At 41.7% G+C, this 116,218-nt stretch overlaps 4 protein-coding genes across 4 annotated transcripts; 1 reads left to right on the top strand and 3 right to left on the bottom strand.

Moving 5' to 3' along the window:
- Nucleotides 1-2,013: 2,013 nt before the first annotated feature.
- LOC306964091 (puratrophin-1-like) lies at nt 2,014-26,358 on the bottom strand. Its single transcript, XM_079557950.1, has 23 exons — nt 25,404-26,358; nt 25,112-25,288; nt 24,908-25,028; nt 24,698-24,791; nt 24,458-24,544; nt 23,232-23,348; nt 23,060-23,158; nt 22,836-22,987; nt 20,890-21,028; nt 20,690-20,812; nt 19,315-19,512; nt 16,468-17,060; nt 15,445-15,828; nt 13,132-13,381; nt 12,530-12,619; nt 12,193-12,462; nt 9,802-9,972; nt 9,529-9,718; nt 6,712-6,828; nt 5,741-6,022; nt 4,165-4,436; nt 3,377-3,432; nt 2,014-2,412 (listed from the first exon to the last, which is right to left on the bottom strand). Exons 1-22 carry the CDS (start codon nt 26,347-26,349, stop codon nt 3,394-3,396), a joined length of 4,911 nt encoding a protein of 1,636 aa, XP_079414076.1. The 5' UTR covers nt 26,350-26,358; the 3' UTR covers nt 2,014-2,412; nt 3,377-3,393.
- Nucleotides 26,359-26,360: 2 nt separating this feature from the next.
- LOC306964858 (uncharacterized protein) lies at nt 26,361-66,609 on the bottom strand (the record flags this gene model as incomplete). The annotated part of the gene is made up of 5 exons (XM_079559027.1): nt 26,361-26,375; nt 26,437-27,525; nt 28,720-28,917; nt 65,274-65,424; nt 66,578-66,609. The coding sequence occupies 5 exons, from the start codon at nt 66,607-66,609 to the stop codon at nt 26,361-26,363; spliced, it is 1,485 nt and encodes a 494-aa protein (XP_079415153.1).
- Nucleotides 66,610-70,112: 3,503 nt separating this feature from the next.
- LOC306964172 (CD59 glycoprotein-like) lies at nt 70,113-74,405 on the top strand. Its single transcript, XM_079558114.1, has 5 exons — nt 70,113-70,127; nt 72,211-72,271; nt 73,033-73,140; nt 73,538-73,611; nt 73,689-74,405. Exons 2-5 carry the CDS (start codon nt 72,217-72,219, stop codon nt 73,809-73,811), a joined length of 360 nt encoding a protein of 119 aa, XP_079414240.1. The 5' UTR covers nt 70,113-70,127; nt 72,211-72,216; the 3' UTR covers nt 73,812-74,405.
- Nucleotides 74,406-80,842: 6,437 nt separating this feature from the next.
- LOC306964102 (kinesin heavy chain-like) lies at nt 80,843-113,768 on the bottom strand. Its single transcript, XM_079557998.1, has 29 exons — nt 113,539-113,768; nt 105,988-106,075; nt 105,799-105,872; nt 104,387-104,491; nt 104,199-104,247; nt 104,059-104,114; nt 102,512-102,599; nt 98,392-98,516; nt 96,580-96,684; nt 96,335-96,483; nt 96,036-96,184; nt 93,899-94,077; nt 93,750-93,818; nt 92,449-92,655; nt 91,850-91,996; nt 90,445-90,633; nt 89,281-89,398; nt 89,160-89,206; nt 88,969-89,078; nt 88,784-88,885; nt 88,592-88,652; nt 87,582-87,653; nt 87,341-87,445; nt 85,634-85,850; nt 84,748-84,922; nt 83,269-83,348; nt 83,145-83,184; nt 82,780-82,868; nt 80,843-81,043 (listed from the first exon to the last, which is right to left on the bottom strand). Exons 1-28 carry the CDS (start codon nt 113,665-113,667, stop codon nt 82,787-82,789), a joined length of 3,117 nt encoding a protein of 1,038 aa, XP_079414124.1. The 5' UTR covers nt 113,668-113,768; the 3' UTR covers nt 80,843-81,043; nt 82,780-82,786.
- Nucleotides 113,769-116,218: the final 2,450 nt, after the last annotated feature.

Genomic DNA, 116,218 nt, shown 5'->3' with positions numbered 1-116,218 from the left:
GATCTTACATTTTGTTGGTTCAAGAGGTCTCCCCACAAGCTCCTCCCAGTGAAGCTATGACAAATGTTTTGACTTCACGATGACCGACTGAACTGAACAATACAACAAAAAGTCTCCACAACTTTTTTGTCCATTAATCCGTGTATTTTAAGTTAAGAAGCATTATTACTGTGTTCAAACAAACCTTCAAATCAATCATATAGTTTTGTCCTCAGGTGCAAACGGAGGCACTTCGTATAAATGTCAGTTTGTTATGGTTGACAAGCTGCAGGATGTGGGTGAAATGTGTCAAGCAATTCAATTCAAGCAATTGCACAAACAGGAAACTGTGACAAAATGAGAGTCTGGGACACAATGCGAACCTGACACGGAAACAAGTAAAAGCAAAAGCAAAAGGGGAATCGAGAAAGCAGCAGGTTCAATTCCCAAATCTAGGACCTTTTCTCAAATAGAATCTGTTTGCCTTATCAATTATAAAACCATTACACACGCATTCATAAACATAGAAATACAGTAAGAAAACATAATGAAATATGGACCCAAACAACAACTTCTGAGGACTAGGGCATGTGCTAATACAGGTTTGAAGTCGTGTGCTACATTAGAGCTGAAAGGCAATTTTGGGGGGCGACAATGGCATAATTGTTAGGGTCAGTTTGCTTCATTCACTCCCCACACACTGATGATAAGCTATTATAGTCGCCCGAGCGGCTCTGGGGCAGACTATAGCCGCTGAACCAGTCCTATCTCGAGGACAGGACGTACTTTGACAACTGTGTCTCAAGATTGCCATGACCTGTGGAGTCCCTCAGGGGTCAATCCTGGGACCCCTGTTATTCAACGGATCAAAACACTACTTAAGTCTGTTCAAACTGACCCTGATTTCAGTCTTTTAGTTTTATTCAGTACTTACATCAACAATAATCTGTGGGGAAATACACCATTCTTCTTTTTTTTTTTTAAGATTTCAACTGAGTATTTTATGATTTGTAATAAATATTGTTATGCGGGTCACGGCTTGTATTCGTGGGGTGATGGTACATGTAGGTCCTGTTGCCGTACCAGTTGAAAACCCCTTGCTCTAGACCTGTGGTTCGCAACCTGGTGAAAAAAAAATCATCAAACACAATTTTTCAATGCTATATTGAGGACTTTTATAAAACAACAGCTGCTTTTGTGATGAGCACAGTTGTGATCTTGCAGGACTAATCTGCATTCTCAGAGTCTGATTAAAAGCAACATCCATCCATCCATCCATTTTCTTCCGCTTTATCCGGGGCCGGGTCGCGGGGGCAGCAGTCTCAGCAGAGATGCCCAAACTTCCCGATCCACACACACCTCCTCCAGCTGTTCTGGGGGGACCCCGAGGCGACACCAGGCCAGCTCGAAGACATAGTCCCACCACCGTGTCCTGGGTCTTCCACGAGGCCTTGTCCCACTAGGACATGCCTGGAACACCTCCCGCGGGAGGATTAAAAGTAACAATAACATTAAATATAAACTTGTTTACAGACTATACAAGGCACCAGGTGGAGTGGTCTCTCCCCTTCAGCAGCAGAAATGTGTCCCAACATTACACATTACATGACATGACATACTGTTGGTTACAGCTGTCCCAAGTCCAGTGTGGAGCTGAACCAGCAGATAAAACTTACACACTGTTAATGACAATAAAAAAAATGTCCCTTTTAGACAAACATCAAGTAATACCATAAATAAATACATTTATATTTCCTGCAGTTTGTTGCCTTGACAAAGTTGACTTTGCATTTTGCGGATAACTGTCCCACTCACTTGAAACCCTGGGGAAATTGATAAAAGCAATCCATAGAAAAAAAGGAAAACATTTAAATAGATCATAAATAGCTAAAATACTTGAATAAGCATACAAAACAAAATAAGCTAAGCTTCAGCCTTTGCCTTTTCGGTCTTGTTCAACAGAATAATTGCTTTTGACTTGATTTTACTTTTATTGACCAAAATTTACTCTGAACTAAAAAGTCAGGCAACAGCTAATGAAGAGCTCATTGATTGAAACATGTTGGCGTCCCGGTAAAGACTTATTCAGTCAGAGTGCTTTGCCTATTACCACAGCCATAAATCAAAGCATGAGGAGTCTATTCATAAACTACAACCTACTTAGGTTATGTGATGGTGAATGTAAAAAACAAGTGGACACCTGGTTTGTTGAAGTCATTACAATATCCAAATCTTCAGTTCAAACAAATGAAACAAGTTCCTCAGATCTCGAAGATCCCAGCAGTGTCTTCTTTCACTTGTACCCTTTACAAAATGGGTCACCACACAATAAAATAAATAAACAAAAATAGAAAATAAATTATTCCAATCTGAGGAGCGTAAGCCCTTGAGTCCATCTTCAGGACACCAGCAGAGCTCTGACCCAAAACGTTTCTACAAACAGAAAAATACAACAAATATTTATTAATTCAGCAAACTGGCAATAACATTTGACTGGTAACTGTTTGTATATTGCATTGGCCAGTGTTTAGAAGATTATATTTAAAGTGGACATACAGGTGAAACTCGGAAAATTAGAATGTTGTTCAAAAGTTCCTTTATTTCGGAAACTCAACTTAAAATGTGAAATTAATAAATGATATAGACTCATTACATGCAACGTGACATATGTCAAGCTTTTGTTATAAATTTGATGATTATGGCTTAGAGTCCATTTTCACTACTACTTTTACGAGATTTTTTACAAGCTGGGCCAAAATAATAAAAATTATAACAAATAAAGGCTATACATATCTCACTTTGCATGTAATGAGTCTATCATATATTAGTTTCACAGTTTAAGTTGAATAACAAGTGAATGCACTTTTTAACGATATTGTAATTTTTTTCACCTCTATCCTGCAAATTTGTAGCCTGACCTGCCAGACCCACTTATTGAAACGAAGTGGGTCTGTCTGCGCAGGCTAACGTGGCTAACGTGGGGCTAGCTTAGCTGTGGAGTATCGTGCTTCTGTGAATTGAACTATTTCTTGTAAACTTTAGCAGCTGACGACTCCTGAGATGTTTAGCCTTGACCTGACATTGACGAACATGTTGTGTCAGAAAGCTTCCTCCTAGCTTGATGCTATGTCAATGCTCGCTTTTATAGCCCATGCTCATTGTTCTGAAGTCCTGGTCGGCGATTAAACACATGTCATTTTACACGTTCAGAGAAACATGACAACACACAGATGGCATCGTGTTTATTTCCTATTCTGTTGCTTTGCCTTAGTCAGCCCTGTGATTGGCTACTAGTCCCTTCAAGCTGCTCTACCTGGCGTCGTGTCCGGACTATCCTGTTTAGAATAAATAATAAAAAAATGTGCATATGTCCTCTTTACTATAAAATCAGACTCACCTCAGTTCAGCAAACACTTAAACTTCAGTTGATTTTCCAACAGAGGATTTCTCTCCCTGTGAAGCCCACAAAACAGGTAAATAGTATGTAGTATAATTTAAAGTACCATCACCACAAAACACTTAACCACATTCACTCATTCTGGACGGGTGCACTGTCTTGTCCAAGGACACATTAGCAGCTCGACGCACCAGCTGCAGCTTGCTTTTACTTTAAGTATATAATCATTTGAAACATATCTGGATCACTATTTTACATTTTAGAAAATGATACACTGATCTATTACAGTTAGAGAAGTATATACTTATTTCTTGCTTGACATGTGTTGCAAACGGCCTCCCCCTCCTCTTCATCAACAATGCAACAACCTCATAACATAGTTGAAGATGAAGTAGTGTGTTTTATGCTTTTCGCAGGTATTTGGTAACAGTGTCAAACACATCTTTATCACTATCTGACATTTTGTTGGTTAGAAAATGCTCTAAAACAGCTAAAACCAAACATCCAGTAGTTTCAGAGTGAAAGATTACTTAAAGATGCGCAAGTCTGTTGAAATACAGTTGCTTTTGATGAGAAAACAACATTGTAACACGGTAAAAAAAAAAAAAAGCTCTAAAAAGTCGTCACAATACCCCCTTTAAAAAGTTAATTTTGATTATTACTTCTTCAATATCATTAAATCTTTATGAAACAGAGCCTGCATGGTCGGGAGTCGCACTTGGGGCCCTCTTGCTGTGAGGAGCGACAGCTGTGATGTTGGGCTTTACAAAACAATTGATTGATATTACCTGGACCGTAGGCAGACTCTGGGACTTGTGCACCCCGGGCAGGCCCCTCCTGCTCAGGGCGGGGGAGCTGCTGTGCACCCCGGGCGGGCCCCTCCTGCTCAGGGCGGGGGAGCTGCTGGTCCTGAGGCTGGGTGTCCGGCACAGAGAGCCCCGGCGGGACAGGGACAGGAGGGAGGAGGGCGAGTCCACCACCTCTGCCCCCAGCGCAGACAGACAGCTCTGGTCTGAGCTGAAGACAGGAGCGCAGTCCCCCGACGAGTCCGTGCTGTCCACTGCAGACGACACGCAGGGATTACACATAGACGGGTGTGTGTGCGTGTGTGTGTGTGTGTGTGTGTGTGTGTGTGTGTGTGTGTGTGTGTGTGTGTGTGTGTGTGTGTGTGTGTGTGTGTGTGTGCGTGTGTGTGTGTGTGTGTGTGTATGACCTGTATATGTGCATGAAAAGAAACCCACTGAAATAAACAACCTCAGCATTTGACTGGTATTTTAATGTACCGGCAGGAGCATCTCCAGATCATGAACTGCTTGATCAGAAGTACCTACATGGAATACAAGCTCACTGTGCGTGTTTTTATTCGGGGTTGCTTGTAAGCCCTGGGAAGAGCAAAATCTGAGCCAATATCATTAGAGCAGATACTGTATACTGATAATACTAACGTTTGGCCTGTCCTTTTAGCTCCCACGAGTCAGAAAACTGTTCAAAATTGTTTGTATTCATACTTAGGGTCTGATTTTCTTTCTCTCCCCTGGACATGGCAGTTTGGGGGATTGGTCTGAGAGCTGCATTTGGCCCCGGGACCATAGTTTGGGCGCCTCTGGGTAACACAATCAGATCCTTTGACCCAAGTGAATCAAATGTATAACTGAGCCACTGGTTTGATGTAAACCTCATAATAATATTATCATTATCATAAATGTTTCCTCGCATGTGGGAGAGTCGGGCGACACTCATGCGGCTCGTCACCACCTGCTACAAATGTTTATTTGGACATTATGTTTGCCGGATACTTCATTTCAGGCTTCCTTATGTTCCTACGGTTGCTCCTTTACAATTCCAGTTACATGTCTTATTTCAATTTAACTTTGAGGTGAGTGCTGCTTCATTAGACATGGGTGCTATGTCTATTTATTTATCAAAAATAATGGCCAAATAGCATCTGTTTAAACAAACATGTGCAATAGGTTAATCCTCCGGTCAGGTGTTTCTGACCACCAGCCTGGCTCCACATCATGGAGATAGGTCCCCGAGCGCCAGCCCAGGCTGGCAGCTCACTGCTCCTACAGGTCGCCCAGCGACATCAAGGATGAGTCAAATGCAGAGAATACATTTCTTATTGATAAAGTACAACTTAGACTTATAACTTAAACATAAAACGAAACAAAAAAAGTCAAACTGTTGGGAGGTGTTACTTTAGGTACTTTCAATGGCCCAGCTATATTGAGAATTATTGGCAATGCTTGAGTCTCAAACACGTCAAAGGTTTTACTGGAACCATTGTCCTAACATTTTAAATATATATATATATTTAAATGAGTTTCCCCTTTCCATCCTGTCACAGCGTAAGAGCAGACTCACGCAGAGGCGGTGGCATCCAGCTCCCGCAGTGCTGCAGGTGGTGCTGGTGCAGAAGGAGGTTGTTCAGTTCGTTCTCTGCCGCAGCTTCAGGCGAGGAGCAGCCTAGGCCCCCGGACCCCATCTCCGCCCCGGGACAGGCGTTTCCATGGTAACTGGCAGGTGGCAGCGACCCACGGCCAGACGAGGAGGACGACTGGCTGATGGTGGTGGAGGCGGTGCTCCCGGAGCCGATGGAGTTCGGGCGTGGTACTAGGTCCCTGTGTGAACAACAGGCCACAGGGACTGACGACACACACAGTGTGCAGACAGGTTAATGGGACGTCCCGCACTATGGACTATTGGTTAGTATTACAGGGACACACAAAGAAATCTATCTAATCTACACAATGAGATTTAAATTGGACATTTTAACATTCATAGTGGCTTGACCTTACAATAAATGATTTAGATTTTCTATTGTGGCGCCAGTGTCTTCACTTAAAGCCACTCTGCGTAACATTTCCATCAATAAATAGAATAAAATACAAGCATTTATTTAATTACAGATGTTTTTATCAAACAAGTTTGCTGTGAGCGGCTCCTCAGACCTGACTGTAACTTTACTGAGAGCGGGACGTCTCCGGCTCGTCTCCAATGGAGACATCAACTAATGGCAGCCAAATATGAGATGTGAATAGGACCTCATCCAAATCCATTCTTTGATTATTACCCACTGAAAAAAATAAACTTTTCCTGTGCTCATTACGAGCATGTTTAACAGCAACAGGAGAATCCATAATGTTACAAAAATCAGCACATACCAAATTTTCCAGTAAAAAAAAAAGCTAAACATTTTTATTGGATTTTTTACCGATGTACTCAAAGACTAAACACAACCTCCTGGCTCTGTCCATTATTCTATTTACTGAAGTCATGATCCTATAACCCCTTAGTTATACCGCATGTATATAAGAGTGTTAAAGCGGCCTCACTTCTTCCCGGCAGGCTGCAGTTCACCGCCCGGTCACAGATGGCGGCGTCGCTCGGCTGGATGTCCAGGAAAGGTTTGTGTCCGATTCCCATGAAGACTCTCTCCTGTAAGCGCATCTCTGAAACAAATGATGAACATGACAGAATATTTAGGGACTTATGGGCTGTTCCGATGTTACTAGCAGACACAAGAAGCTTTTATAGGACACAAGAGGTTTGATAAGAGGTTTCTGCTTTGATCTTAGTAGAAAAGTCAATGTTTTTAAAAGAGAAGTTGGCTTTGGAGTGATCGATCAACAACGATAAAATAACAGGGATAGACATTTTTTGACATTCTTGTTATTGCTTGTGGTTTGGTTCATGTGCGCCTAACCTACTGCACATCACATGCTGCATGACTGAAAGAAACGTTCAGCATCTTGTTTTGTCATGCTTTCAGATCCACGTGTGAGGTTGTAAACATGACATTGAATCGGCTTGTCACAAGGATGGTGGTTTTGGTTCTTCCCAATTTCCTCAATCAATCTTTTTATTGTATTCATTCCCTAAATACAACATAAAGCAATATTGTGAACTCCACTTGAGGAAAGTACCAAGCAAAGAGAAATAATCAGTAACCCAAGTACAAACTGAATCTAAACCGAGGCTATGCTCAAACTGCAGTGTCTAAAGCTCATCTCACTTCTGAGAGCCAGGTTATTGTGACCTTTGGTGGCCTAAAAGTGCAAAAACATCAGCACCGTGTCTGGAGTGGCCTCTGTTGAAATTGTTGATCGACTGCTGATCGACTAAGTAAGAGGTTAAAGTTATCTGTCAAAACTTTAATAAAACTGGCCGTAGCAATATGTTGGAATGAATGGCAGTTCTGGCGGCCATCTTGTGACTGGCCTTTCTAATCAAATGGAAACCACTTATTTTCTTGACACTGTTTTTAGTTATTTCATGACTCTTTCATAATTGTGACTGATCTTATATCACATCTGGCAAGAAAAGAACATTTGCAGTTTTTCAAATGTTATTCCAGTTTTATAGGAAGCACTGACTTTAGCCCCATTTGTACATGGATTTTTTCCTCTGTCAAACACTTCAAATCATTCACTTCTATTTATATCAAATACATCATTTGTTTCCTGCTTTAAGACAGTATTACTGTACTTTTTGACACGACATGACCAATATTTATTGAACATGGGGCAGTGATACAGTGAATGCTAACACTGAACCCTGGGAATGAATGGAGAAAACAAAGCTAACCCGGCTCAACACGACTAAAAAACAGAAAAGAAATGACCTGATCCTGACTGAGCTACGAGACTTAGAAGTTGAATCGATTAAGCTGCTGCTCCTTAGCCTCGCTGGCCAGTCACAAGATGGCTGCCACGTCTGCCACGTCTGCCACGTCAAAGAGCGTCATGTCCAATCTAGAGTTTTAGTAAAGATCTTTGGTCCTCTGCATTTGACACATCCTTCGATGCCACTGGAGCAAAAACCGTAAGGAGCAGTGGGTGATCACAAGGCAGCACCCATGAACCCATCTCCAGGGGCCTCATTTATACACTGCAAAAAGTGCCCTACTAAAAACAAGGAAAAAAATCTTAAAATAAGACATTTTGTCTTGTTTAAGGAAAAAATTCTGCCCATGGGGTCAGCATTTTTTTCTTGCTAAGAATTCTTTTTTCCTGAATATTTTTCTCATCATAAAACAAGAAAGAAACACTAAATTTAAGCAAATAAATAGCTAGAATTAAGCAAAATGTCCTCAGAAAATGGAATCATTTAAGGAAAACATTCTTATTTAGTGAAAAATTGTGGGATCTTTTACTTAAATGTTGCTTGATTTAAGCAAAACGTTCTAAATGACACACATTTTTGAGCAAAATGTTCTTAATAAATACTAATATTTAAGGAAAGTGTTGCCTGCACCCGGGGACCCGTCTCCATGCTGCGGAGCCAGGCTGATGGCCAGAATCACCTGGCTGGAGGATTCACCTATTGGACATGTTTTTAGTGGTAGGGGAAACGTACATAGACACGGGGAGAACATGCTCCACACAGAAAGGCCCCGTCCTGGTGGGAATCGAACCCGGGACCTTTGAGCTACGAAGCTGAGGCTCTAACCACTGTGCCATCTCTCTGTGAGAATCAGTTCTGAAATTAAGAGTTGTTGTGATCTTATTATTTTTTTAAAATAAGAAAAAATATTCTTTGTCTAAAGCTGAAGAAGATTCAAAAAGTTTTTCTTTCTTGTTACAAGATACATTTGCATGTTTTTAGCAAATATATCTGAACAAGAAATGGCTAGATTTTATTTCCTAAAACAAGATTTTTTTCTCAAGAAAACTTTGCTCGGCAAGACATTATTATTTTTTAGGGAAAAAATAAGAACTTGTTTCTTAAAGTAAGACATTTTTTACTTACTTAGAATCCACTTTTTGCGGTGTAAAAGATAAGATGAGACTTTATTGATCTCACACTGGTCAGCTCTCAAGAAATACTCAGGATAATGTGCAAAATAAAGAGAGGTGTCTTATGTACAATGAATAATAAAAGTCCTCCCCGTGCCTCTAGTTCACCTGTTGTGCATCTTTTGGGGTTGATGGTAATTTGATCTAATCACAGCAAAGGTAACAAAGAAATATGCCAGAGCAATTGTAAAATGATAAAAAATGTATATGCATCATCGTTTGTCAGCTTGAGATTGTTTTGTTGTTGTAAAGCAGTGCGGGGCATAAAGAGATCTCATTCAAGTGGCATACGGGTGTAAGTAAAAATCAAGTTTGTTTGTGAGGTGAACCCGGAGCCGTCCCGCTGTGGCGCACCGGCATTCTGACCTCGGCTGTGGTTGGCCTGGTTCCACAGCAGCCTCTCCAGGTCCATGGTCCAGGCCTTCTTCACCTCCACACTGGCCGCTCGCAGAGTGTACGTGTCCTCGCTTTTCCTGCGGCGGAACCAGATCTCAAAGCACAGGCCGCTCAGGGACGAGTTGTGGGTCATTCCTACGTCACTGGTCTGAAAGAAGAGGGGGTAAATCTGTCACTTATTACATTCCTGAGAGCATTTCATCTCCAGTCGTTCTGAGAGCTCAGCGCGACCTTGAAGGACTGCTTGTAGACGTAGACGTCGTTGCCCACGTCAGTCTTCTTGGTTTTGCTGAAGAGGATGAGCTCTTCAAACAGAAACACGCGCCGCACACACTTCTTCTTCCGGAAGATGACGGTGAACTCATCCTGACGCACCAGCTGGCCCTGCTCTTTCAGGTTCACCTGCAGAGGACACGGGAACCTTTACATTCAAGGATATCGTCACTTACTTACAGTCTACACATGTACATAAAGAACCCAAACTGTTGGTGGACATGCCATTATGTGAGCTTTACATTTCTTACTCACAAATGTACAGTGCCTCTTGAAAGTATTCATACACCTTGAACTTTTGCACATTTTGTCATGTTTACAACCCTAAACATAAAGATTTTATTTTTATTAAGGCATTAAATTGCCTTTAGAACATTCCTCATGACTCCAGAATGTTCACAGCTTCACAGTGTGTAATCTACTCTCAGTATAATTTCAGGTGTTCTTTTAGGCCCTCAGAGCTGTGGTCGGAGTGTATTGGTCACTGAACAACATCATGAAGGTCAAGGAGCACCAGAGAGGTCAGGGATAAAGCTGTGGAGAAGTTTAAAGCAGCCTTAAGTTGTACAAAGATTTCCCAAGATTTAAACATCTCCCGGAGCAACTGCTCAATCCATCATTTGGAAATGGAAAGAGTAAAGCACCACTGCCAACTTACCAAGACGTGGTCGTCAACCTAAACTAACAAACTGAACAAGGAGAACACTGGTAAGAAATGCAACCAAGTGCCCCAAGATAACTCTGGAGGAGCTGTGAAGTCCTGCCGCTGAGCTGGGGGAAACTGTACATGGGACAACTATAAGTCGTTCTCTTCACAAATCTGGCCTTCATGGACGAGTGGAAGAAGAAAGCCATTATTGAAAGGAGGCCATAAGAAATCCCGTTTGAAGTTTGCTAGAAGTCATATGGAGGACACAGCTCCATGTGGAAGAAGGAGCTTCGGTCAGATGAGACAAAAATTGTACTTTTTGGCCCAAATGCAAAACGTTATGTATGGAGCAAACACTGCTCATCGTCCTGAGTGCACCATCCCCAGTGTCAAATATACTGGGGGGGGGCATCATGCTGTGGGGCTGCTTTTCCTCAGCGGGGACTGAGGAGATTGTAAGAATAGTTGGGAACATGGATGGAGCCAAATATAGAGACATTTTGGAGGAAAACCTGCTGGATTCAGAAAGAGAACTGAGGCTGGGGCGGAGATTCACCTTCAGCAGGACAATGACCCTAAACACAAAGATAAATCTACAATGGAATGGTTCAATAAAAACATATTCATGTGTTAGAATGGCCCAGTCACAGTCCTGACCTAAATCCTATTGAAAATCTGTGGAATAATCTGAAAACTGCTGTTCACAAACGCTCTCCTTCTAATGTGACAGAGCTTGAGTTGTTTTGTAAAGAGGAATGGGCTAAAATGTCAGTCTCTACATGTGCTAATCTTGTAGAGTCAGAACCCAAAAGACTTGTGCTGTTATTACAGCAAAAGGGGGTTCCACAAAGTATTCATTCATCTGTATGAATACTTATGCACGCTCCACTTTTCGGTTTTCTATTTTTTGAAAAATAACAGAATCATGTATCATTTCGCTTTCACTTCACAGTTGTCTGTTACTTGTGTGTGAACGTTCAGTAAAAAAATAAAAATAAAATCTTCATGTTTAGGGTTGTAAACATGACAAAATGTGCAAAAGTTCAAGGTGTATGAATACTTTCGAGAGGCACTGTATCTATACTATCTAGGGCTTGAAGATTTTGGAAAATAATCTAATTGTGTTTTTTGTTGTAGCATATCACTGAAATATAGATTAAACTGAGACCATTTTATTGCTCATGAAATATTTACAACTAACAATCACCTTTTTATCTTTTATAATCTTTTAAAATACAATTCAAAATAGCCCACATGGTCTTTTATATCATCTAATTAATTAATTGTGTTTTAGTGCTTGTAAAATAAGTTCTTATCTTTATCCAAAAAATTCCCAAACATAAGCCTCATTTTAGGACCCATAGGCCTACAGGGAGATGTGCTTTTGTTTACTTCTTACACTGCACATCCATGATGTACTGCTCACCTCAACTAGACTGAGATATAAACAAAAGCACACGGTGGAGCACGTCTCTCGTTGCTCCCTTCACTTCTGTGGACCAAGAGTCAAAATGTCTGCGTGATTTGGAAATCGCGCTGTGTAATATCACGATTAAATTGCAAATGCAATGAATGGTTCTGTCAGTATTTGATTTGACCTGTGACATTCATTCTCTACAAAGATGATACAGGAGTGTTTCATCTGCTTTAGTCTTGGACACAGAGAACTCTTTAGTGAATGGTCAGTCAGGTGCACTCACGTCACAGTCCCTGATGGCATCCATAGTGAGCAGGTCGTTCCCATGTCTCATCTGAAAGCGCACCAGGTCAGCCGCCGCCTGGATGTCTGCCCTCTCCCTGTCCCTCTCCGCTCGGATGTACTCCGGCAAGTATGCCCCGGGCCCACACTGGGAGGGCGTCACCAGGGCCAGCATGTCCTGCAGCAGCAGGCTGTACTTACTGATCCTCTGGATGGGACGCAGCAGGTATGAGGACAGGTCCATGTGGTCCCCCAGCTCCAGCTGCTTCCTCTGGGACAGGACACACATGTGACAGATGGTTTTACATGTCTAATGATGAGCAGTAGAAGGAACAGACCTTGAAGATGTCGTGGCGTCGGTGGAGGATCAGTACGTCAGACTTGGGTTTGTTCTTGCTGTAAAGCGCGTACAGGCCGAAGCTCTCACTCTGGGAAATCACAGTATTCAGGTCACCTCATTATTTACTTGTATATTTGTACTTTAACATAGCCATCTCGAAGAGTGCTTTGTGTTAGTGTTGAGACTCTTTTGTCCTGTCGTCACTGTATACTGGATTTTCTTCCTGTCTCATGCAGCACTAAGTATGTTAACACAATGGTAAAAAAAATGTTTACTGTAAAGGAGACAAACTATTTTACTCTTTTTACTCATTACTATTAACATCCTTATTACCATCAGACTGGGACCCAAGGGAAAAAATGTATCTTGTCTTATATAATGACTTTTTCCCTCTTTTAACGTACACTTAGACAGAGGGCACATGAAGTGGGAAACATAAGGATTACACAGCGCAACACAACAAGTGATTATTAAATAAATGATCAGGTGAAGATATGAGCTATAAAACACTGAGGGCACTTCCTGGAGAGGAAAAGGCAGGTCATGGCATCAGCATGTTTTGAGAGGTTGAAATGAAGTCGGACCATGTGCCAGACTCACGTGTCTGAGGAAGCAGCGAGCGACCAGCGCCGGCCCCCCCTGCGCCGCCTCCAGCTCGGGGAGGAAGCGGTGGCAGTGGAAGTCGTACAGCTTCTCCAGGTTCCCGAAGATCACCGCCCTCTTACCGCGCAGGTCCTGGGGCAGGTCGGGCCGGTCCAGCAGGGGGAGGTAGTGGGTCAGGATGTACCCCAGTGAGCGAACGTACTCCCGCTCCGTGTACAGCAGCTCCTCCAGGACGCGCTGCAGACGGCTGGAGAGCGAGAGGCGAGACCTTAAGTATCATCATGACACCGAACATCTCCTTTTGAGTAAGGCTGCTTTAGAGGTCGCACAAAGATCTTGCAGACATATTTTGATTGTCCTTTCAAACCTAGAGCAATGTAAACCAATAGGAAACACAACTCTTTTTTGTATCCTTTAAAAGAAACATCTGCTCATTTCATGTTTTTTCCAGATACTGACAGAGCTTATGTTTAATGCAGCAAGAAATGCCTATAGATTTTTCTCTGGTAAATGTGTGGAGGAGGAGGAGGAGGAGGAGGAGGAGGAGGAGGAGGAGGAGGAGGAAGAGGAAGAGGAAGAGGAAGAGGAAGAGGAAGAGGAAGAAGAAGAAGAAGAAGAATTATTATTAATATTATTATTATTATTATTATTATTATTATTTGTGGCCATGCTGCACCTGACTTAAAGCAGTACTAAGTAACTCTTGTCCCTAGAGGCCATAAGTGCCACTGCAGGTGTCATAGCATGTTGTGTTTTTTTACTCATTATTTGTACGTGACAGTAAATACTACACTGACAGAAAAGACAAAGGGAGAGAGGGGTATTGTTCATCCAATTACACAATGGAGATTATTTTTTTCACTCAAACTTGGCTGTAAATACTGTTTAAGTGGCGCTAGCCCGCAGTTAGCTTTGCCCGTTAACCTGTTAGCTTCTTCTTTCTTAATTCCATTTGTGTGTATTGGTGACTCTGACCCAGAGGCAGAGAAGTTGCAATTGTTTGTTTTCTGGCCAGAGACACCAGGGGGAGATGAAAGAATCCCCAATCATCCCATTAACACTTGTATTACCCCCACAGGGACTACGGAAAGGATTTATTAAGGTAAACAAGTTACTGAGTACTGCTGTAACATTTGAAACAACAAATACTACAGTAATAAGGCCAGAAATATAATATGTAAATAAGAAAAGGCTTTGTTTTTAAAATATGCACAAATGACTATGCTGTTGCTTCACTTTTGCACGAGAGCAAAGGTTTAGTAAATGACCCCCTAACTGTCGAATGAAAGGTGCAAAAATGATGCAACAACAAGGAAACAACAGACCTTTTAAAGATCTACAAACTCGTTTTTTCAGAGTAAATATGTCGTACCAGAGATTTATCAGCAATGCAACATATCAAAAACACTCGATACGATACACTATACAAGGCACAGGATAATGATAACCTGACAATAAGCCGATACTGCGATAATCGATATGAGTACTTTGTGTCCGTTGTTCTCAAACTTAGTAAGTAGTAGTAGCAGTAGTAGTAGGAGTCTAGGCCAAGATCAAATCAGGACAAAAATAGACTTAAGGCGAGATACTGCAGGGGAAAAGGGGGGGAAATGCAAGTTAGTGATATCACGTTTTGCTGTACATTACTGATATAAATAATAAGAAAAAAAAAAGAAAAAAAAAAATGTTTTCATATAAAACCTGCATTAAAAATCTATGTATTGAACTGGGTTTAAATGTGTGGTTTTATTATGGTGATATTTCAGTGACAAAGATTGTTCCAGAGGAGATTTTGGATCTTGTTTCGTTATTGAATAAGCTGTACAAGTGGACAAATCTGAACAAATTCAAAAAAATTCCCCTTTGTTGTGGTTCAAAGCTCAATAAATCAAGTAATTAGGCAATAAAAAAAAAACTGAAGAAAACTTCCAAAGTATAAGAATGGTCTGTAAGTGATGGTTTTGCAAGAGTGGAATGGAAAAATCATTCACTTTGTCTGCACATGTGCCCCGCGTATATTTCTCCCGTCTTTAGCCGCTGCTGTTTCCCACAAAGGAAATGACCATATTTGGATTACATCGTCATCTAAATCATCCTCGGCAGCACATGTGAGTACAGAATATGTCCGTGTCTGTGAATGAATGACCGTGGGAAACCTGCCGTGTCTCGCCTCAATTTAGAAAACAGAAGAAGTAACCATTACCTGGAATCCCTTAACGTCAGCTTAGAGACAGAGAAGAGTGAACAATACCTCAGTAAGTTTTCGTACTTGTGTTTAGTGACTTCATAAAGAGTGTGTACGACACTCACAGTGAGCTGCTGGCGCCCTCTGGTGGACACAGTCCCTGCTCATATGTGCTGATGGGCAGACTGGAGCTCTTCATTCCCCCGGCAGCCCCCCTCTCGCTGGGGCAGGACTCCTCTGAGCAGAAGCTGCCGTGCCTGGACAGCTGGTACCTCTGCGCCTCCTGCAGTATGCGGCAGGACGGGGAGGAGGAGGAGGCGGCCCCACCGGTGGACAGTCCGGTACCACAGGAGTCCTGGCTCACGGACCGGCCCAGACCCATAGAGCGGGACCAGGGGAACCACTGACAGCCCACGGTGTGAGCCTGGGACAGGGCAGCCGCATCCCTCTCACTGCGGGCCCGCGCCGCCTGCCTCCGCCGGGACTCGCGCTCAGACTTCTTCATCGACCTGGGGCGGAAACGCAATACGGCGTCAGGTAAAGCTTACAGGAGAGTCTGCAGAGGTCAATATGTTCAGATATTAAGGTTTTGTTTTGGTTGACACAATCAGTTACAAATCAGAATGAGCGGCACACTTTGGGTTGCCAGATGCTATGTCGAAACCCAGGACAACACCAAAGCATCTCCTCAAATTAGTATCGGGCATTTTTTCTTAAGGATACATCAGTGTAGTCTTTCAACCAAATTCACCCATAATGCACCACAGTAGTTAAAAAAAGGAAAAAGGCGTCTCTGGCGGGCAATTCTCTGTGACGGTCGTGATTGGTTCGGCCTCAGCCGCCAATCAGCAACTTGTTTAACGTGTATGTCCAGACCCACCTTCTTTCGCGCAGAAAAGAAGTGGTGTGGTTTATCTGGTAAAATGCGTATATTTGTTTGGAAACCTGTGGATTTCCAAAAGAGGATGAGGGTTTATGGTAGGGGGGTGCGTAGTCACCATGAGCCATGGTTAGTTCTATTCTTTACAATTGTGTGCAAAGTGCATAAATAAATAATTGATTGAAGTTTATCTCCATATTTTCCTGCCTCAACATATGGAACTTCAGATTTCGTGATCGCCAGAGCCAGTGCCTGTGCTGTGTCTCACCTCCTCGGTGACTGTGGGGGGATGTCTGCCCTCTCTCCACACTGCTCCTCTGTGGTCCCCACCGCAGGCCCATAGCTGCTGGCCGTGAGTCTCCTCTCCCCTAGTCCCACCACTCCGGACACGATCCCATCCCACTGCGGATGTCCCGGGCCAGGCGTGGACTGGACCACCAGAGCCTGACCTCCAGGACCGAGTGGCCCGTCTGTACTGACCACGTCGATGTAGTGGTGCTCGCAGCAGGCGCTGTCCCGGGCCGCTGTCCTCTCCAGGACGCGCTCCTCCAGCTGCTGCCGGGCCTCCTGGCACCGCAGCCAGGCCACGTTCCACACCCGCATGCCCCGGGACCTTCGCAGGGTCCCCGCCTGGACCTTCACCTCCTGGAAACGCTCTGGGCTGAAGTGGTCGAGCCGCTCCAGAAGGCAGTGGAGCATGGACAGCTCTAGGTCAGCTGGTGCCGGGGGCGGGGGGGTTACGGACAGGGAGGTGGAGGGGTCGGGACAAGGGGGCTGGTCCAGGGTCTGGTCCAGGTTGGTGGGTGTCCGAGAGTGGCTGCGCTCCAAGTAGTCCATGCATTCACTGGCGAGAGTGGAGGCCTGTGGAAGAGGAGACAGGACTTTTTACATTTTCAACAATCAGGACTTTGTATGATCGTATCGAGTGATGTAGCGTGTGAACCGGCTCAAACCGGCTCAAACGAGACGGACTGCAGGAATACTCAGGCTCACGTTCAACAAACACGGTTTATTTGTTGTACACACGTCTGAAAAAAGCTTTAATATTATCCATATGAACATACGAGGAGCATCTGCATTGTACCAGGTTGTTAACCTGGCTAACACCAGGCTGCTGTGTGCGCTCGAATTATTTCGAACTGCACAACAGCCTGGGGACCATGGCCAAATCTCCGGTGGATTTGGGAACCAATCACAGAGCGAGGAGGGACGGCAAGACGATGATGCGCTATTCGATATATGGAAGCTTGTAGTTTATTTACGGATAATTTAAAAAAAAGTTTATTTACGGATCCAACGTGACAGCAGCAGACACGATGGTATTTTTTGATCAAGCTTTAGACCTTGTTCTAAATAATTTAGCTCAAAAGTTTACAGCGGGTGCGTCATACGTCATCTCATACGATGATATGATTGGCTGGGGCTACGTGCAGACGCATGAGACTTTTTTTTGTTTTTGTTTCGTATCGCCCAATAAACGACTATGGACGATCGTAAACCACACCTCTCCTACGAGAAAATGAATTGGTGGTCCCCAGACTAAATATCACTTGTGATTTTAGTCTGGTGTTAGCCAGGCTACCAGGTTGTAGCACTTGAGCTAATTTCCACCTGCAGACTGATGTCAACAAAGTCATGACAATACTGATACAGCATAAAACATTTCCCCAAAACAACATTAAAATCAACACACAGTTCATTCATTCCAAAGCATTAATTTGCACACTCTTGCATACACACCATTATACATACTCTATGGGAACAAGTTTGTTTTAAAATAAGCAATTTTTTAGACTGGTGTGATAAAGTGTTAAAATTTACACATGTGGTCAGCTCTGTTGGCAACATATTCCACTGTTTGATGGCCACACTGGAGAAAGCTGAGCTGCGGAGTGCGGATTTACACTGGGGCATCCTACACTCGTCCCGAACAGTCGACCGAGTAGCTCGAGATGAAATTTCTGAGCTCAGTGAAATAAACTTGTGTGCCTTTCTGGTCCTCGTGTGTGCGCTCAGTCACCCAAAACGACCAAAAGCATTTGGCCTCTCCCTGCATATTCCTATGACTCCAAACGGGGTGAAGTTAGAAGTGACCAAGGTCTTCCACGGGCACAAAGACCAGACAGGTACGCATCAACTCGTCTAAGCTCAGGTAAGAACATATCTCAGTCTGGAAAAACGGTGGCCTGTTCCTTTAATTACTACAGCTCTATGTTCAGTTAAGGGTGTCGAAAGACTATCAATGATAATACTATCGTTATAATGATAATAACAAGGACTTTGATACAAGCCAAGAATCTCAACAGGACCTCAAGAGCTTCTTGTTAGCCGCTGTGTTTAAAGGTAAGTGCCATTCCAGCAAACTCCACTGCCCCAAAGCTGCAACGACACGTATGGCAATGCAACACGCTCAGCTAACTGCTATAGCAACAAAAGTCACAGCACAGGGGCTCCACCGGGGTCCAGACCAAATCACCTCGAGGTCCACATTCAGACCCGAGTCCAGAGTTCGAGCAGGCCTGTTATAAACTATTGATAAAGAGACTGTTGACATCAGATAGAGCAATTATTCTCAACTGGTGGGTTGGGGCCCAAAAGTGGGTCACAGAGCTGTTGCGGGCCTTCCCAGAAAACATTTCTTTTATATTTAAGTACAGAAAAAGTATACGATCAATCACTACTTGAGTCTGTTAAAGTGACTCTTATCAGCCTCGTTATCAGCCTCAGCATTATTATTCAACTTTTTTTTTTGAGAAAAAGACAATATTTTACATTAAATTACATCTTCCTCGGGTGATTGTGGGTCCCGATGACATGCGAGTTGAGAACCACTGTGATAGAACATCAACTGATCTGTCCATTGGGATTTTTTGGAGTTATAAAAACTAAATTCCTATGAGCATCCAGCTTACAGGGCTTTGCTCAGTCAGTAGTGGAATATTTTGTATACTTATTGTAAGAAAACTGTTAACTGAGTCTTCTTTGCTTTCCTCAGGATGTAAAACCTCCTTTAACAAAAAACAAATGTTTATGGGCATTAAAAACATGCAGTCTCTTATCTGTTGACAAGTTGACAGACGTGTGTAAAACGAGGTCTAAACCCTCGGGGACTCACCTGCTCACAGAAGTCACAGACCTGCACCATGGTCTGCAGCTCTCGCCCACAGGCCTCAGCTCTGCACAGAAACTCCTCCAGTCCGCACTTGAACCTGTCCACAAACGCCCTGAAGACCTCCGTCTCTGCGTGGGACGCCCCGCTCTGCTGCAGCCGCTCCGCCTCGGACACCAGCGACGTGGCGTGGTGCCTCCTGTCCTGTTCAGCACCAAAATTACAAATCAACAAAAGACTTTATGAGATTCAAGCGAAATGTCCTCAACTTTATCAACCCAGTCCAGTCGATAATACTGGAAATCTCCACCGTTTCTAATTTCGAGGGGCAAAACTGGAATGATCAGATGGATAGAGCCATGTTTCAGTTGATGGGGTTCTTCTTCTTCAACGTTTTCTGCGGTTGGCAACCATATACTAGAGCATTTCCCCCCTTCTGTGTCCCCCCTGCATTCTGCCGCCTCTCACGTCTCTCTTTATCTGATACAAATGTCTCCCTGTGGTTCCTGCACCCCAATGTTTCCATCCCACACTCTTCGTCTCACCCTTGCTACTTTTCACTCTCATCTCTACACTGCGCTTACTCAGAGGGCCCTTAGCCAGCCCGTCTAACCTCTCATTACCAGAAATGCCAGAATGTACTTGTACATGTAACTTTTGCGGATGCGTCTACTTCGGATTTTTCTGACCTGGACAACTGAAAAGGTACATGTCATACAAAAACACTGTCCACAAGCGACTTGCTTTTTCTCTCTCTCTCTTGGGTTCAGACTGGTCTCATAGTCATTATATATGATGCATCATATATGGAGCCCTTGTTTCCTGTCATTTCTTCTATTGCATTGTTGACTGTAGCAATCATGTGAATGGTCTGGTCACATGATTCATAGTTTTAAATAATCATCATGCACCTGTCTGAAATAAATTTAAAAAAGGAATATGGAGTACGTCGATCCTCTCAGGCGGGAATTAGATTATTTGTAAGTTTGACATTGGGAAGTTTGGAGTCTGTAGGAACGACTAAAGTGGAGATGTTGTTTCAAGAGTGGGATGAAAACATCATTAGGAGAAAAAGTCCCTAATGCTTTGTAATGCTGCCTTTTTTCTCTTTTTTTTTACCATACTTGGATGACAGCATCATCTCGGTCACCTTTTGTGTGTAGATACCAAACATGTCAGTATTTGTTAATGAATACTTTATTGGTTTAGTAATTTCCTGGAAAGCTTGAGAGTGGTGCTCAAACAAACGTCATGAAATAAACATTGCGATGGGCCATTTGAGTCTACTTTTCACTCTGACATTAAAACTAAGATGTTAAAGAAAACTAAGTCAAATGATTAACATTGACCACTGTGTTTGATATTACATTTCCAAACTTACATTGGCCTCTATGAGAAAGCCAGTGAAGCTGTTGAGAATCTGCTCCAAGTGCTCCCCAGAGTCGACCACTGACTGGACCTCCAGCAGGTGGCGCTCTCCCTCCTCATCAAACCACTGCTGCATCTGGGAGAACGTGACGACACACATCAGTAAACCTCTGTTGGTTTGGATCAGGTTGATGATAGAGTTTAAGAGTTTACCTGAGTCAAGTGCCCCTGCATGTCCCTGAGCTGCAGCAGGTACTGGAGCTGTTCCAGAGCCATGTTGGACCTCTGCACCAGGGCGTGGGCCTGCTCCTCCAGCCGGGCGTACAGACTGCCCACCGAGTCCACCGCGTCACTGCAGCACACACCATCATTCACAGCAATAATCATAATGGCATTGACAGTTAATGACAGCGATCTTTCTCCTGAGTATTAGCATTTCAGTTTGTAGAGGTTTTAACTACCAGGTTAAATCACGTACACGTTCTATATGAGATTATTCCTTAGGGAGAAAGACTTTCTTGAAGGGGGCTGAAGGGAAGGGCTGACAACAACGCATTTTCAAATAGGCAGTGTTGGGGAGTAACTAAATACATGTATTCTGGTAAAGTCACACTTTGATTTGAGAGTATTTAATTTAGAACACAGTTACTTTCCAAATATCAAGGGAATAAATCCCAGTATCAGTCATTACATTTTAGCTCCATATTGCACAACATTATTAAGAACTTTTAATGTTGACCTGTTTTTCCTCCTAAAATAAAATAAAGATTGCCTTGTGTCACAACACTGCACATGTGTCATGATGCTGTATCTGCTGCTCCATTTGCCAACAGAGTTAAAGAGTTCATCCTTGATGGTAAGTGACTTTATCGCAGGTGTTCCAACAATCGTAGTTTTAATTTTTGTAATTATACGCCATCTTTATACATAAATATAATGACAATCAATGTGAAAGTATTCTAAAAGTATTCAAAGTATTCAGAATACAGTACTCTGATTAGACAAAGTAACGGAATATGTTACTAAATACATTGTAAGGCAAGTATTCAGTATTCAGTAACTAAATACAATTTCAAGTATTCTCCCCAACACTGCGCATTATTTATACGTCCACACTTTGCAACAAGCAAAGAGATGTGCAAATAAAATTATTATTATCATCTATATATTATATGTTTGTTTGAGAACACCTTTAAATCAACTCTGAAAGACAATAACAAAATATGGCCTTCATAAGTGTGTCCTGGACCGGTCAGAGATAGACCCAAACAAAACAAGAGTGGGGCCACAAAGGAGCAGTTCTCTTTTGCTGCCTTCATCCCACTGTCATGCTCTCATAATTCCCCTCTCTGTGTGTGTGCATGTGACGACCAGGCGACCCCCTCTGCTGTGGCCGATCAGAGCGCTCTCTTGGCAGGATGCAGTCCGCGATGACTCCCAAAAAACGACAAAAACATGACAATCCCAGTCGGAACCCTGCCTACTGGGATTGGACAACAAGGACTGGACTGTCTGCTGAGGGACTCCCATCGGCCCTGGGTCCATGGGAGTGGATCTCTCCTTCTGTGGTTCTCCCCAAGGTTTCTCTTTTCTCTCCCTGGGTTTTTGAGTTTTTCCTCGCCGTGCGGGAGAGTCTAAGGACAGGGGACACCCGCGCAGCTCGTCACCATCTGCTGCCGGTGAGATGGACTTTATGTTTACCTGGATACTTAATTTGCCTGAACTTTACATTGTCTTATTTACTGCTCTGTTTCACTGCCTTAATCCTCGGTGCAGCCCTGTGAGGCAACTCCTGTTATACAAAACGGCTATACAAAACCATAGATTGATTGATTGATGACAAAAAGGGACAAAAATTGGGCGACTATGTGACAACAAAGTTACGATCAGTTTTGCGGGTCTTAGCTTTCAAATGTGGCGTTACACTGTTGCTCTTCAGTCGAGAAGCTTTTAGATTTGGAGTAAGAAGTTAAATGTATTATTATTCCGTATTATTATCACAGTAATTGTGAAAGTTTTCTCTGACCAACATGTTTACCTCAGGCTCTATGTAACGCATCATTGTGGCTGCAGTGAGTTGTTGTGGCGCTAACTCCAGTGCTTATTATTAGCAGCACTGACAGCTCATACACTATAAGCACATGTCGTTAGCCGTTTACCTGAGCTCGTCACAGTGCGGGTATCTCAGCTCGCTCTCCTTCCTCAGCCGCGCTAACATGGCCCCGCCCTCCCGCTGCAAACTGACCAATCGGCTGTCCTCCAGCACGTCCCTCATCAGGGTGCGCTGGTCGGCCATGCACTGCTGCACACTCTGCGACAACAGGCAAGGGCAGATGAACACTGTGTTTTTATGGGTAAATCTGAATCCAGCTCCACTCCATACCTGCACAGAGTCGGTCCTCTTCGGCTCCTGCAGTTTACTGATGGCCCTGAGAAGCAGCTCCAGAGCCTCGTGGAGGTCACACACAAATGGGAATACTTTCTGCACACATACAATGAAATATATTGTAACAAAAGGTTCATTCATGTATTTCCAAGATGAACAAAGTGCTGACCTGGTGCAGATGTTTCCAGTCGTAGCGTCCGGATGGTAAAGTCCCGTCCAGATGAGGGCTGAGCTGACTCCCCTCCACCAGCTTCAACAAACTCTTCATCGAGGTCAGGATTTCAGTCTGCGCAGATTTGCATCGTTCATTTGCTTAATTGACAAAATATTTTTTTACACAAGCGATCTTTCTGCTTTAGCACAGAGCTGCAGTTGGCCGAGCCGAGTGGGGTCTTTCTGTGCGGAGTTTGCATGTTCTTCACATGTCTGAGAAGGTTTCCTCCCAGTGCTTCAGGTTCCTCAACCATTAAAAACATGTACAATAGGACAGTGGGTGTCAGAACTCCACAGAGCGTCACGAGAACTGCTCTTATCATTTCGAGATATAAAAGAGGAATATATTGAATGTGTATTTAATATAATTCTTAATTGAAAACAGCATAGATATGTGAATAGTAGTTAAAGTAGTTAAAACTGAGGTGTGGGCAACTGGAAATTCCATGGTGGTAACTATGGTACCTGTCATAATGCAATTATTTTTGTCTTTTGTCTTTTGTCTTTTTGGCTAATATCTGTGTCGTTACCGGGAGAATCCACATAAACCAAAATTTGTCTTGAGGTTCATTGTCTTCTCTGTCAGCACACATAAACTGAGGTCCAAACAATTTATCTGAAAGGTGTCCAAAAATGAGCGTGATGTTGTCCAGTAGAAAGGACTTTCAGCCATAGAAAAAAAGACAGCGGGTTTGTGAATCCACTGTCAAATAATGATGAGGTACAACATTTGATCATTTTCTTTCTGGAGATTTCCTAAAAGAACTGTATTTCCCCCACAGAGTTGTATGGCCCCGCCCTCCACCTGACAGTATGACATCATCATCAAATTCTAGAACGTGAGATCAAGCAACACTGCAATAACAATATATAATACAAATACATATTACTGAAACAAATTTGAAATGTTTTTGCTTGACATTATCAACGTTGCTAATTTGTTTTTTTACCTTGGGGTTCCTGGATTGTCTGCATGCTAGTTTAGAGGGTCTCGTTCTGAAAAGGGAACCTCTGCAATAGTGCCCTCTGGGGCCAGGAGAAATGAGTGTGTTTGTGATGCAGCACAATAAAAGAAAACTAGTTCATGGTTGTAATCCAGCGTGGTATGTTCACATGCATGAGTCTCTGTGTTCATTAACAAGAGCTGCGCTGGACAAATAGTCAATAAGACTATCTGCTGACCTGGATGCCTGGACACCTCTCGGGTCGCTGCTTGTTTTCCTTGTCGATGAGCAGAACCAGACTGTGCACTGACCTGGGACACAGCTCCTGCATGAGATTAACAAAACGCATTCTGAATTGTAATGCAGATTATGATGTAACACTGGTTATTTTTATGGGATGTGCTGTCTGCCCTTGAGCCCCAGTGTTTGGGATAAACACAGACTATTGTTCAATGTGTTCAATGTGTTCATCTCTCACCTCCAGAGACATCAAGGCTTTGTACAGCTGCGGCTGAGGGCTGGATTTCCTCGCGTCGAAAATCACAGTCAGGCCGGCTTCTCGAATTTCTCTCCTGGAGACGATTCAACAGACGTTAACACACTGAAATAAGCTGTTTAGTTCGAGAGTGTGACATGGACTCACACCTCGTCCAAAATCAAGTAAACACAAAAACAAAGCGGTGCTGACCTGGTGATGGAATAGAAGTAGAGCAGCACTTTGTAGAGCTCCTGACTGGTCACTGCTCCTCTCCAGCCCGGGTTCTCCCCATACACTTCCACTATCACCCTGCCTGATTTGTCTCTGCCTCCTGAAAGAGTCATTAAAGAACAAGAAGAACATCTTATCTTATGTTTGTGTGTAATTTTGTATTGTTCTGCCAAAGCTGCAGACCTGTGAGAGCGGTGACTCCCAGGAGCAGGAGGCCTCTGGTGTCAGTGGATCCCAGCGGGAGGTAGTCAGGCCGGGGCAGGGCAGTCAGCGAGGGTGGGCTCCGCTGAATCAGGGCTGGAGGAGGTTTGGACTGGGCTTCAGGATGAAAACTGATGCCAAGCCCTGACAAGGCAGAATCTATTGCAAGGCCACACATTTTGGACAAATTAGGAACAACTATAACAGTCTAATGTAGATATATTTGTTTGGGCTGATCTGAATTATTATTATTATCTGATCATTATTTCAGTACCTGGAATCGTGAGCTTCCTCCTGCTGATCTTGGGCGACACCAATCCGAACGCCGTGCTGTTTTTACACTTGACCACGTGCAGCTGTGGAACATCTGCGCTGGACTCCTGGTTCTCCTTCCTCCTGACCTTCTGTCCGTCCACTATGACCACGTCACACTTCTCCGAGGTGTTCACCACCGCTGTGGACAGAGACGAGCACCTGCCGTCCGACTGCACCGACCCCCTCCTGCTCTGGGGACTGTAAAAACCCGAATTGGCCCTGATAAAATTATCCCTATTTTGCTCGACATAAATCATTCCGTGATTGCCGTGTGAATATCCATGAAACCCATTGCCTTGCATCGAAGAGCTACAACACGCTGCATTTGGCATCCTTGGCGGTAATCCGTTTACTGGAGTCCTCGGTTCCCTTAAAGGTACAGTGGTCCGGTCACTCATTGCCTCTTGCTTGGATGTGTCAGTACCGCTATATTCCACACAGGGGGCACCGTTTCCTGCTTTCCAATAGGTAATTGCGTTTTCCTCGCCCGATTCCTTGCAAATAGCATTGGACTGTCCTTGCATCCTCTCAGCATGAATATTCCCCCTTTGACTTCTGGCGTCCGTTCGCAATGGGTTGTAACTATTGTGCTGCGAGTCGCTCTCTTCTTCCAAAACAGCACACATGGCAAATTTCGCTTGATCTTTCACCAAACGGAGTGGGTTTTGTATCGCAGCTTGGTAGGAATCTCTATATTTACATCTCAAGTCTTGCGCTTTGGACAGCTTGCCTATGCTTTTGCGCTGCATACACGGCGTGCACGGGTTTTCCGAAGATTTGGCGGCGCGAAGACATGGTGAGCTTTCGGGTGATTCCAATTGGTGGGAATGATGACTGGAATTTCCAGATACTGCTGTGTTAGCTAGCGTTGTTGCGTTAGCTAGCGTTCCAGCGTTAACTAACATTGTTTGGTTAGCTAGTGATGAGTTAGCTAGTGATGAGTTAGCTAGTGATGAGTTAGCTAGTGATGAGTTAGCTAGTGATGAGTTAGCTAGTGATGAGTTAGCTAGTGATGAGTTAGTTTGTGTCATTGAGAAGGATGGCATTGTTGGGCTAGCTAGGGTCGAGCTTAGCGAAGGAGGACTACGGTCATGAGGTCGAGGAGGTAACTTGGCTGTCATGAATGTAGTTAGCTGTCCTTGCGTTTGCGTGTAAGAATCCGATGGTTGATGTTGCATTTCACTTTGCAGTAATTTCTGCATTTGGCTGTATTGTATTTTCTCTTCTTGCTCATTCGCCAGTTGAGCTTTACCAAACAGCATGGTCGCTTGCATTATGTCAATGTACTCGCCTTCTGCGACGTTGCGCTTTTCTATACTTTCTTTATTATCGGCAATAGTATCCGACTCTTTGCTAGCACAATTTTTGAATTCCGTTTTTGCGTCTTTCTCGCGGGTGTCCCACGTACTTGGAGACACCCAGCCGACTGGTTTGGCCTCCTGTTCACTGTCTTTAGTTACGTTAGCTTGCTTCGCTAATGAAGATGCTACGCTAGTGTCTACCAAACGCAAAGAAACGGCAATCCCATGTTTTGCCGGTCGTATCCTCGTCTCCACAGAAAAGTTTGCGCTTGTTTGTGCTTGCGACACTGGTTTTGTAATTGATAATGAGGAAGATGATTCGGGGAAACTTGGTAGCGGAGGTGGAAGAGGTGGGAAGGAAGAAGGCACTGAGGCCATAATATTCCGATTTTGAGAAATATCCACAAATTCAGGTACGGCTACCCTCTCCCATGGTAGCCTGACAACTCCCTGCTCATTGGCAAGTAAACAGTGACTTAAAGGCGTCCCATTGCGATCCTGGTTGAGCTCCTTCAGCCAGTCAGCAGTGAAAATACATGGGTAGGATGTCTCCGGGACCGGCGTTTCCTCGATATGGACGTCTTCCTGTCGAAACCCCGCCTCCTCCAGCAGACTGCCGACCAGGATGCGAGCTGATTGGTCACAGAAGGGCGCCACCTGCAGGTAGAAGTCTCCTGGACACAGGAGCCGGGGGTCGGGGGGCGAGAGGTGGATGACGACCCGGTCACGTAAACACAGTGGCCAGCCCTCGTGAAGGAACAGCTTTTCTGGGTACTGGGACTGTGATAAGACAGAAAGGAGTGAGAGTTTCTTGCGGCATTAATATGAAAAATAGTAAGCAGCTCCAGTCAAAGTCTTTTTACAGAATCACAAAACTACAATGCTGTTCAGAAGACATTAAAACAAAGGCTGCTTCGTTGTGAAATAGTCTGGGGAAGATGTCTGAACTTTAAAAACACAGAGTATCTTAATGGATCTCAACGCTGTGACGTACATAGAAGAAGAAAATCACTTTATTGTCATTATACAATTGTACAACAAAATTGCATAGATCAGATCAGATGTTGGGTTAGTCCTGAGCCGCTGCGACTCTGCGCGACACCACTGTGGGCCAACCTGACCAGCATGTTTTTGGTGGTAGGTAGAAACCGGAGCACCGGGAGGAAGCCTAGGAAGCCCCGTCCAGGGATCGAACCTGGGACCTTCTTGCTGTGAGGCAGTTTAAGATAGGACTTTATTGATCTCACAATGGAGAAATTCACTTCTTGCATCACCTCTCAAGAAACTCTCAGGCTGTGCAAAATAGACAGGAAATGTGCAATCACGTAATAGTAACTAGAGTAGAGACATGGCTGCCACCCGTCCCTTAAAATACATAATTGTCCTGTTTAGTATTTTGCTGTAAAACTCTGCATCCCGTTTGGACTCAATATGGGATACTATTTGCTCTGTATTTACTGAGCCTGGTTTAGTGTGGATTAAAATGTTGCAACAAACATAGGACAATATTTGCAATATTTACGACATCGATATTATTGCAATATTTGACTAAACAGTTTGAACACTGCATAAAAGCACATTTACTATCTACGTTTTAAATGGTACTCATTAATTGATCATTGGGCTATTTTCTACTGTTGTTGGACTGTCACCTTGGCTGAGGGTGTGCTACTGCAGATAGAGTCCCTTCATGTGCTGAAAGTGGCAACAGAAGAAGGACAACATTTATCACATGGTTAAAAGTTAAATTTGTACATGGTATTTCTTTTTTGACACACCAAGCATATTTCCAAAAATACAAAAGTTTTATGCATGTTTTTAGTGGGAAGTGGGCGAGAACAGAGTAAACCCCATAGAATCAGTATCATTTATTAATGGCCACACAACAGAGTTGGTGGAATCTGTTTTCGGCACAGCGCATGATGCTCACATCTCTCCTGTGTCAGTCACACACACACAGTTGAATGCACTTACACAGGCGGCCTGCTGCACCGAGTCGAGGATGTGTCTGGCGGGGACCAGGAAGTGGAGGAGACAGCGGAGGGCGTCGCCGTGGTAACGGCCCTGGATGAGAGCGAAGAGCTGGCTGAGCAGTGTGGGAGCGGTGGACTCGAACGGGGGGTACAGGTCCGAGAGGAGAGTCTGGATCGAGCCCTCCACACAGTCCGGCTTCTGAAAGACAACAGGAGGAGGGCGGGTAAGCAGGACTGCACTTCTAAAATAAATGTTTTTGAACTAGAGACAACCTGCGACTGATGGATTACATTTCTTCTTCACTTCTGTTCACCCCAGTAAAAACATTCTCTTGCATGCATTTTGGATTTTTGTAAATTAACTTTGGTCCCACCCTTTTCGCTTTTGTTGCCATGACTGCACGATCACATGTCTTAACGCTTTCAATCCTGATCACAGTGCAATCAATGCACCTGTACAGTGGGGGGAAATGGGGGGGAAACTGACACAGGAGGCACAGGGCGAGCACCGGCGGCCAGTGGTGCAGCCCATGAATGGCGTGGTGGACGGAGAAGGAGCCATCCCACACCGAGCGCACATTGGAGAGGCACCGACAGCACAGCCTGGAAGGAGAGGAGAGCACTACGAGGTCCAACACCAGCAGCGGGAGGACGAGGAGTCGGTGTTCGTGAGGAGGCTTAAGGCCCGAGGGCTGTGTGTGTTTGCAGTGCAGGAGGACGAGGTGTCGGGGACCGTCCAGGAGGAGGTGCGCAGGCAAAATGAGTGGCCCATGGAAACGGAGAGGGTGCGCTGTGGCGTGGATCACTATCATGGTGTGAAGGAGGACAGTGAGATGAACCTGCTACACATGGACATTTGAGCCCTGGCCGCCCTGCACAAGCCCCCTCGTAGAAGGAGAGCAGTCATGGACAATGCTCGGGCTTAATTCTGTTTAAAAATCTATTTCAGTGTTATTTCTATGAGCTCATGTGTTTTATTGGTCGCATCTACTCTGCTCTCACACTCAACATAGTGCAATAATCTAAAAACCTCAAGTGAGCGGATAAACTAAAATACAAAATCCGGTGTTTCCATCACTCCATCACAAACTTCAAAATGTGCATTAAAATCAACTGATGGAAACGCAGTTATTGTTTCTAGAAACACAGTTCATTCCTGTGGCAACTCTTAGAAGAGTGATATATTTTTAACCACGCTGCTTTTTGCTATATTTATTCTTGAAGTCTTTGATTGACAGGCCCTGGAGCTCTGTGGAGGCTTGTTGTTGCTCAGCCCACCTCACGGGGACGGAGTTTCCCGCCTTTTCTAGAACATGCTCTCTGTGGAAGGAGACTGAGCTGCCATTATGGATTCTCTCTCGTAATATATTTTAGGAGAAAGTACAATATCTTTACCGTAATACATGGGAAAATAGATACAAGTCTTTAGTTGTATAAAAAGTGTTACATTTGCCCCGGTGTTGCCCCATGCGTAGTATTTGACAGTTCAAGTGGCAGTGAAACCGACTGGCCTTAAGTTGAACTGCGGAACACGCCAAGAACTCTGACCTTTGACCTCAGCTTCTGACTTTAGGCCCTGCTGTATTTAGACCGAAGAAGGCCACAGAAAAGGAAATACTTTAAGTTGCATCAAATACACAGGGATTTCAGTAGTCTAGACACTAAATGTTGATGTTATTTGAAATAACATTAACATGTCATATCGCTCCCAGGACCCAGCGATACGACAACCCCGCCACCACTTGACCCGTACTGGAATAAAGTCTGGATTTGTGGTTCAAACTTCACGGCAGATTGTATTTTTGTACAGTTGCTGCCACATTTTGCTGTTTCATTGCATCCTGTATATGCGCATGTATTTTTCATGGGGCTAATCCAGTCATGTCTCTTCCACTCACATCAACTGCAGCCCCCCTGGGATGGTGACTCGGCGCCTGACACTCCATTCTCTCCGCCTCTATACCCCCCCCCAACCCCCCTCCACCCCATTCCCTGACAGGAGGATGACAGAAACCATCCAGAGGACAAAGTCAAAGTCATCATTACAGATTAAACTTCCAGTGGGTTCTATCTGACTTTTGAACTCAGAAAAAAGGCTACAGACTAAGGCTATGGATATGGACAAAAATGAAAGTCTCAATATTTTTGGGGACACAAACAGGAAAAAAACTTCCTGATTTTCCGATTTTCCCCCCAAATTTTTTCCATATTTTTCTCAACATTTTCCACATTTCTTCCTTATTTTTTCCCAACTCCCCCCCCCACATTCAATATTATCCCAACCTCTTCCCTATTTCTATTTATTTTCACCATATTTTTCGCAATTTTTCCCATTCCTCCCCCATATTTTTTCAAAATTTCCCCCAGTTTCTCCCCATATTTCCCCCCCCCAAATTTTACAAATCTCTTCCCTATTTTCCCCAATGTTTTTCCCCATTTCATCCCTATTTTTTTTTTCTCAATTTCCCCCCCAACCAATTTCCCCCCCCATTCTAATCCCCCCACCTTTTCCACCAATGTTGTCTCCATTTGATTTTTTTAACAATCTTTTTCCCCACTTCTTGACATTGGCGATATTGTAAAGTTGCGTATCTACCATACAGCTAATTAGATATTATCTTATATATTGCCTCCACATGGTTAGACTGATTCCAGTGTCGTGTGAACCAAGTGAACTCTGAAAAAATAAACAGTAAACCCGAGAGCCTCTTAGTAACATCAGCGTTGACATTAACATTGCAGCAGATATAAACAGTAGCAGTGAGATGGGGAGGTCTCGGCACAGCAGTTACGATGATTCACTGTGGAGTCATTTAGGCTTTAACACCGCACATAACTGAAACACAAGCCACACTGTATCCGTGACCCGCAGTGCTACAAGGGACATTTTTTATTCTTTAAATACTTGCATTAGCTTACAATAAATATGTGGAGGGGGGGTTGTCCAGAAGATCTTGATGTATTTCAAAACAGCAAACAGACATGAGTGCTTTCGAAAAAGAAATACTCCCAACTAGAATACACCACATTGTAATGAAAAATCTAACAAGAGGCTGTACTAGCACTGCAGAGAAAGCTCTAATGGCTCTCAATCAGCAGTTATCATGATGACGATATAAAGTATTATTATTTAAGTTTGGACGCTTTAGCACAAAGGTTATTTTAAGAAAAAAAAGTCAAGTGAAGGTTTGTCGGGTCGTGGGGGCAGCCATCTTAGTTAACACATAGCACCGGCCCCCTATGGCTTGGACCTGCTTACCCTGGGAGCTTCAAGGATCAGTCGAGCGCTCTAACCCCTCCACCACATTAAAGGGACTATACGGAGTTTAACAATGTTAAAATTCTGTATTTTCCTCCCCCTACATGTTCCAGCCATGTCCTAATGTGTAGAATGAGCCCAGACCTGTTCACCACAACTGCCTCTAAAATCCTGCACTGTCACTCAAAAAGGTGTTAATTCGGGTCCGAAGTGCCGTCATGCACGAGCTTAATATAGAAGGTGCAGTTACACGTATGACCTGAGGTGGCAGTAGTGAGTATAAAATGACCAACTTGTATCTAGTCTCTTTCAGGTGGCGGCTCCAGGAGGATTATATGGATATAATCATAGATATCATAAAATAAAGGCTAGATGTCTTAAGGCAGAGTCACTTCCGGCATAACCGGCGGCCATCTTGCCAAAGGGAAGCTTTCTGGCGAGCTAAAGTAAGTGAGTGATCAGCACAAACACAAATCCTCTCATCTCGCTGAAATCTTGGCAGATTCACAAACGGTTTGGTTTCTTACCAACGTTATTAACATGGCTATAATTCTGAATGCTGGAACATGTTGATTATGTTCATGTTCATATGTATGCAGCGTCATACCTACATCTCTGACCTTTATAACAAACCAAACCGTTTGAAAAACGGTAGAAAATTGAGCAAGTTATGGTTAATTAATAAGTACATGCACCATAAAACACAATGGTACGAGTGAGCGAATTCCCTGTGGCAAGATGGCCGCCGTGTGTGGACGTCGCCCTCCATTGGCCAGCGTGTACGAGACATCTAGCCTTTATTATATGATATCTAGAGATATAATACTTATAATCTTAACCCCCCCACGTTAACCAAGTGTTTTTTAAGTCGAGTTTTTAGTTACTTTAGAGTTACTTTTCCAGTACGTTTTGTTGCTCTTTTTTTATTTACTATTTCATCATATTTTAACGGGGTTTTGTCGCTTGTTTATTGTGTTTTTCTCACTCTTTTGTTGCTTTTTTTGTCCTTCTTGTTGTATTTTCATCCTCGTTTTTGTCGCTATTATGTTGCTTTGTTCAAGAAGCTTTTAGATTTGGGAAACTGGAGAAAATGTGCTTGGTTCTCTTTGCTCACATTTACACACTACATAAACCCTGGTTCGTCTCTGTTCAGTCTCGGTTTAGACCTCCTTCAGACCTGGTTCAGACCTGCTCCCTCTGATAATCACAACCACAACCAAACGTTTTCAAGAAATACGTTCCGAAAGATTGCTAATTGACAGCAAAGAAGGTCCAGGGTTCGATCCCTTCCTGTGTGGAGTTTGCATGTTCTCCCTGTGTCTGCGATGGTTTCCTCTGGGTTCTCCAAAAAAGTACATTTTGCCTTAGCACGACACCTTAACAGTAAGTCTCTCTTGGGTCATGCATCTGCTCAGGCCCACCACCCAGACACTGTCCCATCCCTCAAAGTCTAACCCTGGTCCCGTAAGTGTTTTTTTTCTTCCGCCCGTTAACCCGTTTACGAGCCGGGGCAGTCTCGGGCATGTGCTGAATGGTGCTGGTGTGGCTGCAGATTCGCGGGACTCAGTATAAACAGCGTCCGAAATAAATGGCGCGCTCACATTTCGGCGGATAGGATGTCCCGCAGTGGGAGATGGGGTCGCTCCGAATACCTCGGTCCCGATTACGGTACACAAAACAGAAATAGTCCAGGAGGCGCATGCCACACGTCAAGTCCCGTCCAGCCCGAACAGGATACAAATATTTCGCAGAGGGTATATACGTGCTTCATGGACATATTTTGGGTCTATTTGGAGGGTTTTCATTGCGAGTTCACAAAGTGGTTGAGGCCGGATATTTGGACAAGTGGAAGAGGAGACGAGAGTGACCTGGTTTAAACCATCGGAGGATGAATTAGACAGAATCGTAAACTCAAGGAGAGTCTGTAAGATTATTTAGTCACACAGGTGTGGGCTGTATCCTGGTGGAGCTGCTCGGTTATGTGTCAGTGATTTCTCAATGTCCATAAGCTACATTACTGTTTGTCAGATAGTGTTTCTTATGGCATTTTTAGGATTATTCCTCTTGTTTTGAATGATTTTACTGAACAATGGAGAGCTAAAACAGCCATGAATATTCATCTGAAGTCCAATAAATTGAACCAACTGGATTAACCAGACTTATAGCTGGGTGCCTGACTCATTGTTGTTGTTGAGTAGATTCATTTTTGCTTAGAATATGTTGTAAACACAGCAGAAAAAACTGATCTTGTTTATTGAGCGATGGAAGACAGAAGTAGAATCTAAATGAGGTTTGTCTGCATGTTCTCCCCGTGTCTGCGTAGAATTCCTTTGGTTTCCTACCACTAAAAACATGTACAATAGACCAGAAATAATGAGAGTGTGAGTGCATGGTTGGTGGTGGTCCGAGGGGCCAATGGCGCAGATTGGCAGCCTCACTTTTGTCAGTCTACCCCAGGGCAGCTGTGGCTACAATAGTAGCTTACCACCATAGAGTATGGCACCAATGAATGAGTGACATGGATAGAGGTAAAGTTCCATACAATTGTTAAGTGATGATGTAATCGCTCTACTTCCGAGTCCAACAGAACTTTAGCCCTATTCACTGTTATGAGATTTAACCTGCTGTAGAGACGACTACAATGCTCTTTTTAATTATCCGATCACACATAAATACTACATTTACTCTAAATTTTATTTCGCAATGTTTTTCTGCCATTAATTATGATATGTTAAATAAAAAATATCTTTGTTTTGCCTGGAGAAATGGTGACATATATTATTCTAATTACCGTAAACTCCAGACTATTGAGTGCACCTGAATATAAGCTGCATCAATAAAATTTAGAACTATTTTTTTTCAAAGCCACAGCTGTTCCAAGCGCATTGCAAAACACTGAACTTTTCTCTTCGTGCGACGTCAAATTTACCAAGATAACAGTGGCCTACAGGTACATTTACTTTTATTAAAGTGTGTTAAGAACTTCGATTAGCTGTTCAGTGAAGCCAAAGTGCTGCTCGCACAGCGACTCCTCCTCGGGAGTGTGGCCGTGTTTAGAGCCGCCCTCCTCGGCCTGTTACTGTTAGCACACACACATAGCCTCGGGAACTCTGAGCTGGGTTTGTGGTGAACATTCGAAGCTGTGCATTGCTGGACTCTCCATAATATTTCAGCAGTAAGAGAGCAATCGAAGCCACGTTAGCTACTTAGTGCAGGAGAGCATCCTGCAGCCTCACTCCAGTGAACAGTAAACACAGCAGACACAGTTGGAGGGTGGTATGATGACATTATATTTAGTATGACCATAAAAATCAATAAATTAGGCGCACCGTTGTATAAGCCGCAAGGTTCAAAAGGCGGGGAAAAAGTAGCAGCTTATAGAGCTCCACAGTCCCGCCCACTCCCAGTCACGTGTCGGGGTCCAACATAAAAAATCACATGTATTTTTAGCATTGACTTTTCGAAAAAGTCCATTATTAAGAGTTAAACATCACGGCGCCGGCGAATCAGCGATGTGCTAACTCACGGCCATTAAACATACAAGGTAAAATTGAAGATTTGTCTAAAACGTTATAAACTGCAAAATTATAAAAGTAATTTAGTTGTATTTTCAAGTATTGTTTGTTTCTTTCTTGTAAAACACCCGTGCAAGTGTCGGTAGTTAGCACATAGCTGACTAGCCGACGTTGTGCCTTAATAATTGACTTTTTTCGAAAAGTCAATGCTAAAATACATGGGATTTTTTGTGTCGGGCCCTGACACGTGACCGGCAGTGTCTGTGGAGCTCTATAGTCCGGAAATTACGGTTTGTGTAAAACAGTTTTTGCCAGTTTAAAATTGTTTCCCTCTATCTATGTCACTTCCTGTCAGTTTCCAATGAGGAAGTGAAACTTTAAACATCACATAAAATGGTCAAACTGAAGAAATCTGGGGACAATCTTAAAACAAATCTTAAATCTAATTTTGTGAACTATGTTTTAGTAAAAAAATGTGTCTAATGTGTCTTTTTTTTTAAACAACACTAAATTAAACTAGAATGGCAAAACATGGACTGGGAACATGACAATACTCTGTAATACTCATAGTAGCAGTTAAAATGTAGATTTAACCCCTTTAATCCTAAGAATACACGCTGTTGGCCATGGACTGCCACTTAGAAAAGTCTTTTTATTGCTTGTCGAACCTGTCAATAGAAAGTCCTGTGTGGAATTCTTCAGCTTCAGTTTCACCCCAAAGCCCTTCTGACTGACACAACTGTGACATAATGACATTTATGAGCTGGACGACTGCGACAACTCAACAGGTGTTTATGTAAATGAAGGTCGGCGCAAATCCGACCAGGTTAGACTCGGGTTTCCTCGTCGCCCGTACTTTCTCTCACACTCGCAGCCTGCATATCAGCCCTTTGTTTTCAGTAGGTAAGTAAAAAAATAAACCCTAGTTGAGAGCAGAGAATGCAGATGATATATAGAGAAACATTTTATAGTTACAGCGCGGTGTGTTTTTGAATAATTCATCATTCAGCGCTATTTCAGGTTTGGAAACATCGGGAACGAGGAGAGATCACTCAAACTGAAAAGAGACAAATTCCATCTATGTTTCCAGAGGCTTTCGAGGCTTAAGTGGATGGAGACACGGAGGGAGGGTTTGTACATTTTAGGAGAAAAGCTGGTGTGTGTGGAGCTCAGAGTGGTGAGGGCATAGACAGACTGGTAAAAAACAGTTCACAGGGGATTTACTGACTGATACTGAGCTCAAGCACATTGGGACAAACTGAGATGGCAAACAATACGGCCCATCATCATCATTAAACCTTCATGTGTCAGTTTCTACATGTTTTTGCCTTTTTCTGTGAACTGCATTCATAGTTTCTGTGTTTCACATTGTTTAGCTGGATACTTTTGTACATTGTTGCTGTGTTTTTGTGGAGGTTCAGTGGATTTTTTACTGCTGAGAGTCCGTACTAGCCATGAAGACATTTAAGACCTACATATGTCTTCTTCTGAAACACTGAAGAGCCACAAAGAACCCCACACACCTGCAGCACAGGGGAGCCGTCACAAGAAGCGCTACAGGAAACAAAAAACGTACAAACGAGGAGCTATCCGGGCAAGACTCGAAACTAAGCCACACAAGCCTTCTTTCCCGACTGTTCTGGCTCGTGTTCGTTCACTGGAGAACAAGACGGATGATATTTGTGTTGGTGTTTTGTGGTGGAGGGAGCTGCGCAGGAGTAAGAGGAAGGAGCAGGTGAAGCTGACCAGTGCAGGACACCACGCTCTGAAACAGTGACAAACCCAGGAGGTGGTGCACCATTTCAGAGGTGCACTGAAGGCAGCACTCCGGTTTCCTCGACCTCCCAAAACATGCTGCTCTGGTCGCCCCACAATGGCTCAGGACGAACCAACACCTGAACACAATTTTGATGTACAATTGTTCAATGACAAATAAAGTATTTACTTACCCAGGTTTGAAGTTATGGTTTTATTTCGTTGACATAGTAGTTACAAAGATTCTTTCAGTGGGGATTTTGGGTCGTGTTCAGTTTTTGAATAAGCTATATATAAGTAGGGGAACGGAATATTATGGTATATGGCTTTAATGGAAATATGTGGAGATTTCGGCAGCTTGGAAGAAGATGCTAGGTTATGATAATGCAACAAAAATCATGCCATGAATAAATAAATAAATAAACAGACTCACTATCCACCATCACACTATCAAAAGATGAATTTACTACAACAGAATGTAGCAGTACATCAGCTGTAGAGCGTTCTCCCACTGACAGAAGTGCTGATGATTGTATTAACCTGGAGACTTTTCTGACTTTCTAAAAGCATCCAGTGACAGATGTTGGACCAGTATTGGCCTGGCCCTTCCATTACGACACACAATAATAATAGGTCGCACCACAAAGCCAAGATGGCGTCAGCACTTTAGACCTGCCCTTATAGTAATCCAGGCGACATAAGTGGCACTTTGGAAGACTGTGTTTAAGTGATTACAGACACGTCAGAAGATCCCACTCCATAAACAGGCCCTTGAACGCAGCATGTTGACGTGAAGTTCACTTTCTCAGTCATAGCTATAGGCTTTCACTGAAGGACTTGGCATTGATAAAATAATGACATCTGAAAATATAAATAAGCAAAGACAAAGGTGTAGGAGGAGTTTAAATTCTGTCAATATCCTGGTTATTATCACAGGGTTTAGATCTCTGATCTCAGATTCCTGGATAAGCCAATATGCGGATTGAGAGGAACCAGGATACTCTTATATTATTCCGACAAAGGAGTACCCTGGTTTCTGACCGCTGCTGACGCACTGAGCAGGGATGCAGTGAGGACCCACTATAATCGGGTCCAAGCCGTGACCCGGATAAGAATTGCATTTCTTATATCATTTCACCTGATGAAGGTATTCACGATTCTTTAATCTTTTCTCGCTCTGGGCTAAAAATGAGAATAGCCAGTCTTGTTCACAAACACATTAAATCACGGTTGATAAGCGATAGGGATGTATTTTAAGTGAAAAAACAAAACAAAGAGCGCGCCAAGTGAGTGAATGGTCATTATTGGGAAACAGCTCCACCTGGTGGCCATGTATCATGCCCTTTGTGACTTCTTTAATCAATAAACATTGAGCCTGATTAAACGTGCTCAGCATTAGGCTTATTAATAGTTCTCTAGGTCTTAACATGCACATTTACATTAGCACTAGCAGAGAGAGAGATTAGCTGCTGAATAAACCATGTTTATTTTGCTTTCACCATCTTAAACTATATCATAGGCTGTATACATGTCATAAAATAACAATATAAAAAGGACCGAATTAAAGCTGTAGCTTTAGTTACATTATAAACCAACCAGTGAAAAAGCAACACAAGCAAATGTTACGGCCATGTAATGATCTGTTAAAAAGCAGGACCGCCTGGATCTTTGCTAGCCAATCAGATCTCAAAAGGTTTTATATCGATCCAATCACAGAACGTTGAATTCTCCTGTTTGAAATGCCTTTGTCTCTGCTCTTGGCAGATGCATCATAAAGCCACTAACTTCCTCGTTTATGAAATACGTTGCAAAACGATTGCATCATATCTGGCCTTTCTCTGATTGGTTAAAGCAGTACTCATGCCCCTAGAGGCCATAAGCATGTAGCAGGTTTTTACTCATTAATTGTCCATGAGAGTAAATACTACGCTGACAGAAAAGACAAAGAGAGAGAGGGATATTGTATTCTAGTTACTCTAATCATTTTTTTTTCGCTCAAACTTGGCTGTAAATGCTGTTTAAGTGGCGCTATCCTGCAGCTAGCTTTGCCCGTTAGCCTGTTAGCTTCTCCTTTGTGTGTATTGGTGGCTCCGGTCCGGTGGCAGTCAAGTTGCAAGTGTTGTTTTCTGGCCAGAGACACCAGGGGGAGATGAAAGACCCTCTAATCATCCCAGTAACACTTGTATTACCCCCAGAGGGACTACGGAAAGGATTCATTAAGGTAAACAAGTTACTTAGTACAGCTTTAATATGGTTGTTAAATAAACGCTTGATCCCAGACTAGGACAAGCGTGTACTATTCTGGCTGGCGTCCAGCTGCTCAGTTTAAAAGCGTTAACCGTCTTCTTTATGAATTATCTGAAGCAACAAATCACTTCCATTGCACAAATTGGAAGTTCTCGGTTCCCGTTTTTTTTTCATGCACTATGGCAGAGGGGCTTGTAGGGACGCACTTTGAATAGTTAGAAAAATTTGCGAGCTGAGGTGACATACGCAATACCCACTGTGAAGAGTAAAATATTCCTGTGTCTCATGGGGTCTCACTGTGTCAAATGTAGGGCCCCCTCTCAAACGTGCGCCTCAGTCTCAAGGTTTTGAAAAGTGCTGTTGAAAACTTCATGTATCTACATTCGCGCTTTTCCATGTGATCACCGGTGTTACAGGTCCTCCCTCAACCGCCCCGATAAAAGCGGCTCTGTCCCCTTCCCCAGAGGAACATTCTGGACACTCCCAAAAACAGGAAGGCTCATGGTCGCGGCTGTGAGGACACGGCAAACACGCTTCACTCTGCCAAAGCTACTACGACTAATGCTAACACTTCTTACTGCTCTGGGCGGGTTTTTCAAATGTCTTACTCTCATAACATAACATCCTGAGGACCGCGGAAAACAGACTGCACCTTATGGCCAGACCAGGCACGGCCCGGAGAGAGGTGAGAGGGAGGAAAAACAGGACATGGGGACGAGGAGTTAACAGCTCCTCTGACTAATGATGAAGCTGTGGAAGTTGGGAGATGTCCAGGCAGTTAACGTCGAAGAGCTGATAAAACAGAAACAACTGGGCTTTCATCAAACCCACACACAACGTTTTAACACACAATGAACACTTTAAAATCAGCTTCAAATTCATACTATTTCATATTTCTACTTTTCTAATGTGGAGCCGTGCACTGTAATGAAAGTAACGCATTTGAATTACAAATTAAAAGCTTCAGTAAAATTGACTTCAAACGATCCTACATTTCAGCCGCAAAACTTTAGCATAGCTTATACGAACAAGTTGGTATCAAGTCATGAAAACTCATCACCGACCCGCTTTCAGATGGTAAACCCCCAAAGTATGGAGCCCTCAACCACCATGTTCTGTAATGGTAAATGGTCTCGACTTATATAGCGCTTTTCCACCTACAGTAGGCACTCAAAGCGCTTTACAGCAAGGATCCACTCACCCATTCATACTCTCTTTCATACACCAATGTACGCAGACACTGGGGAAAATGTGGGTGAAGTGTCTTGCCCAAGGACACAACGACAGTGTGCACTTTCAGGAGGTGGGATTCAAACCCCCGACCTTCCGATCATGAGACGACCCACTCTACCATCTGCGCCACTGTCGCCCCACGAATGATAATGAATGATAGCTTGGCAGGTTCGTTTTTCAATCTCAAATGCTAACACTCCTTGACGTGTCGTAAATCATGAATCTTTAAACATATAAACTAAATGTGTATATCGTGTATATTCGAGTTTTGCTACTTTCACTATTTCCTATTTATTTTTGTATCCTATTTAATTTACTTTTGAATGCTTTTAGTTATATAATTACTAGTTTTTTATGGAAAAAAAAAATCCACTTTGTGACTGTACCTTCATTGACAATGGTAATAAAATCCGTTTTGACTGACTCATTTTAAAAGTTATTGCATGTGAGTGATGAGTAACAGAGCGTCAAAGTCTGACAGACAAGATAGGACTTTACTCTTTACACAAGGTGTAAGAAAAATGAATTGAACTTGAAATCACTAAAGGTAACATTTACTTTAGCATGTCAGCATGAAGCCTGTTACTGTACTGATCCACAGTGGCTCTGCATTTAGTATGTGCCGTCTGTGACTATAGAAGGAGCAGGTCACAGTTTGTGAAACGGTTAGTAACTCTACTCCCTCACCTTGACTCCGACATGCTGACCAGAACCTGACTGCTATGTCCTGTGTGGGGCTCGCTTAGAGCAGAAAGATGGCTGCTTCTGTAACAATGTTGTAAGCATACGGTAGTGCATTAACTCAAGTGAGGCCATTTCCAAGAACAGTTATAGGACGTCATTGGTGAAGCAACACTAATTACATGACAGTAAGGAAGGGCAATATGGCCGGAAAGATAATAACATATTATATATTATAACATGATTTAAAAGAGACATATAATAATATATATATTACAATATATTTGCCGATATAACTGAAAAAATATGGGGTAATTAAATTAAAGCTATTCTTTTTAAAATGGCTTTAAAAAGAAGTAATTTTAAAAAGAACAAACATGGCATTTGTGGTTTTCAGAGAGAAGTAGATGAGCTTGTCTTGGGCCTTGTGTGAGACGGCACAGAGATGAAAGGCATGTTACTATTTAATGCTAGGGCTGAACAATATATCACCAAGCTATCATTATCATAATATGACCTGAGGTCTTCCCTCAGGTCATATTTACTTCTTGTTCTTCAACACTTGGAAACTTTAAAATGTGCAAAAGTTCAGTTGTAGTCATGACTTCACCAATGTAGTTACATTTTAGTCAGGATTTTGTGTTTTCAAGGTTTATTTAGCAAAATATTGCATTTGTATCGTCATCAAGATATTCAAGACAGTTATCGAATACTGACATTTCTTCTCATATTAAACAACTTTATTCACCCTAAACTGTTGTGCAGCTTAACAAAAAATCTATAGTTCCTCTTTAGCTTCAGCCGAAAAAGCGTCTGATACCCAAAGTGGAGTCCCTTCTTTCTGGGTGTGTCTGTCAGGAACTTGCGAAAGCGATCGGGAGAGAAGGTGAAACAGTGTGGGACACTCGACCCCCTCACACCGGACCTCCTCCTTATAAATACAAGCTTCCAGGCACGTCAAATATGCCCCCACTTCACCCTGGCCGGGCAACCACCTCTGCTGTACAAGTGTTTACCACCGCAGCCCTGTCAGACGACCAAAGCAGACTGGAAAATGTCAGCCGGGGACTTCAAAGTAACTGCAATTTGACGCTGTTTTTGTGCCGTCTGGATCTGCGGTTCTCAACACTTTCACACCCTAGAAAATATCCGAGACTAACGGGGCCTATCCTGCGTGATAGTGCATGCAATGTTTTTAGCTAACTTCCTGTTGGCCAGAGGAGAGCAAAGACAACTTCCTGCCCAGATTACAACATAAATTAAAAACAAAAAAAGATGAGATTAAAAAAAAAAAAAAAAAAACAGAAGACAACAAATAAAGTGAAGGTTAGCCTTTAGCTTCAAGGCTACAGGCTAATGCTAATTTGAAGCTATCAAATGTTAAAATATCACCACAATCTGAAATATTTTTTATGAAACATACTCGGCTTCACGTTTATTGAAGATTTCTTCAGTTAATTGTTTTTTTTTGTAATCATTACTCTACACATTACATGAACTGAGCCTTTTGAGGTGTAGAACATTCTTTTGGGAGGATCAGTATTGGTCATTGTACATGTTATAATGTGGCAGGCAGTAGTGAGACTTATGCATTAAAAAACTGTGAAAACAAGCTTTCACTTTCAGCCAACAGCATGCTAGCAAATCCATAGCACTGTGATGAAAACTCTTTTAGCATAAAAGTGGGCTAAAAAACGGTCCAGTGATGGATTATAGGCTTTAAAAAACTAAAGGCACCGCAGTAGAAGAAGATACTCAAACCTACGTGAATGGAGCAAAAATACTTCACTTGTTATGTTTTTTTTAAAGGATAACAGTAAAAACAAATACATTAAAAACAGTCTTGATATATGTCCTTTAGAATCTAAAATGACCGTCCATGTGAAATACACATAGAAACATGTCCAATTGTCTTCTGCTTTTTGCATCCATTGGTCCTTGCTATCCCTCACAAACCAATTCTTACTCAAAACGCTAATGTACACAGAGACCAGAGGCAAGGCGGTTGAGTTGAAGTGTTTTGCCCAAGGACACAATGGCAGAGATGAAATGTTGGAGCAAATGTGAGTAGACACTCTTACTCTGAGCGACATCCACCCCAAAGCAAGGAGTAAAAATGGATATGAGACCATTTATAATTGTCTCCATGACCATTTCCTGACAAGACGACCACAGACTGTGAAGGTGGGCAAGACTTTCATCTCCTGTGGTTTTAAACGCCGTGGCACCACAAGGATGTTGTTTTAGTCCCTTATTGTACAGTCTGTACACTGGCAAAACATCCCACAAACGGCATATTCAAATTTGCAGACGATACTACGGTCAGAGGCTTGATTTCTGACAACAATGAGCTGCAGCACAGGGACAGAATGAGTTCCGTTACTGTCGAAATTGTGGGAAATTTTAAGTTTCTTAGTGTTCCTATAGTGCTATATAAGACCAATGCATTATTGTTATATTGTTTTATTTGTGAAACTCTCAATGCAATTAAAAAACCTCAGCAGACTTTATTTTTTTTGGTTTTCTTAATGGTTTGTCAAAAAAGACACTTGTTACAGATGTACGATCGAAAGTGACTTCTGACAGGAGGTTTTCTGGTGTGGTTTGGTGACGTCACATCACATGACCACACCCTTGATGATATTATTGGATCTCCTCTCCCTCAGATACAGGACCTGCACCATAAGCGCTGTAAGAAAAAGGCTCTCAGCATTATACAGGACCCGAGTCATGCCGCACACTCCCTCTTCTCCTCCTTCGCTGAGACGTCTGGGGAGCCTCAAAACTCAGACATCTCTTTTCAGAGACAGTTTTTATTCTCAGGCGGTGAGGCTCATGAACATTAGCCCAAAGGAGAGCTGAGGGTTTTGCATTTACTGTTGCAATGCCTTGTTTGTGTTGTATAGATGTTCTTTTAAGTAGATTTGTATTTCTTGCAAAAACACAAGCCACAAGGCTTTTATAATGAGTTTAAAATCATATTTTTTCATTAGTGCGGGGTCCTGATAGTGGGTCCTGAGTCTTGTGCAGCTGAGTTGCTTTAGAATGTAATAATTGTTGCGTAACAGAAATGCAAGTAGAATGACTCCCAAAAATGTAATTAAAAGTTACAATACATTGGCAGTCGTGAATCTTCAAAATCTTGAACCCTACAAATGTTTTTCATCAATTTGTGTCAAAGTTGTTGAAACATTTGGAACATCACAACTAAAACATAACTAAACAGCACATTTTTGAGTTTAAGTTACTTTTTTTTTTTTTTTTTTTTTAAGTGTTTGTTTTACACGGTGTTCATGTCAGATGGAAGACCTCAGTCATCCTATGGCATATTGTGACACCTTTTTTGATTGCATCGCCTAATATTTGCCGAGATATTGGGCAGTAGAGTTGTGGGACACTCTAAAAGGTTATACATATGAAATAAAATACCCTAAAAACAAAAAAAGTGTGGAGGGTCTGACAAAATCATCATTTCAAAATTAGCAAAATAGCCAACAACTTTGCCACATTCACAAATCAATCTTTAACCCAGTAACATTTTCAAAGCCTCGCATGCAGAATATTTTACACAATACAAACAAACTGTCAAAACATGCATTACCATCTTGTTCTGTTGCTCCCATTCATTTCAGGCAAATAATCCAATACAGAGCTGCAGTGCCAGAGAAATCACTTGTAGTTCCCATAGACTCGACAGAAAAGTCCCCAAATTATGTCCATAGCTTGAAATAGACGCGCGGGAAAAAAACAAATAATGTTGGTTCAAGTGCCGTTTTCAGAGCATAACTCCCTCCATTCACGAGCCGTGCGTGCGCTGGCTTACGCTCAGAGCGGGGAGAGTGTTGCTGCTATGTTTGTCTGACGGGCAGTGTGACTAAACATGAGGCTACAGCGAAGAGAGGGGGAGAGAGAGGGGAGGGAGGAGAGAGAGTGTCAGTACGATGGGGATATGCTGAAGCTGCCATTGGTCCAGAGAGCTAAGGAGGGGATAGTAGAAAAAAACATGACTTTAGAACTAAATTTACTCAAGCTGAAGTCATGAGTAGTGTCTAAAATCATTGTTCCGCGGTTTGAATGTGCTTTTTAGATGCAACCAAAGCATTTGACTGGGTACATCATAGAAAAGTATGATTGAAATTGCCTCAAAAGGGTGCACCCGCACGCGCAGAAACAGTGCAGATCAAATGAGGGGAACAGTGATTCTGCTCCCTTTCGATTTTGCCAAGGGGTCAGACAGGGGTGTGTTCTTTCCCCAGTGTTGTTTTAACTTGTATACCCTTATAGTTTTAAAGTTTTTATAGTTTGTTATTTATCTACCAAGCTTTATATGATGTGTTTTATGTTTCCTGTTGCATGTTTGAACCGAAAAAAAGACATCCTAGTTCATCCTGTTCACAAACGATGGCAATAAAAACAATTCGGATTTAGATAGAATGTGAACTAAACCCAGAGCCTGTAACTGGCTGTGTCGCCTGAGGTCTTGTTCTAAATCATTTCAGCTGGTCTATAGTAGCTACTCAATATCTGCTTAGCCAATGGTCTGGAACAAGAGCAATACTAAGAGGATGGTAATGATTTATAAAGCAAAGGGAGATAAGAGCATGACATTTCCTCATTTTTGTTTGTCAAATGATCATGTTCTTTACAAAAGCAAGTACAGTACCAGTCAAAAAAAAAGTGAAAAGGATTCTTCAAAATAGCGGCCTTTTGCTTTGATGACTGCTTTGCACTTTTGACATTTCTCAATAAGCTTCAAGACGTCGTCACCAGAAATGGTTTTCACTTCACAGACTGTTCGACCATTTCAGGGACGACCATATGAAGCTCATGGAGAAAATGCCAAGAGTAAAGAGTGGCAATTTTGAAGAACTTTACATATAAAACATATTTGGACACATTATTAGAAAGGTTGCAGGTGCCTAAAGATTCATGACCATGATCATGAATATAAAATGAACTACAAAACATTATCAGTCTGACATGTGGAGACACTGGTATAAATGTCTATTTAAAATACCCATTTACTTGTCTATCTTGTTCTTTTATAGAAGAGTCAAGAAAAAGGTTGAATTCAATTGACCCACATTATCAGTAGGGCTGGGGCTAAATATCGTTTTGCAATATATCGCAATACGCCTTTGTTACGTGTATTGTATCAGAAACCATGTATCGCAATACTTTTGATGAGCAACTTTTGATATTCAGTTATAGAAAAAAAAAAAATACTTATAAATAGTGTTTGGTGCTGATTGGCTGAAATAAATAAGCCAAATTTTTAAAATGCTTCTGCCATTTGCACTTTTTGTTAAATGTTTTAATCAATGTCAGACTGATTTAGTAAGTAAGTGCTTTATTTGTCAAACTCACCTTTCTTATTGAATTCATTTGGGGTACAATTTCTCAGTTTGTTAAAATGAAAAATCACTTTGCATCGCATATCTTATCGGGCCTTCTGCATCGTGATACGTATTGTATCGCAACCAAAATGTATTGTCCCAGCCCTGACAATTATTAAATATTATTGATTATGTTTCAGTATAACTAGAATAACTTCCAGTCACAGATTATACTATTTTATCCACAAAACTATGAGTAAAGAGAGTGAGCTTATGATCAAATGTAAGATCCTACTCTTCGTCCGGCCATAGCTGTGACTCGCAGACTCGTCCACGTTATTGATCGGTATATCGCACTATATTTAAACGAGTGCACACTGTTTTGCTCTGTATTTACAATAAAGACCGATGGTGGTAGAAGAAATGAACTCTACTAGTACTAAGGAAACGAGAGTCAAACAAATGAGCCGAGGAGTTGTGAAGTGCTTTTTTCACACCCAAAGCTGTTTTAAAGTTATTTGGAGAGAGAGACACTGACAGAGGAGACGGGACGAGAGGACACCCCACACCGGACAGCTGCTGGGGACCGCGCTTTTGACCAAAGGTTCTCAAACTTTTCACACCAAGGACTAACTCGTCAAACATTCGACTTTCCAAGCACCACCAGGGCACCAGCACGTCAAAATATAAATTCACATAGTTCACTTATTCAAACATAGGACTTAAAATATGCTACAAAAACAAATGCAGCTTAGCGAACTGAACTGAAAATTACCATATAAGCAAGCGGGTCAGAATTCTCATTTATTCTTCATTTATAAACGCACAAAGCAAATGAGGAGCACTGATCTGAGGGGCTTTATTCTTCACACACATTACATGGACCAGTGAACATGGTTAATGCAATTGAACAAATGAAAGATTTGTTATTCAAATCCGGCCTGAGCCATAAGTCTATAAGACTCAGAAATACAGTTTGCAAATCACAAAAGGCTGCAATTAGGCTATATAATAATTTTAAAGAGGGGGTATTATGCTTTTTGCAGATGTTTGGAAATAATCTTAAACACATCTTTAACACTTTGTTGGTTTAAAAATTCAAACCAACAAACTAAAAAAAATATTCAATGGTAAGTTCCTGGTTTTTGTGGGATCTCCCCATAAACCCCTCGCACCACCCTCATCAATACAGAGGGAATAGGGGGAAGAAAATAGAGAAGGAGAAACATCATGATGACAATTGGTCACAAGTTTGCACACGTTGGATGCTTGGATTATATATATTTCATGTTGCAGACTTTTGTTTACAATTTCAGAACCATAAGAGATTGCGGCTTGCCATTATTTATTTTGGAATCAGCTGATTTTTGTCTTTCAAACAGGCTCTCTCTGAATTACTGACTAAACAATAATGTCCTGAATAAATTAACCCTATGCCCCTCATACAGCGCCCCCTGCGGTCACATTTCAACACTGACACATTTTACACGTTAGAAGTATCCCACACAGGATTATAGACATTAGACATTTGGAAATACTGGCCAGAAATATCGACAGTGGCTAGGCCTGTCAAGATAACAAATTTGAAGTTCGATATATATTGAGGCAGCAATGTATCGCGATAAACGATATTATTGACTCTCATGATACTAGATACTGTCAACATGAAATACAATGTAACTCAATTTGCTTTAGTTATAAATCGAAGTTTTACAAAGAAAAAAATGGGGGGGGATGCTAATAAATGTACAGATGATAAATATCAAGCCCAAAAATGTATCGTTTATCTGTTTTTATTGAACGATAATTCGAGATAGTCATTATCGTGTGGCCAATTATAATCGGCCTTAGAAGAACCCATATCGGTCTACTCAAAGATGCGCGAGTGGCTCTAAACACATGGTCCTTTTAACTAACTGAACAAATAATTATATTGTGAGAATTTTGAGCGTTATAATGTTATCAGTTCCTACAGTCTTTCCAATGTTAAATGTGTCAACCCGAGCACACAGTCACTAATTTAACCACAACTGCAATACTAAGTCACACAACCCTCAGTTAGGTTTGTCTCCGATGGTCACCCAGCCCTACAGGGAACAACACCCAACATAGTTAAGAGCTCAAAAAGTCACTTAAGCAGGTCACGGGCCCATAATGTTTTTTTTACGCCTCGCTGCAGCGTTTAGAAGCTGTTAATCGTGGAGGTGAGTCAGACAAGCGCACCTCTGTCTGTCCTGAGGTGTCTATTCCTGAACGGGACATGCCCCGCGCTCCGGGCATGCCCCACAGCACGCGGCCCTCGCACCTCATTACCATTCTGTACAGGCAGTTAACATACTAGAGCTAACACCCCTTAAACCAGCCCCACCAGCTCCCAGCATCCACCTGGGCTGGCTCAGAGTCGGGCTGATGCGGGCGGAGCTTAAAGAGGGTGTGTTATGCTTTTTTCAATCACATAGCACCAGTCTATATCACACTACAATGATGACGAAACCTTCTGTTGGTCTGTCAATGCAGTAAATTAGAATAACTGCCTTGTATAAAATTGCTCTCTCAAAATGGCTGTAGTGAATGTCTTGAAATAGGCCTCTGTCTCTTTAAGAACCTCTGAGCCTTTCCGACACGCCCCCTCCACACGCTGTCTGTGGCATCAGTTCCGCTGGGGAGCAGTGGTTGGTTACTCGGCTGGTGACGAAAGCTCGGAGGCGTCTCCAAGAGGTGGGGGCGTTCCTAGGAGGACTCAGGCGAACCTATCCCTAAAATGGCTGCCATCAGAGTTTTTACAGATTACTCAAAAATACGTGAATGTGCCAAGACAACACTTCAGGCATGTTTTTAATGAGGGAATGACATAATAACATGATGTAATGCTTGAAAAAGTCGATTTTGAGTAATACCTTAAACATAATCTTTTTCTGGGAGACAATTATAGATATAATATAATAAAGATGAGTGGGTCCCATTCAGCCCCATTCATTGAAAAAGGTTCCCGAGTCCTGTGTGAACCTTAATGGCCGCTCTGTCGCCTCCTGTTCCTTAAAAGGGCAAAAAGGCGGAAAGCCCAGTGCTCGAAGGGCGGGCGGAGCCTCCACAGAACTCCAGAGCTTGATTGACAGGCTCTGGAGCCAGTCAATGCACTGAAAATGCTTCCAAACTTCGGCTGATAAACAAAAACTAGCGCGGTTAAAAATATTTCACCTACACCAGCGTGGTCACATGGGTCATAGCGATTTTTAGAAAAAGAATAACTCAATGCTCCCAAGTGTCTCTTGGAGTCGCCCCTGGCCACCAGGGGGTGGTATTACAGCAATGTCAGCTCCCAACCATAAGGACCATGCAGAAGCGCGATCCTCGCCCATTGAAGACAACAGACGGGAGAAATATAGATTGATTGATTGATTGATTGATTGATTGATTGATTGAGTTAATTTATTTCAAATTATTAATACATGACAAATTGATGCACAACATACGGCCACATTTGCAGACGTTAGAACATTTTCGGCCCATTGTCTCAAAATGAGGTTTTCATTCCAAAACAGCCTAAAATTTCTTTCTCATAATTGGCTTAAATGAAACAAGATCCAAAATCTGCTCTGAATAATTTTTTGTAACTAATACAGCATCAAAACAAAAACAGAACCAACCTGGCTCAATAAATCACTTTGTTTTTGTTGCTGAAAATATAGCCAGGTTGCGTTCACGTGACAGAGCCACATTCTTTAGAGCCTAGAGTTTAAAACTGAGGCGGAGCAGTTGAAAATTCCATGGTGGTAACTATGGTAACTGTCAAAATGCAGATTCCTAGTTTATTGCTAATTTCTCAGTAATCCCTGGGCCAATTCACATAAAACTTAAACTGTCACGAAGTTCAAAGTCCTCTCTTCCAGCACATGAGAACTATGGTCTAAATGTTTCCTCATAAAGGTTGATGAAAAGTGGTGACAATATTGACCATAAGTCAAAACGTGGCAGGTTTGCGATTCCAATCACTGTCGTTTATGCAGTGTCTCGCCTTGAAACAGACAACATAAATATTTAAACCTAAAATATTCCAACCGCACAGCCAAACGCAGGTGTTCTATTTAAGATGTAATCCTAGTTTCCTCTCGTGCTTAGAGGAGGTTCAGTCCTGTGTTTTTAGAACTGTGAACTCGTGCAGCTGTGAGACAATGGTCGTGGTCAGTGTTGTGGATTAGAACAGAGGGATTAGAAGAAAAAGCTGAAACCATCTGGCACAGACATGAGGAAATATGTGTCAAAACGAAAGGCTAAGCATTTCTCTGTAATCACAGTCAGAGGAGACACAGGCCGACTTTATGGTTCTGTCCAACTTCAGAGGCGTCCATCTTGGTTTGGACCAAGGCTACAATTAAAAAGACTTTGACCCTTATTATTTTTGAATCTAATTTTCAGTTTGCTGTCTTACATTAAGTTTATTTGTATTCAGGTGATTGTATCTATGCTCCAGGACACAGATACATTTAATATTCACAAAAAGCTCTTTAAATATTGCACTGATTCAACGTTTTTCCATTGATTTATAGCAGAACTTCTAAAGTCAAGGGGCATTTTTTAAAATGCATTTTGGCGACAGCATCTCCTCTTAAAATAGCAGACCTCAAATTTTCAGTCATATGTGAAGTTTGATGGGGGTTTTTTCCCAGCCTGATCTATTGGGCTGTGAACCCCAAAAAACAAGGCAAAATGTGAGTTTTTCAGGCCTTTTCTATGACTTTACTCAATTAATTTAATGCAATTTTCTAGACTTAGAGCTCCCCATTTAGCCGATGGTTCAAGTCCATAACATTGTAGATATTTCACTTAAAATAAAATACAAAAAGCCACATTTGATATTTAATATTTCCAAAAATCTCCAAGTACTAAGTGAATCTAAACATAGACAATTTTACTGGGTCTAGACTTTTGAATTGACGCTGCAATATCTTAAGCTTCCACTAGATGGTGCTTAAAATTCAGTGTTGTTTTAGTGTCAGAGGAAGTCCTTATGTATGAAAGGTGATCCTTATCTTTCACAGGCTGAAGCAAAATAAAATCTACACAGATTATTATTATCAACACCTTGTATGTTGTAGTAATAAATTGAAGTTTTAGTCGACCATGTGATCAATGATTGAACACCCTCAAAGTAGGGCTGAAACAACTATTGACAACTAATGGAATATTGAAATAGCTGTCAACTATTTTAGTAATCGATTAGTTGTTTTCTGGTTTACACAGACTCAAATACAGACATGAAGATTTCATATTTTTGATGAAAAACGACTTTGTTTTCAAACTTTGAGTGTGTAGAATGTTTGGTACATTATACAGTTCATAAAATGATCTGCCTCAGGACAATTATCCAATCAGAAAGCAGGATTAACTCCACTCTTATTGTTGCCAGTATGGAAACAAATTTCCTCAGTTTCAGCTCTGTCCCTGATAAAGCCCCAGTCAGTGCCAGTGCAGCCCACACTTGTTATAGCTTTGAACTCTGGTGGTTCTTAGCTTTCAAATGAGTTGTTCATGTGCAGCTTTGAGTAAACCAGGTTCAGCCGTAGTGACTTTTTCAAAGCACTAAGACTCTTCTCCTACAAACATTCACTTTAACAGTCCTCAAATCTTAAAAAAAAAAACGATTTATTGATTAATCGTAAAAAAATAATCAGATACCATCATATATTTATTTCATATGATTATAAAGGACTAAAAAGTAAATAATACTTTAATAAGTCAGTTGTAAATATTTCATGAGCAACAACATTGTCTCAGTTTATGCTATATTTAGTAATGTGCAACAAAAAGTTATAAACGGTAAATGGGGGAGAAAGAAATCCAAATAAAATCGAACTCGCAATATTGATTTTTTTTTAAATCGCAATGATTTTTTGCAAAAATCATTCACCTTTACTCAAGGAAGCTGTTATGTGTCAATATTTGTGCCCCTCAAAAATATTGGCCAAAAAAATGCACAAGGGGACACAAGTCGGCAGCCCAAGTTTCGGTTTTCTTTTTCTTTTTTTAATTGGTGATTGTTCAGTTGAAGTCACAAAGAAGCCTCTCCATGTTTAAGCTGCAGTATTGGCATATTTAAAAGTGTAAACTTTTAGGTTCAAACCGGCTTGTTTAGGGAGATTTCGGAGAGTGCAGTACGGGCGTGACTTTGACTGTGTGTATTTACATACTGAGTGAACACGGTAGATGGACTCCGCAGAGATTGTAGCAGACGAGCTGAACCGTGGACGTTACACCGAACATGTTTGGAAGTGGATTTATTAATAACGGATTATGTGGCGCCGCTTCCTCATGAAGAGCCTTGATAGCAAAGATAGACAAGCTGCTTTGCTCCGCAGACAGCGGGATGACTTTTCTAAATGAGATGTAAATGAGCCCTATTGTCACTCCCAGAAAGGTGAGAACAGCCCAAAAGTTTAGAGGCCGATTCCTCTCTTTGACATATTTCCAGTTCCTAAATTCAACTTGCAAATTTCCATGTGTTGCACATTGTTGGAAACTTTGGAGACGACACTTTCACAATCTATGTCCCGCTCAAAATGCCCCCAAGTTGTGTCCCCCGTTCTCGTGGGGGGGTCACATATCAGCGGTGCATATCAGCATCAACCTTAGAAAAACCCACATGGGGCGACCTCTATTAGACATGTTTTATTTGTATATAAATGTAACGGGACATACTGTGTAGAAATAATGCAGTTACCTAGATGTTCAATACTGATGTGGAAAACTGTTCTTTTCTTTGTGCAGCTCGTTTGACAAGTATCATTTTGACCCACGATAAAACCCTGTGTTTACATCCAACAGTCGACCCCCTATCACATACCCCAACAGAAGGTGCTAATGTCACACCCCTGTGCGCTAAACCTGGGACACCCCTGTGGGCATAACACTTGTTACAGAGCCATTAGCAGAGGCGGGACGGGGGCTGATCAAACCAAAGGGGGGGGGACACGGGGACTATTTTAGCTCTGTCCCGCAGACTGTGTGACCCCGCGGGAGCACGTAAATCACCCGGCGACATGTTCAGGACAGCAGAGACAGGGCAGAGACACGGACTCGGGGCTTTTAAATGCATTGTTATCATAGAGTGGATGGGGGTCCGGCTGAAACGGGACACTGGCAGCGGTCCAAAGTGCGACACGGGACGAGATTCTATTTTGAGAAGTTCCGATACAAGGCGCGTACACAAGTGCTCGATGTGGAAAAGGGTCTCGTCATGTGATACTCTGAAGCATGTTCTCTCTGTGTTCAGGCGAATCAGGACAGAGCTTCAATTTAGAGAAGTTTTGGGAACTCTTACTGTAGATTGTTGACATAAACATGAGCGAAAATTACCTATATTTAGAGCATCACAATCGAAATAATGGACAGACCCAGGTTTAAAAGGATGGTTTTGTTGATATATAGGCGAGTGACACTTGACTCCGAGTCTCTGGACACTGCGGTTCTTCCTCTCTCGTTATTTTCTCAATAAGGATCAGCGATGTCTTGCACAAATTACTGAATAGTTCAAGAAAACATCACAGAGGGTGAGACAACGATGGAAGTCAATGGGACGTGTGAAAAACATTACGTTGGATGTAAATATTTGACTGCAGGAATTAGGAAACGTCTGTGTTCATTGAGGAGGACTTTTTTAATCTCAGTTGGGCAGAATAATATCAAAGAAAAACACCACAAAGTATTTTTACTAAAGAGAGGCCAATTGTTTTATGAGCAGCTACATCATAATCTTTGTGTTACTTTAATATTTTGTTTAGTGTTAGCCGTTAGCTTCAAGACAAAAACACTGTGATGAGCAGGAAGTTTCCTACAGTGATTTTTTTGCTCCTGACGTGATGTTTTAACCTGATGCTGTGACTGTCCAGCAGTAACTCACTGCCACGGAATCTGAGCTATTTATTGATTTGGACAAGACACCTCTACAAACTCATAGGGGAATATCCAGACAGGAGGGCCAGCGCCTCCTGAGGATCCAGGTCACGTGATGCGCATAAAGCCTATTAGTTACAAATATTTCTTCCAGAAGATAGTTTGGATCTTCTTTAGTTTTTGGGTGGCTCAGAAATGTAAAAATCCGTCTGAACGAACCATTGAATTATTGTCATATAAACTTTAACATATACAATTTAGAGTCTGTGGAAGATCCTAAAGTGGAGATTGTTTAAGTATAACAAAAATAAGATACAAAATATTATTTAAAAAATACATATGCCATTCATATTGAGCCATACATGCGTATATGTCAAGTCTGATTTGAATTTTAGTGGTGACAAAACAGGATCATTTAAAAATGTTGATATTTCCAAAGATTACATCACAAAAAGACTAGATTAGCAAGATATTTAAGATCCAACCAAACCTGCAGATTATTATCAGACAACTGGTTGGGCATCTGACACAACACAATCCTGTGTAGTGCTTTAACAAAACTTCCTGTGTAGAAAACGCTAGCACAAGCAAAACTAACTGCAACTATTACTGCAGTGCACCGCTGCGTCTGCTGCCCCACTGTCGCTTTCTCCACTGATCATTAGAAGAAGTACCAGCCCTCATACTTGAGCTGAACATTTGGCTACTCTTCCCTCTGTGAGTAAATCTATCCACACTTGTGCTGGTAAATATAGCTGTTTTGTCATATTTTTTATCAGTGTAGATAATTTTGCTATATCTTGTTCCATTTAGTTTATTAGTTTACACTGCATTCCAAATTATTATGCAAATTGTATTTCGGTAAAACAAAAAAGTTTTTCAATGAAACTCATGGATGGTATTGTGTCTCAGGCTCTTTGAATCACTGACATTAATCTCAGAGACCTGGGATGATTAGTTCTCAGGCTAAGCCCAGTTAAGGGAAAAACTACTGAAAAAGGATGTTCCACATTATTAAGCAGATCAACATTTTCAAGCAAAAAGGGAAAGAAAAAGGGTCTGCACTGCTGCAGTGCAGTGCAGATATTTCATGAAAGATTAAGTGTAATCATCGTACTGTTAAGAGATTTGTGGATGATTCAGAGCACACATGGGTTTGTGCAGATTAAGGCACAATGAGGATGGTTTCAGCCAGACAAACACATCAGATTAATAGAACAGCTACTACAAAGCAGCAGACAGGTATTTGAAGCTGCTGGTGCCTCTGGAGTCTCCCGAACATCAAGGTGTAGGACCCTCCAGAGGCTGCAGTTGTGAATAAACCTTCTATCCGGGCCTCCCCTAAACTGTTCATTGAAGCTCATGAACACAAACGGCTGCAGTGGCTCAGAAATACATGAGGACTCATTTTCAAACTCATTTTACTTGTTCACTGATGAGGCCGTGTGACCCTGGATGGTCAGATGGATGGAGTAGTGGATGGTTGGTCAATGTCCACCATGTCTCAACAAGGCTGTGACGTCAGTAAAGAGGTGGCGGAGTCATGTTTTGGGCCAGAATCATGGTGAGAGAGCTGGTCGGCCCCTTTAGGCTATTTTTAAATTAATTTTATGTGAAAGACACACATTAAGTGACACACAATCGTGAAGTGAAATTCAATTTATACATGATTTTGAACTTTAAATGTTCTGGCTGCTCTCAAACCTCAACTGTATATTGTGTGTATATGCATGTATGTATGTATGTATGTGTATATATATGTATATATATATATATATATATATATATATATATATATATATATATATTAGAGGTGGAAATAGATTATTTTTTTTAATCTAGATTAATTTTGAAATAAATCTAGATTAATTTAGATTAAAATGGCTCGCTTGAATTCTGCCGAAGCCATTCAGAATATGTGTGCTACCCAAATAATGACTAAAAGAGTAAGTCTTTGAGAACGAGTTTCTCAAGTCAGGTGGTTAGTCCAGGGGCTCATCTCCTGTTTCCAAAATGCATCATAGTATTGTTACGGGCCACATTGGCGCAGAGACACTTACCGGTGCTGCAGGTCGACTTGTGTCCTGCTGTAGCAGAAGAACCAGTGTGTCCAGAGTTACATCCACCAGGAAAACAATGAAGTCCGCCCGTGAGTAGGTTTAGAGCTGGCCCAAGACGAGGACGACGTGCATCACCCTGCAAACAGATGCAGCAGTAATCTCTCATCTCTACTTGTCCAGGTCCAGGTTAAATCTTATTTCCAGGGTTAAAACGTAGCGACAACTGTCTAAGATGAGATCCCCAAGCAAATATCCACGATGCTGCCGCGCTGCTGCCTCTGAGCAAACATGTTACCAAAAGTGACAGTTCCTCTTGGTCTCGACGTGAGCCCAGAGCAGAGTCGATCACAGATAATAAACTATAGCTAATTTAAGTTACTTTAGGAAAATCTTTAGGCCACAGATCAATTCCCCCTTACTTTATATTCATTTGTCTGTCATAAATCAAATAAATTATAGAAACGTAATAAAGAGCCAAACTTGTTAAAGATTCTAAAATTAAATGTATCCATTAATAAAAACACCTTTACACATAAAAAATGAAGTGAAACAGTCATATTTTTAACATTCTGCTCCTTTAGCGCTGGTAGCAGCTAGATCATTGGCTCAGGAGGGACGGTCATTCAAACTGATGACATAGGCTGCTGTCCCCGCAGTGTTTCAGCAGCAGGACCAAACTCTACCAGCAAATTATCAGGCTGTTATGAGCTTTGGAGAATTTTGAAGAGCCAGAAAAAGTAGTAGCTACTTTTGCCCAGTAACTATCACAGCAAAAGCATCAATATTACAAGAAGTAGCGGATTAGTAGGAGCCTATAGCTCTATTTATTAGGTCTATTAGGGCTGATAGTAACTATAGACTCAAGTGGAATCATAGAGATGTTTAGCTTAATCTAGCCTTAAACTTGTTCAACAAAAGAAACCAAGTCTGTTTCGTCCCAAAACAATACGAATGAGTTATTTGATTAAATATTTAGTCTTTGGTGTCACTGTCAGCTGTTACACAGCTCAGAAACACTGCAGTCTAACGACCAGTGTAGACGTCCCTCCCGAGCTGATGATCAAGCACCAACCTTTAGAGCTGTGTGTTCACTGTTAATTATTGATTTGGTCAGAAATATGAGAAAATATGATTTATTGTATGACTATATGGAAGATGAATAGAGCGAGAAAAAGATATTCCATTACAAATACTGGCAGTGAATCCTGGAATCCAGGAAAATTTTAACATTTCTAAAGTACTAAAAGAAAATACTTGGGTGCACCGACGCAACCAACATAAAATGTTAGTCTGGAGCCCTGCTTAATGTGGTCGATGGGTTCAACAGATGCGAACATCTGGGTTGTTCAGAATTTTCGATGTTTGGTAATGCTAATGCTAACGGCTATAGGAAACATACATTGAGCAGGCTAACCGACTCTGAAAAGTCTCCTTTCAAACTGTCCACACATGTTTGGATCAAACGCCTTTTCTCCTTTTTATTTCTATGGCTCAGTATTAAGTTGCCATTCTCATGGAATACAACACTGATAACCTTAACAAATGTATGTGCATAATGCTCGAGAGTGCATTCTCCTTCATAGTCATAGCATAGTTCTGGTCCTGGTTTGGTTCTGATTTTGTCATGATTTTTTGGAAAATCATAAACATTATGGGAAGCAAGGGCCCTGTTCCAGATTTATTTTTAGAGTTGTGAAATAAATGTATGTTGCGCTTTATATAAGTGGACTGGCCACTATGAGATGTGAATCTAATTATGAGAGTTTGAGCCACAACTTACCTCTTTTATAGTTAGTAAAAATACATCAGGTACGGTGCCTTTAAAACCATTTTGATTTGTTTCTCAGGAGAATGATCGTTGACACAAATGGAAAATAACACAATGGCACATTTCTGCTGACTTTTCAATAACCATGAACATTTTTATCATATTTCTTTAAGATCACTTGGTTTTTAGGCTTTGGTGATTTGATGCAGCTTAAACGACATTCTTGCATTTATATTTGTTAATATTTCACATGAATAACTGCCTGGAAACAATGGAAAACCTGGCGTTGTATCCGACAGGTGTAAACACAGACGGGAGACGCTGAGCCAGACTCTGCCGGAGCTAAAGCCTAAACTAAACTCAGCTAAACCTCACCTGCAGGCCCGGGGACGCAAACAGGCGGCAGCTGCTCAAACACGCTCTTATTTATAACCTCTCCTGTCCACTATCCCACTCCAACCCCCCACAGTGTCCCACCGGTGAAGACGTCCCAGAGACAGGGGAGGACAGCTGCCCAACGTCTCTGAACCAACGCCGGTTCACGTCAACAAAAACTAAAAATACTCTGAAGACCATTGTTTCAGGGCTGCAGACTGCAGACTGGAGGTGCTCAGCAAGGACTGTGTGTAAAGTAAACCAGCACTTAACGGGATGGAGCAACACTAGAAGTCAAACAATATTATAAGGATTTGCGATAATTGGGGGTGGACGATATATCGTTTACATGAAAATATCCAAATTGTTTGTACGATATTCAAAATTGGAATATCAAGTGTTTGATAAATTGTAGAATCTGACCCTCCAAACATTAAAAGAGCTGACGAAAGTTAAGACAAAACAAATAACGCACACGTAACCTTTTCAATCATTCTATTTAGCGACTTTATTACTGCAGGGGTTTGTTTCTTTTCACAAATCACAACGTTTCAGCTGCAGCTACAGGATAGTCGGCTACACAGAGCTACCGACTGCATTACAGCCATGAAGTCTTACCTGTGCTATGTCGCTCCTTCTACAATGTTCACATCACAGGTCGAAGCAATAATATAAAACGTAAAGAGAAAAGCCGGTGTGATGGTAGCGAATGATAAAATAGCTCCTAGAAGAAGCAGCAGTTGAGCGAGGACTGCAGCCTCTGCTTCCTGCCTCCTCAGCTTTGACTTTATGGCACCGCTGATCTGCGGTCTTTCTGGACTGTGTCCGAGACGAGTCTCATTTCTGGCGAGGATATGCATCTGACAGATAAAAGCATATTACTATATGTTTAAGATGACAATGCCAGGCTCACATTGTGCATCTACAGTAGATCGCTCCTCTGAGCTGAGTTGTGTGAACTCGAGGCCGACTAAGTGTGCTCCTACTCAGCACAAAAGACTTAGGAGCGTCCAAACTCTATAGTCCGCATTTAGAAACACAAGATCGGGCCTTATATGTAATAAATTATTGTTATTGTTCTGTTTTATGGTTCTATATTGAGGTCAACCGATATCGGGCCGATATTTGGGCATTTTACAATATCGGCTATCAGCCGATCTAACAAAAGTGACAGACTTCCTGTTTTTTTGCATTAGAAAGAGCTGAGTCAGGGCTTTAAAATTAGTTCCTCCACAACGTTCTATTCACTTTTTCACTCAGGGAAAAAAACACTTTACAAAAAAAAGAAAATCAGCCCTGTGCCTCTGATAAAGCACCCCCTGCTCTGTTTACAGTCTAGAAGCTTCCAGACATTTGGAAAAATCGTCCAAAAACATCGTCCAAAAATATCGGTCAAACATATCAGTCAAAATATTGGCATCAACCAAAAAAAATCCATCTCGGTCAACCTCTGGTTCTATATGACAAATATTTTAGTATAGATTTCGAAAAGCTTATGATTTACGTGCATGATTTCATAAATGCTCTCCATTAGAGCTCAGTAGAATATTGCCATTATTGCTTTAGCAGCTCCATATGATCATAGTATTAAGAATAGTAATTCAACTGCCAAAGAGGAAGCAGCTTTCTGACATTTTTAATAGTAAACGTTGCACCTTGGGTAAAAAGGTTAGAGACCCCTGTAATGCAGAGTCAGAAGTCTGGTTCGCTCTATGGGGCTTTGATTTCTCTCCGGCCACAAGGCGGGGAGGAGACATGCAGCAAATACAGCAACTAAATCAGTGGTTCTCAACTGGTACTGCGTCAGGACCCACCATCACCACTCCAAATATTTCAAAACAACCCGATAACCGTCATTTTTAACAGACTCAGATATAAATTCTCCAGTCACGCTACGACCAAATCTCTTCTGTTTATCACACTGATAGTATCCATTCATTTCCGTAGTAAGAGTCCAGAGCTTTGAAGAGGAGTCAGATTTGCATTTGAGTCTTATTTAGCTCCTCACTCGGCCTAAGTGGAGCTGCGAGCTGCGTGAGTGTGTGTCCTAGTGTCATCACATCATCTGTCTCTCCCCTGGCCAGAAACTCGAGATGGACCAAACCAGGAGCAGAACTGGAGCAGGATTAAACAAATCTCCCTCGCGTCCTGTCCAAGCCCAGACTGCTGATATCTGCGTACACAAACACCAGATTTACAACATGCGGAGATGAAGTCGATACCTCATCCTGTCCTCATCAGCGGGATACTTACACTTCTGTGGACAAACGTCTGCTATTAAGAGTCTTTTGCACCGTGGTCACACTCTCCCATCATCCGCACAAGACTTTGATGAAAAATGAATGTAACACTGGATCAATTGACACTGCAGAAGCTGACTGAAACAATGACACAGCAAATTGTGCTGTAATGAAAGTGTAAGAAAGCCCAACTAAATATTAGCGTGTGTCACCTTTGTTTTGGTCAGGGAGTGACAAATAGAGCTTCACCACCAGCCACTCACTCACACAAACATGCTTCAGGGTATTCCCCAGATCCAGGTTCTTTATATTTATATTTGCGTTCATATTATTTGACTTTTATTTAAACAGGGAAGTCCCATTGAGATAAAGAATCTCTTTTTTAGGAGAGTCCTGGCCCCAGAGGGGAACCTATTGTGCATGTTTTAGTCCTCCAGTTACCACCATGGAATTTTCAGCGGCTCTTTAGAATGTTGTGATGTCTCGTGAAGCCGACTGACAAAGCAGAATGATCAAATGCAAATCTCATTGCACAATTGTATAGGGACTTCTTGTCACTTTATAACAAGAAGAAAATCTCTTGTCCCTCTGTGTCATTAAACACAGCCTAATGCGTACTTGGGACTTCACTGTAGACAAATTCAAAGTAGTACCTGCATCTCTAACATAACTGCAAACTCCAAATCCCAGCGTGATGCAGTGGAATAATGATCAATAGCACTGTAGTCACTGCAGCCTCACTGCAGAGGTGATGCAGAGGACTTAGCTTTACCACAAAAAACTACACTGAGGCTTCAAAACAAAGACTAATGGCATGATTGATAATGAGAAGCTTTATGACAATCATTATTTTAGGGTGAAACCATTCAAACCAGGACTACGACAAGGATTACAGTAGGTTTACAAAAAACACAAAATCAATATAGCTGCAGCAGTAGTAGCTGTAGTAATAGTAGTAGTAGCAGGACCATGCCACAGAATACTTGAGGAACACACTGGGACATTGGGGACGTGCCATGTGACTTCTTCATGTCTGACGATGACAGCCGTGGACACTATTACCCTTCTCTGGCACCGCCTTCAAAAATACTTTTCAGCACATGAAGCACGGGCAGAGCGGTTACAAACCTGGCTCTGTATAAGCCGAGTGACACACTGTTCAATGATAAAGGATCATTCACTAAAAGTAGCTCCGGTCTGTACAGGTTTACGTCAGGCCAAACAATCTCCTTTAAACATAAATGAACAGTCTCTTACACCACGACAGCAGTGTTTCCCACAGATGTCTGCAGAGACAATGGGATATGCCAGCCTCATTCATTTTGTTCCCCTTTAATGACAAAAAGGATGTCTCTTGTGGTCTACTTTGTAAGCACTTCTTTTTGTTTATTAGGGCTGTAAGGTTTATCGATATTGAATCGCAATCGAGGTTTTGACTAGTGCAATAACCCAACCTCAAGAGGCTGAAGTCTTTTTCTTCTGTCTCTGGCATCTGAGTGATAGATGTTCACAAATCAGGATCTCGGGTTCAGCTGCAACAGAAAAACGTTTGTCTGAGTTTCCATAAAGCAGATTCTTAAGTGTTGAGACAGATGCTATGTGATTCCATCCCGGGCTTACGTATTTCAGTCACATGGCTGTCCCCCAGAGGTACTTACTGTAGATTATCGTGTGTTGTTCTAATGTGGTGCTATTTGAGCAAGAATATGTTGTTTGACTTTGACTTAAGTCTAAAAGTAACATGACTTCCTTAACTGCAGTTTATGCATTTAAATCAAATATAAACATGGCAAAAATCGCAATATTCATCATTCAACTAGGTTTTATGTCAAATCGTGCAGCCGTGTTGTTTAGTATAGTGTCATTAGTCAAGCCAACTGTGCTTGATCCTCTTGATGCACTTCATCATTCTGCAATCCATTTTATAACTGGTGACAAATACAGAACTCATCCCTGTTTACAATGTGACAACGTTGGCTGGTCATCTTTGTCAAATAAGAGAGAGCAACAGTAGCTCTAACACCAGGTCACATGACCTGATGAAGTACAAATACTTTCATGAGGAGACTCTTAACAGTTAACAGAAATTGTACTTGTTCTTTTACTTAAATTGTATAAAATGATTCTTATAAATACAAACGTATTGTTATTCTTTGCTATAAAACAGGGCGCTCATTAAAAAGTGAATCTTGCACCGTAATTGGGCCTTCCCTGTACAAATAAAGATCAAATAGAAATCAAAAGACAGTGGTCAGTATGAATGGTAAGAGCGAGAGTCGACAACCCTATGATCAAAGCTACAGCTGCTGTGTTGTTATGATCTGGAAGCTGTGATGTTAGAAAGTAAAGTTCCCAAACTTTACAGGCTAAATTATCCTGCACAATTCTGGGCCCTCGCTGTAAAAAGGAATTCCCGCAGAATATCAAGCAGAAAAAAATGATCAAATCCAGGATAATAATATGCACAAGATGGTTTCTTTTCACTGCAATTCACAAATATTAAAGACACACTGCACAACATTTTGGATTATACTATTGCTCGAACAAAACATGCTCCTAATGAGCAGCTGGACCCAGAACATGCTATTTCTGCAGCAGGTAAACAAAGAATGGATTTAGATTGGCTGCCTTTAGTCGACATCTCTATGGAGACGAGTGGGGGACGTCCTGCTCCCAGAGGAGAGGTGAGCAGCTCACAGCAAACACAGATTTTTTCAGGATTTTTCAACCAGAACATAATCAAATAAATGATTGTATTTCATTCTATTCATAAGGTGAATAGCTAATAATGTGGCTTTAAGAATTATACTATGTAAATAATCAATACCCCTAGAGATGTTGGAGCTGGATGATATGGTAAAAACATTAATCCCAATATTTTTTTCTCATATTGATCAAGATTTTACTTTCTCCTAATAGAAATGCATGTCGCTGATTCATGACCTTAGACGTAGCTCTTGTAAAAATCTCAGCTCAAACAAAAGGAAATACTTTCCTCCAGTTCATTGAACACACAAAACTAGGTTCTGCCAAAGAGTTGGCTATAAACCTGACGATTATAAAGTCCCAAGACCATATTTAAATTTAATTGAATATATTCAACTAAATTTCCATTAACTGCCCAGCCCCAGTAGAGATTAGGGCCGGGACGATCCCCTTTTTGTCACGATCCGATATGTATCACGATACTCAGGGCCGATCCGATATGATATGATCCTATTGTCCAGCCTTACGATTACCAAACGTATGGACCGAAATCTGGGACAAACATCAAAACGACACATCCCCACATCAAGGGTAGGACAGGAGCAGGAACGTGTCCAACTGTCTCCAAACAACCCCAATCACTTCTTAGACACAGTACAGATTCTTCTTCCTGGCCATAATAAGACAACACAGCGCTACTTGTGTGAAGTTGGCCCCCCCATAGTGTCCGATTTGTTTCAAAATGGTGTCATTGGTTTGTGCTTCGTTTGTGCACATAAAATTAGCGTTTTATGTGCATGTTTACGTGCACAAACGAAGAGCTGAACAATGACACTAGTTTGGAGTGAATTGGACACTATGGGGGGGCTGATCAATTACCAATCAATGATCAATATCTCAAAAACGAAGTGCACACAAACGCTAATTTTATGTGCACAAACGTGCATTTTGAAACAAATCGGACACTATGGGGAGGCTAACTTCACACAGGTCACAGCGCTGCCACATGCCCACATTTAGGCTCCACACACCCCAGAGCTGAGACACACTTGAGTTTCAGCGGGTTTCGCGGAGGCTTCAGGAGTCTTCCCTTCGCGCGCTCCGGCTCCAGTTCGTGCCTCAAAGGTCAGGGAGCGCCGCGGCACTGACACTGTGGCTGACACCGATCTGCGACAAGTCAATAACGGGGCAGGTCCACTTATTCAGCACAACGTGTTTCATCCCATCACTTCACCAACAACCGAAACTACATTGATCACATGTGAATCACGTTTGAATCATGTTTCGCTGTATGTCTCTGTGATAAAAACACACGTTTATTATATGGGCTACCTTTTCAAGCAATTTTTCTTTTACAAAACGTGTCCCATCAAATTGCAAACGGCATCGAGGTTTTTTTTCCCACAATGCATGCGTTCTCTTTAGGTGCTATTGCCTGATTTCAAATGTGCGCCGAGAAAGAAACATAAGTTCATCTTGCCGTGACTTACCTTGTTTGGTGCCGCGTTGAAGTCGCTGTTCCCCCGTGCGCAGCAGCAGCTCTGCCTCTCTCGGTGTCCGTGTGTGTGTGTCCGTGTGTGTCCACCTGTGCGGTCAGCGGGTCCCCCTGCCTGCCCTGTCCACTCTCTCCCCGCTGTGCAGCTGCAGTTGTCGGTGTGGGGGGGTCAGGACAGGAGCGCCGCAGAGTCGCCCCCGGAGTCTGTGCGTCACGGAGCCTCCAGCCGAGAGGGCACCGAGAGAGAGAGAGTGAGGAGTGAATGAAACAAGTGACCTAACGGGGATAGGGATGGATGAAGTCCAGTGTGAGTGGGGATGATGCTAAAAGAACAACACGCGGTCATGCTAATTTTGTGGCGAATCTTCAGATGTTAATTAACTCCCTTAACCTCTTAACTCCCGCCTGAACCGAGAGGATCTTTTTCCTCACGTCATCAGATTTTTTTTTCCATAATTTTTTTGTTGGGTATTCAACACAACAAAAAAAGTTGAGTTTTTTTGTTGAGTTTTTTTGTTGAGTTTATTACTCAAATGACAACTTTTTGGTCATTTTTTTGGTCATTTTTTGTCACATTTTTGTCACATTTGTGTGTCATTTTTGTGTCAATTTTTTAATCACATTTTTGTCATTTTTGTGTCATTTTTTTGTCCAATTTTAATCATATTTTTGTCACATTTTTGTCATTTTTGTGTCATTTTTTGTCAAATTTTTATCACATTTTTGTAATTTTTTTGTAGCATTTTTTCGTTAGTTTTTATCACATTTTTGTCATTTTTTGTCAAATTTTTTCGTTAGTTTTTATCACATTTTTGTCGCATTTTTGTCACATTTTTTAATTCGTTTTTATCACGTTTTTGTCACATTTTTGTCATTTTTTCGTCCATTTTTTGTCAATTTCTTGTGACATTTTTGCCACTTTTTCATCAATTTTTCGTCACTTTTTGGTCAATGTTTTCTCACTTTTCTGTCACATTTCCATCATTGCTTTCGTCTCAGTTTTGTTGCTATTTTCACAGCTTTTTTCCAGAAGCTTTTGGACTGGGGTAAAGCCAAACCGGAGAGAATGTGCTCGGTTCAGGTGGGAGTTAAGGGGTTAATTAAACTTGCCAAACGGACTTTTTGATTTTAAGCCGCGGTGTTTGGGCACTTGAGTTAATGTAAGAAAAAAGAAAGGGGAAAAAAAAAACATGTGGCACGTTCAACATATTTTTTTTTAGCTAATGCAACCTGCCAAAAATAAATGACCTTTTTCTGGTTTCTTTGGTTATTTATTGATCCTTGGGCACATGAAATTACATATGAATAAATAGGTTGCTGTCGCGTGACATCGCGGGCATATAGTTTAAAACTGAGATGGAGCATGGAGGGAACTGAACATTTCATGGCGGTAACCAAGGTAACGCTAAAAATGCAGATTTCTAGTCCTAGTTTATTGCTAATTTCTCTGTAATTCCTGAGCTAATTCACATGAAAGAAAAACTGTCATGAAGTTCAAAGTCATCTCTTCCAGCTCATATAAACGATGGTCCAATTATTTCCTCATAAAGGCGTCCAAAAGCAGTGACAATATTCTAAAACATCATGATCCACAAACTCTATTCTAATCCTCATAACATTTTTGTAGTAACTTTAAAAAATATATGTTATGTTAATGACATGACATGACCAGAAAGTATCATGACTGTATAGGCTATGGGGAAATTGTTTTAGTTGCCTGAAATACCACAAACTCTCAGACACCTGGACTCAGTGGTTGGGAACCAGTGCTCTCATGCTGACCAGACATTATTTTCTACTTGTAGGTAAATTATTGCGCTTAAATGTACTGGCATATGACCCAAGCATGTTACTCAACCTACTCACTCATAAAGGAACAGGCCACCGTTTTTCCATACTGAGATATGTTCTTATCTGAGCTTAGACGAGTTGATACGTACCTGTCTGGTCTTTGTGCGTGAAAGAGCGTGGTCGCTTACAACTTCACCCCAGTTTGGAGCTAAAGTAATATGCTGGGAGAGGCCAAATGCTAACAACATCTTTGGTCGTTGTGTGTGACTGAGATAAGATAAGAACATATCTCAGTATGGAAAAACGGTGGCCTGTTCCTTTAAAGCCGCAGTACCTGAAATACTCCCATGTCAAACAGTGAAAGTTGAGGGTAGTCCAGTGAAATCTCTCAGTCGTGGCCTAAACTCGTGTCTAGCTCTCACAGACTCTCCCTCACATCCCAATTGTTCACTTGAGCGAATTCGAAGCACATTAGATAGAGTTGAGACGTCGCCTCAATTCATTGGAAAACAGAAACAAAACTACACAAAACGCCTTAGCTTTGAGAGAAAGCTAATGCTACATTTCAATTACTGAATTAGTACCACATTTACAGTTAATCTGACACTAATACTAACATATTTGGCAAATGTACTCCATCTGTCACCGTAGTACTGTTTCAATCATTTCAACACGTTGAAGTATTTCGTCCAGTAAAATATCACAAAGCAACATTTTGTCAGTTTTGCCATAGTTTCACACTTACACACATGCCCAAGGTCTATATTTACAATGCCAGGCAGATCGTAACTCAGCGATGACAGTCTGTCCCTAACGGCCCCAGGCGTGACCCCTGAGGATCATGGGATAGATACGTGCGAGGTTACACGCCTAAAGAACACTGTCGTTAAAGGGGAGATATTAGGTCTATTGTGGCTGTATTGTTATTGTGACACTTCACTTGGTGAGTGTCAAACAAATGCTAAAAGATCCATGCATAATATCACTGTGGCACATTTGCCTTGCTGCTTGTTTTCTAATCACTCAAGATAAGACGAGATCAAATTATCATTGAGAAGCTGACTGGTTTAATGAGGTTCCGTGAGTGTGTGCTTGAGAGTGCGAGTGTGGAACATCGGGGGGAAATTGTCCGAAGGCTACAATGCGGTGTGACGTGTTTACATGCATGAGTCCCATCAGTGTTCGATAACCTACACATAAAATAAACTAGCGTGTTCAATTTTTTTGCAATTGAGTGTCTGATGCCATCTGCTGGTAACAGTGCTAAGTGTATTAACAAATAGCAGTCAGTTATTTATCATATGTTATATTTATTTGTATTATTAATACTCTGAATATATAGACAAGACTTTAAAGTAAAGAGGCAATGGGCCCGATCTTGTGTTTCTAAATGCAGACAGTATAGAGTTTGGGAATGTCCACAGTTACCATGGAGATCCGCCATCTTTGCAGCTGTTCGCATACATTTCCACAGACTAACATTAGCTAAAAACAGTATAAAAAGTGGAGAAAAAACCAGTGGAACGACTCCGTTAGCTGCTGAGATACTGCTGGTAAATACATCTAACACACTGTGGTCTCCAAGTGTTTTAATGTGAACAATAACTCCAGTATTTTAACTTTTAAAATCTCCATTAGTTTACAATGGCTGCTAATCCCATAATGCCTAGCGATATGACATCACATTCCCGAACTCTATTGGTGTTTTGATCACGTGACTAGGACATGGAGTTTTCCCCGCGCTCTTATAGTGCTAGACATGGACAGTGTTTAACTCACAGTGAAAGAATAGGTTTGTAGTTTGTCCAACAAAAGCTTAATAACCTGCGCGATGTTAATGTTAATGTAAGAGGAGATCAAGCGAAGGCAGTGCAGCAAGCGCACGTTTAAGTCACACGCCTCCACCGACCCATTTCCTTTCCTAAGTTCCTTTCCACTGTGTGTGTCTCCTATAGGCTATGATATATTTAACTGAAATTTCTTATCCAGACAACCAATGATTTATAAAGAAATCATGAACATTGCCCAAACTTTTGCACACCACTGTATTTACATGCATTTTGCTCATGTGCATTTTCATGAAGCTAATTCACTTCCTGGCAGCCTGTGTTAGGTCTTATCATATTTCACAATCAGTTCATTAAATCTTCCAAACACATTGCTGATTATTAGTCCTGCCTTTTGTTTACGTCCCCACTTCCTGTTTCTCGTGGGACAATCTGTGAGCGTCTTCTCATGACCCTCTCAAACACACAAGAATGTCCCCTGGCATCACTGTGAAAGAATGGCCCAACTGCGAGGAAACGACAATATATTACAGAAGCACCACTAGAGGGAGCCATTCAACATACAGTACTCACGTAACTCGTATTTTTTTTTTTTTTTACTTAGGAGTAAAATACGCTGATGTTTTTTTTCAGCGGCGAAAAAAAATACACTGAATTTTTTTCAATATGGTGGTGAAATACGGATGCAAAAAATTCAGATACATAAATTCAGTGTATAAAAAAACACCTTGATAATAAAAACACAAATTAACCTTCATATAGGAGCCATTTCGAAATTCATTAGAGTACAAACTAAGTGTTATATTTAGGCTATCGTTAAATGTGTTCTTAACTAAGCACAGACCCTCAAAAAGTCTATATTAGCCTACAGTACAGTAAAGTGGGTGCAGTTCTGACAGAGTCCTGAGGAGGCGCCAGTCCTGAATTTCCCTCCATAAACCGCAGAAGAAGAAGAAGAAGGTGGGAGGGAGGTTGTTGTTTGTGGATGATGCTAGTAGGGAGCATGTGAGGGTAGTAGGGGCTTTTCTACAGGAAACTGGGATATTTGGGAGGATTTAGAGCTACGGCTAGTTATTAGTATTATTATTTTTATTTTATTTTTCCCTTCCCTTGTTGGGACCTGGCTGGGATATTAGAGTGTGAGTTTACTGTTTGACACCTCCTCTGGAACAGTAGGTGGCGGTAATGCTCTAACATTTGTTGGCAAACCTCCGGAATAATCCCTACAAAGAAGAAGGTCGGCGTAAAGGAAACAAACAAACCCCGACGAGGTCCGATCGTACGTTTCATATTTACTGAATAATCGTAAATAAAAGCTGTTTCAGTGTCTGAAGTTTAGAATAAAGCGTTAGTTTTTAACCTCAGGCTCAGTCCGTATTTTTATATCGGTCTAAAACACTGGGCGCGGCCCTGAGTCTGTTCTCTATAGTCGGCTGTAACTGGATTTATCTGAAAAATAATGACAAAAAATTACTCATTTAGCAAAGATAATGTGATATAAAGAAGAGTAAAGGTAGACACGTGGTTTATGTCAGACTGCTCGTATTAGGTATTCAGTTTTTAATCGAGTAACCGGAGATTGTTATTAGTTTATGTTGACGCTGCGTTCACGGTGTGGCTGTATCTGTCAGCACTTTAATGTTTTTATATTTTAGTACTTTTGGTGTTTTATCTTATGTGGTTAAATATGTTTTATTTCTTTAATCCTTGTTTTGTTGTGAATCTGTTTCATGTTTTGCTCCGTTCAAAAGTACATGGACTTTACTCACTTTATTCGGATCCATTTCACTGTTTAACATTAAAATCCTCACACGAACCAGATCCACACGAGCTCATCCTAATAACTGCATTTGTCAGTGACTCCTTGGGTTTTTGTTTAGTGTCGCAGATTCGTGTCTGACACTTTTTCCATTTAGTTTTCAAACAATCAACATCTTATTCATGAAGCCAGTGCTTTATAGTAAAATCAGACACAATGAGAATAGAAACGATGAAGTGAACAACAAAGTCAAATCAGAACGAACTCTGCTGCTTTGTCACTTCCACATTTTACGCCAAAGGATTAGGAAACTCTGACTCGAACTTCTTGCTTGAGAACAGGTTGCGTTCACATGACATCACACCCATCCTTCAGAGCCTGCCGTCTAAAATGGAGGTGGAGCTGAAAATTCGATGGTGTAACTGGGGAACAGTAGATTCTTTGTCATTGTTTTTTTGGCGAATATTTCAGTCATTACTGGGAGAATCCACATGGAACAACAAGAGCGTGATGTTGGTCAGTGGAAAGGACTTTCAGCCATACAAATAATGTGTCAGGTTTGGGAATCCAATCACTGTCAAATACCGATGAGGAAAAACATTTGACATCGTTTTGGAGATGTCTTACGAAAGCCGTATTTCTCCCATAGAGTTTTTGGCCCCTGCCTGACATTATGACACCACATTCCAGAACGTGAACGCAACCTATTGTCTCGAGAACAAGAGCAAAAACATACAACAGCAACTTCAACTTCCTTTAAAATCAACAAAACCAATATTTGATCAGAAGAGTTTGGCTTTTACTTCAGTTCTTGGCCTCGTTTCAGTCTCGAATCTGAATTGGAGTTGGTTTTATTGCCGTTGTCAATGAACAGGTTCATAAAGTTGTGATTTTCTTTGGTTCAAACATATAACACGTAACACGAAGCTTGGTAGATAAAAAATAAACTGTAAAAGCAAAAGGGTCAATCCGCCAAATCGGTGCCTTTTCAGCTTTAATAAACAAGAAGAGTTCTTGATATTTTTTGAATTGGCACACGTTTAAGTGTACAAAAATCTATAGGGCTAACTCTATTTCTTTCTTTTTTTTAATGGATTTTTCCTATTTCTCTTCCTCTGAATGATAACAAGAATGACAAAATTGCAGGCTAATGCTAACTAACAGAAGCTGGAGCCTCTGAAACTACATTTCATTTAGATATTGATTAAATAAGTGTGAACAGAAGCATACTTGGATTTACACATGAGTAACAGAAACGACCGTCTCTCCAAATGTCCACAAACGGGTGCATTAAGTGTTAGAGTGAGAAACGGAAGCAGAAACATGACAGACTAAAGCCCGGATAAAGGAGGCTGGTTTTGATCAGATTCATCTGTGGCGAGTGTAGATTTGGTTTTGGTTAGATTTAGTTCGATTATGCTTGTCTGTGGCGTGTGGTGTTTCAGAAAAAACAACACAGTAGATTCAGCGATTATCTTCTAGCGCGATGATCACGATTATTCAAAAATGTTGTTTCTCGTCCCATCCCTAGTCTGGGACACTCCGGGACTGAACCCACAGAGTCTAACCCTAAAGCCGTGTTTCCCATGTTTCAGGTGAAGATGAAGCTCCGCCTGGTCCTCGCCGTGGCCCTGCTCTACGCCCTCATGCCCACAGGTACGTCCCTCATCACTGAACGACCTGCTGCCTCTCGGGACGTCACTCTGACTGTGGGTTTGTAAAGCAGGGGTTCACCAAAACCAACGACTCTGGACCCCCTTCTGTGAAATGTAATTACAATCATTTAAGGAGCAAAACATTAAAAATCTGGTCTAATGACGTGAGTTTGGAGACTATTTTAATATTTGTCTGTTTACTCAATCAGAAATACGTCAGATTCAAAGTCAGAAATGTGATAAATATCAACTCAAAATCATCTTGCAACTTTTCCTTTCGTTTAATTTCTTTTACATTTGTATCATTTAGTTGAGGCGAAACAACCACGAAACTTTAACGACAAAAGAGAAAACACTTTCCAATTTATTTCTTTATTGTTTTCTTGTTTTTCACTTTTTTCCTTTTTAAATGTTGATGACCAACAGAACCAAAACTAAAATAAAGATTGAATATTTCCTGGTTTGATTCAAATGATTTAAAAAATCCTGCACATTAAACTCTTAAATATTTTTACTTTTTACTCATAAAGTACATTTTACAATGCATACTTTTATACTTTTATTATAGGTATAAAGTAATTTTTTTATCAGATACTTTTATGTAAGTACATTTTTGGTCTTGTATCTGCACTTTTACTTTAGTAAAGTACTTGAGTACTTCTTCCACCACTGATGCAAAGTAAACTAAAATGAGACTAAAGTGAAATGACATGTTTGTCAAAAGACAAAAACAAAACTGAAGTTATGTTCTTTTATTTCCAGGTGACTCAATAAAGTGCTACAAGTGTGAGAGTATTTCTGGATCATGCAGTCAAACTGAGGTCTGCCCCCAGGACAACGCCTGCCTCACTTTGACGGCCAATGGTACGAGTACTACAATACTACAATACTAGTACTACTGCAACACTACTACTACAACTGATACTACTACAACTACAGCAACTACCACACATATATGGTCTCACTCTGAAGGCCAGAGTAGTACAGTTAAACTACTGCTACTCTTACACAGTCTGCAGTATTCCAGGTTTCCATTGGATTTAAATATAACAGTTTGGTTTTAAGACCTTAAAAAGCCTTAAATGTTCCTGTCGTGTTCAGTTTCAAACTGAAAAACAACACAACTGTTTATATTTGACCTGAACTGCATGAGTTCAGAACATCTATAATAATAATCATAATAATCATAATAATCATAATAATCATAATAATAATAATATTGCGTTTTATATTTGCATTATTCATTCACTCGTGTTGTCTGTTTCAGGAGGAGACACTTACCGCAAGTGTGCGAAATACAACAAGTGTGACTTCAACAGTCTGTCCTTCGACTATCCAACGGTAAACACTCATCCTACTCAGTCAGATTATTGTACTGCAGTATCAGTGTATTTTATGTGTGGCTCTCTGTCGTCCAGCTCTCCAGCTTCAAATTCCTGTGCTGTACCTCTGACCTGTGTAACTCCGCCCCCGCCGCATCAGCCAGCCTCCTGATTGGTCTGCTCTGCTCGCTGCTCACCGTTTGGTGGACCGCCCCCTGAGGCCCCGCCCACACGAGGACCACGCCCACTGCTGCATTAACGCTGAGGCTCTAACACGAGAAACCAAATACTAAAGTCAAGGAAGTTTCCCAGGGAACTTCTCAAAAATTCCATTTTTACATTTGACATTTTCCCTGCCAGATTTCATAGATCAGAGGAAACATGACAATCTCTGCCAGAGTGAGCTGAAATGGTTCTATGTCTATCATTTTAATCATTTATTTCATTCAAAAGTCACATTAAAATATTTACTACAAAGCTGCTGAGTCAATGCAGAGCTTTATTATTTAGTCTCTTTTTACATTTTATAATTCTAACAATTATAATTCCGTGCATTTTGCAAAGGGAGAAAGTTGAGCAGTTATAGTTTGTTCAAGATACCCATGTGGCCCCATGGACTAGAGTGACGTCATAATTAGGGCAGGGCACCGATACTGAACTATGTGTCGTACAGATCCATGAACAGAAAAATGAAGTTCATTTATTCCATTAAAGACCATTTCATTAAAATATGAATCATTTATTCGAGCTGAAACAAGTCAAGTAAACCTGAATCTAAAGAGGGAACGTTCTTTTCGGTTCCAGCATTAAAGGGAAAGTTTTTTCCCCCCAAAAATCCCAATTACCCAATTTCGACACCTTTTTTTACTTAAGTACCACAATTTCTTCCATTTTTTCGCCCTTTTCTTGACTTTGTACATTTGAATATATTGTTAGCATTATTGTTCTGTTCTCTGGTTCTGGGGTTGGGGGTCTGTGTCGTAAAAGTGCTGGTCCCCATGGTTTAACTGCTTTGTGATACCACGTCTTAAGGTTCTTAACAGTCACTTTGGGAGCGGCCATTTTGAGCGGGTCAGTGTTTAAAAGGGGATTTAGGGCGGACGCTGAGGGCGGACAATGAAGCATCTGCAGAAGCCCGGACTTGAGCTTTTACTTTCGACACTTTGGAACAAAAAACTGCACTAAAATCAGGCTTATATTTATATAGTTATATTTTACAAATGCACTAAAATGAACTGTTTTGTGATTATTTAGAGATTATGGAGCCCGAGGAACCTGAGATGAATATAATGTGTATTTAATTTTTTTTAAATTGTTTTGCCAAGTTTGTATTACATTTTTTGTAAAATGTGGTCAGTGAGGCTCCGCCCACAGCGATTGAAATCAATGACAATGTATTTTTCTGTTATTAAAGCTTTCGCCGCATACAATCTTGATTTAAACAGTGTTAAAGTTTGAAAGTTTGAAATAAATCCATTAAACCACTGCCACAGTTTGTTATTATTTCACTGATTCTGATTTATATTTTAACCTCTTACCCGCCTTAACCGAGTGCATTTTCTCCAGTTTGGCTTTACCCCAATCTAATTTCAAATTAGTGTAATGCCTCATTTGAAAGCTAAGGCCTACAAAATTGATGTTTTTTTGTCCCCCCACATTTTTAGAAGCGTTTTTGTCATGTGCTAGTCGCTTTAATTGTCGTGTTTTCATCCTTTTTTTGTCTTGGTTTCGACACATTTTTTCGCTCTTTTTGTCATATTTTTGTTGTGTTTTCATCGATATATTGACGCTTTTTTTGAAGCTTTTAGGCAAGGCAGCGTGTCACCGCTTTAATTTTCAAATCCTGCTTCGTGTTCGTTTGCGGTGTCGCGGCTCTGACTTTAATCTCTTAACCCCGCCTGAACCGAGGGCATTTTCTCCACTTCAGTTTGACCCAAATCCATCACTTTTTTTTAAACATCAGGCCACATCTTACAGAGAAGACTCCCACAGTGCTTTAGTGAACCCCTCTGAGACCCAAAGATCACAGTTCGATGTTGATCTTGGGATCCAGAAAGCAGCTTCATTTTGCCGGGGGAACTGATATAATAGGATTTCACATCTGTCATAAAGTATGAAAAGTGAAATGTTCTGTCAGTCCTGTTGTGAAGGGAGCAGACATGGCCATGACAGAAGTTTGGGGATAAGTCCTTTCTTCAGTGGCAGCAGGAGATCTATAGTTCCCTAACATCATCAGATGGGTGAGCAGTGGTTCTTTGGGTGTGGTCTGTAGTTTGGGTCGCCAAGAGTTTGCCATCTCTTCTTTCTGTTTGCTTGAATCTCAGCAGGTCAGGCTATAGGTGCAATCCAGATTGAGAGCCTTGAAAAGTCTGAGCCTGGGAGCGACTTTTCATCAGTTTCCATCGTAGTCCATCATTTGTCTTTCACCGTAGGCCATCATTGGCCTTGCTGATAACAAAAAAGTGCACCATACCTACTGTAAAATATGGAGTTGTTTCGCTGAGGCCACTGGATCCAGCAGAATGAAGTGAAGGTCCCGTTTATGGCCACCTCAGTCTCCTGACCTCAAAATCATTGACCGACTGTGGGGAGAGATCAGACGTTCGTTTTTTGCAAGACGGCCCAGGAACTTACAGGAACTGGAGGCTTTTTGCCAAAGTGAATGGGCCGCTTTACCATGAGAAAAAATAACGAACCTCATCCACAACGACTACAAAAGACTCTAAACCGCATGTGTCAAGGTCATGTGGCCCTTTGAGGAGCATGGCACAAAAAAAGTAAGTCTTTATCCCATTCCTGTGCAGAGTTATGGATTTTTATAGAAATAACCAGTTTGCTCAGTCCAGCCACTAGGGGGCAGCTTAAATTAACGTAGGAAAGAATTCCACACGTGTCCAGCAGAGGGCACTGACATAATAAGAGATCAGAATATAAACAGCATATTACAGCCACATGGTAAATGGTCAGTCTGCCCCAGGCTCATAAAGCAGAGCCGTGGGAAGATATTTTAGTTAGGGGGTGCTGAGGGACAAAATTTACCCCCAAAATACTTTTTCCGTGCATAAATCCTATTTATTAACCTCTTAACTCCTGCCTGAACCGAGAGCATTTTCTCCAGTTCAGCTTGGCCCCATTTGAAAGAACTACAAAGCTAAATGGATCTTTTTCCTCACATCAGTTTTTTTTCATCATTTTTTTTTTTTTGGGGCAGTCATCTAGTTTTTGTCAAATTTTCGTGACTTTTTTGTCACTTTTTCGTCAAATTATTTGCATTTTTTTGTCTAATTCTTATCACTTTTTCATCCATTTTTTCTCAATTTTTCGTCAAATTTTTTCTCACTTTTTTGTCAATTTTTTTGTCTTTTTTTGTGTCATTTTTTGTACATTTTTTGTCACATTTTCGTCTAATTATTCGCATTTTTTTGTCTAATTCTTATCCCTTTTTCGTCCTTTTTTCGCAATTTTTCGTAAATTTTTTTTCACTTTATTGTCAAATTTTTGTCCATTTTTGTCACTTTTTTGTCAATGTTTTCTCACTTTTTTCACATTTTCATCCTTGTTTTCGTCTCAGTTTTGTTGTTATTTTCACACCTTTTTTTCCAGAAGCTTTTGGACTGGGGGTAAAGCTGGAGAAAATGTGCTCGATTCAGGTGGGAGTCAAGGGGTTAATATTGCCTGCAGTTCACAAACTATCCACCAGGGGGGGTGCTGCAGCGCCCTCAGCACCCTGGGTTCCCGCGGCCTTGTCATAAAGCGCAATAAGTGTAAGCCGTTTATTCATGAGGCCACAGTCCTTTACAGTATATGCGTCCCGTGACCCGCCGTGGGGGCCCTGTCCACCCTGTAAATATTTTTGGCCCCTGCCCCAAATGACCGTGAGGCCCCTGGTGCAGCCTATGGACGGACGCAGGACGGATTCCACGTAAGACATACAAACGACACAGCGCCATCATTTCTACAAGTTTATTGATATTTGCTCTACAACACACAGCACATAGAGTTTACAGCAGAGTGAGGGTGGTATGTACAGATCTGTTCTCTTCATGTCGACGCTACAGCCGCGGCAGAATAATATACGGGGGGAGGGGAATAACAACATCTGGGAACCTCCGGACACAACCCGTCAGCATTTAGCATGGTTAATTACAGGTCGATAATGCACGTGTACATAATGGTGGCTCAAATAGACGGGGAAACAGTAGGTATTTTCCATTTTAGATACTTATACATTGGACCCATAGAAAAAGCATGAGCGCTATGTTCACGCTGCAAAAACAAAACATCCTCAACACTTAGGAAAGAAAACACACACCCTGTTCTTGTCAATTTATAAATGACATATCCCGTCGTGTGTGTCCCAGTAAAAATGATCAGCGATCGCGGATGCACGGCCCTGAGATGTTATTTGTTGATATTTGACTTAACGTTGCAATTTTTTCTTTCACAAATCAAAGCCAAAACAAATGATGACCCATCGTATTTCTTTTGGAGTCATAGCAGTGGCTCAGCCGTCAAAAGAAACTTAAATTAAATCTAGTTTACATACAAAATATACAGTAACGCGTCTTATATCTCCAATCTTTACATATATAGAAGGTCTCGGGATAGGAAAATAAATGCTATTGGTTGACTTTGGTGACTCTTTCTTCTCCCAGCATGAATCATCCGCTCAAAAAATGCATTTGAACCTGGCTCGTCTTCACACACGCCCATGCCGTCTTCCTCCATCCTGATTGGCTGGTCAGGATTTTTCATAGAGAGAATCAACGGCATCATTCTTGACAGTCCTCAAAACTAGTGGCTGCTAAGTTTGGGACGGCAAACAACTTCCTGTTTCAACAAATCCTACGTTGCCAACACCTTCTTAAAAGTTAGTACCACACTCAAAAACAAGGCAAAAAAAACTATAAGAAATGTATGGATTACACAAGCAAGTGGTTTGATTTTGGAATGGTGTGGAGCCTGACATTCAACTTTCAGCACAGACTTGTAGCATGCTAGTGATTACCAGGGCCGCTTCTAGCTTTTTTGGGGGGCCCCACGGCAGATATTTTAGGAGGGCCACTTGTTTTAACGGAGAAAAACAAGAAAAAAGGAATATTATGTAGCATATATAATATAATCATAATACAAAATAAATCTACACAGAATATTGCACAACAGCTCTCCACAAGTAAGGCGTTTGATTCAGCTTTTGGGGGGCCCCCCTAGTGGTTTGCTCCATACATGTGCGCGAGCCACTTGCAGCTAGGGACGGTTCTGTTTGATTTAACTTGATACATTTCGGCGAACCGGTCACTTTAAAGTCAGGTGTTCTTCTGTTGCAAGAGCGTCTACTTTTGAGACGACGTCGGAACCGGATAACTTTTCGTTGGACGGTTTATTTAACTGAATAAAAACTTTGGTTTGTGCGACTTTTTTACACAGCGCTCGCAATAACGGCGTGTCCCTTTTGATTCAGCTTTGCAAAAATACGTCTTGGTTGTATGTGTGTTTTGTATGTATATTATTCCATGATGGATGGTTTTAGATTTGTTTATGGTGGTTAGGAAAAGTCTTTGGAGAGCCAGAACTGCCACGACAATAAACAAACAAATAAAGAAAAGTAGAAATCTCAAAATAATCCATGCTTCATGAACGCTATTGTTCATTAGCTTGCTGTGCCTCTGTCTCCGTGTGCAAATTAAATGGGCGGGATTAACCAATCCTCCAATCCGCTTTCAGAATGGAGTTCACCAACCCACTCTATAGTTACAGACGGCATCTCGTCATAGAAGGGGGCGTGGCTTCGCCGAGGGGGAAAATAGAATCTTTAGAGAAACACCATTTTCCACTCTTTTAGCCATTTTCTGGTGGAATATGCACTTATTTATCACACATAAATAAAGTCAAGCCTAAATCGGGCCCATATGGATATTTTCTCACAGAAGATTGTTCCGTAGAAGTGAAAAAACGGCAGTTGTAGCTAGTGCTAGCTAACCGTTAGCATTAGCCCGATGTTAGAATGTTAGCATTCTTTTTTACGTTTTTTATGTATTTATGGGCTGTTGAACCACTTTGCTCCTCTCCATGTCTTTCTATCTTTATTTTGTAGAAAACTATATTCATAATTCAGCGATTGTTGAAGTAGTTTTTTAATAATTAGAGATTTTTCTTAATTGTTTTCCCCCTTTAACTGTTTTCAAACATGACCATATATGGGCGACTCCAGAGATGCCGTCTGTATCTATTATTATCATTATCTTGACATGTATGAAACAGTTAACCTTCATTTTTAACTGGACTTCACAAATTACAAGCCATTTGCACTGTTGCATTCACTCAGTTTGACATTTACAGTGAATATACAAATACACATACAGTGGGGAAAAAAGTATTTGGTCAGTTTCACATAGACATTCTATTGGATTTTGGCCAAATACTTTTTTCCCCACTGTATATAGTAAGTCAATTTAAGAATAAATTATTTAAAAAAAAATAGAAAATTGAAATTGTCAATTGTTAATTATTCAAATTTCATCTTCAGAAGGTATTGTTTTGGCAGTTCTGGTCATCCTTCAACCACGATATAGGAATGAATTAAAGATATACCAAACACCAACGTTTACATTTTCTGGTTAGTAAAGATATTACAATGACGTACAATGAGAGGAACCGTCCGAAATGTTTTCAAATTCACAGTAAAGAGAATAACAGGTTTTGACATAAAGCTCTAAGCATTTACAAAGATACACATCGCAATGGTTCACTTTCCCTGATGTCATTTTTGCACTTTTTTCTTTTTTTTTGTCTATTTCTATCTTACAAATAAACAACAACAACAACCAGAAGAAAACAAACAAACAAACAAACAAACCCTGGGGTGAAATCTATTTTAAAGGGCATGGGTTTAAACCGTTTCAGCATCTGTCCAAGTCGCTCAGCCACGTCCGCCATACCAGAGCTCGGAGCCGTGACACATGCAGAGACTGACGAGCTAACCCTAAGCTAAGCGACATGCATGCGGCGCCAAGAGCTTCTTCTGTTACGCGCCGCCGTTAACACACTACAGGTTAATTTATGGAGGAGAGAGAGGGGGGGGGGGGTCAGGTATGCCCAGGGGTGCGCAAAGTGGCGGACAGTTGCTGGTCAGAAAACCCCATAGTAGTGTGTGTGTACGGACTATTATTTACAACATGGGACTAAAGAAAGCAGGTGCCAGGGAGTCAACGAAAGAGAGGAGGGGAGTCGGACGAAGTTACGTTACAAAAAAAAAACAAAAAAACAATGCTGTTGTTGATTGAAGGGGGACGAAGGCCGGACTTGGCGCCTGGAGTGGCGTTTCAAGGGAGAGGACGGAGGGAGGAGGGCTTCATCTACAAAGTACTGGGGTACAGGTGAGAGAGGAGTGACGATGCAGAGGAGGGGGAGGGCAGCATGCAGGCCGGACAGGAACAGTGATCGGTCACAATCTGAAACACACACACAGGTCAGAGTTAGAGTTTAGCAGAGGACAATGTGTGTTGTGTAACAATAAAATGAAAATACTTAACGTCTTAGAACCCTTAGATTTGGGTAAAGCCGAACTGGAGGAAATGCACTTAGCAAAGGCTAAAGGCTTTAAGAGATTAAAGGGATATTTCAGGATTTTTGACATAGGACCTCATTTCCTAGTTATCCGGAGTGTTGTTGATTTATGTATATATATTTTAATTCATGCAGTTCTTATTTTTGAAGAGTCTAATGGTGCTAGGCTAGCGCATGTCTATGGTAACTAGTAGCCGGCATTAAAAACGTCTTCAAAATCATGGGATCGTCCTCCAAACGTTGCCATGTTTGATTTGTAGAAAGCTCCTTTGTGACTTCCACATGTAGTAAAGCGGCCGCAGGAAAAACAAACTACTGTAGATCCGGTAACCGAGCAGATCACTCCGCCACTGCGTAGCTCACAACCAGGAAGCTGATGCTGCTCAAATATAAGTTCTTTTAAATGCAAAATGGTTATATTTACAAAAAAAATATTCAGTCAACATACACATTTATATAGGTAGTCTGGTGTTTAAAGTGATTTGCCTCAGGTGCGCTGTGCTTAGGTCAGACTGTTTTTAATGCAGGCTACAAGTTACCATAGACATGCGCTAGCCTAGCATTAGCCTAGCACCACTAAACTCTTCAAATATAAGGACTGCATGAATTTAAAAAATATATATATATATCCAGAAATCAACAACACTCTGGATAACTAGGAAAAATAAAAAATACATTTGTTCCACCATGCAACTGAAAATTCAATCAAATAGCACCCTCTTCTGGTAGCATAGTGCAATGTGTGAAATACTCATACAAATACTCAACACTCAAATAAACACCATCTAAATCAGGGGTCCTCAAAATAAATCAAACCAAAATTGGCCCGCGAGATGATTTAATCCGGCCCCCGACTTGTAGAGCACAAATCCCTGAGTATGTAAAAGGAAAAAGTAAGTTTCTAGCTCATTCCTGTGCGGAGTTAGGATGTTTTAACTAAATAACCAGTTTACTCATTCCAGCCACTAGGGGGCAGTTTGAATAAATAAAAAATAATTCCACAGGTGTCCAGCAGAGGGCACTGACATAAGAGATCAGAAAATAAACACATTATAGCCACGTGGAAAATGAAGCTTACCTCCACAGAGTGTGGAGAGAATGAATAATGACGACAGTACTTTGAGAAACTTGTGACACAGGCTTGTAAAGCACAAAACAAGTGTAAGAAGTTATTACTTAGGTCACATTACATAATGATGTTTTATGTGAAAATAAAAATAAATGGAAATTAAAAGAAAGTGTGAAGACTTGATTACTATTTTTGCAAACCACTACAGTGAAACAAATATGTGCCTGAATCAAGTGTTGATCTTGTGGATATAGTCGTGGGGACGACTGTGCAGGCGAGTAATCTCTACTTCACAATGAGGCATTTTGGTCTGTCATACAATTCTATATTATAGCCAACCCGGTCCGGCCCCCCATCACAGTCAGGAACAAAAATGTGGCCCCCAGAGAAAAAAGTCTGAGGACCCCTGATCTAAATAATATTTCCAAAGGACTGCAGTTGATTAAATTTGTTTCATCATTTGACCCTGAATCATTTGTTTGATGAGAGTGTTTTGCAGTCAGAGCATTGCTGTAGTCGGTGTGAAAGAATCAATAACCAGAGTAGACTGACCATTGCATTAACTGGCGGCGGTCTCTTGATGCTGGATGATGTAGTGTCGGTTTGAGTCATCCGCCTGGCTGCCACAGTGGACCTCAGGCCTGCACAAGCACAAGAACAATAAGAAACAAAATATCCACGATTCAAATAATAAATCAGGATTTTAGTCAAAGTCATTGTTTTGCTGACTAACAGTAAAACTAAAAGAAAAACTAAAACTATAACTAATATCTCCAGGTATGTTCGTCAGTTAATAAACAAAACAAAGTGAAAGACTAAATTGACTAAATTCATTATGGATTGTTTTGTATGTCATGGAAATATAGATGTGCCTCAGACTTTAATGGCACAGACTCAGACTCTGTCCTCGTCCTCACCTGTTGTCATTGATGTCTCTCGTGTCGCTGATGCTGTTGCCTTTATAACACAAAACAGAAACATCTTTATTCATTGGTTCATTTACTTTGACTTAGTGCCACAGAGCCAAGCGGTGGAACTGACCGTTGTCGATGTTGAGAGGGAAGGACTCCAGGATGTCCCCGTTGTATTTCCCTGCTCTGTAGCCTAGTGCTGTGGAAACTCTGAAAGATGAAAATTAACACACATGAATGCACATCTGTATATTTAGGTAAGGGACAACTAATCTTCTGTGTGACTTTTGTTGCCAAAGCAGAACCTGTAGTGTTACCATAAGTGCAGTTGCAGCTTTGGCCTGTAGGGGCACCTTTGGACACAGCTGCTAATTTAAGCTCCTGAGGTCCCCAATGAGACTGGCTTATATCAAAATCATTGTATAAAAATGGTATTAGTATTAATATTCTTTTAACACCCTCCACTAATCATTAAGGTGTTACTATTAATATACATGTTTTTCATAAATTTGAAGCACAGTGGTGTAAAACAAGAAGGTTTAGTTTGAGAAAAATTGGGAGCTTTTAAAATTTTAAATTGGTAATTACCCAAGAAAATATAGACATGATCTGGATAAATCTAAACAGAAATGAAGAAAATGTGACTTTGGAAATAACTTTATCATAGTGAATGTGCATTGTCAGCCATGAACTCCCATTACAGCGTCTGAGTGATGCATGTTCAGTGCCATCCTTTGTACCTCCTTTCAGGAGCTCACAGACGACAGGCAGCACCATGTCTCTCATTACAACTCTGGAGTGTCCATCATAGGCCTGATTTTTACTCTTGATATGTTTTTTTCTTAAAGGAACAGGCCATCGTTTTTAAATGCTGAGATATGTTCTTACCTGAGCTTAGACGAGTTGATCCGTAACTGTCTGGTCTTTACGTGTGTGCTCAGTCACGTAAACAGAGCACAGACGGCGTTAGCATTTAGCCTCTCCTCCTTTCATCAATGGCAAACTATATTGCAAGGCGTAGTAATATTACTACGCCTTGCAATATTACTTCCTCTTTTTATCCGCTTAGAAAATCGACATGATTAATTTTGTGTGACTATACTTGGATCGTGTAAAGGCTCATGTAACTGTAGAGCTTGGTCGCTTCTAACTTCACTCCCGTTTGGAGCTATAGAGGAGAGGAGGAGAGGCTAAACGCTACCGCCGTCTGCTCTTTTTACGCGACTGAGCGCATGCGTAAAAACCAGACAGGTACACATCAACTCGTCTAAGCTCAGGTAAGAACATATCTTATTTAAAAACGGTGGCCTACTCCTTTAAATAAATTACAATATTGTGTATTTTTTGCTTGTGCTAAAATTCACTCTGATCATGAAATTATTAAACAAATGCATTTTACTTTTTTTTACTATTTATGTTGCAGTTTAAATGCAATGACCACTTTTAATAATAATAATTAAAAAAAAGAAAAAAAGAATACTTCAGACAGTCAATTTTAGGCACATTGAGTTGCCTTGTGTACGATAAATAAACATGCCTTGCCTTTATTGTTTGTTTATTGTTTGAGAACTCCTGCTGTATGTAGTAAGAGCCTCCTGTTTGGACTCACGTGTTGGTCTGCACAGAGTTGGGGGTGGCGCTGACCACACTGCTGCTCTGCGGGGGGGCCGTCTTCTGGAACAGGGCGTTGCTGTAGGCGTTGGCTTGCTCTGTGGCCCGGATGTACGTGTAGAACGGGTTCGTGGGCGAGCACACGGGCAGCTGCTTGGGTCTCACTGGCTTCGCTGTGAGAGAGAGAGAAAGGACAAAGTTCATTTAACAGCGACGTCCAGTAGTGGCTCGCTGTCACTTACTTTATTCTAAAGTAAAGTACCAGAACACTGAGGCTCAGGTGTCCACAGTAGATTATACTATAATGCTGACTTTCCCAGGCAATATCAGTGAAAAGTAAAAGTAAAAGTACAATTCATAATGTCAGTTTGCTGTTGCTTAGCTTCATTAACACAGCCCTGCTATGATTGTACCATATTATGTTAAAGAGAAGATACAAGTCATAGAAATCAAATCATGAAGCCTATAAAAGCAGTGCTCACAACAGAAGAGAAAAAGCTATGGAAAACTAGGAGAAACTGTGCAAAATTAAGGAAAAAAATGGTTTTAAAAAATGGGTCAAGAAAAAAAAAAGGAGAATAAATTGAAAAATAAGCTAAAAAATGGGGAATAAATTGGGGAAAATTAGGGAAAATATTAGTAATAAAAATTAGCAAAAATTTAGGAAACAAATTGGGAAAACGAGAACAAACTGGTGGCAAAAATAAGAAAGAATTGTGTAAAAAAAACAAATGGGGCAAATGGGAGTTGAAATTAAATGTGATACTTGAATGACTTTAAATGCGTTTTAATGCCCTCCTGAAACCCTGATTATCTCTGAAGAATAACAGATGAGTCGTTCTAAGACATTTAATACTACTATCCTCTTAATAAAAGTGCAGTACCGATCTGTGCCGCGTGGGGGCGCCGCATGTTGCTCTTGGCCTTCATGGCGTCCTTGATGCGGTCCACTTCCTGCTGGTAGCGTTTGCGGTCCAACATGGCGCCCTCCTTGGCGTCCCTCAGTGCAGTCTCCAGGGCCTTAACTCTCTCAGCAGTAGACCGCAGACGCTTCTCCAGCTTTGGAAGCTCGCAGCGCAGATCTGCATTGTCACGAACCAGCTGCCGCACAAGGCGAGAGTTTGTTACGGAGGGGAGCATACAACACTCTTTACAGTTGTACAGATATGAGGGTTCTCACTTTGTGCTTTATCCAGGGTCAAACGTTTAGGGGAAATATGAAAAACAAATCTTTCAGGCTCATACCATTGCTGTTTTTGGATTCAAAGCTCAATGAAACAGACTGGGAATTAGATACTTAAACATCCCTCTGAAAAAAACTTCTAAATATGGTCATGGTCCAGACTGGAGAGTTGGGAGTTTGCAGGAGCAGCTAAAGTGGAGATGTTGTTGCAAGAGTGGAATGAAAACCTCATTTGGACAAAACAGGTCCTAAAGTTTTGAAGCGTCTGTGCATGTGCGAGTATATGTCTCCGGTCTTTAGCCGCTGCTGTCTCCCGGAAAGGAAATGACCATATTTGGATTACAAGGTCATCTTCTCGGTCGCCTTTGGTGCTGCATGTAGATTCCAAACAGTATTTGTGAATGAATAAGCATGGCGGAAAAGGCAGTTGAACCACCATGTTGTATTTCCTTCCTGGGAATCTACGGCTCGCTAGTGGACAAAACGTCATCCAATAAGCATTGTAAACTGAGACTCTGACATAAAGACTAAAATGTTAGGGGGGAAACAAGCAAAAGGTCTTGCGATATCTCTTTTGGATTTTGTGGGAATGCTTCTATTGTTTGGGCTCAAGTGTCAGGCCATTTCCCCAAAATGTTGAGAATATGATACACGGCTTCAACATATTTTCTACATTAAAATCACATTAAAATTGTAGTTTTGTTCTATTTTTTACATTCATGAATCAATCATAAAGCAGCAGACAGGCCCCTGTCTGTGAGAGCCAGCCACAACAAGTCAGCGGAGAACAGAACAGATGATCATTGAGCATCGGCCCCCAGTGGAGCCTTTGACATCAATCGAACGCACAAATTGAACCCAGCACGTTTTCTCCAGTTCAGCGTTACCCAAATCTAAAAGCTTCTCGACTGGAGCTTGCAGCCTCATTGGAAAGCTTAGAACTACAAAACTGATCGAAACTTTTTTGTTGCTTTACTTGAAACGTTTTTATTGTGTCACTTTTTTGTCCCTTTTTGTCCATTCTTTGTTGCGTTTGCTTCAGATTTTTGTCACATTTATCTTTACTTGGGACTATCTCATAGGATTGTCCCAATGAGATTAATAATGTCTTTTTCAGGGGAATCTTGGCGTAAAACCGGAGTACCCGGAGGAAACCTACACAAACACGGGGAGAACATGCAAACTCCACACAGAAAGGCTCCGTCCAGGTGGGAATCGAACCCGGGACCCGCTAACCGCTGCGTCACTGTGCTTTTCCAATGTGTTTTCGTCGTGTTTTTCAAGGCATGCTTTCTTGATTGGTCATGAATAGTCGAGATCGCCGCGTCCTGATAAATAGCTTCAGCATAATAATATCGGGCTGATGCATTTGCGTACAGATATGCGTAAGCTGTGTAAGCATTGGTACCTGTTTGTGAACCTTTGTAAGCTGGTCCAGGTTGTTTTCAAGAAAGGAAATCTTCTGCTTCTGGGTGCAAGACCCCCCGCTATCATCAGGCTCCATTTCGGAACTCTGTTGGGAAAAAGGCTGGTAATTACTAACAAATATTATGTGTGAAAATATCTTTCCTAAGATTTAAAGGCTCCAAACAGAGTCCGGAGTCAAAAACAAAACATGAAATGTGAGTTTGGTGTGTGTGACGTCTTACTTTTTTAACCCGCGACGTGAGGTCTTGAACGAACAGCTTGCGCAGGTTGTGGAGGGTCTGGAGTTCGCGGGCCTTTCAAGGAAACACAGGTGGATTAATACAAGAACGATTGATAGGTATAGATACAGATCGTATATGATCATGCATAAATAAGTAGCAAAGTAATTACGTATATGATTATTTGCCAAACTGTCTGTGTTTTGGCATTTAGACCATAATACTTCCATTTAGAACTACATTTATAGTGCAGAGGTTTTATTTTACGCAATTCTTGAACGCCTCACATCCTCCCGGTGAATGTAACCATATGGAGGAAAATGATGACAGCTTCTTGTAGATAATATTGGATTATTTCAGAAACTGTCATTTCCTGAGGATTAGAAGTTAGTCAGATGTTTATCAGCTCACGATCTTTTGTAAACTTCTGCCATAATGCTTAAATTCTGACTGTGTTAGCCGCTAACTGTTAGCTAGCTGTGTCTACTGCTTCAAACATTTGCGACCCCTGCACATGTTTGTGTTGACATGGTGCGGGGGCAGGTGAGGGGTGTGTTATGGGGTGTCCTGTGAGGCGAGAGAAATGTGGAGCTTCTGCAGGAGAAAGTTAACTTGCTGTTTCGAAGGCAGCGACTCTAGTGATGCAATGTGGGAATGCAACCATTCCGGTCCGGCAAAATGGCATAGCTGAATTATGAATATATTTTTCTAGTAAATAGAGATACAGAGACATAGAGAGGAGCAAAGTGTGTAAAAAATGGACAATGATCACCATGATTCTAACATTAGCTTCATGCTTGATATGCTAATGCTAGCTTAAGAGATGTTTTTTCTTCTTCTCACTTCTACTGGGCAATCTGGACAACAAAACTGTGTGTATTAAATAATAGTGAGAAATTGTGATTTCCATGAGGGGTTTTCTTCCCCCCGGCTCGGCCACGCCCCCATGTATGACACGTTGCCGTCTGTATCTATACAAGAATACAACAAAGTTACAAATAAAATGAACTTACGACGGTCTCCTCCAGACCCTTGAGGTCCTGTTTGGTCTGCTCGTGACGCTCGTGCAGGAACCTAACAGTGAACATGGGGTCAGGACTCAATCGTATGAATGACGTTTCCAATTAACTTGTTTTGTTTTCTTTGACACAAAATGAAAAGATTTCAGGCTTTCTCCTTCCACTTTTATGGTAGCAGTGACTTACGAGAGCTCCTGCAGGCGCTCGCTCTTGGTGCAGTCCTGGCTCTTCAGGCGGTCGAAGTCGGAGCGGACCTGGGCCAGCTCCAGCTGCAGCGCTGAGTTTTGGCTGAGCACAAACACAGACAGGAGTGAGGTTTCTGGTGAAGCCTACAGTACAGTAGTAGCATCAGGTGAAAGAGTGCTCCTCACTCGGTCAGCTCGTCCATCAGCCTCTGCTTCTCGTTGATCTCATCACGCAGGCGGGACAGCTGCTTGTGGTGCAGCCCGCGGTGAGTCTCGCTCTGCTGCCGGGAACCCTTCTGTTTAACAAAGAGAGGAGAGGGCTCAGTGCTGGTGGCGTACTGACATAATGGTATTCACTGGTGTTTAAGCGTCAGTACCTCGGTCTCTCCCTTCTCTCCGTCCTTCTCCTCAGCCTGAGAGTTATCTGTTTGAAAACACACAGTGATGATCAGTTCTGACACATTATACCACATCTTTTTTAATGATTATTTGACTGACCCATGTCCTGCAGCTTGGCCAGCTCCTCGCTCAGGGAGTCATGGCTCTCCTCCAGCAGCCTCTTCTTCTGCTCCACACTCTGCATGTACTCCGTCAGAGAGCGGATCTTCGCCTCATGCTGGAAACAGACAATCACTTATTAAGTTTTGTCTTGGCTTAAGGTTAGAGTCTTTGAGCCAGATCTTGTGGCGGCGCACGGGCCGGCGCAGGCTCTTGGCGAATTATTTTCCAAGTGGCGGCGCTATATGTGCCATTCGCCTCCGCCACCTGTGAGGGGGCGTGACAAGAGGAGGTGACTGCACTGATGGAAACACGGCTCACATTCACTTCCTCGTTTACATTGCGCTGTCTTGCGTTCTTTCTTAAGCCTTAGGCTCTCACAGGTCAAACTAAAAACTTTATTTACCCCATCGTGAGCTAAACGATGTTCACGTCTCGAGAGAAAAAGAGCTACAGCGTCCGCTGTGGCGCGGATCGGCCCGCGCTCGGCGTGAATGCGAAGCAAAACAAAAGCACATGTTCACCCCCCACTCCCACACAGCCACTCTCCTGGACGCGGAGTCAATCTGGTTGGAGGAAAATGTGTGTGTCCCAACCCACTTAAATGCGCTAAGTCTGGAGTGGCAAGATCACAAAGTAAAATGTCACGCTATCGTCTCCGTTTTGATGCACAAGATCGGGCCCAGGGTCTTATTACATGATGTACCTCCACTACAAACAGACATTACACCATATTGTGTATGAAACCCATAGGTACAGGTTATTACACATTGTTACAGAGCACCTTAGCATTATACTAAATTTGGCAAGGGTAGTGCAAAATAAAGTGTTAACCAAGTTTATTTATTTTCTTCATATACGAATAAGTCAATTAACACATACAAATGGTTTAAATTGCATAATTTTTCGGACAGGACTTCTATAGAATGAAAAGAGTCTAAAGGTTTTATTTTGCTGATATATCAGTTATAAAGCTTATTCAGAGGGGATTTTGGATATCTTTTCTAAGACTGGAGAATGTGGAGTCTGTATGAGCTGCTAGTGTAAGGTGGAGATTTGGTTGTAAAGGGTGAATTTAGTCTATTTCTTTCTTGGCCGCTGCATGGAAAAGTGCTATTTTCACGCCTCGCCTTCAGTGTTTGGGGCGGCAGCTGTGAGTCTGACCTGGGAGATGACGAGCTGGCAGGAGGACAGCTCGCGGCCGGTCTCCTCCATCTTGCGGTGGCACTCCAGCTGCATGTTCTCCAGCTGACGGCAGCGCTTCACCATGGACTTCACCTCCGACTTGATCTTGGAGATGTAGAGGCGCGCCACGGTGAACTCCTCCTCGATGGCTCCACTGATCTCCACCGGCTGGAACCAAACGGGACAGTTTAGTTTGGGGGTTTTACATTATTGGCTATCGGCCAGACATTTGGAAAAATCGGCCAAAATATCGGTAAAAAAAAATCAGCCGAGCATATCGCCATCGGCCAATAAAAATCCCAGAAATATCGGCATCGGCCTTAGAAAAACTCATATCGGTCCGTATTGCAATATATCGCAATACTTGCCATGTATCAATGCTAAGTATCGATACTTTCAATCCTTTTAGGAAATATGTTAAGTTTTAAGTTTATAAATTGAATTAAAAGGATGAACTTAGTCCAAATAGTCCTGGTTAGTGTATTTAGCTGATTTTTTTGCACTTCCAGTTCCAGTGTGTCTCAAAGTTTTGTTTCTTGAAGTATTTTATAAAATGAGAAGTTTAGCTTTTGATTCAATGAAGTATCTGGTATCTGCAATAAACCTGTTTATGTGCTGCTTTTATGTGTTTGGAGGCATTTTTGTCTTGTGCTCATTTACATTTTGTTGAAGACACATTTGGACACATGACTGTTTTCTGTCTACATTTTAAGGTAAATATGTTACTTATCATAATCATTAATATAGCAATACGTATCGTTACAAATATGATTTCAAAGTTACTTATCTTTTTTTTTTTTTTTTTACAATTTCATCAAGAAGAGTAAAAAAAAGAAAGAAAATGATTTCATGTTCTAAGTGACATAGGTTTGTTGTTTCTTTGTGTATCTCTAGTTTTGTGCCGCCATCTGGTGGACGAAAGTGCAGATATAACTATGTGGTATTTCTTTGTGGTAAATACCATGGGATGTCACGCATTATAAAGTGTATTTTAAAACGTTTGGAATACAACACTAAAGGCTCATCAGAGCAGCCTTTCTACAAAACCATGGTCTTTACTAAAAAAAAATCAAAAAATAGTTGGAGTGCTCTTTCCATCACTAAGACACATGTCACTCGTACAGTGTGAGCAGGTCAGTCGTGTGTTATCACTCTTTACAGAGTAAAACACCTCTGTGGGCTAAGGCTCTCCTCGTATGAGAGTCAGTCACAGTTAGCATGTTCAAAAACATGTCACAGTGTAAACCCAGCTATAGTCCACAAGCAACACTGCATAAGGTGGACAGAGTCGTGTTGTTAAGTGAAGACAGACGCCTGGTTTGATCTGTTTTGTTGGTTTAGATTGTGATGTATGGCGATAGTTGGTCGTGGCGTAGGGACTGACCAGTTTGATCTCGCCGTTGCCCACGATGCTGCTGAACTCGCTCAGGTCCCTCATGAGTCCATTGAGGACGTCCGCGATCCTCTTCCTCTGCTGACCGCTCACTTCCTGCATGCGCGACAGCTCCGCCTCCAGCTCCATCAGACTGGCCTGAAAGCGAAGATAATAAATCATGCACCTCTATATTGATGTTCTGTGTTTTATCGTTTGAATGTCTATATAAGGACAAAACAGCATGATAAGGTGCCAGGATTGGTGAGAATTTTGCCTGGAGCCCCCTCTGCAGGCAGCAGTTGGAATGGCACAGTGAATACAAGCTTTCAGTTCAACTGATCGGCAGCACATCAGTGAAGCCACGATGAACACACTTGGATGGATAATGGGCTTTAAAATTGTGAAACTGTTTTGTGTCTAGTTCAGGAAGTAAGGATCGGAGTGCTGTAGCAGCAGCAGAAGAAACTACCAAACTAAATAGGATCACACAGAAAGATTGAACAAAGTAATAACATAAAAGCAAAAAAAAAAATCAGTTTCATTGCTGTGAATCTTTAAATGGTAAATCCCTTTATTCTTCCCCTCCCTCCCCTGTATGAAGTCCGTACCATCTTCTGGGCGAGCTGGTCGGCCAGCAGCTGGTTCTGCAGGCCCTTCTCCTCCACCTCCTGGCTCTTCTGGTCGTAGTTAATGGCCAGCTCCTCCAGCGCCTGCAGCACCTCCTTCACCTCGGCTTTAGCGCAGTCGCTCTCCACCTGCAGACGGCCCAGCTCCGCCTGCACCTTATCCCCATCACCCCGGGACGAGGCCAGCAGCTGCAGCACACACGGGACAGGGGTAAGAGAGAAGACACTGGACTCAAGGAAAACTTAGACGAATAAGCACAAACATTTGGAAAGGATAAACTTAAGTGAGAGGAAAAAAATAATTAAAATAAAAATAAGACTCGAGATGCATTGATATCTACCAATATTTTGGGTTGATTTATATAATTGGTTGAAGGTTTACAACAATTTGCCCATATTAGATTGTAATAGTGTCAATTTCGAAAATATGTATAATGATTTGATAATTGTGGATACATTTTATTCACCTATAGATTCCTGAATGTAGACCCCAATTTTATTCCTTTTAAAAATGAGTCTCTTAAATTCTATAGTGTAAAAGTGGCTTAAAGTTATTTGAAAAATGCCCTCTCGTTATTGTTTTTATACTACAATTTGTATTTTTTTTTTACTTTGTGCTGCTTAGTCTTTCCTTTTCAGCAATCATCTGTATTGCCTTCTTGATTGAAATGTTACAATAAAAAACTTCCTAGCGGCGATTAAAAATACATCTGTGGAAGTGAAAACTAAGACAGCGATTGAATTCTCCAGGTTATAAAAACACACATCTAGTTGGTTGGTCTAGATTGTTGGTGAAAGCCAAAACAGGTACCGGTTCAGGATCGGATATTTGTAGCCGATACCCGATATTGCTTTTTGCCAGTATCGGCTCCAACACCCGCAGTGGATTGGTGCATCTCTAGTCAAGACTATATCATATCCATTAGAAACGTTAAAATAAAATAAACAATACTGTTGAAAGAAAGTCTCCAGTTTAGAATTATCAGAGGAGATCTTTTTTATATCAAATGTGTTGAACAACTTCTGTAGCTACACAAGCAAATGCAACTGAGTAAAAATGTGCGTCATCACTGTCCGCATCTAGCCTGGCCAGTCAGACTAATCTACACTAGACTCTCTAATGCTAATCTTTACAAAAACATGATGCCTGGGACGCGGTGTTTTCTGGTAACAAACAACTAATAAAAATCACACAGAACACTGAAAAGCAATGGCGTCTACTTCCAAGTCAACGGGTAAACTACTAAACTCTTAATTACTTCTTTCAGAGTGTTATGGTTTACCTCGTCCTGGTCCAACATCTGCTGCTTGAGCTTCTCCACCAGCTGACACTGCAGGTTGATCTCATCATCCTGAGCAAAGCACACACACAGTAAGTCCTGACCAATTCTGCTCCATCAGCTCCGGTTCATCGTTTTCACAGTTTTCAAACCTTATCGTCCAGCTGCTTGTAGAGCTTGCGGATCTCCTCCTCGTACTTCTGCCGCTCCTCCTCGGAGATGCGCACCACGATGGAGGAGGAGTCGTTGTCCAGGACGGGGCGCTCCTCGATGGTCTCATAGCGGTTCACCACGTCGGCAGTGGTCCTCTCCGTCTCAGGCACGTCCTCTCCTGGTGAACATAAGCGCTACACCACTTAGGCTCCGTTTTTGCTGGTCGCGAAATAAAACAAAATGACACACATTTTCTCGTCTAGTTTCTTCTTTTTGTGTTGAAAGACCTTTGTGATTGGCCAGAGTAAACCCCATTTAAAAACTGACGATCTTTGAAAGGAGGAAGGATTGACCAAAATATCCCTCAAACACAACCCTTGAAAATAATTAAGCCCAATACTGGCGGCAGGAATACGCAGTATCAGTACTAGACTGATGCGACAACGTCATCAATGGCTTTATTAGGAGAGAGGAGTACAGAGACAAGGAGAGGAGGAGAGAGAAGTACAGAGACAAGTGGAGGAGGAGAGAGGAGTACAGAGACAAGGAGAGGAGGAGAGAGGAGTACAGAGACAAGGAGAGGAGGAGAGAGGAGTACAGAGACAAGGAGAGGAGGAGAGAGGAGTACAGAGACAAGGAGAGGAGGAGAGAGGAGCACAGAGACAAGGAGAGGAGGAGAGAGGAGTACAGAGACAAGGAGAGGAGGAGAGAGGAGTACAGAGACAAGGAGAGGAGGAGAGAGGAGCACAGAGACAAGGAGAGGAGGAGAGAGGAGTACAGAGACAAGGAGAGGAGGAGAGAGGAGTACAGAGACAAGGAGAGGAGGAGAGAGGAGTACAGAGACAAGGAGAGGAGGAGAGAGGAGTACAGAGACAAGGAGAGGAGGAGAAAGGAGTACAGAGACAAGGAGAGGAGGAGGAGAGAGGAGGAGAGAGGAGTATAGAGACAAGGAGAGGAGGAGAGAGGAGTACAGAGACAAGTGGAGGAGGAGAGAGGAGTATAGAGACAAGGAGAGGAGGAGAGAGGAGTACAGAGACAAGTGGAGGAGGAGAGAGGAGTATAGAGACAAGGAGAGGAGGAGAGAGGAGTACAGAGATAAGGAGAAGAGGAGAGAGGAGTACAGAGACAAGGAGAGGAGGAGAAGAGAGGAGTACAGAGACAAGGAGAGGAGGAGAGAGGAGTACAGAGACAAGGAGAAGAGGAGAGAGGAGTACAGAGACAAGTGGAGGAGGAGAGAGGAGTACAGAGACAAGGAGAGGAGGAGAGAGGAGTACAGAGACAAGGAGAGGAGGAGGAGAGAGGAGTAGAGAGACAAGGAGAGGAGGAGAGAGGAGTATAGAGACAAGGAGAGGAGGAGAGAGGAGTACACAGACAATTGGAGGAGGAGGAGTAAATCTCGGAAATGGATATAAGCGCCGCTTATACAGTATTTTGAACTCAGAAAATAGGCTGGCATTACTGATTTACATGTGATTAAAAGCCCACATTACTACATGAAGGACTACAGAGCAGCGGACTCTGTGTAAACCAGAATGCGTGATTTGACGTACGAAAAACGGGCCGTGGACATAACGCACTCAATGTAAATGAGGCGTCAGGAAAACGCAACCCACATTTCTTTACTGTCAGCCCATGTGCATAAACATCTCTCACGTCTCATAGAATGGAAATGATCATATTTTGGTGACAGAATCATCTCGGTCGCCTTTTGTGCTACACACAGATACCAAACAGATTGATATTCGTGAATGAATAAGCGCGGGAAAGACGAGGGAGCGCCGTGCCGCCATGTTGATATTGACTTCCTGAAAACTTAAGGCTCACTAGTGGAAAACACGTCATAAAAGAAGCAAGTGTAAAGGGAGAGTTTGGAGATGCTTAGGGAGAAAACTAGCTAAAAATCTCACCATTGACCTCTGCATGAATAATCGGTGTGTTCACCTGCGGCGTCTCGCCTTAAGACCCAAGACAAAAAAGTGTCACCATAAACAACTTTTACATCATGTTCTTTCTTTTTTTTTTTTTTTTAATTTTGAATAAAGGGGGGATACAGAGAGGGCACGTTGATTAAATAAATATTGGATAAAAAAAAAGTAAAGTAAGGTTGAGGAATCTGTGAATGGGTATGTTTCTGACCGTTCCTCCAGCGGTTGAGCTCGGCCTCCAGCCTCTGAATGGTCTCCTTCAGGCCCTTGTTCTTCTCCTTCTCCTTCTCGAACTTCCTCTTCCACTGCTCGGCCGTCAGCTCCAGGTTAATGGAGGCCGTGTTCCTGATGGTCTTCGCACTGTCACAGAGAAATAAATAAAGTTGCATAAAACAAAGAATATGACCAAATTTCTCTCCAAAAAGTTGTATAGGGAATAGAAACAACTAAAGGAGAGACATCGCAGACAGACTTTATCCCTTTTTTCAGTTTCAGCGGCGATGTTGTTACCGTTGTCCGAACATGAGCGTGGACTTGGTCTCGGTGTCGTTGTAGCTGGACGGAGAGCAGCAGATGAACATGGTGGTGCGACAGTTGCCTCCAAGAGAGTCCTGCAGGATCCGGGTCATCTTACTGTCCCGGTACGGAACATGGGTTTTCTATAGGCCAGAACACACACGCACACACACATATATATATCCAGTTCATTTGCCACAGCATCTGATTGCACAGATAGTAAATGTCAAGCTTCGTACCGTTCCTTCGGCCAGGGCGGAGATGACGTTGCCCAGGGCTGACAGGGACTTGTTGATGTTTTTGGCCTCATCCAGGACAGACCCAGCAGCTCCGGTCTTGCTCACCTGAACACAGCACACAAGAGGCTCAGAGGGGAAACGTTTTTGAGGAATTGATCCCAGAACTTCACAATATTGCACATAAGGCTTAACCTCCTGACCCCCGCCTTAACAGAGTGCATTTTCTCCAGTTCAGCTTTACCCAAATCCATAAGATTACAGCCTATAGGCCAGTGTAATGCCTCATTTGAAAGCTAAGACCTACAAAACTCATCTAAATGGAGCTTTTTCTTCGCGTTGTCGCCACTATTACGACATTTTCTTTTTCCATCGTTTTTTGTACGCTTTATTCAAGAAGCTTTAAGATTTGGGTGAATGTGTTTGGTTCAGGTGGGGGTTAAGACGCTAAACACAGTGCAGTACATGCTTATTTGTGCTGTTGTCAAAGACGTTGAACTTCAAAGCGACAGTCCGAAAGTTTGTAAAACGAGGAGCGGTAAACGATCAAGCCCCGCCCCTCCCGCTTCCTCCTGAATGGACCTGAAAGCCCCTCCTCGTTCCCTGTGCACGTGGCTGACAGGCCGGTTCACGGGAAAGCTCGTCTTACAGGCCTTCACAATACATCGCTGTTGTATCGCAATATCAGTATCGAAGGACGCCACAATCAGTGTCTTCATCTGACTGAGATCGGCACATTTCTTACAATCTCAGCCTCAAACAAAAAAAAACACAAACAAATTTAGTTCCATTTTTGGCTTTTGGTTTTGTGAGTCTCGTTTTGACCCAATTTGTGTTAAAATTGAAAGGAACATAAGGAGTTGAGACGGTCTAGCAATGACATCATTATCGCAGTAATTCACCCCACGTACAGCAAATCACATGTTTTCTCAATATCGTGCAGCCCTAGGTCGTGTCATTGTGACAGGGATTCTGATAAGCTGTTGGAATCAGCAGCGAGGGCCTTTAGATAAGCATAATGATTTAATATTACTTGTGGTACATCAAAATACAAGCCCAAGTTTTGCAACATGTGAATCTGCCATCTGCCAGCTTTATTAATCGAAGACAATACAGGCAAAAGTCTTTTTTCTTTCTTAACATATAAACTTTCATCTGGAAGCAAAGAAAATCCCTAATTTTCACAATATCATGTTTAATTGTTGCACTGACTCAATGCTTCTAGATAGATTTATTTGTAAAATTGTACTTTCAAAGGCCATTTTCTCAAAATGCACTTTTTCACATTGTGGCGTCAATATTTATATATATCACTAGCACCGACAGACTTTCCTCAACAATATTTTGAAGGTTTTCCAGAGGGATTTGTTAATATTTAATTCCTACCCTGGTTTATTGAATTTTGACTTTCAAAAAACAAGGAAATATTTTTTTCCGCTAAAAAAGATACTGTAGGCCTATATATGGTTGCCGAAAATATGTGAATTTTGGGCATTTTTAGGCATAAATTATCTTTACATGAAAACATAAAATGACCAAACTCTTACATACTTTTCCCTCATATTTATGTCAGAAATCTATAGCAAAAGGTTCAAATCAAGATCTCTAAAAAATAAATCCAGTGCAGTGTCTCGCTTTAACGACAGGAGGCTGCACTACTGAGGACTTGCCCGGGAACTTGTGCTGGGATTGTGCAGGCAACAGAGAGTCCCCTTGCGTTGATTGCAAACTGAAGACTTGAGGCGTCACTTCGAGCACCGCATTCGGCAGCGTAACTTCCGAAGTACTGATGTTAAAACAAAAATCAGGCTGTACCTTCTCGCTCCCCGCCAGGTCGACCAGGTAGAGCTTCCCGCACAGCTTCTGCTCCGTCTCCACGTGCTCCTGCTTGATGTTGATCAGGAAGATGCTGTGACTGCGGGAGCTGTGTTCGTTCATGTCTGTGGAGAGAACACACAACAGCACCATATGGTAAATGGCTCATGATAGGGCATAAGATCACAGGCTTACATCTTTTTTAACACAGGCTGAAACAAGACTGCATGGTTCCGTATAGCCTTGATCTAGTTAAGTCTTGTTTTGACACAATTTGTAAAATAACATGTGGATTTGCTGCTCCTTCATTTGGTGCTGATATTCAGGCTGCTATAAGTGGATTAAGCTGCCTGTTATTGTGCCACTTTAGTTTTGTTAGTCATTAGTTGAATAGCATGGGAATGGGATAGAAATAGTATGGTAAAAATGAAGTAACATAGCGGTTATTAACCTCTTAACCCTCACCTGAACTGAGCTTTACAAAACTGCTGCAGTTCAGTGAGATTCCTGTGTTCACTTACTTTTTCCTCCCTGTACTGAGAATGTTTACATGTTATGGCCATTAAAAATATGATAACATGTAATTGTCTGACTGTGTTTGATTTAAGCAGACACTGTTTAATCATTCTTTCCAGCGTTCAAATACATTTTCCTCCCATTGTACATTACCCATAAACAATGCTGTGTTATTGCTGTCTTGCCCTTCCTTGTTCTACCTTTATGAACGTCATACTGTTCCTTTTGGTTACAAATTTTCCATCACCTTGCACATATACAGTAAATGCATGTTTGTTCTGCAGCAGTGAGACGTGGTCGGTGTCAGACAGTCAGAGGAGAACAGTGAGTCAGCAGCTGCCCACAGGAACTGCAGTCAGAGCTCGAGCCTGACACTGCACTTTACCATACACACTGTAGACACTGCTCTGAAAATTTATGTTCACTTGTAAGAAAGTAAAAACAGCTCCCTTTGTCTTTTGAGTGTATATTATGCACTTTAAATATGAATGCTTAGTAATATTTTCCTGTTCTCTATTGCCTATCACAGCAATTCTTAACCTTTTCACACCCAGTACCATATGACCCAAGTATTTCCAGGCCTAGTTCAAAATAACATCAGAAAAAGGGTATGGAATTGACCCAAATAAGGTTAAGTAAACTCGGTGTAAACTTGGAGCAAACTGGCTAAACCAGAAAGACACCAATCTTAGACTATATCCACACGAAGACAAAATGCTTATATTTTCAGAAACTTTCTTTGTGAGCACGAAGCCAGCTTAGTAAATGTGTGCCTCCACATGGGTCGACTCAGGTCTGTGAAAACGGCACAATTCATCTTCGAGGCCTGTGTGAGGTGCTGTGACGCTAACACAGATAATAGAACAAGATGTAGAGAGCGCACGCGCAGTAAACTTTTGTGGAATGTAAACAGTGAAAATGAAACCATTATAGATCAATGAGTAAAACTCATTATAAGGTCAGTAGATAATGGATCACAGACACCACTCTGGTGCTGTGATGTCATCGTTTTAGTAAAAGTTGTGGAGACGTTGTAACAACGGTGCCACGTAAATGGCGTTTTGAGATCTTTCCAGTCTGGGCTCGTATGGACGATACACTGGATTGATAAAATATCGCTTTGTATGGACAGGGCTTTAAATGCATCTCTTAAGCATGTCTGTTGTATCATCAGCTACTGACGTTTTCTAATGTTTGTGATCACAACACTATCCCAGCAAAGTTACTACCATTGAGCTACACTTTATGTCAACATGCAGCGTGTGGCATGCACATAAAAACAATAACTCAAAAACTACCTAAAAACAGAAAAACTAAAACAATTTTGTTTTAGCATACTAGTACTTTGGAAAGTCGCTACTTCCCCCATCTTCCCCTGTCTGTGTATGCGTCATATGATTCTTTTATTGTTTGCACTGTTTTGTATTTGTATTTAGCTAGTATAGTGTAATGACTGTGTCCTACTTTGTACTTTATTGCACTTTGAATGTTTTATTGTCTCAGGGAGACTATTTACATCTATGCAGGGACTACGGATGAAAAATAGCCTTTTGGCTAATTCCGGTACATTTACAGAAATGTTTATTAATGTACAGTGTCCCTGTCAAATAAATAAATAAATAAATAAATACTTTGGACAGTAGCACATGACAATGCTACGCTAATCCCTGTTATCCCAGTTGACAGAAAAAGGGCAAGGAAATGTAATAGTTAAGCAGTTAATATGCTTTTCCTTCTGTGTCTGACATTTGTTTACACTGGCGACTAGCGAGCAATGTAAAAATGGTGGTTGGTAGAGTTTGTCATAGGAGTTCTTGGCACATGACTGGCAAAAAATTGATAAGTTCATACATTTAGGTGAAAGAGTTCATGGCAGGATTAAATCAAGTTGGCACAGCCAACTACAAATGTATTTAATCCTCTGGTTTGGAGAGATAGCCAATTCCACAGCTAGCATGAACATAGCGCTGTGGCTAGGTTAGCTGCTTGCTTGTGATAAGGAGCGAACAGTAGCAGCAGAGATGTTGAATTTTCCTGCTCCATCAGCATCTATTTTCATCACGTCCCGGAGCGCGTTGTGGAAATGATTTATGAAAAGTGAAATATTATGTAACAGCATATAACATCAGCGCACGCTTCACTGGCCAATCTCTGCCGCTCCAGCGAGGAACCAGCGGCTCATGCTTGGATACATGCGCAGTTGTTGGAGAGTTTGGCTGTGTTGTAACAATTTTTACAGTATATCTAATCTTTTTGGAAGACGGCACATTCTAAACATTTGAAAGATTGAAACATACAAGATTAACTAAAGAAGCATTTGAGAATGTAGAGGATTAGCAGGATTAGGAGGTTTTATGCAGACTCCGAGGAAAGTAGATTTTTAGTTTTCTGCAGAGAACATGATACAGAACTACTTTAATAATTGCAGCCACTGTGGTTTGCGTCAATTGCAACCATTAAAATTTCAAAATTTCAAACTGTGATAACAGGTCTAGTGTTAAACTTAGCACATTAATGTGAGAATATTTCATAAACATGACCTTTATGAGTCCCAAGATCAAGACAACATGTTCAAAAAATGTTTTTTTTTTTTTAATTTTATAGATAACAATTGGTTATATTTGCATAGCAATATATCCCAGAAAATATTGTCTCGCAATACTAGGTGATGCAATATCCATAATCACAAGAAGCCACAATCTATCGCACAATCACTTAAAGGGGCTAGATGCAAGGTTGTCATTTTATACTCACTACTGCCACCTCAGGTCTTATGTGTAACTGCAGCTTCTATATTAAGCTCGTGCATGACGGCACTTCGGACCCGAATTAACACCTTTTTGAGTGACAGTGCAGGATTTTAGAGGCAGTTGTGGGGAACAGGTCTGAGCTCATCCTACACATTAGGACATGACTGGAACATGTAGGGGGATGAAAATACATATTTGTAATATTTTTAAACTCTGTAAAGTCCCTTTAAGTCTTCATCGGAGACCAACAGTTTTTTCAAACTCAGCCCAAAACAAGAATGTATATTTTCTCAGTTTAGTTTCAGTTTAGCCTTGTTTTGGTCCTGATTTCTTGTTTGGATCTTGATGATCCAAGTAGAAAACAGAATGAGCCCCACACACTGGCTATGTTTAGAAGACCAGGAAAATCAGATAACTGGAGTAATCGGACAACCCAGTGATCAGATCTAATGCGTTTATATTCACTTCAGAAATCTGATTATCCAAAACTCTGGGTTTTATATGAGCCAGAGCAGTTCTGGATATGTAGAGCAACTGAAGGTTTTCCCTGCCTCCATATTTGGACTTGAAGTCAAAGGGCTCCATGTGACATTGCACCTCAAAGGTCCAGGGGTCAAACCTAGTCACCTGCGCATTATTTTTCTTATAACCTTTGTGACATTAGTTTGGTTTGATTCATCTGTTCAAACAGCTTGTGTAAATTTTTATCAGTTTCAAAATGGTCCTTTGCTTGGACACGTGCTCACTGCCATCTGTCTAATTCATTCACCAGATTTGAAAATATTTATAGAACAAATACTTTTTCGTATTCAGATTGTTATTATTGTGTATCATATTCTTGTAAAAAGACTCACTGGTCACAGCCACATGACGGTTGGACTTCCCTTCGTCGATCACGTCCATGACCTCATCAGGGCTGGACACGAAGCGCTCAGTGCAGCCCTACAAGAAGAAGAAGAGAGATTAGATTTAGGTTGAGATTAGATTTACAATTCATTAAGTAAACAGGTTTGTACAAGAATGTTTACTTTGCTTTTTTGTTCTTCAGTGGATATTAAATCATCTAAATAATGGCCAATGACAAATTGATATTTTGGGACGCACATATTGAGATCTACAAACATCTTCTTCTGAGACACTGAACAGTGAAGAGGCACCAAGAGCCCCCACACCTGCAGCACGGAGGAGGCGTCACAAGAGGAGCTACAGGAAACAACAAAAGGGACCAACGAGGAGATGGTGATAGACTGTGGAGGGAGCTGTGCAGGAGGAAGAGGAAGGACGAGGTGGAGCTGACCAGTGCAGGACACCACGCTCTGAGACGGGGACAAGCCCAGGAGGCGGTGCACCGTTTCAGATGATCAGAGGAGACAGAGGGCAGCTACAGTTTCTCCATCCTCCAAGGTCATGCGGGTGGAGTGGCTGAAGGACAACGAGATCATCGACCCGGCCGAGGACAGGAACTTCTACGTCACCGTGGACCACAACCTGATCATCAAGCAGGCGCGTCTGTCCGACACGGCCAACTACACCTGTGTGGCCAAGAACATCGTGGCCAAGCGCAAGAGCTCCACCGCCGTGGTCATCGTCTACGGATTTCCCATCAACCAGTGCTCCTCCTGTGACCAAAACAGTGAAGATGGCGGCCGCGACACAACCATCTTTCACCAAAGAAAAAAAAGAGTGGTGCGCACTGAATGGGTGCTGCTGCCGGATGCTTTCTCATCGAATGCAATTTCTCCATCTGTGAGATCAATAAAGTACCATCTTATCTTATCTCTTATCTTATTGCAATCATGGTTGGTATGGTGAAGGGGCCCACTATCCCCCCAGTATGCCAAGTCATGACCCAAATAAGAACGAAATCTGCAATACATAATGTAAAACTCTGGTTTTACACAGACTATTGTTGCTTTAAATGCCCTTCAATGAAAAAGTGGCCAAAACAACCCAGCAACAGTCATTTTACCACCCTGGAGAAATTTTTAACTTTATATAAATATATATAAAATGCCCCCTGAGAGCCTCGCAGTTCCTAAACTTCACAACAACACAATGCTTTGGTCTCTCTGCCAACTATTGACTGTATTGTCAGGTCACTGTACAGATGAATTGTAATCCATACTCTTTACAAACGTCAGTGCCTTCTCGCCAACTCCATTTCCTAAATGGCCGAGCCCAAGTCACAGGTCCAGCTTTAATAAGCGTTTCTTTATGTTTTTCCTCGCCGTGCCCAGTCACTGAACTCTGATATGAAATCTGAAGGCATTTAACAACCTTTGAACTTGAAGCCATCATTTAAAAGCTTCTTAATAAAAGTGTATTATTACTGTAAAAGCAGCAGACACTAGTCATAAACAGGGTAAATATATAATGTATTGGATAATTTAATGAGACAGACCTTGACGTAGGGGACCCTGTTCTTGTCCTCGTGCACAGACAGGTTGGTCTTGGTCACTGAAACAGGCAGATAATTCATTTAGGACAAACCAGCACAGAACAAACCGAATTACTGTGGAAATGAATGACTTCAGCACTCACCGTCCAGGAGGTCACGGATCTTGTCCATGTAGATCTCAAAGTAGGACACCTGTGGAAGAAAGTGTTTAGTTGTGCTTTTTTTCAATCTAATGTTAGTCCACGGACAATGCTTGCAAGATCACAACAAAAATGGCAAATATCCATGGTCACGTTCCCTTTAAAACATTAGATCCTTAGCCTCTCCTGACCTTGATGTGGAACTCCAGGTTCTCGTCCATGGCGAAGATGTGGTTGAAGATGTCCTCGGCGATGCGAGGGATGATGCCCATCTGGTGAGGGTCGTGGAGCTTCCCCTGAAACCAGCACAAGCACCAGGTTTAAGAAATCCACAAGTGCAAAAGATAATGTCAATAATTTATCCGTCTTTTTATTTGACATCTAGAAAAGACCAGATGTGAAGCCTAAAAACAGTGGGCAGAAGCTTGGAGCTCATTAGCGCCTACCCACATATTAAGATTCTAGTGTTTATAGTTTCCTCATTTGCAAACTCAAGTCAGACATTACATAATAGGGCTGGGCACCTCTGGGAACCTCACGATTCCATATGACACACAATACATGGCTCACGATAACGATTATCCCACGATACGCTGATGCTGTGGTAATTCATATATTGCACAAAAATAACCGAGATACATCCATGTTACAACAGCATATTATTCAGGATTTACATTTCTTTTCATGTGCTTTGTATCCTTTTAAAAAAAATATGAATGATGATATGAATAAGAATCAATTATTTCTGACTTCTGAAACTGGGTCATTGATCTGTCAGTGACATCACTTCATTTACATTTAAATAAACAAGAAACCACAGCCCTGTTGCCCAAAAGGAATAAATCAACAAATTAATCTTATTCATAATTATAAAAACTATTATCATTTGTGTGACAGTGCTGCCCTCTACTGTTCTGACTGAATTCTTGGTCATTATTGGCTTCTATTAATGAAAGCAGTGAAGCACTGCTGCCTCATTAACATGCAGGATGTGGATCATTAATATGCATGACATCATCAAAAGTATAGTATTGTAATTAAAAGTATGGGCATCGTATCGTCCTGCAAAATATCGATATATATATATTGCAAAATTGATATATTGTCATACCCCTATTCCATAATGATAAATTAAGTGACAACAACACAACAATAACAGTAATAAACTGAGCCTTTAAAATGGTGCTTCAACAAAACATTGCATGTGTGTACTATATTGATATACCACAATGTTATTTAACTCTTTGATTGCAGTGCGGTGACCAGAAATATAGACACCAGATTTGCAGGCAGAAAGTGTACACTTTGTAAATGAGGGATTGCTGTAGCTGTTACATTTTAAATCAAATGAAAGCGTTCTCCTGTCACTCGTACTATTGTGGTTCCCTCTGTGTTCCTGCTCTGAGCCTGGATCCGCCCCTGGCCCTGCTCCTGATCCGCTTTTACACTACCAATTTCTTATTGCTTGCACAAGACGTTCGGACCGTAAATATACCTTTATTCTATTTTCAGATTGATTAGCGCTGTAGTGTTCTGTAATGAATCCTTTTCCTTGTTCTCGGTCAATGTTTACGTTAAATTCAGTTCTGACATTAGCCCTTACCTCCATGGTGTGGGTCTTTCCGGAGGAGGTTTGCCCGTAGGCGAAGATGGTGCCGTTGTACCCGCCCAGTACATCTGCGGAGACAGAGGACAGGAGACATGTCAGCAGGGGAGCATTCTGAGGAGACGTCCCTGAAGTGGACAGTGTGGACGGTAAAGAGAAGGAGAGCCGAGTGGACACAGAACAGACCTTTGACGATCTGCTTGGCGCAGGTGTTGTAGACCTGCTCCTGGGTGGTGTTGGTCGGGAACACGCGGTCGAACACGTAGGACTTCCCCTGTGAAAAACAAGGAAAAGATTGATTTAGTTTTGAATTCACACATGTTCACAACCAGGGCCCCAACCATATGGATTTCAGGGTCCGACACTGATGTATTTTTTTACCTTCCAAATTGCCTTTAGTTGAACTTTTTTTCGCCCTATTGCAAAGCGAATTTTTTTTAGTTTTTGGCTCTTTATTTTTTATTTCACACAGCTTCCATGAGACCTAGGAGACCCCAACAAGGGCTTGTTTTTGACCCTCTTCTTTCCTTTGCAAAAAAGTGCAAGTCTCTATCACGTTCTAGAGATGGATTAATGCAATGATTATCTCCCATGTTAACTGCTGCTTTTCAAGTCGGTCCCAAGCCAGAATAACAACAAGCAAACCTTCAATCGAATCTTGGTTAGCGGGATTTTTATGTCAATGCAACATCCATATGGTGCTCCACAGTGCACGGATCATTCATTAGTAGTGGCAGGTGATACAAACCTACAGTAGATCACCAACATTCTGAAAGAGACCGCCTCCTTTCACACACACAGAGCGATGTTTAGTAATTCTCTTGGTCCACTGTGACGATGAGTCAGGAGCTCCTCACATAGATATGACTCCATTTCCCAGAAGCCCCACTGGCTCACTCCCGCCCCCTTGTTTCCTCATCACCAGCGTGCATCGACCCCGGGCTGAGTGAGACATCGATACGCCATAAAGGAGATGATCAGGGTTTATTCAATAGACTTTTAGTGTGGTTCCTTTGAGACTAATGGACTGACGATCGGACTACTTTCACTTAACCAGCCGACGGTCTACGATGTTTTTGCTATTTTAGCAGCACATTGTGTTTTGTATTTGTCCAAATGAATCGCGGCTGATGCCTTCTCCTGATATTGTTAGGCATCTTTTTGTTTGGCAAAGAGTATTTGAAATGTTGCAATGTAATAAAGGATGATGTGCATTACAGCATAACTTTGATGACATTCAGCAGAAGAGACGCTAATGCTACCGCTTAGCATAATCACTGTAGGAAACTAAAAACTCTATTCATGCTTTTCTTTTTTTTTTGACTAATGTCCTTTGTGTATTGTCCTTGATCGAACAAGTACAATTTATGTAAAACAAAAAAAATGTAATTCTTACTCTTGTAGTCAAATGATGGTTAACACACAAGCTTTAGGTCTATCAAAACTAAAGGGTTGTTCACCATAAAATGAATAAACTAATAACTAAGTACCTCCTTTAATCCACTCTTAAAACGTCTCTTTGCCTTAGTTAAAACTTTGACCTCACTGCCAGGCGTGGGAACCCAGGGTGCTGAGGGCGCTACAGCACCTGGTGAATGGTTTGCACATTGCAGGCAATATTAATAAATAGGGAAAAAGCACAGAAAAAGCATTCTAGGGGTTTTCTTGTCCCACAGTGCTCCCTGACCACAATATGTGAGCCTAAACACAGAAATCACAGAGAAAGTATGTTACCTCAGTCTTTATAAAGAAAACAAACAATGCTTTAGGCAAAACTGTGCAGTGTATTCTGACCAACTTCACACACTTTGTTTACGCTAAGAATCCATGAGCTCTGATTCTTAAAGTGATAGTCTGTACGTTGAAATGTTTTACAAATAAAATAGATTGCCCACAACTGACCTCCTGGACCCGCAATTTGACACAACGTAAGACATATTTAAATTATGTTTTTGTAAAGTTCATCCCTTTGCTGATCTCAGACACTGCGGTGCCGTCACCTTGACCAATGAGACGAAGCTTTCCAGTGAATCAGCCTGTCAGGTCCAATCAGGGAGCTCGATCATTTACTTTTGAAATGTCTTTCTCTCCTCAACTTTAGCATCTTTTTAGGCCTCAACATACGCATTATTTAAGCTGTAAATAATTGATGCTGTAAAATGTCCATTTTACATTGTGATTTAAAGTGCCCAAATGCATAATAAAGGGATATTCCTTGTGAGGTAAATTTCAATTAGTAAAAGTACAGTGGTAATAAATATTGACGAACCCACTCCAGTCAATAGTGAGGTTGTAAAGCCAGTGTAGAACGGCTTTTCTGATTGAACTGTTGAAGCAGATGTGCAAATGTTTTACAACAGAAGTACAGGATTTTTGTTTGTTTGTTTTTATTTATTTTTTTAAGGCAAAAATACAATGTTTTCCATTTGTGATTGCCATTTAAAAAATAAAAATATGTACATTATGTTTCCCTCTGGGGCAAAGACTCCCCTGTAAAAAATAAATAAAGGTCAAATATATAGTTTACAGCAAAAATTGAATCTTTCGTTTCATCCAATCATTTCAACCTCATGAAAATCAGATCTTTGTATTGCTTCTGAACGTGTGAGTATATTCAGACCAGCTTCTTGACAAAACGGCCTGTTCCACTTGATGATGTCACACGGTGGTTTACTGCTTCTGTGTTTTTTCAAAGATCAAGCTTAGGTTATTTCAGAGCTCAAATTGCCAATACAACAAAATACAAATAATTTCTACCTGCAAGCAATTGTTTTTAGCTTAATATAAACTGAGATATTTCAGTTTAAAGACCAAATCAATCATAAATTAGTGAAAAAAGCAAAGAAAAACTGTCCCCAGCGTTCTCGCCACAGATTGAGAACATTATTTAACTATTTAAAAACAAGTCCATTGACTCATGAGTACGACGCTGTGACTCTGACATCAGCCTGGGACCTACATACAAACTGGCACTGACCACAGACACGATGAATCAAATCAACAAAACTAATTAACAAATGGATTCAGACAACCTCCATCACTGTACGGGCTGCTGTAACGGGACCAGAGCAGGGACCGGGACTGGGGAAATGGCGGCGTGTTATCTGTGAGGAACACATGCGCCATATCTTTCTCTCTCTCATCATTTTGCAAAGTAGGTGTGGCTTTCAGGTCCCGGTCAGGAGGGGAGGGGAGGGGGTGTTGCAACTCATTTTGCAAACTTTCCCATTATCCTGAGTAACATGCTGACGTCAGGCTCCTCTCTGACTGGGACCTAAATGCAACAACTGGCACAGACATGGGCCTAATCTAATGAACTAATGGACTCAGACATGTCCTCCTCGGGTCTGCGTGGGTTTCCTCCGGGTACCCACTAAAAACGATGCACTGCAGTCGCCCACTGCTCCTCATGAGCCTTGTGTGGCCTGCTCCTAAACACCATCCTAAACTCTCTTTAGATTTTGATTTTATCGCTCATATTGTTTGCCATATGATCCTGATCTCTATTGCTTCTTATCTGTCCTGTATGTATCACTTTGCTGAAACTGTGCATATTTTCAAAGAGCCTGTGTTTGTTAAAGGAATAGGCCACCGTTTTTACATACTGAGATATGCTCTTACCTCACTTTAGCCGAGTTAATATATCCCCGTCTAAAGGTTATTGACGGAAGTGAGCGGGGAAGTCTTTAGGAGTTACTGCGCGGACGTTTTGCTCCTCATATCATTACGCCTCACAAAATAGTCCCCCTTTTTATCTGCTTATAAAATCGACATGCTACATTTCTGTGTAAATATACTTCGCATGAAAACACTTCACGTAACTTTATTTAAATAGGGAACACGTGGAAGAGCTTGGTAGCTTCTATCGTGAGCTTTTTTGGAGCTCTATGACATGTGCTCCGTTTGCGTGACAGAGCGCACGGACAAAGACCAGACGGGGATATATTAACTCGGCTAAAGTGAGGTAAGAACATATCTCAGTATGTAAAAACGGTGGCCTATTCCTTTAAATGTGTATTTGGCATCTTTGAGGCTTGTGTAAGAGTATAGTCTGAGAGAAGGTCAGCCTGGTCATTATCTCCACAGGAAGTCTCCCCCAGCCGCCATCTTGGAGCATCTAACGTAGCTAAACAGATATCATAACATTATCAGGGGGCTTAGTTTCCTGATTTTTGCCTAATGCATTCAGGGAGGTAACACTATCCAAATATCACGGCACGGCTGAAGTTCAGCAGGCTCATTTGTCTCATTTTTAAACAGTGGGTACAGTGCTTTTTGTGCAGTGATAATGTCAAACACATGTTTATCACTTTCTTACACTTTGATGGTTAGAAAATGCAATTTTGATCTAAAAAAAATAGAACAAAGCTTCACAAGAGGTGGACAGGTGAAGAAAGCATTTCTTGGATACGTAGAACCTCAGGAGGAGCTTTCTCGTAATAGCCACTGGGGGGAATCAAAGATTACTCAAAGCTGCACAAGAGCCTCAAAATACAACTGCAGGTTAGGGATGGAACGATTAACCGCTGTTACAATTAGCACGACTACAGTATAAAAGGACGGTAGGTTAACCGTGACACAGCAGTGTAGGACCACTTAGAGTAAATGAATGCTCTTCATCGGATTTTGTTGGCCCAGCAAACAGCTTTCACAAGACTGAGTGAGGTGAGTCTGGCATAGAAATGATGATCCTCCACACGATCAGTCCTCCCTCAATGTTGTATAAACTCTAGAATGTTTGTGAGGCCCTTGGAGCACTTTATAAAAATGTATTTGGCCCTTGGTGTGAAAAAGGTTCCCCACTCCAGACTTAGAGTATCCAAAAGATGACCAAGGTGTCTTTATCTCTGAAAGACATCCTACTTGCAAATCCTGTTGTCGGAAAACTGCAGCTAAAGGCTAGCCTGGGAACACCCACGCTGGCCACAACAGCCTGGGGACCATGGCCCAAATCGTCACATGGATTTGGGACCAATCACAGAACGAGAAGGAACGGCAAGACGATGACGTGCTATTCGACCTACGGAAGCTTGTAGTTTGTTTACGGAAAAAAGTTTCTAGATGGATCCAACATGACAGCAGCGACTCCATATTTCGATCAAGCTTTAGGCCGTGTTCTAAGTAGTTCAGCTCAACAGTTTACAGCGGGTACGTCATACGTCATCTGATACGATGATACAATTGACTGTGGCTACGTGCAGACGCATGAGAGACATTCGTAGCGCCCAACGAACGGCTGTGGACGATCGCCTTTTGTTAGCCAGGCTAGCAAAAGGCGCCAATAAGTCGCATATAAAACAACATCTTTGAGATAATCACTGTTTGTCCATTTGTCCAAGTCAAGGAAACAAACTGCATAATTCGCACACACATAAGCGCACACACACACACACACACACACACACACACACACACACACACACACACATGACAATCACCTGTTCATGCGAGTCCCGTTTACTGCACTTTAGACACTTGTTTCCTATTCTTGCAACATGATGTAAAAGTTATAAAACGTCAATTTTGCAAAGGCAGACACGGGGAGAACATGCTCCACACAGAAAGGCCCCGTCCAGGGATCAAACCTTCTACCTGTACCACCGTGCCGCCCTTTGACAAACCTTTTTAGCTTCACTTAAGCCTTTCAACTTGTCATAATCTCGACAAAGTGACATAAATGGCAAGAGAAATATCGATTTCCAAAGTGTGTTGCTTTTACATTGACCCAGACTCTTGAGCTCTTTGCATCAGTGATTTCCTTTAAAATGTAGCCGCCTTTTACCTGCAATGAAACAAATCCATAAAAACATCTCAGACGGCTATAACCACTGGATGTGAAAGTTCCCTCAAACATCTATAGCGGCCAAACACAACTTAAAAGCTCTCTAACTCCGCACAATGATGCCAATATGAGTGAGTCTGCAAAAACAGGCAGTGTAGGATTACAAAGGTCCATAACACCGGCACTGGACTCAAGCTTATTTTACAGCAAAGTCTATTCATTCCTGCTCTTTCGATGTCTAAGCAGTCTGACCTCACGTCACCAAAGGCCTTTGCTGACCTTTAAAGGAATTTCCTCCATGTTCCTTCCTCATATCACCTGCTTGTTGCCCACCCAGCGCAGGACCAGACCCGGCTTTGGCTAAACCATTTCTAAAACTGGATTGGACTGGTCCTAAACAAGGACTAAGGTTGAGGATAAATAAGAACAAAGACAGCATCAGGTCAAACAGGGCTGAACCAGCACCAAACCAGGACTAAACTATGTCGTTGTCATGGAGAGACTTTCAGCAAACTGTCAAACTCTCGACACTGAGGGCAGACGGCCACATGTGCAGCCGCCTTAAAGTGATGGTGAGAGTGACAGAGTGAAATTTGAAAGTAAACTATCAACTTCCTCCGCCTCTTTAACCAGAAAGAGTTCTTCTGAGTTTGCAAAATGATGAGAGCAGGAACAGAAACGTAAACGATCAAGCCCCAAATATTGTCTTGAAATCATTTTTGAAACGTCCACCGTGAAGTTCCGTGACCTCCAGAGGGTCCCGACCCCGAACCAGTGAACTAGACCAGGGGTTCTCAAACCTTTCAGACCGCAACCCCCAAAATCACTCAACCAACTGGGGACCCCCTTCTTTAAAATGTAGTTGGCATTGATAATAATTCAAGGAGCAAAACATTTAAAATCTGCTTTAATGATACTGTAGATGCAGAATTTGTTTTAATATCACTAAGATATGCTGCTTTTAATCAAATCAATCAGAAATGTAAAAAATATTTCTTCCAAATGATCTTGCGACCCCCACTTCAGTGTCCCGCCAACCCCAGGGGTCCCGACCCCCACTTTGAGAACCACTGAACTAGACTATCAACTGCAAATGGGCTGAACCATTTCGAAATCAGACTAAATCCCAGACTAAAACAGTTTTAAATCTATTTCGGGTCTAAACAAGATCTAACCCAGGAATAAAGACATTATATATATTTATTACTATATATATTTATTCTCTAGTCATGGCACTAAATGTATCTGTACTCAGACATTTTGCATCTAGTCATAAAGCATTTGTATCGATTCCGTGAACTTCCAGGCTAGTTTTCTAGCATTACTGTGAAAGTGACCCTGAAAAGTGACCCCGCAGGTTATGAAATGTGCTTATAAACTCACTTCTATGAAAGATCTGGATGCTTCGAATATTTTAGGAAGGCTGGGGATGAGTGAGGATCACAGCCAGCATTAAAATGTATTTGCTCACTCTTTCCTTATCTTATGAAAAGGAAATCAGGTAGGCCTATATAGGGCCTTTAATCCGGTTCCCAACCAGGTCTAACCCAGGCCTATCCAAGTGTAAACATGGTCTAAAGAGGCCTAAACAAAGGACTAAACTGCAGATAGCTCTGAGGACTGTAACCCTCTGTCCGAAATCCAATTTAAAACCCATAGAAATATTCCTGACAAATGCGTAATCGCTAAAGTTTACATGCCATCACAGTTGTCCTGACCGTTGTAGCCTATATCAGCTCATTAAAAAAAACACCTAAGTATTCTTTGCGCAATTGTGGACTTAAAAACGAATAACCCATCCTTCCCACCCAGCCACCCTTCTTCCTCCTCACATATGGGTCCGGCGTCTGTTGATTTATTGATGAGGAGGCGCCTGGCGAGGCCTGCTCAGTGCGTAAAAAAACAATGTACCACATCTCAGCCTCCATTTCCCTGAACTCCATCTGCGCTCTTACCCCGAGCAGGACGGTGTCGTCTCCCTGGAACTTGGCGATGAACTGGTCCCCGCGCACGATCTCCGACTGGTTGAGCGGGCGAAAGCGACACAGCACTTTTATGTTGCACTCGGACACGATGTCGGCCATGGCGCAGGTTCAGGATCAGGGGATGATGATGCTGATGCTGCGAAGGAGGAGAAGCGAGAGATGCTGCGATGGAGGAGGAGGAGGAGAGGCCCGAAGACGCACAAAAAACAAGGAAGAGCTCGAAAAAGACAGGAGGAGGTGTTAGCTACAGTTTTCTTCTTTTGCAGCACGCACACGCAGGTTCGTTAATGCGCAAACGTTGAATGTTGTCGCAATGACGGCGCAGCTTGGAAGTCGTTTAAAAGGGGATAATGTCCGGAGCGATAACCCTACATAGTTGATCGGATGCGAAATGTGTCGTGGTTTGTCGCCTCGCTCGGAAATGTCCGCGGATAGGGCTGCTGCTGCTGTCGTTGTTTTTGTCTTTCCCGAGGACGAGCGGAGAGATGGGGAGAGCTGAAGGACGGTCGGGGAGGTTTCGCTGCTTCTGCTGCTGCTGCTGCTGCGCGCGAGGATGAGGGCACGAGCGCTGCGCCCTCTGTCGGTGGAGAGGGGAAGGGCGTGGTCCGCATCCTGCTCGCTAATGGCTGGGGATTTTTTTTTTTCCTTTTTTTTTTTTAAAGTGGTACCCATCCCAGCAGCATCCTCCCTCCTCCAGCTTCGTCAGATGAGAGCATCACAAGCGTAGGAAACAATAGCGCCACGTGCAGCTGCGTCACTTCCCCGGGGTCATGTTTTCAGGAAAATTGAGCCTGGGCCTCTATACAAAACTGCGATATGATTACGGAGGGATTTCTGATGATTAAACTCACCATACACCATTCGCCATTGTTAAAGTGGTATTTATAATTGTCCATCTGGAATATCTGCAGCTGGATAAAAATGAATGTACGGTCCTAAAACCCTTGTACTTTATTAGCTTTTTTCTAGCTTTGGAATAGAGTTCGGGAATGTGACGTCATATCGCTAAGCATTATGGGATTAGCAGCCATTGTAAACTAATGGAGATTTTAAAAGTTAAAATACTGGAGTTATTGTTCACATTAAAACACTTGGAGACCACAGTGTGTTTTTTCTCCACTTTTTATACTGTTTTTAGCTAATGTTAGTCTATGGAAATGTTTGCTAACAGCTGCAAAGATAGCGGATCTCCATGGTAACTGTGGACATTCCCGAGCTCTATAGGGGAGAGTGGGGCAAAGATGAGCCACGTTTTGCTTTGGTGGTTGTTTTGTAAAAACAGTATAAAATACAAAATTGTACTATACTACACACAGTTTGGGGTGTTTAAATAAGTGGAACCAGGTCTCGGGGCAAATTGAACCACCAGATTAAAAGATGAAATTAACACTAAACATCATAAAGTCTTTTGTTAGTGTTTCCCATTAGCAATTTTATGCAAATAAATAAATAAAATAGAATGTACAGTTTATTTAAATGTTCTGCAGTTTGTCATTCATTGTTTCCAGATACGGCTCAAACGCCCCCGGGTCAATTTACCCCAATATTTCTTCTTTGGAGAAATCTGCCTAAGCAATGTCTGGCAAATCAAGTCATGTAAAACTATAATCTCACATAAAAATAAAAATGTTTTATTTTCACAATATGAAGGGTGGTTCAATTTACCCCAATCACCTCGGATTTATTTATTTTTTGTTCATCTTATAAAATCTTTTATATCAACAACAGTGGAATACTGTCAGGGAGAAATACTGTCATGGTAATATAAACAAGTAACGAGCTAACGGCTAGTTGTTTACATTCATACATGACAGTATTGCTCTCTGGATGTTGTGAAATGTGCTTATAAACTCATGACTGAAGAATTTAGAAATGGGTTTGTAAAGTCAGGAATGCATTTGGACAACTTGCTTAACCCCTTAACTCCCACCTGAACCAAGCACATTTTCAGTCCAGCTGTGAAAATAGCAACAAAACTGAGACGAAAACAATGATGGAAATGTGACAAAAAACTGATGAAAAACTGATGAAAAAGTGGCAAAAATGTGACAAAAATGTGACAAGAAATGGACAAAAATTGACGAAAAAATGACAAAAATTTGACAAAATGTGACAAAAAATGACAAAGATGTAATAAAAATTTGAGAAAAAAATGACAAAAATGTGACAAAATGTGACAAAAAAATGACAAAAACGTGACAAAAAATAACAAAAATGTATCCAAAAAATGACGAAAAAATGACAAAAATGTGATTAAAAAAAGTGACGAAAAAATGACAAAAATGTGACAAAATGTGACAAAAAATGACAAAGATGTAATAAAAATTTGAGGAAAAAATGACAAAAATGTGACAAAAAAATGACAAAAACGTGACAAAAAATAACAAAAATGTATCCAAAAAATGACAAAAATGTGATTAAAAAAAGTGACGAAAAAATGACAAAAATGTGACAAAAAATGACAAAAAAGTTACAAAAAAATGATGGAAAAAAATCTGATGACGTGAGGAAAAAGATCCTTTCGGTTCAGGTGGGAGTTAAGAGGTTAAACTGTACGCTTCCCTCTTTCATTGTTAACTAAGAAAAATCAGGTATAAAGGCTTTAAAACTGATGTAATTCCAGGGTCGGTTCATAAAGCCACTCTGAGTA

The sequence above is a fragment of the Gobius niger genome (genome assembly GCF_951799975.1).
Source record: "Gobius niger genome assembly, chromosome: 6".
NCBI lineage: Eukaryota > Metazoa > Chordata > Actinopteri > Gobiiformes > Gobiidae > Gobius > Gobius niger.
Note: the sequence above shows the minus strand (reverse complement) of the source record. Positions and strands in the feature narration are given on the sequence as shown.

Coding starts and splice junctions, on each gene's coding strand:
- LOC306964172 (XM_079558114.1), top strand. CDS start 72,217: ATGAAGCTCCGCCTGGTCCTCGCCGTGGCCCTGCTCTACGCCCTCATG. Junction 72,272..73,032: donor CTACGCCCTCATGCCCACAG/GTACGTCCCTCA, acceptor TTTTATTTCCAG/GTGACTCAATAAAGTGCTAC. Junction 73,141..73,537: donor TTTGACGGCCAATGGTACGA/GTACTACAATAC, acceptor TGTCTGTTTCAG/GAGGAGACACTTACCGCAAG.
- LOC306964102 (XM_079557998.1), bottom strand. CDS start 113,667: ATGGCCGACATCGTGTCCGAGTGCAACATAAAAGTGCTGTGTCGCTTT. Junction 106,076..113,538: donor ACGACACCGTCCTGCTCGGG/GTAAGAGCGCAG, acceptor TGTTTTTCACAG/GGGAAGTCCTACGTGTTCGA. Junction 104,248..104,386: donor ACCTGGAGTTCCACATCAAG/GTCAGGAGAGGC, acceptor TTTCTTCCACAG/GTGTCCTACTTTGAGATCTA.
- LOC306964091 (XM_079557950.1), bottom strand. CDS start 26,349: ATGTTAGTTAACGCTGGAACGCTAGCTAACGCAACAACGCTAGCTAAC. Junction 22,988..23,059: donor AGAGGACCGACTCTGTGCAG/GTATGGAGTGGA, acceptor CTGTTGTCGCAG/AGTGTGCAGCAGTGCATGGC. Junction 15,829..16,467: donor CCCCCACAGTCACCGAGGAG/GTGAGACACAGC, acceptor TTTCCGCCCCAG/GTCGATGAAGAAGTCTGAGC.